Below are 144179 nucleotides of genomic sequence, written 5' to 3' on the forward strand. Positions count from 1 at the left end.
TAATTAAATATTTTATTTTCTTGCTTTCAGCGAGTGGTACGATCGGTACACCGCTTTAAGTCATAATATTACATATGGCGCTGTCTTTAGCGCTAGAAGTGGCGCTATCGGAGAACTTATAAGGTGTAAGTTTACAGCTTTAAAGCATAAAACTACATTTGACGCGGTCAATTCTCATTACCGCAATTAGGGCCAATCTATTTTTTTTTATCGCTACAGTAATTTTGTAATAGTGGTAATATAGTAGTAATGGTATCTTAATGGTACATGGTAATAATTTTAGTCTTCTTTCAAAATTAATGTCTTTATAATTTTGTCATTTGGCTGCTACCTAATTTTAGCAGATATTCTTTAAAAATTTATTGACATAAAATAAGTTTCCGTTTTCGGTGGAGGGTCCTTAGCGGGGGAGTTGGAAAAAAATCTCAAGAATTAATCTTTGCTAATTTAAGAGCACCTGCTCCTAGGATAGTTTGGCACTTGTTTAGAATCCAGTAAACACGTGAGAAAGACCGCATCAAAATGTCAAAGATGCTATATGAAAAACAGGTTTTCGCTGCCTAGTGAGGTATTGCTCACCCCGTGAAAGACATTTAAACTTTAATTTTTTGGGATTGAAGGGGCAAAAAAAGGTACCTAAATTAGGTTAGGTTACGTATTTAATATATGCTATGCTTTACCCCACCCCCCTAATGTGCAAATATATAGCCAAATTTGTTTCTGAACTATTCTATTTTTATGATACTTTGTTTTATTTCATTAGGATTAAAGAAACATCACTCATCGCGTGTTTACTGGATACTAAACAAGTACCGATAATTTATTATATTTATATTGAACTGGAAACAATTCCCGTTTTTATATTTAGGTTAGTAAACTTATTTTGTGTGCCAACCTATATTAACAATAATCGAAGTCCGTTCTTTATTGTTTTTCAAATATCACAATCCAGTTTCCTTGTTCTTGAAATATACTGCAGACTTTCACTGAAGGAATTGCTTCACATAGTGCTCTGAATTCAGGACCTTCAAAAACATGATAAAATCTGTGATAAACAGGTGAACTTTCCAACGGCGTTTCTTTGGTCCTTAACGTCCAAGGAACTAGGACATCAGCATGAAGGAATTGAGTCCTATTCTTATGGATTGGAAGACTGAATTCTCCATGTTTATCTTCCTCAGGAACTCGGCTTTCCTACAAATATAAAAAACGTGCTAGTGGACCAGATAATCTTTGATTAAGAACTGACCCGGAAAAAACGGTACTAGGCCTATTACCCCCCCCCCCCCTCCCGAGGAAACTTTCCCCGGGGAAAATTTCTCCGGATATTCTTTCCAACGCCCCCGGGTGAAAATTCCCTCACATGCAAAATTGAGCAGCCGCACAGAAATTATAAAATGGGTACCTCGAAATATCTATTGAATTTCCAAAGGGGTTAAAAAAAAGGACTAGATATAAAAAGATTGTAGGACAGCGGCTAGCTGGCCTCTAATACCTTCCTACTTTCAAAGAAAGGGACTCGAACCATCTATTTCCGAAAGAAAGGGCATTCTCCGAAGGCAGCTCCCCTTCAATACGGAATGAATTCTGCTCGTTTCGGGGGGGTTTAATGTAACTCTTTACTTCATAATAAAGACGCAGAACAGAAATAATTCAGGAAATCAAGAGGGATATCAATATCTATCCCCCTCCTTTCCTAGAACTAATTCTATATTTATCTGAAGGCTCAATGAGAGTTGGGATATTTTGGCATTAAAATGCTACCTTTGAGGCATCTGTCCCCCTCCCCGCCTATAAAACAAACAGAAAACCCTACTGCAGAGGTTTGAAGCTCTTATCTACAAAATGTAGAATTTTGAATTTTTTGTCAAGCAATAATCACCGATACGTGTTTTTTTTTTCGTTTGGTTTCCACTAAGGATGACCGTATTGAACAAATAGCCCTAAAAGATCTATTAAAATTCAAAATTAAAAGTTCTAGTGCCCTTTTCTAAGTGACCAAACAGATTGGAGGGCTATCAGCCCCCTTCCTCCTATAGCACTGAAGAAGGGAAGTGGTTGTCCTCCCAAAATAAGTGTCTTGTTTCTTCCAGTATTTTCGTTGGTGTTATAAAAACCCCATTCTCGACTTTCGTTTTTTTCTTTGTTTACTTAAACCATTGCTTACTTATATTGAATAAGAAGTTCTGTTAATTTCAGATTTGCTTGGTTCTGACTTAAGAGTTTGACTCCAGATTACTTAAATTAAAATATAATAATATCGCAAGGCTAGTCACGTGGCTTCCGATATGTGGCTTCGTTCGCAAATAAAACTTCCATATAGTTAAATTCGGCAGATGACTGGAGTATCCTAGACGAAATGCTAGCAAAATGAACTAAATTCTGTAGGTTTTGAGAGTTCGGGGGGGGGGGGGGATAGGTTTGAACATTGCTGATTAAAGCTTTATTTACTTTCTATTTGAACACACACAAACTTCAAGCCTAATTTTTAGAGCACCAATTCATTAGGGCAGAGGGGCAATAGACATTAGATACATTTTTCCGACTTTATCTGATTATATACGATCGTTATTTCCCATAGTAAGAGGACGAATACGAGGCTCCTACGGTTGCAAGAGATTGCAACGAGCCACCTCAGACCAGTTCATAAATTCAATTTATTTGTCAAATTTTTAAATAAGAAGAATAAAAATCAAATACAAATACCTGCAAGTATTTCGTATTTGTTTGATCTTTGGACCAAACACTCACAAGGCAACGGCCACCTGGCCTCAAGACTCGCGCCATTTCCGTTAAAGCGGCTAAACGACGGGCCTAGAATAAAACAATACTGTAAGTTGAACCAATTTAAATACGTTTCAACATTTTTAACGACTGGTCAATGATCCATTTAATGACTTGACATTTATATATTTATTACTTACATTTATTGGACCTATAATAGAAGCCCTTAAAGGAATTCGAGTATACTGCCGAAAGCTACATTTGATGATAATTAGTATGTTATTTCTTTTTAATCTTTGTCCGTGAGGACAGGAGTTCGAGTCCTGGTGTCGCAGGTTATTTGGTTTAGAACGGGGGTCAGTGGTGTGACTCTATAAGCCCAGCCAGAGTCAACCCAACTCTAAATGGGTATTTGGAGACGTCTGGGGAAGTTAAACAGGAAGGGTGTGCGAAAGCACAGGATGACTGGCCTACATCTCCCCGTTGCACTTCCTCACTGACTGTTAAGTCCAATGCCATATTCTGTTTGGCTTTTGTTTTATCTTATTTCTTGATATCAAACAGTTCTTGGTAACGAACTGTAAGTAAGGAGCGACCCGGCTCAATAGTAACCGAAACTCTAAAAAACGGAATTTTGAAACCAATAGATACATCAAAAGAATCAGATTTTAATGCTGATTTCAAATATATAAGTTTCATCAAGTTTAGTATAACTCATCAAAAGTTACTCGCCTGAGAAAATTTGGCTGATTTATAGAAAAAAAGGGGAAAGATCCCCTAAAAGTTAAAATCACACCATCATATTCAGCGTATCAGAGAACCCTACCGTAGAGGTTTCAAGCACCTATCTACAAAAATGTGGAATTTTGCCTTTTTTGCCAGAAGAAAGATCAAGGATGCGTGTTTATTTATTTTTTTTTTTATATGGGAGGATCTTTCCATGAAGGAAGTTTTCATGGCGGAAGGGACAATGCTATGAAGGGGGTACCGGATTCCCCAGCATTATTAAAGAAAAAGATCAGAAATTAAGTAAAAAAAACAAATTTTTCAACTGGTTTCAACTGATCAACTGATTGTGATTAAGGGTCATTTTTAAAGAATTGGAAAAAAATTCGTACTTTAGCCTAAAGAGCAAGGTATTAACTGGGGGGCGAACTCCCTAATATACGTATTAAAAATCTACGAATATAAAAGTTCGTTACGTAAGTTACGTATATTTATTACTAATAAAAACGTTCGTAAATAAAATTAAACAAGTTTCGAGAAAGCCATTTAACCAAATAAAAGTAAAATCCATATGCAAATTTGTTTTAATTATTCATGTACGGTGAGCCAAAATCAAAACCTGCATTAATTCAAAAACGTTCAAAAATTAAAAAAAAAAAAAATTTTTTTAACTGAAAGTAAGGAACGACGTTAAAACTTAAAACGAACAGAAATTATTCCGTATATGAAGGGGGCTGTTCCCTCCTCAACGCCTCGCTCTTTACGCTAAAGTTTGACTTTCTCTTAACTTTTTTTTATAAAAAAAAAACTTTAGCGTAAAGAGCAAGGCGTTGAGGAGGGGACAGCCCCCTTCATAAACGGAATAATTTTTGTTCGTTTTAAGTTTTAACATCGTTCCTTACTTTCAGTTAAAAAAACTTGTTTTTTTTTATTTAATTATGTCTAGATGGATTTTCTTTTTTTTAACGCACTAATAACAATTCAATTCAAAATTTATTTTAAAAAACTAAATAACAACTAGACCCCAAAAACGTTACCAAACGCTTGCAGAGGATATATAGCAGAGTAACAAATACATGAAAAGAGAAGACAAAACATTAATTACATAAAAAAAAACTATCAAAGCATATTATTATGGCTGATATCTGAAAGCTTCCAGTCGAGCAGGGAAACTTTCACACGATAGAGGCTTTCTTTTTTAAAATTGATTTTTAGTTTTAGTTGTTTTCTACCCAGCATACAGTTTATCATAGGTATTGTATGGATATCAGTCTGTTTTTTTTTTTTTGTTTATGTAACCGAAGGTGACAGTAAATAAAAACTCACCTAAACATGAAATATGAAATCACAATAAAAGACATATTCTTTAAATGTATATATTATTTTCAAATAATCTTTAAAGTTTCGTACAGGAAAGGGGACCGCCGTCAACCTAATGCTTGCTGGTTCCTTTTTTGGGGAGCTTTTCATTGACTTGTTTTCTTGCGGTCCCCTCATGACCCCATGATTTTGGTCTCAGTGACCTAGGGATTTAAGGATCACCTTTTTAATGCATACATTTTTAGATTTGCACATTGCTTGTAGTCTTTTTTTCCCCGTTAGTTCCGAGTTGCTTATACAGGCGTAATATTTGCAAATTTTTTCGACCGATCTTTTCAAAATATTTGCAAAATTTAGCAGCCTAACTTCGACTATATTTTATTAATATTATTAGTCTTTGTATTATTTTGTGAGTTACAATCCGTATGAAATAGACACTTTCTTTTTCAAATCAGTAACTCAATAAAGTAACCTTTATAGAAGAATGCCAGAGAATGTGATTCCTAGTTTCTGTTGTATTATATTAAAAATATCATCAAATAATATATAAAGTAATTATATAAAAATAATTTAATTTTCCAAATATTAATTTTATGATTACTAAATATTCATTTTAAATATTGATTTAACATTATTCTAAATAATTTTAAATTTTTCTAAATATCAATTTTATGATAATAATATATAAATGATTAATTGAATGATATATAAAATAATAATATAATTAACAGGTATATATAATCGATGCCATAGATTATAAGCATTCGTTGTCTCAACAAATGCTTATAATTCCCACCTTTTATGAAAAATTTGGCAAAAATAGGTATCGTTCTGGTACGAAACTAAAACTCTCGTCCTATCAATAAAAGTATTTAATGATGCCACAGTTTTGAGTGGACGAAGATGTTTAAGTTTATTTGAACAAAGTGGCATAGTTAACGGAGGAGGCCAAAGGAGAGGGGTTCGTACAAGGGGCATCAAATAACAGTCACCTAAACAATGCTAAATTTACTTTCTTGCCTTACAAGAACTAGATTTTTTTTAAAATATCGTCAGAAAAACGTAGATAGAATTTCTAATCATAATTTAACATTGTACAAAAGTGGTCAAACACCCATTATAAATCTGTCTCATTTAGCTAGTGGAATAGAATAAAAATCGGACAGAGTTATATCTCATAGGTGGTGAGAAACCAGAAATGGGCCCAAGTCCAATAGCACCAGTCCCCAAAACTTTTAAACAAACGGGAATCACCCTTAGGAGTAAAAAAATCTGAGAAAAAAAAACAAATTTCAAACAACTAAATATAAGATTGTCAAGAATTCCAATAAATAGAAACTTTTTCCAAAATGCCTTGGAAAATTGCTCATTTACCGTAAGTGTTTCGTTCTTGGATGACAGAAAGGTATCTACCAATATCATTAGCAAAGAGAAATTGTCTTTTAAAATATATTTTTAAAAACAAATTTTTTATATAAAAGACTTATTTTTATTTTAAACTCCACTCTTGTTAGATTAATTAAAATAGCGACAATAGCGAAAACACCATTAGCGTAAAATCAACCATATTTAAACACGCAAGTACAAATCCAGATGATCCTAGATTCCAAAATCTATAGCTTTCTTGCAAACCCCAACCCCTGATATGGAATTTAGCATTAAAAAAAAGAAATAAAAAACCATTAACCGGAGTTTTCTTTTTAAACTCGGGGAAATACTTTTTTGCCATAAAAAAACCGGAAAAGAACATTTAAAAATTTTTTTCCTTTCTGTTTATTTCGGGGATTGAGGCCAGGTCCACTTGTTTCAGTCTCAAAAAAGATCCTGAAACATAGACGCAGTTCAATAAATCAAATAAAACTTACAAAAGTCAACATTTCCAGAAAATGAGAACTTCTTCAATAATATCTCGAAAAGTCCCTGTTCATTGGAATTCTTTAGTTCTTTCACGACAAAATGCAGTGCGATGCTTGCATTTACTTATAACGTTATTAATTACAAAAAAAATTTCCACAAAATAAGCTTTTCAAAGAAAAGTAAAGAACCCCATTAAACAAAAAATGAGCAAAAATAAAATAAAATAATCTACCAAGCGTGAAACTACCACAAATCAGCATCGATAAATAAATGAAAACGAACAGAAATTACAATAAATAACCGAGTCAAACTCAAAACGAGCAGAAATTAACATAAGTTGGGCTCAAAACCCCTATGCCTTTCCAAGGCCAGATCACAATTTGCACTTTACTGAAAAAATGTAAATGTTCTTAGATTTATAGCTTTGATGAATCTAAGAGTATTAACATTTTGATTACTAAATATCAGTATATGTATATTAAACTGGCAGTGCACGTTCATTTGCATTTTTTTCAGTGAAGTACAAATTATCTTCTGGCCTTGGGAAGGCATAGGGGTCACTTGGGAAAGTCGACTATTAATCACTGATAAATCACTAATCACTTTCGACTATTAAAAAGGGCACTAACCACCCCAATTTCCAATCGAATGAGCCCTTTACGAAGTATCTACGACAACTCCTTCGATACGAAGTGCCCGGGTATGAAAAAAAAACAAAACATTGTGCCAACATCGTTCTTTACTTAGGCAGCGCTACTGCGCTGCCTATGATATTAAATAAAAAAAAAACAAGTTTTTTGAACTGAAAGTAAGGAACGACGTTAAAACTTAAAACGAACAGAAATCATTCCGTATATGAAAGGGGCTGTCCCCTCCTCAACACCTCGCTCTTTACGCTAAATTTTTTTATTGTATAAAAAATAGAGTTGTGAGAAAGTCAAACTTCAGCGTAAAGAGCGAGGCGTTGAGGAGGGGACAGTCCCTTTCATATACGGAATAATTTCTGTTCGTTTCAAGTTTTAACGACGTTCCTTACTTTCAGTTAAAAAAACATGTTTTTCTTTTATTTGATTTTTGAACGTTTTTGAATTAATGCAGGTTTTTATCCTGGCTCACCGTACACGAATGTTCAAAACAAGATCTGCATATTAATTTTACTTTTATTTGGTTAAATGGCTTTCTCGAAGCTTGTCTTATTTTATTTACAAAAGTTTTTCTTAGCAATAAATACAAGTAACTTACGAATTAACTTACGTAAAGAACTTCTATATTTACATATTTTTAATACGTATATTAGGGGGATTGCCCCCTAGTCAATACCTTCCTCTTTAAGCTAAAGTTCGAATTTTGTTCTAATTCTTTAAAAATAACCCCTTAATCACAAAGGCCGTTAATTAGAATAAATAGCTGTTATGAAAGTACTAACAAATCTTTGGCATAAAGAGCGAGGTACTGACTAGGGGGTGAACCCAATCATATACGTAATATTTTCTGTTCGTTTTAAGCTTTCATGTTGCTCTTTACTTTCAGTTGAAAAACTTTTTTTTATTTAATTTCTGATCTTTTTCTTTAATAATGATGGGAAATCCGGCACCCCCTTCATAGCAATGTCCCTTCCCCCATGAAAACTTCCTTCATGGAAAGATCCTCCCATATAACCCTCGACCCACCCCCCTCCCACCTACAAGAAAAAATTCCTCCCGAAAACGTCTGTATCCTTCCCAATAACCAATACTATATATCAACATTGGGTAAAGTTCATAACTTTCAGCGCTCCCCCCGGGGACTTCGGGGGATTAAGTCATCCTAAAAGATATAGTTCATATTTTCGACCATGCTGAACAAAATGGCTATCTCAAAATTTTGATCGGGTGACTTTGGGAAAAAAATGAGCTCGGGAGGGGGCCTAGTTGCCCTCAATTTTTTTCGTCACTTAAAAAGGGCACAAGAACTTTTAATTTCCATTCCAATGAGCCCTCCCACGAGATTCTAGGACCACTGGGTCGATACGATCACCCCTGGGAAAAAAAACAAACAAAAAAACAAAGAAACACGCATCAGTGATCTTTCTTCTGGCAAAAATGCAAAATTCCACATTTTTGTAGATAGGTGCTTGAAACCTTTACAGAAGGGTTCTCTTATACGCTGAATATGATGGTGCGATTTTCATTAAGGTTCTATAACTTTTAGGGGATCTTTCCCCCTTTTTTTCGAAAATCAGCCAAATTTTCTCCTGCGCTTAACTTTTGATGGGTAATACTAAACTTGATGAAACTTATATATTTGACATCTGCATTAAAATGTGATTCTTTTGATGTATCTACTGGGATCAAAATTCCGTTTTTTAGAGTTTCGATTACCATTGAGCCGGGTCGCTCCTTACTTACAGTTCGTTACCACGAACTGTTTGGAAAGAAAATTGCTTTTGAAGTGAAATTTTGAAACTCTTTAAACGTCAAAATAACACACATATACTACGTTGTAGAGGTACAACACCTTGGATCCGCTCAGCAGCACCCCTAGAACCATCATACAAAATATAAAATACGTTTCACCTCCCTGATATGAAATTCAGCGTTTTTTCAGGAAAAAACACAGCACATAATTTTTTCATAAAACTTCAGAATTTATTTATGCCTAAAAACAATTCAGATATTTTTATGTGATTTTGTTTCATTTTGTGGAACGGAAGTCTAACCACCCCACCCTAAAAAAGATCTAGAAGAAAAAATTCTCCAAATGTCAAACTTTCAAACAATTAACAAAAAATACCCCCTCCCCCCCAAAAAAACCACACACAAACAAATTAAGCATTAAATTTACAAATTTAATAGCAGTATTTTCTTTGGTATTTCGCACATCCCCCTCAGAACATCGAGAATGCTGAAAACTGAGTCAATCAGTTACTTTGGCCCTTACCTTAGACCTCAGTTCCTCCTGTGCTACCAGAGGCACCCAGGGCATCCAGGAAGAGCCGCCAATCATCCCTCATAGGTGCTGCTGCCCATATATCTTCCCACTTGGGCTGAGCCGTCGTATTGATTTGTTTGAGGTCCCGCTGATAGGTTTGACGAAGGATATTTTTCGATCATACTCTGCTATGGGATTCTAGTGGCTGCCATTCTAGTACGGTTCTAGGAAGTCTATCCTCCGTCATACGTGTAACATGCCCCCCAAGTACTTTGGCACTGATGTCAAAATTTATTTTGATTTGGCAATTGAGGAACTCAAATGAATAATAAGGATTCTACCAAAATTCCTGTATTTTGAAGATACAGACGTCTAAAATAGGCTTACCTTGTTTGCCAGGTGGTGGATTACAGCTATGCAGATGATATAATCCGCAGCTTCACAACGAAATGGAAGGGAACGACACTCTGTGGCAAATACTTCAAAGCCCCTCCCATGGGCAATATGAAGGAGGCCTTCACTTCTATCACAGCCAATCTTTATTCAAATGAATAACGACAAATTTAGTAATAATACAGAGAAACAGAGAGCTTACTTAAAAAATGTTCTGACTCGAAAACCTTTTTGCTCTTTTTACTGGCTTAAAATTTCATAAAAAAGAACCAATGACATTTTGGGTTATTTTTGCTTGCTCAAAATTTGACGAGTAAATAAATCAACATGTAAAAAACAAAGAAATATTTGGCTTCCGTTTCTTACATATGCACAAGGGCTAATATGATTGGCTAACCAAAATCTGCAGCAAAAATAAACCAACAGAATTAAAAAAAAAAAAAAAAAAAAAAAAAAAAAAAAAAAAAAAACACTTTTTAGCACAGAAGAATAGGACAATGAATTTTTTCTCTGGCGATACTAACAAAATTCAATCTTTTTTTAAAATTCTGATTTTCAAACAGTTCGTGGTAACGAACTGTAAGTAAGAAGTGACCCGGCTCAATGCTAACCGAAACTCTAGAAAACGGTATTTTGATACAAATAGATACATCAAAATAATCAGATTTTAATGCTGATTTCAAATATATAAGTTTCATCAAGTTCAATCCTATCCATCAAAAGTTAAGCGCAGGAGAACATTGGGCTGATTTTCGAAAAAAAAGGGAAAGATCCCCTAAAAGTTATAGAACCTTAATAAAAATCACACCCTCATATTCAGCGTATCAGAGAACCTTAATGTAGAGGTTTCAAGCTTCTATCTACAAAAATGTGGAAATTTGCATTTTTTGCCAGAAGGAAGACCACGGGTGCGTGTTTATATTTTTTCCCAGGGGTGATCTTATCGACCCAGTGGTCCTAGAATATCGTGGGAGAGCTCAGTGGAGTGGAAATTAAAAGTTCTAGTACCCTTTTTAAGTGACCCAAAAAATTGAGGGCAACTAGGCCCCCTCCCACGCTCATTTTTTCCCAAAGTCACCCGATCAAAATTTTGAGATAGCCATTTTGTTCAGAATTTTCGAAAATATTATAAGTATGTCTTTTAGGATGACTTTATCCCCCGAAGTTCCCGAGGGTAGGGCTGAAAGTTACGAACTTTACCCAATGTTAACATGTAGCATTGGTTATTGGGAAGTATACAGACGTTTTCAGGGGAGACTTTTTCTGGTCGTGGGGGGCGGGGTCTTGGGTTATGCGGGAGGATCTTTCCATGAAGGAAGTTTTCATGGGGGAAGGGACATTGCTATGAAGTGGACGCCGGACTTCCCAGCATTATTAAAAAAAGAAATCAGAGATTAAATATAAAAGAAAACGAGTTTTTCAACTGAAAGTAAGGAGCAGCATAAAACCTTAAACAAACAGAAAATATTACATATATGATTGGGTTCACCCTCTCGTCACTACCTCGCTCTTGAATCCATCGATTCTTCAGTACTTTAATCAGAGCTAGTTATTCTAATTAACGGCCTATTTTGTTAAGCGGTCATTTTTAAAGAACTGGAACAAAATTTGAAGTTTAGCTTAAAGCGAAAGGTATTGACAAGAGGGTGCACCCTGTAATATGCGTATTAAAAATATATGAATGTAGAAGTTCGTTACGTAAGTTAATTCGTAAGTGACGTATATTCATTATTAATAAAAACATTCGTAAATAAAATTAAACAAGTTTCGAGAAAGCCATTTAACCAAATAAAAGTAAAATAAATATGCAAATTTTGTTTTAATTATTCATGTACAGTGAGCCAAGATCAAAACCTGCATTTATTCAAAAACGTTCAAAAATAAAAATAAAAAAAACAAGTTCTTTTAACTGAAAGCAAGGAACGAACTTAAAAATTAAAATGAACAGATATTAGGTCGTATATGAAAGGGTCGTTCCCCTCCTCAACACATCACTATCTACTACACAGTTATACTTTCCAACAACACCACTCTTTTTAAAATAGAAAAACTTTATTACAATCATTATGTCACTGGGGAGAGGATCGTTCCTTTCACGTAAGAACTGATTTATGTTCGTTTTTAGTTGTGTCGCTACTCGCTGCTGTCTGTTAAAAAAAAACTTGTTTTTTTATTTAATAACCGTTCAAAGGTCAAGATGAATTATATGTTTCATAGTTTTAATGCACTTCAAATTTGGAGAAAAAAAAAAAAAAAAAAAAAAAAAAAAAAAAAAATTATTTGTATTGTACTTTTATTTTTATAAAAATATGACTGCAATTTGTGACAAAGAATTTCAAGTGCCAGACCCCCTAAGTCTCATGAAATTTTTTGATTTGGATTCCAAAAATATCATGGTGATGAAAGGACACATTTTTATTTGAATGAGTTACTTTTTTTTTCATGCACGATAAATGTGATGAAATAAAAAGAACACGTTGGTGTTGGTTTATGTGTTTCAGGTACGTACACAGCTTAAAAAGAGTCTCCAAGATCCTACCTACCATTTCCTCAGAATATCTAAGTACCAAGGACATTGAAAATGTAATCCGACTGTCTAAAGAGGTTAAGCAGAAACTTACACAACCATATATTTGTTAAATTAGGAATGATCGAGAATTTGATTTTTATAATGAAAAAGACCTCCATATGTAGTATGAGAGTTTTTGGTAAGAGTGTTTTTGGCAAGTGTTTTTGGTAAGAGTGTTTTTGGTAAGTGTTTTGGTAAGTTTTTGGTAAGAGAGTTTTTTTTTATTCAACAAATAAATAAATAATAAAAAAAACTGGATGAAAAATCAACAAAAAAACCTAAAAGGATATGGCAACAGATAACTACTAGTTGATTCCCAGAAACAGCAACACCTTCAAGGGAAATACCGTCCCTATTAAACTTTTTGTATTAAAAAAAAAAAAAAAAAAAAAATTAGATAATAATCACAAAAATTTTCGACTCAGTTAGTCAACGGAGGCAATAAAGCCCCATCTCCGTTAGAAAATACAATTATTACAAAGGGAATCACCCTGGGGTTTTAAGTCATCTCTTCAGCTACTAAAATTAGTTGCTTCCTAGGTTCTAAGGAGCCATCTTAAGTTAACAATACTTGGGAAACGGCTTTTACGGCAAAAAATCTTTATGGGACAGTTGTATATTCGATTATGATAATAACAATCAGTCAGCCACAAAAAATTGCCACATGCAGTATTTTACTTCATTTTATAGAAAAAGACGATTTAAAGCTAAAAAAAACTATATTCAGCGTACTTTGCCATGTCAAATAGAGATTATCGCAAAAGAACCTTCTCTAAAATATCATAAGGAAGGGTATAAAAAAAAAACACTTAAAAGTTAAGTATGATAATTAACAGATCTAAAGCCGAATTGGCCAGCCATGACAGACAAAATATAAATACGATAAACGGGTCTATGGTCGTAAATGAAAACGAAGAAAAAATAAAAACGAATATTTCGACTGTATCAGACAAGGCGTCTTCAGCGTAGACAAAAAAATAAACTAAAACTAAAAAAAATACACAAAGCTAAAATACTCACCTAAAAATATAATATACCATTGCTTCAAATTTACAATTTGGAGCTACCTTCGTGAAACCACCTCACAAAAGTAACACAAAAGTGGGCCAAATTTGAAGCAATTGTATATTATATTTTTAGGTGAGTCTATTTTAGTTGTATGTATATTTTTTAGTTTGAGTTTATTTTTTTGTCTACGCTAAAGACGCCATGTTTGATACGGGCTAAATATTCGTTTTTGTTTTTTTCTTCATTCTTATTTACTGGCCATAGACCCGTTTACCGTATTTATATTTTTTCTATAATTAACAGGACTAGCAACACATCTTCAGGTGAAACGACAGTGATATATAAACTTGTATATGAATGAATGAATATTTATTTCCCATCATACAGTTAAACAACAAAACGCGAGGGAGTATTATTAAAATTAAAGAAATAAAAAAAAAAAAAAAAAACCGAACTATGAACACATAACATAAACATCAAAACAAAATCAAAATAGTATCATTTTCCAGGGGTGTGAAGATGGCCGGTTCAATAAACATTCGAACTGAGAGTCCCCTGCAAGGAGGGGCTCCGTAACACCGAAACGTCGAACCATATAACGGTTTTTAAACTATCTAGGGATTTGTAGAAGGTACTTCGCAAGCATAAAGCAAGATTTGCGCAGAGATCGCTTATCAACATCGGTCAAAACGTCCCAAAAAGGTGTTAAATACAGTATATGTGGAAGGGCGATACTACTGTACAACTTGGCCAGAAGAAGAACCTGGGCAGGGAGAGCGGCATTATTATAAATGGTCGGGGAGGTTATTGCTCCTTGTTTTATACCAACGTAAACGGGGAGGTCTTCTTCAGCGAACGAGTCACCGAGTTTCAGCCTGACCTTCAGACGGTGATACTTGTGTTAAAGAGGCACTATCACGTCCAGGCTAAAACCGCGGTTATATAATTCAAACATTGCTTGAGAGTGGAGAAGTGATCCAAAAGCATTTGTCACATCATATGCACCTAATATCAACGTACTCCCCGACGCCTCTGTATCTTGAAGAATAGAACATAACCTTCGCAAAGCATGGAAACATCCTAGCCGCGACTAAAACCCAAACTGAAATGGGGGTATAGTACAACGCTGATTTACCCGATCTACGATCGAAAACTCGAAAACCTTCTCAAAAACACTATAAACCGTGATGGGCCTATATGACGAGCAAGAAGAATGCGATTTTCCCTTTTTTAGTATAGGTGTTACGACACCAAGGCATATATAATCAGAAACAATACTAGTATTAAAAATGATCTGAAAAATTAATGATAAATGACTATATAACATATCACTCCCGGTCCTCAGGTGCTGTGTACATATACTGTCCGCTCCTGCAGAAAGCTTTTTTTTCATAAGTTTATGCACTATCGCCCTAATACCAGACGGTGTAACCACTACCCCATTAGGTCTCGGTTTGGAAACCAGAAGCTCGGACAACTGTGCATCAAAACCCTTTCAACTTTACTATTTGGCTTTTTAAACTGATTTTCAAAATGGGAGACCCATTCTGACACTGGTATATGGGTATACTGGTATACATTGGGGAGCATCACCAGAACGCACAGTTTTACGAGACCGGAATTTTAAAAGAGGTTGTGGGTCATTTAAAACTTTTTCAGCGTTAACGGTCTTAATAGCAGCTAGATGCTCTTCAAGGACCTTACGGTACCTTTTCTTTGTAAATAGTCACACAGAGTTCAGTACACCCGACTTAGGCCATCCGCATTCAATCCATAGACGCAACCAACACTTATAACTTGAGCAGGCATTTTCGAGAGAAGTGTTATTCCACCTGCCAGACTTAAGTATTACTTCTAACTTTTTTCAGGGGTATTGCCGCTTTAGCAGCACACTGAAGAGCATGAATAATTTCCTCACAGTAGGCGTTAATTTGTAGTCGTAGCTCGCTATTACTCAAACCCATATTACTTTGAAGAAGATGAAATGGTAATTTTATCTTACTTAATATATGGTCAAACGTAGCCTGAAACATTGGCACATTCAACTTCTTCTAAATTTTCCGCTAATGCCATTTATTTTCAGTTCGGTTCTCCTGTTTGCGGGTCAGGGTGACAGAAACACGTATAGGAAGATGGTTATCACAGGTAACATGGTCATGAAGCACAGTTACATGGTGGAATAATTCCCGAAAACAGCACGTGATTCAGTTTAGATGTCGAACTAGCCTTATAAATAAATTTGAAGTCTTTATCTTTTATTAGAACCGAGAAAATAGTAGAATGTCTCTAATTAATTCAGTACGTGGACAATTATTACCTGTAAGATCACCATTGAAGTCTCCGTTGATCAGACACCTCGGATTGACCTAAGTATCTTCTTAGCGCATTTGGACAATTCACAACAAGAAGAGGAAAAGAGAGTATCATATGCTTGATCACCATAATTAATCGGTAGGTATACGTTTATTATTGCCAAATTAGTGATGACAGCTGGAATGAAGCGATCAATGACTTCAATAATTTGAACCTGGAACCGACTAGGTATAACAAGGCCACCGCTAGGACGGCTACGAGATTTGCGTTGGATCGTACTTGAGATGGCAGTTGACGCCGCATTCTGTACGTTTAATAAAGAAAGTCGCTCTGTCAAAAGGAAATGTTCTTGCAGACACACCACTCCGTTATTCTGGACGAGAGCTCAATAAGTGGGAGCTTTTGGCTCACTCCACCATTAATGTTCGACGATATGACAGATAAATTGGTACAACTAGCCATGGTTAGTGGAACTATTACCACGCGGCTTTTCTAGCATCAGTTTACTATTTTCGGGACATCGATACGAGTAGTAATTGCGCTTCTTCGACTTACAGGAGATGCAACAAAGTTCATTATAGCATGGCGATTCACGCGAGGATCTATGACCGGTTTGAGCACAATGGGAACAAACCTCAGCGTTGCTAAAGTCTATCGTCAAATGTCCGTCGGATTGATAACAGTTGCAACATCTTGTAGGAACGAAATGGAAAATTTCCACCCAATTCACCTCATATCCGATCTTAACTCGGCTTTATAATGCATCATCTAGATAAGCTTATGACGAACAGAAGAAGAGCTTAAGTTTCCAGAATGCGCCACAGTTTTAGTCAAGGAGCAGTTGGGTACGGCCGATCATAGTTCACTTTCGAATCCCGGGGGGACGTGCTTGATGATACCTGTGAATTGCTTAGATCGCACACTGACAGCTGTCTCTCGATTATTGGCTTTGAACAAACTGGCTATTTTCTCTACTAATGGTTTACTGTCGACAAGAACTTGAAATCCGATCTGCCCCTTCGAATCTCAATAGCAGACTTATCAGGAATAGTAACACAATAATGACATGGGGTATAACCTTTCCAGCCCTGTGCATCAATTTGCCAATGATACCACAACTCATTTAGTCATTCCAAAACATGAAGACTCAATCAACCCATCCCTACCACTAGAGACAGTTCTTTTGTAAACTGGAAAGTGGTCTGATGCCTGGATGCTCAAATTCAATCCATCAAAAACAAAAACGCTGATGATCTCCCTATCAAAAGTACCCGCATACACCCCGACTTCATCTTCTTGAACGAAGCTATGAACAATATCGACGAGTTTCGTCTCCTTAGAATTCACTTCTCTGCAGAGGTCTCTTGGAACACCTGCCTCTATCGGATGAGAACCTCCTGCACAAGAAACCTGGGGATCACCCTTCGCTGTTAAAACCTTCTACTACTCATCTAGATCATCCCACGTTACAAGTCTTGCATCAGACCAAGCACCGAGTATGGGTGTCCGCTGTGTGCTGGTACTTCGAAAAGGTTTTTAGAATCACCGCAGAAGATCCGAAATAGGGCATGTTTAATCGTTCCCCACGACTCTCCAGTCTGTTGATGAGGGGCTTGACGTAGCGTCGATGTCTGTTTTCTACAAGTACTTAAATTCACCTCCTTCTCTAGAGCTCTCTTGTATTGTGTCCCCAATTGTCCAACCACCATGACTGACATGAAGGCACACAGTTCGGTCCAATTATCTTGAGGCTGGTAAACCGAGAAATTGAAGAACAGCTTCATCCGACGTTACACTTCCATTTGAAATAATCTTCCTCAGGAAGTTATCCCTAAGAGTTTCTCTGTTGACTCTTTCAAAAGAGAATTCAATAGTAATATAAAAATCTCGATAAGAGAGTAACGGCAAATCAGATATTTAATTATACCTGGGGCCGCAAATACAAAAGGGTAAAATCACACACAAAATTTCTATGTATAAATTGCATAAGAATAGATTGACCATTCCCCCACCATGAATGTACAGCTAATTTTTGCTAGTTTTTTAGCACCTTTTGTTTTTCGTTTTTAAATCGGCGCTGACTATTACCAAAAACTCCATAACTACATATATATGTTCCTTTCGTTCGAAATTTAAATCCAAGTTTTTCATATTTTTTTTTTATTTAACTTTTAACTTAACCGATTCAAAAGATCAGATTTTGTTGACACTGTAACTGGTGCTTCAATGGGTGTGAATATGTATCACTTAAAAGTGTGATGCATATTTGCAATCTATAGGTAAAACAATTGATTTTTGTCTAAAATTGTATTTTTTAATTCTCATGTCAAAAGGCTCAAATCATAAAGCAAATTTTTACTAAAAATCGACGAAGGGGTTTAAAATTTTAACACTTGATAAAATGTCTGTTGATTGGTGGGAAAAAGTCAAGATCACGTTTTTTTGTCTACTTTTTTTTACCTGTAACAGGTGACAAGACTTAAGCCTTTACATACATTACCTCTAATATAAATTATATACAAACCTAAAAATATTAACAAAATTTTCTCTTTTTTATATGTAAAATCATTAACGATTTGTCCCTGTGATTTTTACAAAATAGAGAAAAAGAAAAATCTGACAGACTTCACCTCAAATGTGTCTCTTCTAAGCTCAAATTATTGGCACTGACGCACCGAACGTCTACAAAAACGGATCGAAAAAAAAGAAAACAATAAAAAGAAAAATCTGAGAGAAGTCATATCGAATATACACCTTCCAAGCCGAAAATATTTTGCATACCTGAATCCAGCGTTTAGCAAAACAGATCTGAAAAAAAGCAAAGAAAAAGAAAGAAAATCGGTGAGAAATCACCTAGAATATATTTCTTCCAAGCCCAATATATTTTACATAAACGCATCCAAAGTCTGGCAAAATATCTCTGGGAAAATAAAAAGCAAAGAAAAAAGAAAGAAAAAGAAAGCTAATACAAAAGCAAAGAAAAAAGAAAGAAAAACAAAGCAAAAAAAAAAAAATCGGTAGGAAATCACCTCAAAAATATTTCTCCCAAGCCCAAATATTTTACATAAGCGCATCCAGCGTCTAGTAAAATAGATTTGGAAAAATGAAAAGCAAAGAAAAAAAAAAGAAAGCATAAAGACAGGAAATCGGTGAGACATCACCTCGAATATATTTCTTCCAAGGCCAAAATATTTTGCATTGCCGCATCCAACGTCTAGTAAAATCGATCCACTTTCAATTTCTGATAAGAATTTAGTGACGCCAGACCAGGGAGTGTGCCTCGTCGCACTAAAATGAGGAGCAATTTCGTCGTATACCTTCAACAAAAAGGGTAGAATGATACCTAGCTTGATATTTTAACAAGACAATTGGAATTTTGAGAGAGAACTCGATCCTTCAAGCAGTCCTTCTAAAAAGGGCTACTATTTCTGTTGGTTTTATCTCAATATTGCAGTATGTTCGGCAAGGCCGTACCCAGGATTGGTTTTCGGAGGAGGGTTTACTAATTTTTTTTTTTTTTTTTAGGGGGGGACCACAAAAAAACCTCAAAAACACATACACAATTTGATTATGTCAATTTTTGTTACGTTTTTGCGAGTCAGACAAGCATTTCGGGGGGGGGGGGGTTTAACCCCCTACGGTCTTGATGTATGGACAAGCATTGTTGCTCTTTTTCTTACTATAAATTACATGAATGCCATCTAATTTGTTTGTTTTCTATCTGTGATCCAAGCCGTGTTTAAATTTTAAAAGAATATAGAAACCCCTAAATTTGTTTTCAGATTCTTTTCAAGGCTTCCTGCTTTTTCCGGATCATCTCTGTTCTTTTTTCACTTGCCTTGAATTCAATTATAATTTTTAATTATGCTACTATTTTCTTATTTTATTGCAAATTAAATTAGATCGCTTTAAATAACTAAATACTCGTATAACTAAACATTACAATCAAATTATAATCTATTGCAGAATTCTTGAGGCCATATTTACTTGATTATTTGACACTAATTTTTGCAACCGTTATAAAATACAACAAAATTATACATACTGCTTGTTTAATATTGTAATTACCAAAATAGTCACTCACTTTGGCTGCTATGGTCTGAAGCTTTAGACTTCGGCCCTCAATAGTGGCCCCCACTTTCCTCAGGTGCTACTGAGACCCTAGCACTTTCCGTCAACTTTGACCCTAGCACTTTCCGTCAACTTTTTTCATTCGCTTTCCTCGGCATCCTAGGGTCAAAAGCATTGTATATTTACAGTTATATTGAATTATAATGTCATTTCGTAATTATGTCCATTATCCAAAAGGGTATTTGATACAATAGGGTTAAGTTTTACCTAATTGATAGGATTGTGTCTCAGAAGACTCGAGTCTATAATTGTTATATATTTGAGTCTTAAAAGACAAGTCCAATTGTTGTACAATGACCAATTTACAATTACAAAAAACATCAACAGATTTTTGCCTTCATAATGCTGTAAAAATAAGGATTTCATAGGGTTGCCACCCTGACCTAGAAGAATTTACTAAATCGGAGAGGAAAAATTTACTAGATCGCATCTGTTTTTACTAAATGCTCAAAAAAATTTTTGCACCATCAAGCATCGATATTTACTATAGGAGGATAATCAATAGGATTTTCAATTGTCTTTCATTTTTTCTTCTTTTTTTTCTCCTTTCCTCTTTTCTTTCGTTTTCATAGTATGATTGAAAATTCCGGAAACCTACAAGTCCATATATATATATATATATATATATATATATATATATATATATATATATATATATATATATATATATATATATATATATATATATATATATATATATATATATATATATATATATATATATATATATATATATATATATATATATATATATATATATATAATGTTACATTTCTACTTACTTTTAATTTCTCTCAGCAGGCTCCTATTTCCTCAATAAAAATTTTTAAACTGAGGAGATTCACCTAATCAACTTGGTTCGTTTGCTTTTGTTTTGGTTCCAATAGATTCCCCATCATCACAAATCCAAGTGTCATTACAGCTTCATTTTTAGTTGGTAAGATTTGATACACAGAAAGCTGATTTTGTCGACCTTTAGACGCCGGAAGTGAACTGTCTGTTTATGAAAATAAGAGACTGCTTGTCTGTCTCTGAGACAGGCAAGCAAAATTGCAAATTGTAAAACAGACAAGCAAAAATTTTAAGCCGTCACATGTTTACGATAATTTTTTTCCCTCAATTTATAGTAAATAAAAAAAAGTTTTGTTTACTATAAATCAAGACTTTTTACTAGTTTTTACTAAATTTCAGGAAATTTACTAGATCCTCTAAATTTACTAGATTTTTTTTTTACTAGATCTAGTAAATTCCTACTGACGGTGGCAACCCTGGGATTTCAGGAGCACTAATACTCCGGGTAACAAAGCTCTCCTCGCGTAATCATGCTCGGGTATCTCTGGCTATGATATACCCCAGAAAATATTATACTCTGAACCAAACGACTTGCGAAGTTCAAAAGGCGATCAGCCAAAACTTAGTCTAAAATTCGGGAACATATTAATGACATTGATAATATATTTAAGACCCTCTATAGATACAAAGAAATTATTTTTCTGACTAATTACATAGTCTCATTGTTTATTCCACTCAAGGAAGCATTTAACAGCTCAGTGATTTTTAAAATCCACGTGCATAACCTAGATCTTGTATGCATTTTTACACTAATTCAGGTATAGGATAAAATCTCAAGGGGGGGGGGTCAAACCAGGTAAGCTAGACGTCAAATCAAATAAAGAGTTATGGTGGTCATAGATATGATCAGCGAGGGCTTAAACATTTTTTTAGTCAGCCCTTGTTGAGTATATCTATGACCACCCGTACCCTCACCTTCTATTTGACCAGGCTAGCTTAATTTCGCATGACAAGGGAGTAGTCCAGCAATACAGAAAGGCGTTTGAAATCCATAAATATCAAAATTCATGTTTGACTCTTAATAGGGGTGATTTTAATAATACTTAAATTTGTTTTGGTTTTCTCGTCTTAAACGAGAAGCTGATAGTTTATTCATCCCTAAGATAAATTCTGTGTTAATTTCACAATAAAAAGGGAACATCTGGTCTCACTCCCTCAGATCGAACAGGGTTAGTGCAAAAGAAGCACTAATTAAAAAAAAAGACAAAATCTTACATAGTATTTTTCGAAGCAAGCTAATTGGCTTGGCACCTAGCGAATAGCTTTTTTTTTTTTTTCAATTTAGTCAGTGATCTAGTGTTGTGCGAGTAGTATTGGATGTTATTTTTCGATCAGATAGTGTGAGCATGTTTCCTTTTAACTTTTCCCTAGCTTTTCCTTTTTCTTTAGCTTTCCTTTTAACTTTTTCCTAGCCGCTGAAGAAGAGAGGCGGCTGTCCTTTCGAAATATTCGTTTTGTTTTATCTAGCATTTTTGTTGACCTCATAAAACCCCATTCTTGCTTATCTTTTCTTTTGTTTTTGGTTGCTTACTGCATTTAGCTTACTGTCTTGCCTTTAAAAATTAAACTTCAAGTACATTTATGTTTTGGCTGCAGATTTCATGACAAAATTAGTAAAATTCTTCGACTGATGATATGCGTGATTTCAGATCGTTTCACCAAGTTTCCAAAGACTTGAAAGTATATGTTCTACATGATTCTTATCCGCCTGAATGAATACAGTCAAATTAAATAACAAAGTTCTCCATGAAAGTCCAGTTTCTTCGGTCTTCATGAAGCAGAAATTCTACCCTATTTCTCAAAAATAGCGTCAAACTCAGAGCTTAGGGTACACTATTTCATTGCCAGAAACCTCTGGATTTTCTATGAAATGAGTACATTACAGAAATTACGGACAGTAAGTCTGAAAAGACAACCAAATACAAAATATGTTTCTCAGTACCAAGAACAGTAAAAACTCGAAATAAAGAGCCAAAAACATAGAGATGACTCTATGTTTTTGAGCTCAAGAGCCCAGAGAGCTCATAGCTTTCCTTCAAAGTATAAACAGATCGTTATTTCTCGAATTTTTACGGATAAAAGGCATTGTTATTTAACTAATTGGTCCTGTTTGCTTAATTTTACGCTTCAGCGTGCCAACACTGACGAGAATGCAGCACCGACCTAAAACTTTATAATTTTTGAATAAAAAAAAAATGGCTGTTTTTAGGTATGAACCAATTCAAGTTCAAATTTTTAATTTTAACGCTCCATATAAATAAATAAAGAAAAACATTATTGCACTGGAGAAAAAGATTTGATTGTTTGCACGAAAGTCCACGTAACTTTTACTTATTAAATCAAATATTCAATTAAATCTACTATAAATAAGTCCAAATAAATAGCCTACAAAATCAACAATAACAGTAAAATAACCGACCACAAAACAATAATAGATAAAATATGAAATAATAAGAAAAAAGATAAAGCAAAATAATAATGACCAATATAAACTCCCATCACCGACCGATTTCAACCTCCCTTCCCCTTCGTCCCTACGGCGAAAAACGTCTGTATTTTCATGTCCTTGGTACTTCACCAACCGTACCTTGTGTACATGAAGATTTTCTAATCTGTCTGCTACTTGGTCATCTATTTCGTCCTTGTCACTGCGATCGCAGAATTCTAGGTATGGACATTCGCAAGGTTTGCTTCGCATTTGCCGGAACGTGATAGAGGTCCTTTTATTTCTTCTGGCACATGTTAATTCCCCTGATGGAGATGTCACAATATCTACCTGACGGGGCACAATTCCGTGCTTCCATACGTACCTAAAGAAAGAAATATCCATAGAGTACATATGACGTAAGAGTACATCCTGCCCCATCCACAAAGGACAAGTATAAAATTTTTATCTTAAACGAGAACAGAAATAACGGTCACCTAAAAAAAAAAAAAAAAAAAAAAAAAAAAAAAAAAGACCGAACTCATCAAACGGAATATACAGTAACATGGATGGAAATTATTATTGTTTTTAAATGTGATTGGTTAATTGCTTCCTAAAACTGAGGCAGTTCTGGGAATAGACTGAGTTTTGGGCTTGAATAAAAATTAAAATCAAAACTGCTTAAAACTCTAGAATCAAAAGCATTCCTGACATCTTTAACTTGAGTTTACTGGATATTTGTTTTGGCACGGTAAAAAAAAGAAAAAGGGATCAATCCAATACAAAATAAGGCAAGTCACGTTCAGTATCATTAGAAATTCAGGGGACTAAAGGAGCCACTGTTGTCCTATGTATATGCCCGCCTCGAATTTTTCTTCGTTTATATAAATAAAATGAAATAATAGTGACTGTATATAAAGGTATTACCAAATATAGTTAAAAAAAAATTCACAGACAAGGCACCAAGAATATCAAATAAAATATTTTTTTTTCCACCCTAGACCTTGCCGTGCTCAGTACTCAAAGAAATTGGATCATTCTAAGGTCTACTAAATACTCGCTCCAACTGAAACTGTGGTTGTTCCGTGGCAACGTCCTTTCGGTCCTAACATAAGCAATCGAGCGGCTAAAACTTGCAGCTGAGAAACGTCTAACTGCTTACGAAAACAGCTGCCTGCGAAGGCTGTTAAACATTAACTCGACAGACAAAGTAACCAACATGAAAATTCACCAATTCACAAAATGAAGATGGCCCCACCAAGCCCATTTTTTGCTGATTTTTACCCTTTTTTTTAAATTTGACATCCACTAGTAATAGGTGCATATGGAGGTCTTTTTCATTAAAAAAAATTCTGACTTTTTCTAATTTATTAAGACATGGTTGTGTGATTTTCTACTTAATAAATTCCAACTATCACATTTGATCTTCAATATTTTTGAAAGGTGCTATTCCTCTTCCCCCCTATCCACCCTACATCCCTCCCTCTAAATATAAATTATAAACTCCCATTGCATCCTCCTCCCCCTACGACCCCTAAAGTTTCAGGTCAACCCCAACCTGTCGTTTCCAAGATGAAGCAGATATACCATTTTGATAACCTACGTAGATAGTTTCTTCCGACTTACCAATGCCCCTCCCTCAAGTTAAATTCGAGGTTAAAATGCCCCCCCCCCACCAACATCTAATGGAAGTTTCAAATCTATTCCCCAACCTGTTCCTGGGGCAATACGGATACACTATTTTGATAACCTGGGTACACGTGGTTCCTTTTGATCTACAACGCTACTTCACAGGAAACACATTCTAGTCAAACAGGAGATCATAGAGCCAAAATTTCAAACAAATTGAAGACCAAATCTTTACACCCTTCCCCTCCCCAATTCAAAATCTGACTTCCACTTACCCACCCTCCTACAGCCCTCCTTGAAATTTCCCACTTAATCCCAAAAGCCTTCCCTGTTTTTTTTTAGGGTGATTTAATAAGTTGGCAACAAAGAGTGTCTTCTGATTTACCTCGCTACTCAACTATGAAAAGATTGTAGGTCCTATAGGGGCTTAAAGGGTAAAAATGTTTAGGTGGATTGGAGAAAAACACTTTTGTCCCCTCCCCTTCCCCCTCCCCCGATGCAAAACATAGGGTGCACTTGGTCACTCTAACACTAACTAGAACAATATGATCCTTCAAGTTATTCCGGAAATTTCAGATGTTATTTTGATAGCCTCGTATCATATAATATCTTTTGATTTACCTCGCTACTTAAATGTGAGAAAATTCTTATTTCTGTAGCAGATTAAAGTGAAAACAACATTTCGGTGGATCACAGATGAAATTTGTTTAGCAACTCTCCCCCCTCTGAAAAAACTAATTTCTCTTGCCCCCCCCCCCCTGCCAATCCCTTTCTCTAACAGTACCTGAACAGTACCTTAACTTCATCCTCCAAGCCCTTCCGAGATACAACAGATATGCTATTACAATGACCTGAACACACAGTGTTTTTATATTTATCTCTCCCCATGTCTAAGCAAAAATTGAAGGTCCACTTCACCCTCTCTCCCCAACATTCCCAGAAAGTTTAAAATTCATCCCTCGCACCGTTTTAAGGATAGTGCCAACAATCTGAAAACTGAGGTGCACATAACTTCTTGTGCTTTACTTGGGTATGGGAATGTTCCATAGGCGCTTCAAGCTGATCAGACAAATAAGAACAAACCTGGCCACTTTTTCTAGTAAAACTTATCTGTGAATACTGGGTAATTTATGTACTTTATGGTCACTGTCCTTGGGGCTCTGGGGGCGATGGCGACAATGAAGGTATACTTATTAGATTTTGGCGTTCATGAAAGAAAATCACCAACTTAAAATTTTGATCATATACACAGGAGCAAGGGGGGGAGGGGGGGGGGAGGAATATAAAATAGGCCAGGGAAGCGAGGCTGTTTGTCTCCAATTACTTTCGGCACTTAAGGAAAACACTAGAGATTTTAATTGAATGAACTAATACAGATTAACGATGTTCAGCTCTTCCATACGAACTGGCTAAGAAATACACGGTTGTTAGTTCTGGGCCTTTTGCTAGGCCCCGATTTGGGAGAGAATCAATTTTTTTCCTATTTTCCTTTCTACACTGAGGTCCATTAGCCAAAGAATGAGAGATAGAAATGTCAAGCCAATTAAGAAAAGTTTTTTGCCCGTTTTGAGCTCTCTGATTCAGGGGGCATGTATCGTAACCCCCCCCCCCCCCCTCTCTCCCCAGAACAATTTATTTAGAAACTTAAGTTCCTAGCAGCCAAGGGTTAACGAAGGTAAGTTTCAAACTTTCCAAGGAGAAAACGTTTCCTGGGTCATTTCTCAGCCTCCTAACCCCCCCCCCCCCACACACACAACATAAAGTTTGATCATTTTGATCAGAGAAAGGTATCTAAAGTTTTCAACCGATTCCAAAACCAACATTAGGTAAGGTACCCTTTTTACATTATTTACGACCCTTTACCCCAGGGCTGTGGGGATCATGTCATCCATAGGGGTGTTTTTGTCAGACCTTTTAAGTATTCGAAAAAAATTCCTATAAAAGAATTTTTATCGGATGTCTTGGGAGATTATGTGGGTTCGAGTAGCAAATGAGGGCAGGGGAGGGGGCGGGGGGGGGGTGGTGGTGGCTGCCCTCTAATAACTTTCAAATCTTAAAAATACTACTAGAACTTATGATTTCCAATTGAACTAGTCTCCTCCAAGGTTTGTGGGTCCATCCTTTCATAGGAAATTGGGGAGGGAATAGCACACATTGGAGACAGAGTAACGACTTAAAAAAAATGTATTAAATAAAGAAAGAAAATACAAATGGACCTTGCCATGTCAACAAGTTTTCGCAAAATATTGTCATTTTTAGAATTATCTGAACAATATTGGAGAGGGGGGGGGGACTAAGTGATGACTAAATCCTCACTTTCAACATTTCTAGTATCAGACAAGACTTTACGCATCAAAACTGCTCTTCGTATTAAAACTGATTTATTTCATAGATTGCCAACGTATTGCCAACGTCTTTTTTCCAATGTCCTATACAACAATCTCTTTTCCAATCGTGGAAATAAGTGCAGACTAGGGAATCATCAAGATCGCAAAGAATATGCTTATTTTAACATTTTAACTTATTTCATCTCAAAGTTCTGTTTATCATTCATTCAGAAATGAGCTAAACTTTTAAATAGACAAACTAACATTCTTGCACAGTTTTTTTTTTTTTTTTTTTTTTTTTTTTTTTTTTTTTTAATGCAGAAACTGGATATAGAAGCAAAGTTCAACTATTAATAAATCAAGGATTTCCTTTTATTGAAAGGATCACCATTAACAAAAAAAAAAAAAAAAAAAAAAAAAAAAAAAAAAAAAAAAAAAAAGAGAATACAGCAAGTTCATTGCTACCCTCCGTAGAAAGTATTTGTCTCATTGCTTACGAACATTTTCCAGATTAAAAATAATTGCCAGTTTTTAAAAATGTAAGAAGGTTTACCCCCCCCCTCTAAGAAAAAAACTATGAAAACTTAGTTATAAAAAACAGAATACCTAGCTTCTCCTCTCATTATCATAAGACATCGCTCTTTCAGAAGAACATCACAGTGTTTTCCATCAGGGTGCTTGAATTCCATGACCACAGGGGATCCGAGGGAGAGAGAAACGAGGTCTTCCTCAAATGCACTATGAGTATCCACATGCGAAGGAATACCTGATGGAAAATGCAGAAATATTATTCACCATAACCATACTTGAATCTCGGTGGATAAGGGATAGAGCGAGACTCATCCCCTCCCCTTCCCTCACCAATTAGGCCATAGAGACTATGAATACCTACTTTGTGCTAGATTGCCACTAGAAAGTCATCCCACCCTGTTTTCCAGGGATTGGCCCCGTGCAGAATTTTATTACTAACTTAATTTTACTACACGAACCCTCTGTTTATACTTTTGTCTGAAAAAAGGAAGAAATGTTTTTTTCCGAGCAATCGAAAAAACAATCTCGTGTAAATTATGAAAAACACTGGTCGAATCTTTATCAATATTTTTGTCCGGGGGCGGGGGGGGGGCACAATCTAAAATTTCATGGAAATTTATGTCAAATCCTCATATTCAAAAGGAGGATAATTATTTCATTAGCTGATAGGGTATTAAAACTAATATCCCAAAAAGAAATTCAAGATTGAACTCATCTTCATTACGAGTATTTTTATTGGGAATGGATACTCAGAAAATGTGATTCATCAAAATATAAAAAGAACAAAAATATTACACGAGCCAAAAATGATGCAAGAAGATAAAATAAACAAAAGAAAAGACAAATCAATTACAAATCTTATCCGTTTGTTCTTTGTCAATCGCGTAAATTAAAGAAAGAATCTAAAAAATATGCTAGGTACATAAAAATTGCTTTTAAATCCCTACTAACTATATAATATTTACTAATACCGCAAATGAAGCTGTACAATAAAAAATTGAAAAACAAATAAAAACAAAGCAACAAAGAGGTATGTAAAGATTAACTTGTTCTTATAAAACTTTATTTTTAAAAAAGAAAAGAAAAGAAATGAAAAAAAAAACAACAACAAAGAGGTGTGTACAGATTACCTTGTTCTTATAGGCTACAACATTTGTTATGAGTAAAAAAAAAAAAAAAAAAAATGAAAAATTAAACAAAAAAAAAAAAAAGAGATATGTACAGATTACCTTGTTCTTATAGGCTAAAACATTTTTTATGCGTCAAAAAAAAAAGATACACTCCAATACCACAGAAAAGTACTAGACTCCTCCTATAAGTATAAAAAAAGACTAAAGATATCGAATCAGCATTTGCCGAACATTTACTTCATTCACCATAGTACATAGTATGTTAGATATTTTTGATCTTTTATTAGGCTAATACTTTTTTTTCTTGCTAAGTTCAGATTCTTATTAAAAAGTTTTACCCTTTTTGATATTTTCATTTCATTTTAAATATAAATGGAAAGTCAGCGTGGCCAAGAAATTATTTGGGCAATAAAAACCGTTCATGGAATTGAACGACAAGTAAAAAGAGATCTCTGTGAATAAATAACAACAATTAAACTATGCCCCTCTATACATACTTGAAAATGAGTATAGGAAATAACTGAAAAGAAAATTTAAATCTTTTAAATTTCTCTAATACTGATGACGGTACCAACTCTCGCGTAGCTTGAACGGTCGGGCGAAAAGGCAGGTATTATGGTAATTAGTTAAGCTTAATTAAAAATAAATTAAATTAAAAATAATCTGAATATTAAAAAATCTTAGTAAATAATTTAAAAATAATCTCAATTAAAATTTCCTTTACCCCACCTCATTTGAATGACGCTGGAACTCATATATATATATTTTTTTTTTAACTGAAAACTCTTAAAAACTGAAAATTTAAAAGAACATAAAAGGTTACACAGAAGAATATTGTGTGTTACACACAAACTTCAAATTTCATTTACACACAAATGATGCAAAATTTAACGAATTTTATCCGCAAAATTTGTCCGCGAATTTTATCCGCGAATTTTATCCGCAAAATTTAACGAATTTTATCCGCAAAATCTGTCCGCGAATTTTATCCGCAAAATTTGTCCGCGAATTTTATCCGCGAATTTTATCCGCAAAATTTGTCCGCGAATTTTATCCACGAATTTTATCCGCAAAATTTAACGAATTTTATCCGCAAAATTTGTCCGCGAATTTTATCCACGAATTTTATCCGCAAAATTTGTCCGCGAATTTTATCCGCAAAATTTAACGAATTTGATGTTTCTTATCAAATTCTGTTTAGTAGACGTCGTTTACAAGTACAGGCCTGTCTCAGGGCAAGGTTTGGTATCCATCAAAATCTGGCATATCCTACCAACACCATTATTTGGTATCCCCCAACGAACTCTGATCATCCGCCACAGTAAAAATTCAAACACATGTTACAGCGATAACTCCGTAACTATCTGTGTATTGATCGGTAACGTTTGAAACACTTGGACTTGCCTTTTGAGTGCATAAGAAACTTCTGAGATTGAAAAATGGCGCTAGGGAGAAAAAATTCACCAACGCTATCTAGCATTCGGTACTTTCTGCTTGTTTTTAAGAACTGAGATCAGCCATATATTAAAGACTGAACTTTTCGACACTTATTGATCGAACAGATATAGAAGGTTTTAAGACATATTGGGTCTTTCAATAAATTACATTACGACTAACTGCTCCAAGCTTCTCTTGTCGATCACTTTAAACTGTTCGGGGATGGGGGTAAAGAGCCCTGAGCTAACCTACTTGACCAACAAAGATTTTTCCAAGCTAACCTACGACTATTTCGTACATACTGGATTTTTGAGTTGAAACAATTCTTGAAGTTTATTCTAATTGATTATTACTTGCAGACACATGCCAGCTTTATTTCTGAATGAACACAGAGCATTTGTCGACAGAAAGAGAAAAAGAAATAAAAATGGAGATAGAGAGAAAGGGAGAAAGAAAGAAAGAAATAGAGATAGATCAAATTCGACAGCTATCCGACTAGCCGTAAAAATAACTAAATTCATCCACTGCATCCGTATAAAATGGGAAAAAAGCAGTACAAATCAAAGAAAAAGTGTCCCTTTCCTCAAAAAGTTGCCTTTTAAGGCACTACTCTAAGGGCTTCCACGTCCCATGTTTTACCATGAGATATAACTTTTCCAGAGGTTCTTCATAGAAAAGGAAATTGTCACTTTTCTCTTGTCTTTGGAATGTCTAATATTTTTTTAGCTTTCGTCAATCTAATAATATTTTAGCTTCCGTCAAACAAATTAAAGGAATCTCTAATTGAGGTTCTATCCTACCAACAGTTAGCGAAGTCAAAACATTAGATACTCGCTAGCACAAATTGACAAACGAAACGCGTCTTTAAAGAGATCTCCACTTTATGAATCCATTCTACTATGGAACTCCATCCCTTTTGATGTCCCTCCATCTCTTCTGCAAAGGCAGTTTCTCGGCGGGCTTTTCAAATCCAGAAATTTTTTTCCCTTCTTTTTTTTTTAATTCTATCCCGAATTATGTGTAAACCGTAAACGTAAAGTAGACCGTAAAAATGGGCATTTTTAGACACAAAAGTGAGGGCTTCCACTTATCTTGTTTTACTAAAATATTTCATGTTTTCTTCACACCTTTCACTGAAGACAAAAGTCTCATGTTTATATATATATATATATATATATATATATATATATATATATATATATATATATATATATATATATATATATATATATATATATATATATATATATATATATATATGTATTATTTTTGTCACGTGTTTTTAACCTTCATTAAACCGTAAACGTAAAAAAGCACACAAAGTGGCCTTTTTTGACCCTTAAATGAAGGCTTCCCCTTATCTTGTTTTGCCGTGCAATTTAATGTTTTCTTCAGAACTTTCACTGACAAAAATTTCTCATGTTCTCTGGTTTGTCTCATCTTTAGATAATTTTTTTCTTAATTTATATCCCGTGCTTTCAGCCTTCATTCAAACAAACTAAAAGAATCATCAATTTTCACTTTGAGATTTTAGCCAAAGAACAGATACAGGCCACAGGTCACAACATTACGTACATGTAGAAACAGGCCACAACATTACGTACTTGTCTGGTGCATTTGAAAAATAAACACATGTCTTTAGAAAAAAAAAGATTTTGAGCCTTTAAGTTTATAAGAGCATCATGATAAGTAATACCGGTGAATATCATAAAAAGGCTAAAATTGATAAAAATGAAATATACCTTGTCCTGGTTCATAGATATTAACCGTTATCTGATCAGGGGTAAAACGAACCAAATTCATCACTTTCATTCGTGTTACTAACTCAAGAATATAATCTGGAATTGGAGGGCATGGCTTACGTCTATCGACATCATTTGTTGAATAATCAAAGTTGTAACCAAAGTGGAATACACTTCTATGTTTCAAAGGGTTTGTATTTTCATCTGAAAATAGCCGTTATAGCTTCACTACAAATTCACTTTTACATAAAATTTACTCTGGTGGCAAGAAATCCTTGCCTAACTAAATTACAGTTAAAGTAATATATATATATATATATATATATATATATATATATATATATATATATATATATATATATATATATATATATATATATATATTCTTAATTAATTATGATTATTATCCAATCAAATTAATTTTATATATTCTGATTTATAAAATAGCGATACTGGAGAGAAAAAAAAGTATTTATTTTCTACAGTCTGATCGTAAAAAGCGCGTTTTGATTATACAGGTTTACATCTTTAAACAATTTTAATCATTTTTTATTCATTAATTAACTGTATAGTCTTTGTTTTTTAGGGAGGGGGATAGGATAGTAACGAAGAAAAAAAAAAGTTCTTTTCCTAAACTTTCATCGTAAAAAGAGAGCTTGAGTTTTACTTCTTTACATTTGTCAACGCTTTTTTTTATTATTGTTTATCAACTAATCATAGTTATTAGTTAATTATGTGAATTTTACGATTTTTAAATATGGGGATAAAGGCGAGAAAAATTCCCTACCGTTTACTTTTGTGACGTATTTATGTAAGCCAATCACATTATTCTGTATTCCTGGAGAGACAATAATAACGCCTTTTTAAAGCCAAATTGGCGTTAAAAGTTCTCAGGGAAAATATTAAACCAGTAAAAAGAACATAAAGTCAAATTTCATCTGATTAGCACTTCTGTGTGAAACTTTAAGCCAATAAAAGAACAAACAGTGAATAAAAGAAACATTCTGAATTTTTTGATAGTCGTCAGAAATTTATCAAATAATCCTTAGTAAGTTGGCCAAGTAAGTTTTGCTCTTTTTTAAACTCTCCTAATTTATATCAGGCAACTTACCAAAGATGAAGGCAATTGTAATGATTTTTTTGCCTTGGGTCTGAAAGTTTGCTTTTCAGGGATATGGCATTTCCAATAGAACTCGAATAGAATATATAATGACCTCAAAAGCTCCAGATCGAAATTCTGTATCTCTTCTAAGAGTTCTGAAAGTATTACACGTAGCGCAATAGCGCTGCTTAAGCACAAAGCGAAGTGGACTCAATGTGTTGTTATTATTTATTCTTTTTTCATCGTATGGAAGGAAATGTCGAAGAAACTTTGTAAAGGCTAATTTGATTGGTAATTTAGTTTTTATTGTTTTAAAAAACAGAGTGGTAAGAAAGAGTCAAACTTTAGTGTAAAGAGCAAGGCGTTGAAGAGGGGACAGCCTTTCATATACGGAATAATTTCTGTTCGTCTTAAGTTTTAATGTCGCTCCTTGCTTTCAGTTAAAAAGACTAGTTTTTTTATTTAATTTCTGAACATTTTTGAATTAATACAGGTTTTGATTTTGGCCCACCGTACATGAATAATTAAAACAAAGTATGCATTTTAGTTTCACTTTTTTATGGTTAAATGGCTTTCTCGAAAGTTGTTTAATTTTATTTATGAACTTTTTTATTATAATAAATAGACGTAACTTACGAATTAACTTACGTACATAACTTATATTCGTATATTTTTATTACGTTTATTAGGGGGTTCGCCCCCTAGTCAATACCTCGGTCTTTACGCTGAACTTCAAATTTTGTTCCAATTCTTTAAGAATGACCCCTTAATCACAAAGGCCGTTAATTAAAATAAATGGCTCTTATGAAAATACTAAAAAAAAAGAAAAAAGAAAATACTAAAAAAGAGCAAGATATTGACTAGGGGGCGAACCTAATCATATACGTAATAAATTCTGTTCGTTTAAAGTTTTGATGTTGCTCCTTACTTTCAGTTGAAAACTTGCTTTTTTTTATTTAATTTCAGATCGTTTTTTTTTAAATAATGCCGGGAAATCCCTTCCCCCATGAAAACTCCCTCCATGGAAAGATCCTCCCACTTAACCCCCAACACACCCCAACCCTCTTAATCCGATAGACACCGTGTTGCAATGGGGCCATTATTTTTCCTGATGACATAATCATAGGCAGCGCAATAGCGCTGCCTAAGTAAACAACTATGTGGGCACAATGTATTAATTTTTCTTCTCCATACCCGGGCACTTCGTATCGAAGAAGCTGTCGTAGAAACTTCGAATAGGGATCATTCGATTGGAAATTGGAGTGGCTAGTGCCCTTTTTAATAGTTGAAATTGATTGGAGGGCAACTAGCCCCCCCCCCCACGGCCATCAGTCCCCCAAACACAACCAAACAAAATTTTGTGATAGCCATTTTGTTCAGCGTAGTTGATTTCCAGATAGAAAATACCTTTTTGAGGAGGACACTCCCCCACAACCCTCACGGCAAGGGTTTTAAGTTACGCCCTGGGGGCACATAAGGTTTAATAGAAGGCTTTGTCGTAGGAACTTCAAAAAAGGCTCATTCGATTGGAAATTCAAAGGGCCAGTGCCCTTTTTAATAGTCGAAAGTGATTGGAGGGCAACTAGCCCCCCCCCCCTACGCCCATCAGTACCTCAAACACATCCAATCAAAAATTTGAGATAGCCATTTTGTTCAGCGTAGTTGATTTCCAGATAGAAAATATGTTTATGAGGAGGAAACTCCCCTAAAACCCTCTGGGCAAGGGTTTTAAGTTATGCCCTGGGAGTATACAAGGTTTTTATAGAAGGCGTTGTCATACAAACTTCAGAAAAGGTTCAGATTGGAAATTCAAAGGGCTAGTGCCCTTTTTAATAGTCGAAAGTGATTAGAGGGCAACTTGCCCCCCCCCCCCCCACGCCCATCATTCTCCCAAACACATCCAATCAAAATTTTGAGACAGCCAGTCAGCGTAGTTGATTCCACATAGAAAGTATGTTTTTGAGGAGGAGACTCCACCACAACCCTCAGTGCAAGGGTTAAGGTCTTTATAGAAGGCGTTCTCGTAGAAACTTCAAACACGGCTCATTCGATTGGAAATTCAAAGGGCTAGTGCCCTTTTTAATAGTTGAAAGTGATTGGAGGGCAACTAACCCCCCTGACGCCCACCTTTTTCCCAAACACATCCGATCAAAATATTTAGATAGTCTTTTTATTCAACGTAGTTTTAAGTTCTGTGAATTAGGTCTTTGAGGATGACAACCCCCTCACAGCCCTCAGGACAAGGGTTGTAAGTTATGCCATAGTGGCATATAAAGTTTTTTATAGAAGGCGTTGTCGTAGAAACTTCAAAAAGGCTCCTTTTTGGAAGTAAAGAACGATGTTACCACCATGTTTTTTATTCCGACATACCCGGGCACTTCGTATCAAAGGAGTTGCCGTAAAAACTTCGAAAAGAGCTCATTCGATTTGAAATTGAAGTGGCTAGTGCCCTTTATATTAGTCGAAAGTGATTGGACGTCAACTAGCCCCCCCACGCCCATCATTCCCTCAAAACCATCCAATCAAAATTTTGAGATAGCCATTTCGTTCAACGTAGTTGATTTCCAGATATAAAATATATTTTTGAAGAGGACACTCCCCCAAAACCCACGGAGCAAGGGTTTTAAGTTATGCCCTGGGGGCATATAAGGTTTTTATAGAAGGCGTTGTCGTTGAAACTTCAAAAAAGGCTCATTCGATTGGAAATTCAAAGGGCTAGTGCCCTTTTTAATAGTCAAAAGTGATTTGAGTGCAACTAGCCCCCCCAACGTCCATCATTCCCCCAAACACATCCAGTCAAAATTTTGAGATAGCCATTTTGTTCAGCGTAGTTGATTTCTAAATAGAAAATATGTTTTTGAGGAGGACTCTCCCCCACAACCCTCGGGGTAAGGTTTTAAGTTATGCCCTGGGGGCATATAAGAACGATGTTATTACATTGTATCATTTATTTCCTTTAGAGCAAGGCACTTCGTATCGAAGAAGTTGTCATAGAAAATTCGAAAAGGGCTCATTCAATTGGAAATTGGAGTGGCTTGTGCCCTTTTTAATAGTCAAAAGTGATTGGAAGCCAACTAACACCCCTTCAACGCCCACCATTTCCCGAAACACATCAAATCAAAATTTCGAGAAAGCCACTTTGTTCAGCGTAGTTGATTTCCAGATAGAAATTATTTGTTTGAGAAGGACCCTCCCAGACAGCCTTCAGGACAAGGGTTGTAAGTTATGCCATGGGGGCATATAAAAAGGTTTTTATAGAAGGTCATGTCATAGAAACTTAAAAAAAGGCTAATTAAATTGGAAATTGAAAGGGCTTGTGCCCTTTTTAATAGTCAAAAGTGATTGGAGGGCAACTAGCCCACTCCCCACGCTTATCATTCCCCAAACACATCAAATCAAAATTTTGAGATTGCCATTTTGTTCAGCGTAGTCGATTTCTGCATAGAAATTATTTTTTTGAGAAGGACACTCCCCCACAGCCTTCAGGGCAAGGGTCGTAAATTATGTCACGGGGGATATAAGGCTTTTTAAAAAGGCGTTGTCGTAGAAACTTCAAAAAAGGCTCATTTGATTGGAAATTCAAAGGGCTAGTGCCCTTTTAAATAGTCAAAAGTGATTGGAGGGAAACTAACCCCCCTCTCACGCCCACCATTTCCCCAAACACATCCAATCAAAATTTTGAGATGACCATTTTATTCAACGTAGTTTTAAGTTCTGTAAATTAGGTCGTTGAGGATGACAACCCCCTCACAGCCCTAAGGAAAATGGTTGTAAGTTAGGCCCTGGGGGCATATAAAGTTTTTATAGAATGCTCTTATTGTCGTACAAACTTCAAAAGGGCTCATTCGATTAGAAATTGAAATAGTTAGTGCCCTTTTTAATAGTCGAAAGTAATTGGAAGGCAACTAACCCCCCTTTCACACCCACTATTTCCCCAAACACATCAAATCCAAATTTTGAAATAGCCATTTTGTTCCACGCAGTTAAAGTTCAGAAAATTATACATTTGAGCAGGACACTCCCCCCACATTTTTCACACATTTTTCAGGGCAAGGATTATAAGTTATGCCCTGGGGACATATAAGTTCTTATTGAAACATTTGTCGTGGAAACGTGAAAAAAGGCTCATTCGATTGGAAATTCAAAGGTCTAGTGCCCTTTTTAATAGTCGAAAGTGATTTAAAGGCAACTAGCTCCCCTCTCTCACCCACCTTTTCCCCAAACACATCCAATCAAAATTTTTAGATAGCCATTTTGTTCAGTGTTGTGGATTTCAAGCTAAAAATTATGTTTTTGAGGAGGACACTCCCCCACAGGCCTCAGGGTAAGGGTTGTAAATTATGTCCTGGGAACATGTCAGGTTTTTATAGAAAGCGATGTTGTAAAAACATCAAAAAGGGCTCATTCAATTGAAAATTGAAAGGGCTAGTGCCCTTTTAATAGTGGAAAGTGATTGAAGGGCAACTAAACCCCCTCTCACGCCTACCATTTCCCCAAACACATCCAATCAAAATTTTGAGATATCAATTTTGTTCAACGTAGTCGAAAGTTCTGTAAATTAGGTTTTTAGGATGATAACCCCGTCAGAGCCCTCAGTGCAAGGGTTTTAAGTTATGCCCTGGGGGAACATAAGGTTAATATAGAAAGTTGTTGTACACATTTCAAACGGAGCTCATTTGACTGAAAATTGAAATTGCCCTTTTTAATAGTTGAAAGTGAGTGGAGAGTAATTAACCACGCTTTCACACCCACCATTTCCCCAAACACATTCAATCACAGTTTAGGGATAGCCATTTTGTTCAACGTAGTTGAAAGTTCTGGAAATTATGTATTTAAGGATGACAAACCCCCCAGAGCCCCCAGGGCAAAGGTTGTAAGTTATGCCCTGGGGGCATGTAAGGTTTTTAATGATAGATTCGTCGTAAAACTTCAAAAGGGGCTTATTCAATTGGAAATTGAGAGGGCCTGTGCTCTTTTTAACAGTTGAAAGTCATTGGAGGGTAACTAACCCCCCTCTCACATCCACCCTTCCCTCCAACACATCCAATCAAAATTTTCAGATAGCCGTTTTGTTCAACGTAGCAGAACGTTCTGGAAATCATGTTTTTGAGGATGACAGCCCCCCAGCCGTCAGGACAAGGATTGTGTTTTATGCCCTGGGGGCATATAAGGTTTTTGATGAGAGCGTTGTCGTAGAAACTTCAAAAGGGCTCATTTGATTGGAAATTGAAATGAATAGTTCCTTTTTTAATAGTTGAAAGTGATTGGAGAAAGACTAACGCCCTTCTCACGCCCACCATTTTCCAAGACACATCCAATCAAAATTTTGAGATAGCCATTTTGTTTAACGTAGTTGTAAGTTCTGGAAATTAGCTCACCTTATATGCCCTGGGGACATATAAGGTGTTTATAGGAACTGTTGTCGTAGAAACTGAAAAAGGCCTCATTTGATTGGAAATCGAAACGCCTAGTGACCTTTTTAATAGTCAAAAGTGATTGGGAGGCTTAACATTTTTATAGTACAGATCGATGTGGGTATAATGTATTATTTTTTGTTGTTGCTGTTGTTTAGACCAGGGCACTTTGTACCGAAGGAGTTGTCGTAGGAACTCCGAAAATGGCTCATTCAATTGAAAATAGAAAGGGCTGATGCCCTTTTTAATAGTGGAAAGTGATTGGAGGGAAACTAAACCCCCTCCCAAGCTCACACTCCCATTTGACTTTATGTTTAAAAACTAAATGTTGCTATAATATTAAATCAAATGCACTGTGTTAATGCTAATTCCCAATAAGGCTTCTCAGCAGTATCCCAAGAACGACTAAGGGTATTATGTTGAAACTTTCGGGGCTGCTTCTGCTCTTAAAATTTAACCAAATAGAAAAAAGCATAAGTGTATCCAAGCTATCAAAGAAAGTAAACAGTTTTTTCGAATGGTATCAAGTTTTCAATTTCAGGTCAACTAGAGGAGGTATGAAACTAAATTAAACACTACTATTTGTGTCCAGATTTTCAAGAGGGTGTATGTTGTTAAAAATTGCTGAAAATTTTTCTCCAGCATACAAATAGCAGGCCAAACTATATATTCTTAAAAAAACGAAAAAATTTAAAGCACCATTTTCTTTTTCTCTGAAAAGACTATGTCAATATAAAACGAACAGAAATTAATTAAAAAAACTTTTTCCACAAAATAAGTTTTTCAAAGAAGAGTAAAGAACCCCATTAAATAAAAAATGAGCAAAAATAAAACAAAATAATCTATTAAGCGAGAAACTACCACAAATCAGCATCTATAAATAAATGAAACCAAAAACGAACAGAAATTACAATAACTAACCGAGTCAAACTCAAAAGGAGCAGAAATCAACATAAGTTGAGCTCAAAACCCCTATGCCTTCCCAAGGCCAGAACTTAATTTGCACTTTAATAATAATAATAATTTATTATAAGCCAAAAAAAACAGGCCATACAGAACAGTATTCTTAATCACACTCCACAAGAAAAATAACATAAATATCAAATTTCACTCATTGATGTCTGCGCTTCATTTACATAATTACATAACTGCCTGATTGATCTTTTTACAGTCGTTTTCAGGATCCCCGGGAACTCCAAGTTACCACCCGCAAAAAACTTTTACCGTAATAGAGAAAGTTGCTGGCACTCGGTGAGAAAATGGGCGACATCCTCAATACCTAGGTTACATCTGGGGCAAGAGTAATCCGCATTTGCATCCGCATTTACTAAAAAAAATTTTTTTTTTTACTTTTATAGCTTTAATAAATCAAACAATATTAACATTTTGATTACTAAATATCAGCATATGTATTTTAAACTGACAATGCACATTCATTTGCGTTAGTCGCTCTCCACTTACTTTCAACTATTAAAGAGGCACTAGACCTTTCAATTTCCAATCAAATGAGCCCTTTTGAAGTTTGTACAACCACGCTTTTAATCAAAACCTTATATGCCCCCAGGACATAACTTAAAAACCTTGCCCTGTGGGCTGGGGAGTGGGGGTTTTCATCCTCAAAAACCTAATTTCCAGAAGTTTATGCAACGTTGAATGAGCCCCTTTTGAAGTTTTTACGACACATCTATCTATAAAAACCTTCTATGCCCACAGGGCATAACTTGCAACCTTTGCCCTGGGTGCTCTGGGGGGTTGTCATCCATAAATAGATACTTTCCAGAACTTTCAACTACGTTGAATAAAATGGCTATCTCTAAACTTTCATTGAATGTGTTTGGGAAAATAATGGGCGTGACAGGGGGGTTAGTTGCTCCACTCACTTTTGACTATGAAATAGGGTATTTCAATTTCCAATCAAATGGGCCCCTTTTGAAATTTCTACAACAACTTTCTATATAAACATTATATACCCCAGGGCATAGCTTACAACCCTTGTACTGAGGGCTCTAATGGGGTTATCATCCTAAAAGACCTAATTTCTAAAACTTTCGACTACGTTGAACAAAATTGATACCTCGAAATTTTGATTGTATGTGTTTGGGAAAAAGGTGGGCATGAGACGGAGGATAGTTGCCCTTCAATCACTTTCGACTACTAAAAAGGAACTAGCCCTTTCAATTTCCAAATGACTGAGCCCTTTTTTAAGTTTCTACAACATCACTTTCTACAAAAACCTTATGTGCCCCCAGGGCATAATTTACGACACTTGCCGTGAGTGCTGTGGGGGTGGAGGGGTTGTCAGTCATAAAGACCTAACTTCCAAAACTTTCAACTACGTTGAATAAAATGGCTATCTAAAAATTTTGATTGGATGTGTTTGGGGAAAATATGGGCGTGAGAGGGGGGTTAGTTGCCATCAAATCGCTTTCGAGACTATTAAAAAGGGCATTTCCTGAATTCGATTGTAAATAAAATTTCCAATCGAATGAGCCTTTCTCAAGTTTCTACGACAAAGATTTCAATAGAAACTTATATGCCTCTAGGGAATAATTTATAACCCCTGCGCTGAAGACTGTGGGGGTTGTTCTAATCAAAGGTATAATTTCCTGAGCTTTAAGAACAAAATGGCTATCTCAAAATTTTGATTGGATGTTTTTGGGGAAATGGTGGGAGTGGAAGAGGTGTTAATTGCCTTCCAATCACTTTCGACTATTAAAAAGAGCACTAGGCCTTTGAATTTCCAATCAAATGAGCCTTTTTAGAGGTTTCTCCGACAACGCTTTCTATAAAAACCTTATATGCCCCCAGGGCATAACTTACAACCCTTATCCTGAGGGCTGTGAGGGGATTGTCATCCTTAAAGACCTAATTTCTAGAACTTTCAACTACGTTGAATAAAATGGCTATCTAAATATTTTTATTGAATGTGTTAGGGGAAAAGATGGGAGTGAGAGGGGGGTTGGTTGCCCTTAAATCACTTTCGAGACTATTAAAAAGGGCACTAGCCCTTTGAATTTCCAATCGAATTAGCCCTTTTCCAAGTTTCTACGACAAATATTTCAATAAAAACTTAAATGCCCACAGAGAATAACTAATAAACCTTGCCCTGAAGACTGTGGGGGGAGTGTTCTAATAAAAGGTATAATTTCCTGAATTTTAAACTGCGTGGAGCCAAATGGCTATCTCAAAATTTTTATTGGATATTTTTTGGGAAAAGGTGGGCGTGAGAGGGGGATTAGTTGCCCTCCAATCACTTTCGACTACTAAAAAGGGTACTTACCTTTTGAATTTTCAATCGCATGAGCCTTTTTTGAAGTTTCTACGACAACACTTTCTATAAAAACCGTATATGCTCCCAGGGCATAACTTACAACCCTTGCCCTGAGGGCTACACTGAACAAACTACACAAATCAACTACACTGAACAAAATTGCTATCTAAAATTTTTTAGTGGAATTGTTTGGGGAAAAGATGGGCGTGAGAGGGGAGTAAGTTGCCCTGAAATCACTTTCGACTATTAAAAAGGGCACTACACCTTTGAATTTCCAATCGAGTGAGCCCTTTTTCAAGTTTCTACGACGAAGATTTCAATAAAAACTTATATGCCCCTAGGGTATAATTTATAACCCTTTCCCTGAAGACTGCGGGGGGGGGGGGAGTGCCCTGCACAAAGGTATAATCTGAGCGGAACAAAAAGTTTATCTTAAAATTTTGATTGGATGAGTTTCGGGAAATGGTGGAAGGGGTCTTAGTTGCCTTCCAATCACTTTCGACTATTAAATAGGGTACTAGCCCTTTGAATATCCAATCGAATGAGCCTTTATTGAAGTTTCTACAACAACGCTTTCTGTAAAACCTTATATGCCCCAAGGGCATTACTTACAATCCTTGTCCTAAGGGTTGTGGGGGAGTGTCCTGCTCAAAAACATAATTTCTATCAGGAAGTAAACTACGCTGAACAAAATGGCTATCTCAAAATTTTGATTGGATGTGTTTCTGGAAATGGTGGGTATGGAAAGGATGTGAGGCTGCCTTCAAGTAACTTTCCGACTATTAAAAAGGGCACAAGCCACTCCGATCTCCAATTGAATGAGCACTTTTCGAAGTTTCTTCTTCGATACGAAGTGCCCTGGTCTAAAGGAAAAAAAATAAAAATAGTTATCTTCCAATCACAGGTTAGTTATCCAGGGGTTAGTTATCTTCCAATCACTTTCGACTATTAAAAATGGCAAAAGCCACTCCAATTTCCAATTGAATGAGCCTTTTTCGAAGTGTCTACGACAACTTTTTCGATACGAAGTGCCCTGGTCTAAAGGAAAAAATAATAAATATTACATTGTGCTAACACCGTTCTTATATGCCCCCAAGGCATAACTTCAAACCCTTGCCCGGAGGGTTGTGGGGGAGTAACCTTCTCAAAAACATATTTTCTATCTGGAAATCAACTACGCTGAACAAAATGGCTATCTCAAAATTGTGATTAGATGTGTTTGGGAGAATTATAGGGGTGGGGGGGCGGTGGGTTAGTTACCCTCCAATCACTTTCGACTATTAAAATGGGCACTAGCTGTTCCAATTTCCAATCGAATGAGCCCTTTTCGAAGTTTCTACGACAACTCCTTCGATACGAAGTGGCCTGGTCTAAGACCAAGAAAAAAAGAAAAAAAACAATACATTGTGTCAACATCGTTTTTTACTTTGGCAGCGCTATTGCGCTGCCTATGATTTATTTATATGTTATTGCTTATGTCAATTAATTTATTAATTGAGCCACTAAGCACAGGTCATTTGACCTTCTATACTTGTTTAATTGATTTGTTGTTTTGTGAAATTATTAATAATAAAGGAATCATTCACTCCCCCTTAATATTATTTGAAATTTTCGCCTTCATAACCATGGCCTTAGTTGTAGCAGCCATAGTGATAGTAGTAGTACCAGTAGCGATTTGCATATATCGCTTTTTGGTCAGTTAAGCACCCCTCCCCCCACATTGTCCTGAAAGGTTCAACTGAATATTCTAAACTGTTTCTAAGATACTGCTGATATACTCTTTTGACAACTTGTTGCAAATAGTATGTTTTAATTTAGTTTAACTTTCCGCTCAACCTTTCCTGAAATTTTTACCTTGATTCTCTTGACCTTATTAACAGTAACAATAGAAGTAGTAGTTGGAGTAGTAGTAGAATTAAAGTGCGCATTGAATTGACTTTATTGAAAGAAAAAGAAATACATGAATGTTTAACAAAATCCACAGTAGTGCACATACGAGACCGACAAGATACTTCAAATGAGTCTCCCCAGTAAGGCTCCATGATCAAGAAAAAACAGGGGAGAAATAAAACGAAAAATTAAACTAATACATTCATCACACATTTTTAAAATAATACACTACCAACCCTAACCCAAACAATCTCCCCCCCCTCCCCAAAAAAATCCAAGCTAGGCACAAGATTATTACATGATTCCACCTACACAAATAAACAACACACCCAATCCGGAGACATCAATTCCTCGGAAAAAAGCATAGAAGTCTTCATCCCCAACATCCCCTTAATCGTTCTTTGAAAGCTCCAATTTAATACTCTCTGCATATACAATTTTAACCTGCAACTTAACCTGCTTGCAAAAAGGGTGTTCTGATTTACTTCAAATATTCCCTCAATATTCTCTGAAATGTTTACCTTCATGGCCTTAACTTTAGTAGTACTAGTAAAATAGCAGCAGGAGTAGTAACCGCTCTTCGAGGAGTAGTAGCAGCTCTTCGAGGAATAATAGCAGCTCTTCAATGAGTAGTAGCAGCTCTTTGATGAGTAGTAACAGCTCTTCGAGGAGGAGGAGCAGCTGTTCGAGGGTAGAAGCAGCTCTTCAATGAGTAGTAGCAGATCTTCGAGGGTAGTAGCAGCTCTTCAAGGAGTAGTAGCAGCTCTTCGAGGAGTAGTATCAGGTCTTCGAGGAGTGGTAGCAGCTCTTCAAGGAGTAGTAGTAGCAACGATGAAAAAGGAGCAGTAGCAACGACAAAAAAAAGTAACATTTATACCATAATCATATGATATTTGAAAAGCTGAAGTCCTTACTTAAAGCAAAGTTGTTTACATAAATGTTACTGTAGGGCAAGAAATAAACGTGGGCTTTTGCTACTTCATAAATAAAATTCAACGGCGTTGTTTTGAGTGACCAATGATCATGGAATACCAAAGTATGGTGTTCATGCTATAATGATGGAAAATTTGAAAAGGTGTGTCCTGCCATGAAATTGGTTGATATGAATGTGAGAAATGGGCAGAAAAAACATGGACTTTGTATACAAAACAAAAGTCAACAGTATCGTTTTTCCTGGCAAAACGTTTTTCCTGAAAAACAATGTCTAACGTTTACACTATAATCATGGAATAATTGAAAAGGTGAAGCCATGGAAAAAAAGCATTTTCCACTTCAAATTTGAAAGTCAAAAGTGAATTGTCATGGAAAACTATAGTGTGGAGTTCATGCCATAATCATGGGATATTTGAAAAGGAGAATCCTAGCAATAAAAGAAACAATTCATATAAATGTAGATTAGATGTATCTGTACATCATATGAATGTAAGAGCATGGCAGACGAATATGAACTTTTTATACACTCAGTAAAAGATCAACATTATCTTTTTTTCTGGCAAAATAACTATTTAACACAATTTTTCAGAAAAAAGCGAAAAAAACCTGCCCATCTGAACTTGTCAAGAATGTAAAAATAGGACTGCAAAACCATCGGCTACATTTTACTTTTAGCAGCAAAATTTCTTTTGTAGTGCAACAACATAGCCCGGTTTGACTAATCTACTTTTTCCTCATTTGATTTTTGCTTGGATTGACAAAGAAAGTTAGCTTTCTAAGAATTAAAAGGACTTAAAATTTTGGAGTTAAAATATTTTGTCCCGAATGTAACTAAGTATTTTTGTGCTATAAACCCATTTGGGATTTATCATTTATTATGGTTAAGGCAAGTCGAAAGACAATATGTGTTGCCAGGTTACCAAAATAGCAGATCTACAATTCTAAGGAACGACTTGGAGGATCGAGTTTAGCATTTATACCTATAACGATGGAAAAGACTATTTGAAAACTGAACTCCAACCATGAAACAACTAGCTTATATGAATATAATATTAGCGGTTTTTTTTTGCTACTTAAAAAAAGTCCACAATATCATTTAATTGGCAAAGCCACTGTATCTGCATGTTAGTTCTTCCACGACAGAAGAAACACACTGCTTTTCTAGCATGTATTTGGAATTACCATGAATATCAAAATAGTACTTATACTAAAAAATAGTACCATCTGCAGTTCGTGTACAATTTTGAACATATCTCCTTGGCCAAAAATTGGGGCGGTTCCCAATGATATACAAACTTATTAGTATACACAAATTTATTTGAGTTAAGATTGATTGTTGTGCACGTTTTCTGCATATCTCCCTTGCAAAAATGTTGGGGGGGGGTCCCTTTGATATACAGCCTTAGTATTTTGCACAAATTTATTGAGTCGAAAATGACATTGTGCACTTCTCCTTTGCAAAAAAACATTGGAGGGGGGTCTCTCTGAAATACAGTCTTAGTACTATGCACACAGTTATTGAATGACGATTAATTTGTTTGCATATGTTGTGTATATCTCCTTTACGAAAAATTGGAGGGTTTCTCTCGGATATCCAGGCTTAGTAGTGTGCACATATTTATTGAGTGAACAGTGATAAGGTACTCACCAATTAATTTCTGCCTTGCTGAATCAATTCGATTCATGAGGAAACAAGATTCACTTGGTGATAAAAAGTCCTCTTTTAGGAAAAGCCCTTCTGGTATTGCAGATATTTTATCCTGATTCAACAGCACTTGGGGATCGAAATCTAAAAAAAAAAGAAAATACCAAAACACAAAGTATTCTATGGCCTACTCACTTTTTAATGCGATCCAAAGTTTTCGCTAGGTATTACCTTCTTCATACAGATGGGCTTCGACAGAAACCGTATAATTTTTTGTCAGGGAAAACACATAATTTACGAAAGGAAATATATTCATGCTACAAGATTGGTTGTTACCAGTGATATTTTTCATATCATTTTAGAATACATATGAAACAAAGAAGACTAAGAGTTTTTTTCGTTTTTGCTTGGCCTTGATCACAAATCAGATGAGGTAGAACTAAACACTATAAATCGTCTCATGTAATTTTGCATGTTTTGCTAACAAAATTTAAGATCAAGCTAATCATTTTTGAAGCATATTAACTGCATAAAAATACTTCAAGACAATTGATAAAAGGTAGCCTCATCCACCCTACTGAAATGCAATTGCCCTGAAAAACTGCCACTCCCAAAAAATATTACTGGAACACATACTTTCCATACTTTGACCCCATCTAAACCTTTGGTTTCATCTCTATGGGTTGAACCTCTTTGAAAATAACTGTAAAACATCCGTGAGGGGTACAACATACAACACGGGAAAAATTCTAAGACTCGGAACAGACTTAACATGTCTGAACGTGACTTATCTAGACTTATCACGTTCAGACTTATCTAGTCTGAACGTGAAAAGGTCAGTTTTGGTAGTGTTCAGGAAAAGAGGAATGGTGACAGATTGAGTTGAAGTTGCATATTCGGATTGTGCCTTGACACCAAAGGGTAAGCTAACAAGTAGATATAAGGATGGAAAAAGGAAAGTGAGGCACTTATGTCAGGACCGCATACTACTTAGCCAAGATTATTAATATAAAATCAATAAACAAATAGTTCATTATTGAATAGTTCAAACTATGAATGATTTCTGTTTCCCACTAAAAGATATACTTCCCAAGTGGATTAATATACGTAAAAGATAAAACAAATAAAACAAAAAACAATAAATATAGACACTAATATCGCAAAGCACTTCTATAGGAAAAAACAATTGTAGGAGAATAATGAAATAGAAGAATTTTGAGAGAATTTTAAAGCTGGCTGAGACTAGGATTGAGTATTTTTCTCTTTTTCTTTAGGTTGATGATAAATTGTATATACATTTTTATGAGTTTGATATTAAGTGCTGTTCTAATCTATGAAATTTCCATGAAGCAACATATACTGCTTCATAATCTTGGCTATTCTAGTGAAGTATTGGTATCCTTATCATGAGGCATATTTGGAACATATGTTGTTGCATAAAAAAGATATCATCTTTCAGAAAAAAGAAATTAACTAACATATAATATTTTTTATCGGTTATAAACATAACCAAAAGATCAAGAAACACATACAGAAAAATCATAATTAGTTAAAAAATGATAAAAAAAAATATAAATAAATAGATAGGCTGCTTACATTTATTGTGACACGACAAAGGATTATTAGATTTCTAAAGGTACTTCTTTTGCAATAGCTTATGTAATGAATACTTTTTGGGTTCTGCCCAAAAAGTATTTTGAGTTCTCTTTCAAGAGCCCTCGACTCAGTTTGATGAATCGATCTATCATAAGAATTCTAACAAGTCATTAAATTTTCGTGTTTCTGTTTTTTTTTACTATTATTTAAATGGAACCTCATAGTTTTAAAACCTCAACTAAATTTGATGAGTCCGCTTATCATAACATTTTAGGTTCTCTTTCAAAAAGTATTTTGGGTTCTCTTTCAAGAGCCCTCGACTCAGTTTGATGAATCGATCTATCATAACAATTCTAACAAGTCATTAAATTGTTGTGTTTCTGTTTTTTTTTTTTTTACTATTGTTTAAATGAAACCTCATAGTTTTGAAACCTCAACTAAAATTGATGAGTCCACTTATCATAACATTTCTAGTAATAAGAATCATCAAGTTGTTGCTTTTTTAATTTTTTCTTCTTCTTCTTCTATTTCACAGCAGGCGGGCTTTTCAGTATATACTATTTAGCCCTTTTCCTTTTGCTTCACTCTGTGGGCTACACAGCTACTGGCTTGGTTGTCTCTTATTTATTAGATATTCTCAGATATCTTTCAGTAGATCTTTTGACTCAAGGAGTTCAAAGATATGATGATAGATATCGATTTCTGTGCTCTGTGTGCAGGTATAATCGGCTAGGCTCTTGGCTGATAGTGAGATTTTGTGATGTTTGAAGCACTTGAACAGTTTACAATGCAAAGTATGCTGTGCAGACGTCAGCATATTACATTCAAATAGGCAGTGGTCAAATGTTTCATTATTCATTATACAATACTTGCAAAGAGGGGACAGGGGAACCGAACCACTTGAATTAGAAAACTGATACGAGAATGCAAGAAAGTTTAGTCCATTTATTCCAGAACGAATTCTATGATAAATTTTAGAAAAATACTTATTGGGAAAGGGGGAAAAAGTGGATTTTTCTTATGAAACATAATATCGGATAGTCTTCATCGGTAAATATCTCTAATGGGGATTGGTCTCCCACTTGGCTGGTCAATATTTATAGCATTTTTTGCTATTTCATCGACCTTATGATTACCACTTATACCACAGTGGCTAGGAATATACTGAAGAAAAGTTCTTATTCCACTTGAAGCAAGATTATCTATAATACTAAGACAATGATAAGTGTCAATATCCAGCTTATACTGAGGAGCTGAAGACAGTAACTCAAGGCTTGATAAAGAGTAAGAATAAACTATAATTTCATTTGAATTAGCAATAAATAAAAGTTCAAATAGGGATAAAATCCTTTTAATAGACAGTGATGATGATACCAGTGATAGAAATTTACAAAAAATACCAGATATTTCGGTCACATATACAGTGACCGTCATCAGTAGTACTACTGGTGACGGTCACTGTATATGTGACCGAAATATCTGGTATTTTTTGTGAATTTCTATCACTGTTATCATCATCACTGTCTATTAAAAGGATTTTATCCCTATTTGAACTTTTATTTATCGTCATGGAAAAGCAGTGTGGTCTCCGAAATTATCTACGTTGAATTAGCTATCAAGGGTTTATTTTCCATAAGGTGTTCTAATGCCATGATTATGGCATTTAACTCTGCAGATATTATAGATACATTATTATACAATCTCTCACCCATTGCAATTTTCAGGTGAGGAAGGAAAGCAGTATCTTCGGATACTGCTACTTTTTCAGAAGGAAAGCAGTATCTACTTGCTATCTTCGTATTCATTTTGGATCCATCAAAAAGATTTGGAAATGGTTTTTATAAGTAATTCTATTAAGTTCAGCAAATTTTTTTCTGGACAAAAGCGATAGGGGTTAAATCTTTAGTCTACTTTGAGAAATCAGTATTTATTATGGGGATTGACCAATTCCATGGAGGGGAGTGGGGGAAAGTACGTGCAATAGACTTTGCGGGTACAGGAAACTTCTTCTGAATATTGGCATATTCATCTGCAAAGCCTCTATACATGGCTGGATTTCTTAACCAATTATGTAGGGTGTGTGAGCTGTTTGATTCAATTTTTATAAGATGTTTTATCAAAAGAAATCTACGTCTCTCCCTTATTGCTGTTAATCCACTCTCCATGAGCAGAAACTTTGTGCTTGTGGGTTTTCTAAGACCAAATATGAGACGTATTATATCATTTTGCATTGTTTAAATTTTTTGCATCTGGGTCTTTGCACAAGTACCATAGACGATGAGCCCATAGTCAATAGGGCGTCTTATATGTGATTTATAAAACTGGAGTAAGGTTTTCTCCTTACAGCCCCAGGGTATGGAAAGGAGTCTTTTTAGTATAATTGTTTTTCTATAGCATTTTTTTATTGTGTTTGAAATGTGGAGGTGGAAATTAAATTTTTGGTCAAGCATGGGATCTAGGTAATTAATATGATTATCTTCTGGAATATTTGTTCCATTTAGAGTTAGTCTTGCATTAACATGATTTCGTTTTCGGTGAAATTGGATTATTTTTGAATTGGTAGGTGCAATGGGTAAATCTGAATGTTGAGAGAATTTTTCAAATTGGAAGTGACTTATGCAGCTTTGACTGTGCAATCTCAAAGGTGTTGCCAGATGACCATAGTACCACATCTTCAGCATATTGTAGATTCGTGTGGGGGAGGCTCATGTCCCAGAGATGTAGGGCAAAGAGGAGCCAGCTGAGGACTGCTCCCTGAGGAAGGCCTTTGGTTATTGTCTTTTGGGATGAAGAGGCTGAACCTATACAAACAATAAAACTTCGCAATTCTATGAAAGATTTTATAAAAGATATTAGCTTGGGGGGTAGTCCAAGGTTTGCAAGTTTAATTAAAAGGATTTGGGGGTTCACATTGTCATATGCCCCTTCAAAATCTAGAAAAGCTGCAACTAGGACATTATTTTTTGATAATGATTCATTTATTGCATTTGTTAACAATATGAAAGCATCTGTTGAGGAATGGTGTTTCCTGAAGCCAGTTTGAGTGTGAGGGATCACATTATTTTTTTCAACAAACCAGAGGAGCTAATAATGTATCATTTTATTAATTATTCTTCCCATCACACAAGTAACGAGTATGTATCTTTAAGACTAAGGGTTACTTTGTGGATTAATTTTCTTTGGTAGTGGTAGTAGAAATGATCCTTTCATTATATTGGAAAATGAACGTGAAGACCATGCATGATTATAACAATTTAGAATTTGCTGTTTGTGTGAAGGAGTGAGATTCTCCATACATGTAGGGTGTATATTGTCATAGCTACTACTATTCTTGGTCCTAATATGATGTATTAAATTGTGCCTTTTCGTAATCAAAAATGGATAGGTCGGATACTAAGATGCGGGGCAAGGTTGGTAACTAAGGTTAAGAGGAACTGGGAGCGTTTTGCTACAATTAGTTGATGCTAACTTATTGACAGAAAGATGGGCAAATAGCTTAACTTTTTCATTATCATTAACATAATGGGTAATATTATGTATAAGTTCATACACAAGTGGGTTAGGGGAAGTCTTTTTCCCACAGATGTAGCTTATGACTAAATGTATAATTGGCTCATGTATTTCTCTGGAGAGAATATTAGCAAAATTATTCCAGTAGTTATATTTAGCATTTATTATGGTCCTTTTTAGATTAGATTCTGCTTGTAATTTTTTTAAATATGTAGTAGGTGATGGTTTTTTAAGAATGTTCTCCTAGATGCCTTTTTTGTTCTCCATTTATTTTGGCACTCATTTGTCCACCATGCTTTAGGAATATGTTTAGGAAAGGTTTTCGTGGCTGATATTCTGGAGATAGGATGATTAGCTGTATTTAATAGTAAAGATGCCAAAACTTCAGCATGTGTGTCAGCTGTTGCGCTTGAAATGCATGAATTTAGGGTGAAACTTGTAATTTCATCATTTAGCTTATTTTGGAACAGAGGCCAATTTGCTATAGTGTTGAAATATTTCGAGGTGTGTGATAGGGTTTCAGCAGGTTCGTTTAGGGAGCAAATTATGGCAAAGTGGTCAGTACATAGAGTATCAATTTTATTTATACAAATTTTATTCAAAATATTTAAAGACACAATTTGTAGGTCAATTGTAGAGTAACTGCCACTTTTGGGATTGAAATATGTCTTCCGATTTGGAGGAGTAGCAACAACTAATCCATTGCTGTTTGTAGTCATATGTCCAATGAACTTACAAGCTTTATTTGCTGATTTATTTACCCAAAAAAGACTATGGGAATTAAAGTCACCACAAATAATAATGTTTTTCAACATATTAGAATTATTTATATAGCTGAAGTAATCCATGACATCTGTAATTTGGCCATTAGGGTTATAAAAGCTTATTATGTAAGTTTTTGTATTATTCAGCCAAACACTGATACCAATTGCATCAACATCATTCATAAAATCTGAAAAGTTGATGCCACAGAATTTTATATTATTTTTAACTATTAAAGCTACTCCACCTCCTTTTCTCTCTGATGATCTATCCCTTCTCAGAATAATGTATCCCAGAGACTTAACTTGTTGATTTTGGGTTAAATGAGTTTCCTGGAGGCAAGCAATATTGATGGGATTATTATTCATAAAAGATATTAGTTCATTTAACTTATTTTCTGTAAGTGATCTTACGTTCCAATGGAGTATTGATATGTGTTGTGTTGTTTATTTATTTGTCATATGACTGTGTATCAATGTTCAGCTTTGTTAATAGTAAAGCAAGATCTTTTTTTGCTTGAATGAGCATATGATCAGGGATGTAGATTTTTGCCAGTTCTGCAATGATTTTTGTTTTCTGTTGTTGTTGTATATTTATGGCCTGAACTGCATTGCAGTTTAGAATGAATAAGCATATATTTGAGGTTTGTATGTTTGGTTCTGCTTCCTGTTTGTCAGTTAAGGGATTAATTCCTGGTAGTGTTTCTGGTTTGTTTCTTGTTGAGAGGGGGTGCCAGGCCGACCTCATCTCACTAGGCAAGGAGGCTTGTAGGCTTGGTGATTCTTTCTGATAGAGATGTTAGCTAGGGGCCTAAAGGATGGTGTTTTGTAAGGAGTACTTGATGCATTGGGAGTATTTGATTTGGGAGTTTTATTTGATTTCAATATAGGTTTTATTTGGTGTGATTGGGCAGTATTTGCTTCCATTGCTGCAAAAGGGTATGGAATGGCCTTCTCTGTTGCTATTTGGAGTGTTAGTGCTCTTTTCTTATATGCAGGGCATTGTGATTTATTGGTGGATTCATGTGGGCCTTTACAATTGATACATGTAGGCTGAGTGTTGTTGCAAATTCTCAACTATTTAGGATGGGAACGATTACAATTACTACAGGCTAGGAGAATTTCATTGCATTTATTTGCTGTGTGTCCCAGTTTCAGAAACTTCTTACACTGGATAGGCTTTGGCTTGTATTCCTTCTGTGGTTTGATTTGCCCAAATAGGAATAACTTTTCTGGGATATTAATTTTTTCCTTCAGTGTAAATAGGAAAAATTTGCATGGTTTAGTTGCGTTAGAGCTGGATTTAGCCAGATGATTGATATCTTGGACAGGGTTTGCATTACCAGCCCTATCTGAGTCGATCTCGTCACTCCTGTATTGTTATTTCAAGGGGAACATTACATGCTACTCTCCCTGTGGGAGAATGTTTTGGGTTCCATTTAGATGAGTTAATTGAGGTATTCAGAAGACATTTTAGATTAAGTATTATATCTGCTGATTTCTGATCTTGGACAGCTATTAGCAAAGATCCATTACGGTGAATGTTAAAAGAAAACATTGATTTTAACATTTTGAAAATTGAAACCCTTATTGTATTAATCTTTTTTATTTCAAAAGGGGTATTAGGAGAAATTTTGAAGTATATGCCCATGTATTGAAAAGGAGAAACTTGGACAGGGGGAGGGGAGATACTTTTGATTGGGGACGTTTTCTCCCTTTTTTTGAGCTCCTATAAAGGACCTCTTGAAAGCCATTATCATCTATGGAGATATTAGCTACAACACTGATCATTATACCATTCTAAGAATTTTAGCTTTCATGTGAGCTTCGTGATAGAGTGCTTGACCAGCCAAGATGAGGTAAAAATGGATCAATTTCATTAGTATTTAGGGTGGGATCCGGAGGGACTTTTTTTAGGGGGAGTTCTTTGCATTGCCTATTAGAATAAGCTTTAAGCTAAACAGGAAAAGATAGTAATATGATACAAGACTGTTTGCACTCTACTGTGGGGAAAACTTCACCATCCACAAAAGAAAACACCATACTTTGGCCCTGAGGAGGAATTTGAGCACGATTGGTTCGATACAACTACTGATAAATCGAGACAATAATTCACAAGAAATTTATTTTTAAATTTCATAAAATGTTGTTTATGTCAATGTTGGTTTTTTCTTCTTCTTTTCTAATTCACAGCGGGTGGGCTATTCAGTTGATGCTATTTAGCCCTTTTCATTTTGCTTCACTCTGTGGGCTACAGAGCTTCTGCTCTGGATGCATCTTATTTAAGAAATATTATCAAATGTCTTTCAGTATAGCTTTCAACTCAAGGAGTTCAAACATAATATTATAGATATTAATTTCTCAGTTCTGTTTGCAGGAATAGTCGGCTTGGCTCGTGGTTGATGGTGACAGAGTGTGGTGATTGAATCATTTTAACAGTTTACAAAGCAAGGTATGTTGTGCAGTCTTCAGCATATTACATTCATATAGGCAATGGTCAATTGTTTCATTATTCATATTACAACGCCTGCAAAGAGGGGACAGGGGAATTGAACCACTTGAATTAGAAAACTTATATGAGAATGCAAGAAAATTTAGTCCATTTGATCCAGAACGAATTCAATGATAAATTTTAGAAAGATACTTATTGGGAAAGGGGGAAAGGATAGGATTAATCTTATTGAAATTAATATCTAATAGTCTCCATCGGTAAATATTTCTAATTGGGATTGGTCTCCCACTTGGCTGGTCAATATTTATAGCATTTTTTGCTATTTCATCAACCTGACGATTACCACTTATGCCAGAGTGGCAAGGAATATACTGAAAATAAGTTCTTTGCCACTTGAAGCAAGGTCATCTATAATACTGAGACAATGATAAGTGTCAATGTCCAACTTATATTGTGGAGCTGAGGCCAGCCACTCAAGGCTTGACAGAGAGTTGGAATATATGATAATATTATTTGAATTTGCAATCAAAGGTTGGTTTTCCTTAAGGTGTTCTAATGCCATGATTACGGCATTTAACTCAGCAGACATTATAGATAAATTATTATATAATCTCTCACCCATTGCAATTTTCAGGTGAGGAAGGAAAACCCCACTTGCAACCTTCTCATTCATTTTTGACCCATCAACAAATATTTGGAAGTGATTTTTTTAGGTAATTGTATTAAGTTCTGCAAATTTTTTCTGGACAAAAGCAATGGGGGTTAAATCTTTATTCCACTTTGAGAACTCATTATTTATTATGGGACTTGACCAATTCCATGGGGGGATTGGGGGAAAGTGGGTGCAATAGACTTTGCTGGTATGGGGAAATTCTTCTGAATATTGGCATACTCATCTGCAATGCCGCTATGCATGGCTGGATTTCTTATCCAATTATGTAGTGTGTGTGAGCTATTTGATTCAATTTTTGTAAGATGTTTTGCCAAGAGGAAGCTACGTCTCTCCCTTATTGTTGTTAATCCACTCTCCATATGCAAAAACTTGGTGCTTATGGGTTTCCTAAGACCAAATATATTATATCACGTATTATATCATTTTGTATTGTTTCAATTTTTTGCATTTGGGTCTTTGCTCATGCACCAACGATGATGAACCGATAGTCAATATGAGATTTTCTATATGATGTGTAAGACTGGTTGTCTCCGTATATCCCCAGAGTGTGGAATGAAGTCTTTTTAGTATATTTGTTTTTCTATAGCATTTTTTTTATTGTTTTTGAAATGTAGATGTGGAAATTAAGTTTCAGGTCAAGCATGAGACCTAGGTAATTAATATGATTATCTTCTGGAATAGTTGTTTTATTTAGAGTTAGTTTTGCATTAACATGGTTTTGCTTTCGGTGAAATTGGATTATTTTTGACTTGGTAGGTGCAATGGGTAAATCTGAATGTTGAGAGAATTTTTCAAACTGGAAAAGTGACCTTTGCAGATTTGAAAGTGCTATGTGAAAGGTGTTGCCAGATGACCATAGCACCAGATCATCAGCATATTGTAGATTCGTGTGGGGTAGGTTCATGTCCCAGAGATATAGGGAAAATAGGAGGCAACTGAGGACTGCTCCCTGAGGTAGGTCTTTGGTTATTGTCTTTTGGGGTGAAGAGGCTGAACCAACACAAACGATGAAATTTCGCACTTCTATGAAGGATTTAATAAAAGATACTAGCTTAGAGGGTACTCCAAGGTTTGCAAGTTTGTTTAAAAGGATTTGGTGGTTCACATTGTCATATGCCCCTTCAAAATCAAGGAAAGCTGCAACTAGGACATTATTTTTTGAGAAAGATTCATTGATTGCATTTGTTAGCAAAATGAAAGCATCTGTTGAGGAGTGGTGTTTCCTGAATCCAGTTTGAGTGTGAGGGATCATATTATTTTTTTCAACAAACCAGAGGAGTCTCTGATAGATCATTTTCTCCATTATTTTTCCCATCACAGGAGTAATCATTATGGGCCTATAAGACTCAGGGTTATCTTTGGTTTTATTTTTCTTTAGGATTGGTAGGAGGGAGGAACATTTCCATATATTGGGGAACATAGAAGATGCCCAAGCGTGATTATAACAATTTAGCAGTTCTTGTTTGTATGAAGGGGTGAGTTTCTTTATCCATGTAGGGTGTATATTGTCATAGCTGCCGCTAGTTTTGGTCCTAATATGATGTATTGCGTTATTCAATTCCTGGATTGAAAATGGATTAGTTATATACTCGGATCCTGGGCGTGGTTGGTAACTTGGGTTCATAGGAATTGAGGACAGTTTGCTTTGATTATTTGATGTTAGCTTATTAACAAAAATAGTTGCAAATAGGTTAGCTTTTTCATTATCATTGTCATAATGGGTATTATAATGTATAAGCTCATACAGGAGACGGTTGAGGGAAGTCTTTTTCCCACAGATGTGGCTTATGACTTTATGTATAATTGGCTCATGTGTTTCTTTGGAGAGATTATTTGCAAAATTATTCCAGTACTTATATTTAGCATCTATTATAGTCATTTTTAGATTAGATTCTGCTTGTAATTTTTTAAAATGTGCAGTAGGTAATAGTTTTTTTTATGAATTCTGTCCTAGGTGTCTTTTGTACTTTCCATTTATTTTGGCACTCATTTGTCTAACATGCTTCAGGAATGTGTTTTGAGAATGTTTTCTTAGGTGTTGTCCTGGGGATAGCATGGTTAGCTGTATTTATTAGTAAAGATGTCAAGGCTTCAGCATGTGTGTCAACTGTTGTGTTTGAAATGCATGAATTTTGGGTGAAACTTGTAATTTCATCATTTAGCGTATTTTGGAGCATAATCCAATTTGCTTTAGTGTTGATATATTTGGAGGAAAGAGATAGAGTTTCAGCAGGTTCATTTAGGGTGCAAACTATAGCAAAGTGGTCAGTACATAGACTGTCAATTTTATTTATGTAAATTTTATTCAAAATATTTAATGACACAATTTGTAGGTCAATTGTAGAGAGTCTGCCACTTTTGAGGCTGAAATATGTTTTCAGGTTTGGAGGGGTAGCAACAGCTAATTCATTAATATTTGAAGTCATATGCTCAATGAATTTACCAGCTTTATTTGCTGGTTTATTCCCCAACAAAAGGCTGTGGGCATTGAAATCTCCACAAATTATGATATTTTTTAACATATTAGAATTATTTATATAATTAAAGAAATCCATGGCATCTGTAGTTTGGCCATTAGGGTTATAAAAGCTTATTATGTCGGTTTTTATATTATTCAGCCAAACACTGATACCAATTGCATCAACATCATTTGCAAAATCTGGAAAATTGATGCCACATAATTTTATATTATTTTTAACTAATAAAGCTACCCCACCTCCTTTTCTCTCTGAAGATCTATCCTTTCTGAGGATAGTATATCCCAGAGACTTAATTTGTTGATTTTGGGTTAAATGAGTTTCCTGGAGGCAAGCAATATTAATGGAATTATTATTCATAAAAGATATTAGTTCATTTAGCTTTTTTTCTGTGAGTGATCTTACATTCCACTGGAGTATTGATATATGTTGTGTTATTGATTTATTCTTCATATGACTGCGTATCAATGTTCAGCTTTGTTAAAAGTAAAGCAAGATCTTTTTTTGCTTGAATGAGCATATCATCAGGGATGTAGATTTTTGCCCATTCTGCAGGGATTTTTGTTTTCTGTAGTTAATGTTTGTTTATGGCTTGAACTGCATTACAGTTTAGAATGAATAAGCATATATTTGGGGATTGCATTTTTGGTTGTGCATCCTGTTTGTCGGTTAAGGGATTAATTCCTGGTAGTATTTCTGGTTTGTTTCTTCTTGGGAGGGGGGGCCCAGGCTGACCTCATCTCACTGGACAAGGAGGCTTGTTGACATGGTGATTCCTTCTGATAGGGATGTGAGCAAGGGGGCTTAGAAGATGGTGTTTTATATGGGGTGCTTGATGCATTGGGGGCGTTTGACTTGGGGGTTTTGGTTGGTTTCATTACAGGCTTTATTTGGTTTTGTTGGGCAGTATTTGCTTCCATTGCTGCAAAGGGGTATGGGATGGCCTTCTCTGTTGCTATTTGGAGTGTTAGAGCTCTTTTCTTATATGTAGGGCAGAGTGATTTATTTGTAGATTCATGTGGGCCTTTGCAATTGATGCATTTAGGCTGAGTGTTGTTGTAGGTTTTCAACTATTTAGGATGGAAAGCTTTACAATTACTACACTCTAGGAGAATTTCATTGCATTTCTTTGTTGTGTGTCCCAGTTTGAGACACTTTTGACACTGGATAGGCTTAGGTTTGTATTACTTGTGTGGCTTGATTTGCCCAAATAGGAATAATTTTTCCGGGATATTAATTTTTTCCTTCAGTGTAATAAGAAGAATCTACTTGTTTTTAGGCCATTAGAGTTAGGTTTGCCGAGTTGGGTAACATCTTCAACTGGAATTGTGTTTCCAGCCCTACCTGAGAGCCCTTCTTTTAACTCCTGAATGGATATTTCTGGGGGAACATTATAAACTACTATTTTCGTTAGTGATTGTTTTGGGTTCCATTTAGATGCATTAATTGGGGTATTCAGAAGGGATTTTAGGTTAATTATTGTGTCTGCTGATTTCTGATCTTGGACAGATATTAGCAGAGATCCATCACGGTTAATATTAAGAGAGAACATTGATTTTAGCAACTTGAAAATTGCAACTCTTATTGCGGTAATCTTTTTTATTTCAAAGGGGGTAGTAGGAGTAATTTTAAGGTAAATTACTAAGTTTATAGAGGGAGGATCTTGGGCTTGGGGAGGGGAAATGCATTTGGTTGGGAATACTTTTTATTTTTTTTTAAAGCTTCTAGAAAGGACCTCTTGAAACCCATTATCATCATTTATTGTGACATTAGCCCCTACACTTATCATAGTCCTATTCTCAGAATTGGAGCTATCATTTGAACTTTGAGATAGTGTGCTGGACCAGCCAAGATGGGTATCGCTTTCACTGGCATTTGAGGTTGGATCTGGGGAGACTTTTTTTTTGGAGGACTTCTAATCATTGCCTATTGGAAAAAGCTTTAAACGAAAACAAGACTAAAACAACAAGGGATAATAGAATGATATCAAACCGTCTGCACTATACTATGGGGAGGAGAAACACCACAGTATAGCCCTGAGGATGAATTGAGCAGGATTGGTTCGGTAAAACTGCTGATTAAATGCGATAATATTTCACAAGAAAATTTATTTTAAATTTCTTATAAAGTTGCTGCTGTCCTCTTATAGAATATTCTCATTCTCTTTGTTTGTTTATGTCAATTATTTTTTCTTCTTCTTCTTAAAAAAACACCTGGAATCCTAAACGGACTCCTTTTGGCTTCAAGCTTTTTAAATAAAATTTCAGAGTTTCGGAACCTTAACTAATTTTGATAAGTCATCATAACCAATCATAAAAATTCAATAAGTTGTTCCTTTTCGGTAGTGTTTTTTTTATCAATGAAACTTCATAGTTTAATTAAATTGAATATTCTAAGAAATACACAATTATTGCTCTCTGAAATATAGCAGATTCTAACATACCAGGTGTGCACATAAGTCTACTCTAAGGAGGACCATGTGAAGTAACTACCAAACAGTTCATGGCAACGAACTGTACGTAAGGAGCGACCCGGCTCAATAGTAACCGAAACTCTAAAAAACAGAATTTTGATTCCAATAGATACATCAAAAGAATTGCATTTTTTATTCTGATTTTAATTACATAAGTTTTATTAAGTTTAGTATTACCCATCAAAGGTTACGAACCTGAGAAAATTTTCTTGATTTTCAAAAAAAGGGGGAAACAGCCCTTAAAAGTCAAGTGATCTCAATTAAAATCACACCATCATCAGATGCAGCACACATCAGATGCAATGTATCAGAGAACCTTACTGTTTAGGTTTCAAAGTCATCTCTCCAAAAATTTGGAATTTTGTATTTTTCACCATAAGAAAGATAAGGGGTGCGTGTTTTTTTTTTCAGTGGTCATCATATCTACCCAGTGGTCCTAGAATATCGAAAGAGGGCTAATTCAAACAGAAATCAAGAGCTCTAGTGCCCTTTTTGAGTGATCAAAAAATTGGAGGGCAACTAGGCCTCCTCCTCCGCCCTTTTTCCCAAAAATCGTCAGATAAAATTTTGAGATAGCCGTTTAGTTCATCATAGTTGAAAGGCCCAATAAATTAACCTATGGGTACAACATGACCCCCCCCCCTTTCACACAGCCCCAGAGGAAATGTGTTAGTTATAAAATTTGCCTATTGTTTACGCATAGTATTTGTTACTGGGATGTAGGCGTACATTTTTGGGTAGGGGGGGGGGGCAAATTGTCTGTTGGGTTTTTTCAGGGGAATTTTCCATGGGGAGGGAAGTTTCCAGGAAGTGAATTTGTCCGGGGAAATTATGAACTGGGGGAATTTCCCAGAATTCTTATACAAAATTATTTTTATGTCTTGCTCTCTCTTTTCTGTCTTAATTTTACGCGCAGGGTGGTTAAGAGTAATTGTCCGGGTAAATTTTCACCGGGATTGAATTGTCTAGAGGATATTTCCGTGGTAAGGGGGTTTTAGCATAGAGGTAGGGCCAGATTTCCTGGCATTATATAATAACAAACATATTAAATAAAATAAAACAAGTTTTTTCAACTGAAAGTAAGGAGCAACATTAAAACTTAAAACAAACTAACATTATTACGTATATAAAGGGGGTCACCCTCTCTTCAACACCTCACTCTTTATGCTAAAGTTAGAATTTTGTCCCAATTCTTTAATAATGACTCCTGATACACAAGGGCCATTTAATTAGAACAAGAAGACACTTTTTTTAAAAGTACTAAAAAACTTTAGCATAAAGAGTGAGGTGTTGAGGAGGCGGGCAATCCCCTTTATATACGTAATAATTTCTGTTCTTTTTAAGTTTTAGTGTTGCTCCTTACTTTTAGTTGAAAAAACTTGTTTTTTTTTTATTTAATAGCAGAAGAAAGGATGAAAATTATGTAAAGGTAGACAACCATAAAAATGGAACCATAGGAAACTAGCTTTGCCGAAAATCATAACTATCATGCGAAGTTAGGGAATCACAGAAACAACATCACATAAAGTTACTTAGAAGAAATTCCTTAGAACTACATGAAGTCGGGAATCAAGGAAATAGAATAATGTGAAATTGGCTTAACAGGAGTCAAAAGAATCTTGTAAAGTTAACCAATCACGAAAACAGAATAACATGAACTTAGCTTAGAGGAAAACAAAAAAAAATCTCTTTGTGAAGTTTAGTAATCAAATAAAATTATGCTTTAGCATAAAAGACCCATAAAATAGTTTTGTTTTCTTGAATACCTTGATCAACATATGCAAGATACAAATGTTGCTTGAAACCAATGTTGATCTCTGAGCCTTGGAGACTATTGTAGGCTAACTCTGCATCAGAGACTTCAGCCAAAGTCACAAAACTAAATGACATATTTGGTATTATGGAAATCGATTGAATTCTTCCAAATTTTTCAAACATTTTGAATATCTCCTCCCTTGATGCGTTTGTTGTGTGCCCAAAATTTAGGAGACATAAACTCTAAAAAAAAAAAAAAAATTAGTCGAAACCTCTTGCTTCAAGACATTAGGTAACAGCTACATCTGCTACACATGCACGAACACCTGTACAGCATTATTAACCGTCACCGGTTATTACGATAAATAACCGAGTCAAACTCAAAACGAGCAGAAATTAGCATGAGTAGAAATTAGCATGATATAACTTATATAGTCAGTGAGTTATATATATTTATAAGTAGTAGGTTAAATATGTCAGTAAGTTATTTATTTCTGTATATAATATATATAGTCAGTGAGTTATATATATTTATAAGTAGTAGGTTAAATATGTCAGTAAGTTATATATTTCTGTATATAACTTATATAGTCAGTGAGTTATATATATTTATAAGTAGTAGGTTAAATATGTCAGTAAGTTATATATTTCTTTATATAACTTATAGTCAGTGAGTTATATATATTAATAAGTAATAGGTTAAATATGTCAGTGAGTTATATATTTCTGTATAAAACTTATATATATTCAGTGAGTTATATATATTTATAAGTAGTAGGTTAAATATTTCAGTGAGTTCTGCATTTATGTATATAACTTATATATTCAGTGAGTTATATATATTTATAAGTAGTTTGCGTGTTTCGGTACCTCCATAGGAGGCATGGACCAAGGGGAGACCTTGTCCCTGGGGGTCCACAATAGAATCTGGGACACCCTCGCCCGAGGTCATAAATACAGGCGGAGGAGGAAGAAGGCCCCTAAAATGTAAACTCAAAAGGACCCACTGGTTTGTCCACAAGTCCCATGAGTTGCAAACCTTCTCCCAGTAATGGGTTAAATTGCATGGTGATACAGAACACCATCGCGGGAGGATACTCAATAGGAGGACAACTGTGGCAGGGCGTAAAATCCAAATCTATGGACAACGGCCTCTGCAAAGGGTTGCCTCGACCTTTTCGGGGACCTGCAAGACTGGGGACCTTGCGGTCAACTCTATTCTCACTTGAGGAGTGGTGCCCCTCGAGGAAATTATAGCCTAGTAAACGACACAGCAATCGCAGGGGATTCTGACTAATGGACAATTCTTCTGGGCTTGGTATGTTTTGATGGGTGTCTTTGGGCTGAAAAACCTCTTCCTAGCTAATTTATCTATTATGGGTTGCCTCCCCGTCGTAGCATAATATTTGTAGGCATGAATATATAATGAGTCGGAGGTAATAGGCTTGAGAATGTCTGTGCAGGATTTTGACTCTTGTTGATAGAAGAGGATCGCTAAGTGCTGAAAACCATGTTGTGACCAAAATGGGCCCAGGATTGCACAAAGCCTTCATTCATACTGGAGGTCTCAGGGACGTCTTGCTGTCCGGTTCTAAGCTGGCTTAAGCACTTCAGTGTAGATTTGAGAAGATATATTATTCCCCATCCTTTACTGGTATCTGGGACCATTGCTTTTCCTGAGGTGAAAATAATTTCAATGATTTAAAGAACATGAAAATTGGAACTTGGAATGTTACATTAAAAAATGACTATCGTATTGACATTTTGACTGACGAATTCAGACGATTCGAACTGAATTTATTAGGAGTTTCAGAAACTCATATCCCAGGGATTGGAAGTATGACATTAGGTGATATAGAATTTGTTTACTCATGCAGGAAGGATAGGGTACATAGACAGGGAGTAGGGCTCGTGATGAATAAGGAAGCAGCTAAGTCTTGTTTAGGCTGGGAAGGTATTAATAATAGAATACTAATTGCTCATTTTATGACTAGAAAGTTCAGGGTTTCAGTTATAGTAGTATACGCCCCTGTAGAACCGACTGACGGAGATACTAGAGACTCAGATGAATTTTACTGACAGTTACAAGAGCAAATAGACAAGGTCCCAGGTAGAAATATAATGTTATTACTGGGAGATTTTAACGCCCAGGTTGGTAGAAATAGGGATAGATGGTATCCTAGCCTAGGTAAATTTGGTGTAGGAAAAGAAAACAGTAATGGATACACACTTCTGCAATTTTGTGGGTATACTAACCTAGTTATAACCTATACGGTGTTTGGTCACAAAATGGCTCATAAGTTACATGGTATTCACGTGATGGTAAGACAGCAAACCTTATTGATTATGTTATAGTAAACCAAAGACTGGCAGGATCAATACAAGATACTAGGGTATATAGTTATTGATGCTAAAAGTAAAGATCACCATCTGTTAGTGTCTAGGGTTAATTTAAAGCTGAAATGTCGAAAGGTTAACTACCTCCCGGGAAGTTATGATATTGATAGGCTCAAGGATGAGAATTTGAGAGAAACTGTCTAGGAACATTTAAACACTAAACTTCAAATTTTAAAACTTGTCAATTTGGAGGATGGTTAGAATAATTTTAGAAAAATAATTTGTGAAGTTGCTGAAGGTGTATTAGGGAAGAAAGCTAGAACTGCAGCATAAGAATATTAGTGAAAAAGCTTTATGTTTAATAGAAAGGAGAAAGGACTTGTACAAGAATTATCTGAGTGATAGATCGTATGAAAACAAAAGAAATGTAAAGAAAATGGAGAGAGCATTAAAATATGAACTAAGGAGGTGTGAAGTGGAGGCCATGGATAAAATTGCCTAGGATCTGGAAGATGCAGCTAGATGGCATAATAGTAAAATATTATACTGGCACGTTAAAATATTGAGAGGGAGTAGTCAATCCGGACTTGTCCCAGTCAAAGATAGGAATGGGGTCGCAATTAGCGATAAGGAAAAAACTAAAGAGAGATGGGCCTAACATTTTGAGAACTTGCTTAACCGAGATAGAGTTGCAGGAAAAGATATAGAGGAAAATGAAAAAGTTTGCGATATCTTGGATGTGAAGGAAGATTTGTTTTATGAGGAGGAATTAGCAACAGTATTATAAGGATTAAAGAAACATCACAAGGCTCCAGGTGCTGATTGGGTGGTAAATGAGTTTCTTAAATATGGTGGCTCTGAGGTTAGAAATAAGCTACTGAAGATTATGAATATGATTTCTGAAAAAGGGGAAGTACCTAACGATTTTAGTAAAACCTTAATTAAGCCACTTTATAAGAAAGGTGATAAAAGTTAAGTGTGGTAATTATCAAGGCATTAGTCTGGTCTCCGTAGGTAGTAAATTACTTAGTAATATGATACTTTTTAGACTGAGAGATGCGGAAGACAAAGTTTTAAGAGAAGAGCAGTGCGGTTTTAGAAAAGGTAGAGGATGTGTTGACCAAATTTTCACTCTTAGGCTAATAATTGAGAAGTATCTGAGTTTTCAAATACCTTTGGTCCTCAGTTTTATAGATTACGAGCAAGCGTTCGATTCTGTTGATAGAAGAGCTTTAGTAAAGGTTTTATCCTTGTATGGTATTCCAGACAAATACATTAAAGTGATTAGGGCTATGTACGAGAATAACACTGCTGCAGTTGAGGTAGGAAATGAGGTTAGCAGCTGGTTTTCTATTAAATCAGGAGTTAAGCAGGGCTGTGTTCTATCCCCCTTTATATGGATTATTTCGATGGACTTTGCTTTAAGGAGCACAGGAAAGGCAATGGGAGACCACGGAATCAAATGGGGAGGAAAATGTCTCCTGGACTTGGATTATGCTGATGATTTAAGCATCCTAGATGAAAGTGTGAGCAAGATGAATGAAGTTTAAGAGGTTTTACGAGTTCAGGGTGCTAGAATTGGTTTGAAAATTAATGCTAGGAAGACTAAGTCACGAAGGCTAGGAATAAGTGAAGATGAAAAGGTGACTTTGGGTAATGAAAAGATTAATCAGGTGGGCCACTTCACTTACCTTGGTAGTATTATTAGTAAAGATGGTGGGAGCAGTGAAGATGTTAAAAATAGAATAGCCAAGGCTCAGGGTGTTTTTTCACAGTTAAAAAAGGTCTGGAAGAATAGAAAGGTAAGTCTGCAAACCAAGATTAGAACATTAGAAGCTACAGTGATGACAGTGGTCAAATATGGCTCTGAAGCATGGACGCTCCGAAAAGCGGATGAAGATTTGCTAGATGTTTTCCAGAGAAATTGCTTAAGGATTGTTCTGGGTACCCGGCTGACTGACCGTATTGCAAACAATAGGCTATACAAAAAATGTGGTTCAACACCGCTCTCTAGGGCTATAATGAAAGAAAGATTGAGGTGGTTAGGGCACGTTGTACGGATGAAGGATGACAGATTGCCAAAGATTGTTCTTTTTGGCCAACCATATAGGGCTAAACAGAAAGCAGGTCGTCCCCGTCTGGGGTGGGAGGACGTCATAAAGAAAGATTTAAAGGAAACGGGAACTTCGTGGGTGGGTGTAAAAAGGGAGGCTTTGAATAGATTGGGGTGGAGGAGGATCGTGCATAGCTGTGTTCAGGCGGCTTGGTGCTGCGGTGAGTTGTTAGTAGTAGTAGTAGTGGGGCTCAAGACCCCTATGCCAAGACCAGAACAAAATTTGCACTTTACTTAAAAAATACAAATGAACGTGCATTGTCAGTTTAATATACATATACTGATATTTAGTAATCAAAATGTTAATATTATTTGATTTATTAAAGTTATAAAAGTAAGAACATTTATATTTTTTCAGTAAAGTGTAAATTTTGTTCTGGCCTTGGGAAGGCATAGTGGTTTTGCGCCCAACTTATGTTAATTTCTGCTCGTTTTGAGTTTGAGTTGGTTAATTATTGTAATTTCTATCTGTTTTGGGTTTCATTTATTTATCGATGTTGAGTTGTGGTAGTTTCGTGCTTGGTAGATTTTTTGGTTTTATTTTTGCTATTTTTTTAATGAAGTTCTTTACTTTTCTTTGAAAAATTTATTTTGTGGAACAAGTTTTGAAGTTAATACTATAAAAGACCGACAGGTAAGTTAGTGATGAAAGCTACCTAGCAAAAGTTAAGAAATTTGCAAGGCTGTATCAAATATTTTAAAGGGTGTCTAGGGAACAGTGATAACAATGCAGTTTTTTCGTTACAAAAAAATGTTTGCTTTTTCCTGTGAGTAACATTTGAGATTATGGTTGCAGTGGTTTATTATAGTAAAGAAGAAACGCTAACCCAAAGTAACTAACGAATTTTACTTACAGCTACAGGAACTCGAATTGACAGGGTCCCAGGAAATATATTTTTTTTTATAAGGGATTTAAATGCCCAGGTTGGTAGAAATATCTTATGGTAAAAATTCATTGAAAAAAATCATTAATCCCGCCAAAAATACCCTAAAATAATAAAATATGTCCAAAGTTAATGAAAGTTATGCCTATAGCCAGAAACAGCAGAAAAACTATATATTTATTTACAAATATAGCTGAAAAAAAAACACAAACTATCTACTAGAAAGTATGAAAATTAATAATTTAAAAGTACTGTAATTATTTTACAATGAAACATATATGACAAATTATTTCTTAGAAAAGGAAGCAGACATTAACTTGAGGAATGATTACTGGAGAACACTATTTGCTTCTGCTGTTTTAAACGGCAGTTTATATTTTTGCAGCTTATTAGTTTCAAATGATGCCCAAGTAAATTGCTCAAATTCAAAGAATGAGTCACCCTTAGCTTTATAAACTAGCTTTTATGTCACCATTGGCTTTGATAAAAATATTTACACTACCATTTTATGTAAGAGTGACTTTGCTGCCGCTGAATTTCTTCTAGGAAAAAAATAATACAATTTATCATTCCAATAGAACAGAAGATGTCAAGGACATCTTTGAACTAGAGTACAGAACTCAGAACTAGAACAGAAGATGTAAACACCAACACGTTCTCACGCAAAAGTAAAATATTCCAGTTTGGATATAGCACTAACCGAAAATTGGTTTGGTAGACCCTGTGACCTTGTCTTTAAAAAGTGTAATAAACTACAATCTATTTGCTAGGAAGTAATCAGAGAACATGTAATTTCACAAACATATTTGATGACATTAGTAGGTTCAATATCCCAGGATGTTTGACAAACTATTTGATATATGAGGATGAACTTAGACTATTGAAAATCCCAACTACTGATTTACAAACTCATCTTAGAAAGCAGAAAATGAAGTCTTTACAGAAACAAAAACCTGTTCAAACCAAAATTACCTTGCCATTTCTGAAACCAAATAACAACTTACAGCTTGTATTTGAATTGGCAAATCATTTTTAAAGAAATATTAAAAATGTATGAACTCTTCAGAAACGGATATCGTTCAAAAACTTAGCCTATTGAGAAAAACATGAAAAAATTATAGTAGCTGAAAGTAGTGTTAATTTTTACTTTATTAGTGATGCTAATAAATGCAAAAATGCCAGTCTTTTTTGGAATTCTTATTCCACCTTGTTTTTTTTTTATACAATATCAGTTCTAAATCCAAGAATATTTATCTTCTCCTTTTTCATGCTATCAATAATAGCCTAAATACAAGACTTTAGGTTGATCTGTTATTACCTAATTAAGGGAAATTTTTTTGATCATTTGGAAATCAGATAGCAAAAAAAGAAGTATACCATTTAATTACTTATTCTTTCTGAATTTAATAATCACTAGCATCTGCATTGCCCCCAACCCCCCTGCCACAACCCTTATGAGGCCAGATATAAAATTAATTTTTATAGCCTACAAAAGTTTTTTGATTATGTGAATTTGAATTATTTCTCATCAAAAGTCATTTTATAATGGCAAAAAAAAACACAATGTATTGCTCTTTCCAAATTTAATAACAACTGTTATTGCAATTTTGCATCCCCTCCTAATAGGTCAAATATTGTTCAATACTGTATACAAAAGCATTGCTCATGTGTGAGTGTATGGTGGGAGGGGGAAAATATGTTTCGTATTAAGAACCAGCTAATGATGAGACACAAGCCTAATAAGAGCTGAACATATAAAATATTAATTAAACCAAAAATTGAATGACATATCAAATGGTCTATTTCTTTCATTTTTTGTATTTGATTTCTTTCCTATAAGCAATGTTAAGTGAACTGCATTTGTCCTCATTAGAGAAGGAGGTAAGGATACAATTGTAATAGCAGTTACTGTTACATTTGAAAACAGTACTGAATAGAGATAATATAGTTTAGTCCTTTTTTTCTATATCATGCTGAGTCACATGTTGCACATTCACCTTTTTTGTGTCTCTGCTATTAAATTGAGGTAAATAGCTAAAATTATAGATGAGAGGCTCTTGTCATCTTTAAATATATTTATAACATGATAATAAGCGTCTTAAATATTTCATAGGAAGGGTTTCTTAAGCTCCTTTCCTGTTTCTAGGACTTAGAAATGTCTAAGGGCATATAAGATAGGTCTTAAGATGCATTTACATTGGGAAAGAACACATTTGTTCCTTAAATTTGGCTTGAGTCTGATTGTATTCAAATCGGGATTATAAAGCATGAGTCTAATGGCCACAGTAGGATTTTAAGCCCTAGAAGTTTTATCAACTTATTTATAACTTCATAAATCAGTATTTAGCATAATAGTCTAAATTTATGCCTACTCAAAAGGAAGCATTAGCTAATAAAATTCTGGAAAAAAACTTTACAAACAGTAAAATACTTTCTCTTATATAGGCTAGAAAAGAATTCTCTTCTATCATAGGCAGCACAATAGTGCTGCCTAAGTAAAGAACGATGTGGGTACAATTATTTATTACAATTAAGTATTATTTATTATTAATTTTTTCTTTTTTCTCCATATCCAGGTACTTTGCACTGAAGAAGTTGTAATGGAAACTTCAAAAAAGGCTTATTTGATTAGAAATTGGAGTGGCTAGTGCTCCTTTTAGTAGTCAAAAGTGATAGGAGGGAAAAAAGCCCCCCCCCCCCACGCCAATCATTCCCCCAAACACATCCAATCAGAATTTTGAGATAGCCATTTTGTTCAGCCTAGTTGATTTCCATGTAGAATATATATTTTTGATGATTACACTCCCCCACAACCCTCAGGGCAAGGGTTTTAAGCTATGCTCTGGGGGCATATAACGTTTTTATAGAAGGTGTTGTTGTAGAAACTTCAAAAGAGGCTCATTTGATTGGAAATTCAAAGGGCTAGGGCCCTTTTTATTCGTCAAAAGTGATTGGAAGGCAACTAACACCCCTTCCATGCCTAACATTTCCTGAAAAACATCCAATCAAAATTTTAAGATAGCTAATTTGTTCAGCAGAGTGAATTCCAGGATAGAAATTATGTTTTTGAGGAGGACACTCCCCCACAGCCTTCAGGGCAAGGGTTGTAAGTCATGCCCTGGGGGCATATAAGGTTTTTATAGAAGGCGTTGTTGTAGGAACTTCAAAAGAGACTCATTTGACAGGATATTTAAAGAGTTAGTGCCCTTTTTAATAGTCAAAAGTGATTGGAGGGCAAATAGGGTTTTAAGTTATGCCCTGGGGCATATAAAGTTTTTATAGAACGCGTTGTCATAGAAACTTCAAAAAGGGCTCATTTGATTAGAAATTTAAATGGCTAGTGCCCTTTTTAAGAATCAAAAGTAATTCGACATGTATATTCTTGCTTCTTTGTTTATCTTCAACTTTATTTAATGTATAGAAGTATACAACACTATTCAAAAAGTGAAAGTAATAAAACTAAAAATATTGTTTGAAGCATGTAGTATTTAACATAACGAAATTGGTTAATCATAAGAAGTGTGATATTGTGACTTAGATCACTTAACCTTCTTTTTTCTAAGTGTAGTATATATGCCACAGGAATAGCATATCTGAATGCTATCTGGAATGATCCACTTCCTGTTGGTTTTAATGGCCCAGCAAAGATTTGTTCATTTTTGATAGTGTAAATGTCAACAGCATTTAGTCATTTCCAAGTGTGATCTGTCCTTTGTCAGGAAAGTCAAGAAACCTTACAACAAAATATGGCACCTTGCTTTTTTTGTTGCTAAAGAAAACGGGCACAGTATTTGTCAAGCTGCAGTTCAACTTCTAATCCAAATTTGAGAACTTTTTTTTAGTTTCATTGATAAGTGCTAAGGAAAGGGAAAAACTACTTCCATGTGGACCTTTGCAATTTTTGGCAGAAGTGGGTATCCATAAATTTGATAGCTATATTTTTGTCAGTGGACACAGGAATTTTGACAATAATTATTTCTCATTTGTTCTACATGTTCAGTGAAGTTTCAACAGAGTCACCTATATTTCAACAGGGCCTGTTGCTGATCTGTCAAAAATTTAAACAAGGTTACTACAAGATACTCTCAAAAGAAATAAATCAATTTATAAAAGCCATTATATCTGTTTGAATTTGACTAGAGGAACATTTTTAGCATGTCTGGTATTCCACTACTTTAAACAGGAATTTTCAACACTTGGAACCTAGTTTTGACAATGTAATATTTGTTGCCATTTTAATTTAATTTTATCAAGAAAAAAGCAATGAGACTAGAATTTAGATAAAATCATATGTATCTTGATGCATTGGTGCTAATCTCAACTCTTTTTCTTTGCAATAAATAACCAAGTAACAGCAGTTTGAACATTGTATACCTGAAAAATCGTCATTAGCTCCTTTCTTGTCGAAAACAGGAAACTGAATGAACTAATTGTTCTTTTCTTATCTGGGTGTGCTCAATATTGTGTCAATGTTTCCTATTTTTGAAATACAAAAACAGCTTTAAGAGATGGTGCTCCAAGTCCAGACTAAGCAGTTATTCTGTTTTGAAGGAAAATTTTGACAGGGCTTCCAAAATTGCATTGTTGAATCATCAGTAAATTTACCCTAAAATATATAGTTAACATGTTTTGAGTGGAGTACCTCAGAGAAGTGTTTGGGGTCCTACACAATTTAACATTTTCCTGAGTGATGCTCCTTCTACTATGAGCAGTAAACTAACACTTTATGCTGACAAACTAGAGCTTCCTGGACTAGCCTTGTCCTGTGAAGATCCTGCCATTCTATAAACAATCTTAAACTGCTTGCTCAATAGGCTGAGGCTTGGCTTCTGATATTCAATGTTGCCAAGTGCCATGTCATTAATTTTGGCAAAATGAATCCTCATTTGGGGCATTCAACTATGGGGCTGATCAAGTGCACTCTTTCCGCTTGTGCCCCTTATGTCATCAGTCTTTTTTTCAAGAGACTTGTGCATCCAAAGCTTGAAGTTAGAAAGTCTCCAGCCACTCCATTATTTCAAAGGAGATAGAAGTGTTGGAAGATGTGCCACCAAAACTGGCAGGCAGGAACTTTCTTACCCTGCCAAGATATCTGGCAGGCAGGAGCTTTCTTACCCTGCAAGACTAGCAAAGCTGAAACTCTCAACACTTGTATACAGGAGAAATAGAGGTCATGCCACTCTAGTCTACAAGTTATTGACAGTTAATACACTTCTGGCATTATTCCCTACTGTTGGTCTTAATGCAAGAACTAGAGGTCATCTCCAGAAACTTGTTAGGCAGTAAAATCATCAATAGTGGGAATAAAATCTCTGAGGAAACATTTACTGCTGAACCTGTTGACATTTTTAAAGAAAGACAGGATGCTGAGTGGTCCTCTAAAGGGTGTGAACTCAATTGGGAAGCTATTGAGCATTCTAGTGCACCTGGTCACTAAAGACTTTTGAAGACACCTCAAATCATCAACTCTGGAGCTCTACAAGGAGAAATACTTATATTGCTCCAAGCTGCAATTTAAGGTAGTGCTTTTACAAAAAGAGGAAAGGGTTGAAGGCAGGGGCAGCTCTTGGCATAAGCAAAGTAAGCAGTCACATAGGGCAGTGAGTGACAGGGAGCACGTAAACCAAAGGATGCCCTCTGTGGCAAAGGGTGTCAGAGGTGCACTCTGTGCTGGCAGGAGGAACCACCACTGGCTGCCATGTGACTTAAACAAGATAAAAATTATAAGGTAATTGCAGAGCCTAAAAAAAAAAAAAAAATTATTTGATGAAGGAGTAAACAACATGGTCACCACTGCAAAATCTGTAAACTGTAAATTCTGGAGAACATTCATTTAAGGTCAATTTCTTCTTTGTTATAATGGACACTGCAATATCCTCAATGAAGGAGAGATTTGAGCTAATGGTAAACCATAGTGAAAGTTATAAATTTCCCTACAACATTCAAAGCTTGCAGAATTTTGCAGACAAAGAAGAACAAAAGAAAGCCTATAGAAATCTTCAAATTGTTTTGAGTGTAGGAGAAGACTGTGATGTGAATCACAGTCTTCTCTGTCTGATTTTTTTGTCCCCCCACCCTTTCTGTTTTTGCCATTAATCCCATAAAGTTTGTTTTAGTTGGTAAAATTCTACTTTAGCTATTTCTGGCTGTCTTAGAAAGGAGTTAGGTGATGAAAATAAAAGTTTCAGGGATAGGTCTATAAGCAAAGTTAGGTCCTATGAAGGTGTGTTGCAGTGCACACATCTGTGTTTTCATTCTCGCGAGTGTCCTGAAAGGTTCTTGCATGACATCTCTATAGCCTAGCTATTAAAATTTTTGAAAAACACCATTTTACACTCGTTTTCAGTTATCAGTTTCTTTTTCTCTGACTTTAGCTCTGAAAATGCAATTCCAGTTATTTGAGCAGAATTTTAGTGCCATATCAATGTTTATTCCCAAAATGTAGGAAATGTATTTGCATATCTTTAAAACGTTAGAAATTGGGATTGAGCAAGGTTGTGAAGCTGAAAACAATTTTGTTATACTTCAATTAAGCAGAAGATATATTTTGCAAGGTTTCACTTCTATAAATCACAGATTTTTAAAGGTCATCAAAGGTCAGGACACTCTAGAGGGAGGAGTGGAGGTAGGTACTTCAAAATACCTTCCTAGTACATACTTTAGCATATAGACCCATCCCTGAAAGTATCATTTTCCTTACCTAAACCCTTCCTAAGATATTCAAAAGTAACTAAAGTAGAATTTTACCTTTTAGTTCTTAGACTTTTTGGAATTTGGACTTGGAATTTGTAAATGCATTCCTGGGACATAGGCTATTTTTACCTGTAGACCCATCCCTGAAAATTTCATTTTCTTAACCTAACCCCATTCCAAGGTAGCCAAAAGTAGAATTTTACCATTAAAAATCAGTTGGATACAGTGTCATATTATTTTTGTGTCAATTAGCCAAACTAAACTTCTCCTGGGCCTACAGCACAGACTAGGCTAGCCTACATTTAATTGGGTACGAATGGTATGCTACGTTTAGAATGTTAATATTACACCTCAGATCTAGTCTCCAAAAACCGAATTTTTCCAAGGGACTTTTGGATCAATAATATTTTTCTCTTTGTCTTTCTTCCATTCTTTTTCTGGAGCGTTTCCGCACAGGTATCCATGTTTTAGAGTTTGAATAGTTTGCCCAACCAAACAAGTTAATAAGCCGAAATCGGTCAAAAATATTTTTGCATGGATGGCTGGAAGCCCAGAAAAATGTAAATGGTACAACTATCTATGCACCCTATTTACGACCAATGTTGAAAAAAAATCTTCGGGTATCCACGTATCATTAGACTATATGATAACGTTCATCCATGCTGGTATGCTAGAAACCTCAGAAACAGTTATACCAAACGTGGTACGATTGTACCATTTGGTACTTTTCACCTCTCCCGGTACAATCCGACAAAATATGATACATTTTACAATGTTGTACAATTCAGTATTTTTGTGCTGATGTTTGTAATCTTTCACCTATAAATAATTTTATTCCCCCTGATGGTGTTGAGCAAGGTTAAGAAAAGAAAAATAGTTACCAGTTACATATTTATCGTTTTTCCTAAACAGACAAAAAAGTCACATATTTTCCGTTTTTCCTAAACAGACATGAAAGTCAACTAAAACATATCTCTGTGTATCAAGTTTTAAGTGGGGCTCCCACAGCGTCAATAAAGTTAATAAAGTATTCCGCAAACTTACCTACCGTAAAGTTCGTCACGCTCACACATGAATTTTACCTTCCTGACTTTATGGAAATTTTTTGAAGCAATTAATTTTAATTATTCACACATTCATTCTTGAATATATTTGAAATTTTTTATTGAAAACTTTTTCAATTGAATAAGCTAGTCTTAACTTAGATGTTGTTTTTTACTTTAAAATTCATTAAAGAAGGCTCACAGATAAAAATGAGGACCCAATTCTCAACACATTACTTCACTTATTTCCTTGAATGCATTTTCAACACATATTTTGTCCTTATGTTCCCCTTGTGAGGAACCGTATATTAAAGGTTTATTTCTCACTAGTGAAATAAGCAAGTCTGCTGCTTCAACGTTCCACACATCAATGTTCCACAGATTAGAGAAAAAAGTTCAAGACTGGCTATCTAATTAGTTTCTTTTAGCTGAATTGAAATTTTCCACAAGTCTTCTCCTATTGGCTAAACTTTCCGGACCTTATTGAATAAGTTAAACAAAGTTTAACTTCTATCCGACAAACATAAAGTCAATAAACTTACAAGAGAAAAACGGTTTATTAGCTTTATGGACAGCTTTATTGACGCCGTGGGAGCCCCTCTTTACCCATTGAAAATAAAACCTAACAGTGAAGCTATAATGACATTTTGATCCGTAATGATCGGGAATCTAGTAGAAGAAAAACAACAGCCAAGCACCAAAGGTGAATTTCTTCAATTTGAATATTTTTAATGAGGAAAAAGGAGCCTGCAGTGAGAAATTTAAAATAAGACGATCTATATATATATATATATATATATATATATATATATATATATATATATATATATATATATATATATATATATATATATATATATATATATATATATATATATATATATATATATACGAGTCAAAAATTTGGACAATTGACAGAAAACACTTAAAAATTAAGGTATGCTAAGAAACAGTTGTCACATCATAATAATAAAAATAATACTAGTTACCAAACTTTGAAAGTGGGGGAAGTTACCTTTTTCTTAGAATCACATAAAAATTATTAATTTTACTTGTTGATAGATAGTCTATCATGCAATCTTCATAGGGCAAAATTAAATTAGATAATAGTATTTGAACTCAAAGTTTGCACATTGGAGGGACGGCTAATTGGAGTTGCTTTTAAAAAATGAAGTAGAAATTTTCTGCATATTTTTTTCGCAATTGAGAGTGTCTCTTCATTTCTGAATGAGATGCCATTAGTTTCAGACTGAATTTGATTACTCAGATATTGCAACAGGCAAGATGTCCTATTTCAGGCAAACTGTAGAATCCTGTAAACATTGGGCTGTACCTGTAACAGTGATGATAATGTAATTAAAAAAAAAAAAAAACCTCATGACCCGTGAAGTTCTTTTTTGATATCGTACTTGTATTTCTTAATTTTCTGAATTTTGAAGACCATCATTGCTGATAAAAGGACATTGTGATATTTCTATTGAAGTCCGTACGTTAAATCGTAAGAAATCTCATGTTTAACCTCTTGATGACCCTATTCCCTTTGGGTGGACTTACAGTTAATATTTTCTAGTGCAATAATTATTAGTTGGAAAGCTATCTACGTGCCACATTGAAATCAGTGTATCTGAATTGCTATCTGTGATTTTATCAGCTTTTTATTAGTATTGGAAGAGTTTTTTTGCATTATAGAATTGGAGGAAAGTTCAAAATCGAAAAAGAGCAGGAGGGCAAGAGGTAAGAAAATTTCTAGTCTTTCTGTGAATGAAAGGTGGAGTATGGAAAAAAATAAGCTTACTTGGAAGGATTACAACTTTATTTTTGGGAGGAATTTTGCCACATATATCCATTACGCCACCAACTGGCGGGTGACTAAAATTAAATGCCCATACCTATGTACATCGGTTCTCAGTCAAGTATTTTGAAGTTAAGAGATGACACAATAGAAAAACTTTGAATTTTAATTATGTTTTCTTTACCATAGATGAACTTAGATGCAACTATTCAACGTAAAAAAAATAAACGGTCAAAATAGTATACTGTAAGTACCTGGGTGGAGGGGACATGACTGACCGTATGATCAGTTAATACCAATTTGCTTCGAGAAGAAGAAAATGGACCGTATGATTCCTTCATCATTTTATTGATGCTGCATTCTCAACTACGTTATATTGAGATGCAGGCTCAGGAAAAAATAGCAGACCCAGCTTGAACAAACTCATCTTATATCGTTTTCACATTGCAGAGTATCTTCTTTGACGACCAAAACCGGAGCAATATGTTGAGGAAGATGACGATTTTGAAGTACTTTCTGCTGGTAATTTCATTAAGTGCTGACCATTTTTGAAATCTGCGTTTGTTTTAACACTAGTTATGTAAAACTCACGCATCTTCATTACCTATATCTATACCAGTAGTCAGGAGGTTAGAAAACAGAGCAAAATACATTGTGTTACAGAAAAACTCTTTTCAAGAGTTTTGAAAAACTTTCGAAACTTAACATCAAAATATTTCTATATTTATCCAATCAAAGAAACTGAATTTTTGTTTAAGGTTAAAACTTTACTGTAAGCTTAGGCTACTAGGCTCAATAACAAAGCATTTTTTGGAATATATGCTATCAATAACTAGTATTTTTTGGAAACTAATTCCCAGTGCTTCGCGAAGGTCTTATCCTTGTATGGTAAACCAGACAAATACATTAAAGTTGTTAGTGATATTTACAAGAATTATTTAAATAAAATGTTTTTATTTTCAACTGAAAGTAAGGAGCAACATTAAAGCTTAAAACGAACTAAAATTATTACATGTACTAGGGGGTTTGCCTCCTCGTCAATACCAAGCTCTTAATGATAAAGTTACAATTTTGTTCTAATTCTTTAAGAATGACCCCTGAATCACAAAGGCCGTTTAATTAAAATAAATAGCTCCTTCGAAAGTACTAAAAATACTTTAGCGTGAAGAGGGAGGTGTTGACAAGGGAATAACCCCCTCACATATGTAATAATTTCTGTTCGTCTTAGGTTTTAATATTCCTCCTTACTTTCAGTTGAAAAACTTGTATTTTTACTTAATTTATGGTCTTTTTTTAAATATGCTGAAAAATCCAGCACCCCCTTTATGGAAAATTCTCTTCCCCCATGGAAAATTCTTTTTTGGAAAGATACTTCCACATAAACCACTCCCCCGACCCCCCAACAGAAAAAATACCTCCTGAAAATGTATGTTTACTTTCCAATAACCAATAATCTATGCAAACAATGGGCAAAGTTCATAACTTACAGCCCTTCTCTCAGAGACTCCGGGGGATTAACTAGTCCTTAAAAACAAAGTAATTAGATTTTTTGACCATGTTGAAAAAAATGGTTATCTCAAAATTTTTATCCGATGACTTTGGGAGAAAATGAGCATAAGAGGGGAATAGTTGCCCTCTGATTTTTAGTTCACTTAAAAACAGCCATAGAGCTTTTATTTTCCGTTCAAATGAACCCTCTCGTGACATTCTAGGCCACCCTGGATCGATAACCACTGAAAAAAATTAACACTCATCCGTTATCTTTCTTCTGGCATAAAATACAAAATTCAACAGTTTTGCAGATAGGAACGAAAAAGCTCTACAGCCGAGTTCTCTGATACGTTGAATTCGATGGAGTGATTTTCATCAAGATTCTATGACTTTTAGGGGGTGTTTCCCCCTTTTTCAAAAATAGGGCAAAATTTCTCAGACTAACTTTTGATGGGTAAAACTAAACTTGATGAAACATATATATTTAAAATCAGCATAAGAATCCAAGTCCTTTTAACCATCTATTGGTATCAAAGTCCGTTTTTTAGAGTTTCAGTTGCTATTGAGTCGGGTTACCACATGCAGTTTGTTACTCCAAACTGTTTGATAACACTATTGCAGTTAAGGTAGGAAATCAGATTAGCAGATGGTTTTGCATTAAAACAGGAGTTGTATTAATTTTGTATAAATCAGGGATGTGTTCTATCTCCCTGTATATGGATCATTTTGATGGACTTTGTCTTAAAGAGCTCAGAAGAGGCAATGGAAGAACAAAGAATCAAATAGGATGGAAACACTTTCTTGGACTTGGATTATAACGATGATTTAAGTATCCTAGATGAAAGTGTGAGCACAATAAATGAACTGTTAAAGGTCTTTTGTGATTTCAGGGTCCTAGAATGCGTTGTAAAATTTATGTCAAGAAGACTAGGTTGCTTAGGCTAGGAATAAGTGAAGATGAAAAGGTTAAATTGAGTAACGAAAAGATTGATCAGGTGGACATCTTCACTCACATCGGTAGTATTATTGGTAAAGACTGTATCTGCCGAACAATCTTCGGCAATCTGTCATCCTTCATCTGCACAACGTGCCATAGCCATCTGAAACTTTATTTCATTATAGCCCTAGTATATAAATGCTTTTACTTTTATAGCTTTAATAAATCGAATAATATTAACATTTTGATTACTACATATCAGTATATGTATATTAAACTGACAATGCACTTTCATTTGTATTTTTTCAGTAATGTGCATATTTTGTTCTGGGCTTGGAAAGGCATAAGGGTTTTTCGCCCAACTTATGTTAATTTTGGCTCGTTTTGAGTTTGAGTCGGTTAATTATTGTAATTTCTGTTCGTTTTGGGTTTCATTTATTTATCAATGCTGATTTGTGATAGTTTCACGCTTGGTAGATTATTTTATTTTAGTTTTGCTCTTTTTTTGTTTGATGGAGTTCTTGACCTTTCTTTGAAAAACTTATTTTGTGGAAAGAGTTTTTTAAATTCATTTCTGTTTGTTTTATATTGACATAGTCTTTTCAGGGAGAAAGAAAATAATACTTTAAATCTTTTCGTTTTTTAGGACTTTATAGTTTTGCATAGTCAGCAATTTTTAACAGTATATACCCTTTTAAAAATCTGGACACAAATAGTACTGTTTAATTTAGTTTCATAACTCCTCTAGTTGACTTGTAATGGAAAACTTGATACCATTCGCAAAAAAATCTTTTTACTTTCTTTGATAGCTTGGATACACGCTATTTGGATTTGGTTGAATTTTAAGAGCAGAAGTAGTCCTGAACGTTTGAACATAATACCCTCAGTCGTTCTCGGGATACTGCTGAGATGCCTTGTTGGGAATTAGCAGTATAACAGTGCATTAATTTAATTTTTAAGTCAACATTTAGTTTTTAAACATATGCAAATTGGATTTGAGGAAGACTAAAATCTATTCTATAAATCATATACAACAACTTTCAATATAAACCTTATATTTCCCCAGGGCATAACTTACAACCCTTGCACTGAGGGCTCTGAGAGTTTTATCATCCTAAAAGACCTAATTTACAGAATTTTCAACTACGTTGAACAAAATGGGTATCTCAAAATTTTGATTGGATGTGTTTGAGGAAATGATGGGCGTGAGAGGGGTGTTAGTCACTATCCAATCACTTTCAAATATTAAAAAAGGCACTAGCCCTTTCAATTTCCAATTGAATGAGCCCTTTTGAAGTTTCTACGACAACGCTTTCAATAAAAAAAACTTTATATGCCCCAAGGGCATGACTTACAACCCCTGCACTGAGGGTTGTGGAAAGAGGGGTTCTCATCCTTAAAGACCTAGTTTTCAAAACTTTTAACTACGTCGAATAAAATGGTTATCTAAAAATTTTGAATGGATGTGTTTTGGGAAAAGGTGGGAGAGAGAGGGGGGATAGTTGCCCTCAAATCACTTTTGACTATTAAAAAAAGTACTAGTCCTTTGAATTTCAAATCGAAGAGTCCTTTTTGAAGTTTCTACGACAAAAATTTCAATAAAAATCTTATATGCCCCCAGGGCATAACGTATAATCCTTGCCCTGAGGGTTGTGGATGAGTGTCCTCCTTAAAAATATGTGTTCTATCTGGAAATCAACTACCCTGCACAAAATAGATATCTCAAAATTTTTATTGGATGTGTTTGGGGGAATGATGGGTCGGGGGGGGGGGGTAGTTTCTCTGCAATCGCTTTCGACTGTTAAAAAGAGCACTAGCCCTTTGAATTTTCAGTCGAATGAGCTTTTATTGAAGTTTCTACGACAACACATTCTTTAAAAACCTTATATACCTCCCATGGCATAACTTAAAACCCTTGCCCTTAGAGATGCGGGGGAGTTTCCTCCTTAAAAATATATTTTCTATCTGGAAATAAACTACACTGAACAAAATGGCTATCTCAAAATTTTGATTGGAAATGTTTGGGAGAATGAAGGGCGTGAGGAGGGGGCTAGTTGCACTCAAATCACTCTCGACTATAAGAAAGGGTACTAGCCCTTTGAATTTCCGATTGAATGAGCCTGTTTTGAAGTTTATACGACAACACCTTCTATAAAAACCATATATGTCTTCAGGGCATAACTTAAAACCCTTGCCCCGGGGGTTGTGGGGGAGTGTCCACCTCAAAAACAAATTTTATATCCGAAAATCAACTATGCTGAACAAAATGGCTATCTCAAAATTTTGATTGGATGTGTTTGTTGAAATGATGGGCGTGGGGGAAGGGGCTAGTTGCCCTCCAATTACTTTTGACTATTAAAAAGGGTAGTAGTGCTTTGAATTTCCAATCGAATGAGCCTGTTTTGAAGTTTCAACGACAAAGCCTTCTATTAATACCTCATATGCCCCCAGGGTATAACACAAAACTCTTGCCCTGAGGGTTGTGGGGGAGTGTCCTCCTCGAAAACATATTTTCTATCAGGAAATCAAGTGTGCTGAACAAAATGGTTATATCAAAATTTTGATTGGATGTGTTTGAAGAAATGAAGGGCGTGGGGGGGGACAAGTTGCCCTCCAATCACTTTTGACTATTAAAAAGGGCACTTACTTACTTAGGTCCCGGCCATCCTCGTGGGACGTTTTGGGGCCACTCCTCTTGCTAGCTCATGCGTAAGGGCTCGGTACATTGCTCTATCTGGTGCGATACGTGATAACTGGGCTATCTTGACGTTGTCGAAGTGGAAGTTCTCCATCCGTCGTTTTCGTGGTCTGCCTCGTGGGCGAAGGCCATAGAGGGATCCTTCAAGGGCGATTTTCGGAAGGCGGCTCGGCTCCATTCGCTTGACGTGGCTGAACCAGCGCAGTTGTTGCTTCTTAATTTTATTGAGTATGGTTTCAGTGGACTGGAGCCTTTCACGTACTTCCACATTTGTGATTCGGTCAGTGTATTTGAATCTAGAAATGCGACAGAGGCATCTCACCTCAAAAGCTAGAAGTTTTATTTCGTCTTCGGTTTTCAGAGTCCATGTTTCACATCCATAAATAACTATGGGGATTATTAAACTGTTGAATAGGCACATTTTGAGTTTGTTGGATAGGTGGTTACTTTTCCAGAGGTTGGCTAGTCTTCGGAAGCTAGAGCTAGCAAATGCAAGTCGACGTTTCACGACAGAGCCATGGCAATTATCTGAGGAGAGTAGGCTACCAAGGTACAGCAAGTGGTCAACCGTTTCAACCTGTCTCCCGCCTATGGTGATAATGGGTGGGTTGTCTAGTTCACGTCTCGTAGTTACCATGACTTTGGTCTTGCTGGCATTGATCTCCATCCCGAACGGCTTTGTGGTATCGTAGAGTTTATCAGCTTGTGCCTGCAATTCTTGTGTAGAGTTGGCTAGCTCATCCATATCATCAGCGTAGGCAAGATTCTCTATTAACATCCCTCCTATTGTTGCGCCATATTCCGACTGCATCATCGACAGAACGGCATTTAGAAAGAGGTTGAAGAGATGTGGTGATAAGATGCAACGCTGAAGTACTCCTGACGAAGTTGTTAACTCTTCTGACAACCCATGAACGGTTATTACTTGGCCTCGGAACTGGTCGTACAGACTCTTGATTATTTGGACTATCTCATAAGGGTTACCGTAGTGAAGGAGGATATGCCATAGTCCTTCGCGCCATATCAGGTCAAATGCCTGACGGAAATCAACCAATAGTTGGTAGAGTTCTTAGTTGAATTCGATGTGTCGTTCCATGAGTTGCCGAACGACAAATATCTGATCGATTGTTGATCTTCCAGGGCGGAAGCCGGCCTGATATTCTCCAATGGCAAAGGCAGTTGTTGCTTGAATGTAACGGAGTAGGATTTTTGTCAGGACACGTGACTGATGGCTCGTGAGGCTGATCGGACGGTAGTTTCCGCACTCTTTCTTTGACCCCTTTTTGTGAATGGGTACAATGGCAGCCTTGCACCACTGACGGGGTACGTGGCCGGTTTCCCAAACCACAGACACAATGGCATGGTACAGATCAGTTACATCATCTGATCCGACGTTAATGAGTTCAGCGGTGACTCCGTCTGGGCCAGGGGCTTTTCCTTGTTTGAGCGTCTTGATTGCTGACTCGGTTTCTGACTTGAGTGGGGGTGGTGGTCTGAGTTCTTGGTCAGGTATGGGGAAGCGGGTTAGTATTTTAGGATCCGCAGCTACTGGGGGATTCAGTTTCCACTCCAATTTCCAATCGAATGAGCCATTTTTGAACTTTCTACGACAGCTCCTTTGATAGAAAGTGCCCGGGTATTGAGAAAAAAAAAACCAAAAAAACAATACGTTGTGCCCACATCGTTCTTTACTTAGGCAGTGCTAGCACGCTGCCTATGATACGGTCAGTCAGCCGGGTACAAAAAACAACCCTTAAAGAATTTCAATGGAAAATATCTAGCAGATCTTCATCCGCTTTTCGAAGCGCTCATGCTTAAGAGCCATATTTGACTACTGTCATCACTTTAGCTTCTAAAATTCAATTTTAGTTTGCAAGCTTATCTTCCTATTCCTCCAAACTTTTTTTAATTGTGAAAAAAAAACAGAGCCTTGACTTCTACTTTTAACATCTCTTCTCTTCCCAACATCTTTTCTAATAATATTACCAAGGTAAGTGAATTTGCCCACTTGATCAATATATTTATTACCTAATGTCTCTTTTTCATCTTCACTTCTTCCTAGCCTTAGTGACTTAGTCTTCTTGAGATTAATTTTCAAATCTATTCTAACACCCTGAACTTACAAAACCTCTAAAAGTTCATTTATTTTGCTCACACCTTCCTCTAGGATGCTCAAATCATCAGTGTAATCTAAGTCCAGGAGACTCTTTCCTCCCCATTTAATTCTGCAGTCTCCCATTGCCTTTCCTGTGCTCCTTAACATGAAGTCCATCAAAATAATCCATATAAAGGGGAAGAAAACACAACCCTGCTTAACTCCTGTTTTATAGAAAACCAGTTGCTAACCTCATTTCCTACCTTAACCGCAGCAGTGTTTTTCTCGTACATAGCATAAATCACATTAACGTATTTGTCTGGTATACCATACAAGGATAAAACCTTTGCTAAAGCTCTTCTATCAATAGAATCGAACGCTTGCTCATAATCTATAAAACTAAGGACCAAAGGTTGACCCTTCCCGAAGATTTTGCAAAATAATTATAATTTATTAAGTAGCTTTAAAGCTGTTGCTCATTTTAAGTGTCAAGTTTGCTATTCATTTTCAGCAGATAATTTTTCTCTAATTTATTTATGCTCATTTTTAACATAACAAAATAATGATAAGGATAACAAGAAAAACAGCGTTCTATCACACTTCATAATATTTTCCATATTAAAATTTTTCAAAATATACTGCCTATGAAACATTATCATCAAGTAAAAATGTGAGCCTAGTTAATGGTAAAATTGACAAATCTTCTATGCTTCCTGTTTTGCCAAATTTGCTCTGGTCAATTTTTTCACCTGATATTTAAGGTGCTTTTACTTCCTAGAATCTTTCAGTTCAAGATTAGAGTTTCTTGTTCTGATACGTTCAAAAGTGAAAATGAATAAATCCTCTACATCTGCAAATAGGACAGAAATGGAATCATGAAGAATAATAAGGTAGATATACAGTGAATATAATTTCTGGAATGAATGAAAAAGAAATCATTGAAAAATAAAATAAGACTCAGTGCTTTTTATAATGATAGCAGCACTATAAATAGATGGGCCAAATCGGTTGTAGTTTGATAATGGAATTTGGTAGAGGGAGATCCGCTCCAGGAATAATTTAATTGTTTTAATTTTTATTTCCAGTATTTAATTGAAACTCCCATTGTCTCATTTGTCATTGAAATACCCAATAAGCACTGATAACGTCCTATTCTTTGCTTTTTAGAATCACATACTAATGCATAAATATTGAACTGTCTGCATGGTATGCGCATTACCACGCTGACTTCTTGCTATTTTTGCCTTTTCTAAATATTTCTTTTAACCAGCTCCAAAAAAAGAACTGAAAAATGTCCTAAGAATTATGACTGAAATTAGTCACAATTTGCTGCATCAACATGCTCTACGAAATGTCTACTGAGAATAGAATAAATTGAATTTTAACAACATATGGATTCTGTCTAAAAATTTAAAAATTTTGTAGGCAAGGGTAGGCAATACCACCACATTATATTTTTCTATTGTTATCAGTTTTAATATGCAGTATTAGAAAACTATCTTTTGTTTGTGAAGGGAACATAATTTTTATACAATCTGTTTTTTAGACAAGTATACAAAGGGAGAGGTAATTTTCAAAGTCTAGGAGTCAATTTCCCGCTTCCAATTGGCATCCCTGGGAATTTTTAATCAATATAATGTCTCTTCCGCAATGATGCCAAGAATTTTTCAGATTTTCTGGATATTCTTTTTCAAACAATGACCAATGACAAGAGGACAATTCTAACTTTATTTCTAAAATACTTTCAATTTAAAACACTCTTACCATTTAAATATGGGCAATATGCCACAACATAATGTTTCAGAATCTGGGTAGTACTTTTATTATCCTGTATCTTTATTTTAACAGTGATGTTGTGCTGCCCATGATTTTGGTTTCGGCTTTGACCCGTTGATATCAATGCTATTTATTAATTAAATAAACATAACCATTTTTTAAACTAAAAGTAATGAGTGACATTAAAACTTGAAACACACTAAAATTATACCGTATAGGAAATTGGTTGTCCCCTCTTCAACGCCTTGCTCTTTACGCTAAAGTTTTTTATTGTTTTTAAAAACAGAGTTGTAAGAAAGAGTCAAATTTTAGCGTAAAGAGCAAGGTCTTGAGGAGGGGACAGTCCTTTTCATAAGTAGTGAGTATCCTGATCATCCGAGGGGGATCCTTATTTGGGAGACAACTGGACTCAGGTCAGAACATTTAGAAACAGCCAATGACGATAAATCTACTCATGTTACTAACGCAGTTCCAAAAAAGGAGGACTAAAAATAATCAAGAGGCCCTAATGACCACTCATAGCAACCAAAACTAATATAAAGATGGATTTTCTGCGTAGTCCATAAGAAAATAGTATTTCAAAGAAACAGTTTCAATAGAATAGAGTTCAAAGAAAACAGTTTTATTATGCTCGTTTTTTTGACAATATATATATTTGCAATAATAAGTGGTATGTTTACGCTATTAAAATTTGATATTGGTAGTAGCAGCGATGATACAAAGACAAGATTACCAAACATAGCAGTAGAAACTGCAAGAAAATCTCGACTAGGCCTTGAATGGGATGACTTGTATGCAAGATATGGGGTATCATTGAGTAAATTTAAATTGGAGGAACAATTATGTTTTGTAGAAAAAGTTATTAAAGTGCATATATATAGAATTCAAGCTGTTTTAACTGCAATTGCAAAATATATTGAGGAGAATCAGCTATATCAGTAATTATGGTGTAATATATATTATTGTTGTAATTATATACAGAATATGAATACTTTTCCTTTTCTAATTGAATATTCTTGAAGTATAATGAATTCTGGTTAGTCTCAAGTCAGCTGTGCGACCGTTCGAATTGGAAAATGGATGAATTTGAGAACGGGTAAGTTATGCTGGATCTTGTGATTATGGAAATATGTTTGATTCTAGATGATGATTTTCTGGAGTTATCTCTTGGAAGGAAAATATTCTCTCAAAGAATACTTTAAGATATATTGAAAAATGATTGTCTATTACTGGACTATGGTATGCAACTTTTACGATGTGACTCAAACACATATATTGAATTTATTGATCTATTAATTGAAACAAAGCAAAATTATATTATAGATTTACCTTTGAATACACTGCCTTCGAAATTTAAGATTCCATCTAGATAAAAAAAATTAATCTGAATTTAGAAGATCCAGTTCAAATAGGTTTTGTGATGTCACTCAATTACTCCTCTCCTCTCTCTCTCTCTCTCTCTCTCTCTCTCTCTCTATCTCTCTATCTCTCTCTCTCTCTCAGTTTATTGATCAAAGATCAGTTTAATATTAGCTGTGAGAGACCTACGACTGAAAAAATGTTCTATAATGTCTTAGAGGTAATTACTTGGCAAAAAAAAAGGAGAGAGAGAGATGAAGAAGAAAAGAACTGTCTTTCTAATCCAGCAATTAAGATAAATGTGCACTTGAACGAGGTTCTAACCTCACTCATCTATCCAATTACCTAGGACAAAACAGTATGACCGAACAATCAGCCAAATCAAAATGTCCAAATCCAAGCAAAGTCGTCAACAATAAATGTAAGTCGTTGTAAATTTACAAGCAAAAGCACCTTAAATCAAGCAAAATATTTACAAGTAGTGACTTTTTATTTGGGCTCATCAGAAGAATACCACATGTCTGAACGGGTTTTGAGGCTTTTTCTCTTTACCTGGTACAGTGAAGCCTCTACCCTAAGATCTTTATGGTATCCCTATGTTAAGTAAAACTTGTGAAATAAATGCATACTAGTAAAATTATTCAAAAAATACACACAAAATAAGATTGGTTCTATCCTCAATGAAATCCCAATGGCCAATGAAAGGCAAAAATAATTCTAGATCGATTAAAAACTGGTACGGACTTGAGTTATATAAGAAAGTGTTTTATTGGTATTGGGAACTAATTATAGATTTAAAGTCCTTCACACTGGTTTGAAAACAGTTTACAAACACAAAATTCCAAAATACAAAAGTGAAAGAGAAACTATATTAAAATATTATTCATTGTTTCTTTATATTTTTTTGTATATTTACCTAAGAGTTCATAATACAGAATTTTTTTTTTTAAATATCCAACTAATTTTATTGGCAGAAAAAACTCTTAAGACCAGTTTTTGGCTAAGCTTTTTACATCAATTTTTAAAATCTGAGTAATTCCTGCAAATTCTTGCACACCTAAATAATTGGGAATAATAAGTTGAATAAGTAATATTTGAATGAATATTACTTTCAAGGAATGGAAAACTAATTGCTTCAAATTAAATTCATTTGTTTAATTATATATCTTAAAAGCTAATGTATTATTATCTGAAGTATTAATATTTAAATCTGAGAAATGACCAGAGTGTTCCGTCCCATAGCTAGGCTCCAGAAATAACTCTTTTGGATAATTTTTTTTTAAATCGAAAAAAACACCATGCTATATTGCTAATAGATTGCCAAGACATCTTTTTTTATTATTTTAAAGGTTATATTTTTCATTACTTGGGCTATTTTTATTTATCGTATATTCATATTCTAATTGACTTAAAACAAGTCCACTATAAATGGACTAGCATAGTCCATTTGGACTATAAATGGAATACAATATATATATATATATATATATATATATATATATATATATATATATTGTATATATATATATATATATATATATATATATATATATATATATATATATATATATATATATATATATATATATATATATATATATATATATATATATATATATATATATATATATATATATATATATATATATATATATATATATATATATATATATATATATATATATATATATATATATCTTCCGTTGAAAAGTAAAAATGGCTATTAGTTGCCATCATGATACTGAAGAAATTCCATGAAAATAGACATTTATTTTTCGTTCTAAGCCCATTGGAACCACCACTTAGGAAAACCATACCCAAACATGGTATTGACAAGGAATTTATTAATCAATCTAAATATTGTTTAACTTTAACCAAGAGAAATGTTAAATTGCCAGAAGGTGATAGACAACAAACAAAACAACATCGTTCCATTGTACATGCCTTTGCTTGCAAAAGGAAATAAAAAGATTGTAAAAGAAAATATCCTCTTCAGTCAGGTGGTATCTTTTTTACACTTTTACTGCCAATAATTGCAGGACTTGTAAAATTCGATGGCGGGTATGTAGTTGCTCGTGTTGACTGTTTTCTTTACAATACATACGAAATCCCGATAAAATATCACATATATGATAGAAAACTCCCTCACTCTCTTTACCTGTATATCTGGACGGATTTTCGCTTCTCTCAGTGCCTGTGTTTGTGAGTTTGTATGTCTTAATCTATGTATTTGCATACGTTTTTTTTATCTCTCACTTTTTTGCCTCTGCATCTGGGTGGGTGTTTGCTTCTCCCTGTTTGTGTCTTTGTCGGTTTGTACGTCTGAATCTATACTCTCACTCTCTTTGCCTGCGTGTCTGGGTAGGTGTTTAGTTGTCCCAGTGCTTGCCTTTGTCGGTTTGTATGTCTCAAACTATGTATTTGTATGTGTTTTTGTCTCTCTCACTTCCATTGCCTATATGTCTGGGCGGGTGTTTGCTTATCTCAGTGCCTGTCTTTAACGGTTTGTATGTCTGAATCTATGTATTCGTATTTGTTTATGTCTCTCTCAGTTCCTTTGTTTGTGTGTCTGCGTGGGTGTTTGCTTATCTCAATGCCTTTATTTGTTAGTTTGTGCGTCTGAATCTATATATTTGCATGTGTTTTTATCTTCCTCACTCTCTCTGTCTATTTGTCTGGGTGGATGTTTGCTTCTCCCTGTACCTGTCATTGTCGGTTTGTATGTCTTAATCAATGTAATTTTTTTGCATTTTGACTCCCTCACTCTCTCTGCCAGTGTATCTGGGTGGGTGTTAGCCACTCTCTCAGTGTCTGTCATTGCCAGTTTTTACGTCTGAATCCATACTCTGACTCTCATTTATTTTGAATCTGGGTGTTTTTTTGCTTTTCTCAGTGTTTGTCTTTTTTGGTTTGTATGTGTGAATCTATATATTTGTGTGTGTTTTTATTCTCTCAGTGCCTGACTTTGTCAGTTTGCATTTCTTAATCCACGTATTTCTATGTGTTTGGGGCTCTCTTGATATCAATGATCAACTTTGGACATTTTGAATCTGCTCCATAACATAGTTCTCCATGTTCTCTCTTGATATTGTAGCTATTGTGTTCTCTTAACTCATAATCGGTTGAATAATCATTATTCCATTTTGAGTCACACACAATATTTACTTGTGTGTCACTGACAGATTCAACATGCGCTTCGTCTTTGGTATTATTTGATTCATTGACTGTTTGATTAATGGTAGTAACGCTTGCTGGCACATTGTGTTTCATCGACTCATCATTATATTCCTTATTGATATTTCCTACCAATGCCCTTTTCATTTTTTCAGGCAATTTTACTGTCTATTAAAACATCATTTTTACAAAGGTAACAGTTCCGGTATGGAAACAAGATATGGTTTTTGATATTAGTAGAAGAGTAGGCCTTTCTTTATGTCTGTACTTTCTTTTGAATGCTAATACCTAAAAGATGACGATAGGATCTATAAACAGGTAACATGTTACCGGAAGTACTAGCAAGAAGATACCCCTTTTCATCCACTATTATTTTTATGTTAGAGTTCTCTTTGAGCGCAATAATCTCCGGAGATCTCAGTCTCGCATATCCACCATTTGTTCAATGGATTTTTTTTGGTACTCCAAAGAAATTTAATTCCTTACTGTCATGACAAGGCATGCATACGTTTCCGATAGTTCTACCAATTGTATTTATTTCATAGTTTAAATACTTCTCCTTGTCAGCATTCAATACTACAATAACACTTTCATATGACCACACTTTTTTAAAATGCTTCATCTTCACTTCTTTAGAGATATTAGTTATGTGTTTATCTTTCCACTGCACAAAAAATACTGATTTAATACATACAATAAACTAGATAGTCTCAATAACCCACCGTAGAGTACCAGTGAGAAAGCCGTCTTGTGTCAATGAGCAAGCATGGAGTAAGATTGGTAGAGCCTTAAGCATATTTCATGTTAAAAATCCTTACATCCATAAACATAAAATATCCATACAAATAAAAACCATCAGATAAAACATGGGATTATAGGCCCCTGGTATGGTGAACAATAAAAATCCTAACATCCATAAACATAAGACATCCATACAAAAAACATCATTAAATAAAACATGGAATGATAGCCCGCTGGAATGGTAACCATAAAAATCCTTACATCCATAAACATAAGAACATCTATAAAAAACATCAAATAAAACATGGAATGATAGCCCACTTGTATGGTGAACAATAAAAATCCTAACATCCATAAACATAAGACATCCACACCAAAAAACATCATTAAATAAAACATTCAATGATGGCCCGCTTGTATGGTGAACAATAAAAATCCTTATATCCATAAACATAAAACGTCCATAAGAAAATAAAGAAAAAACATGTAATGATAGCCCACTTTTATGGTGAATAATGAAAATCCTTATATCCATTAACATAAAACATCCATACAAAAAAAACATCCTTAAATAAAATATTGAATGATAGCCCTCTTGTATGGTGAACAATGAAAATCCTTACATAAATAAACATAAGACATCAATACAAAAAAAACATCAAAGAAAACATGGAATGATAGCCCACTTGTATGGTGAACAATAAAAATCCTAACATCCATAGACATAAAACATCCATACAAAATAAACAATAAATAAAACACCAACCATATAATAATACGTATAATCAATTGCAAAGTAACACACATATTTAATCATTTTTGAATTTTGAAAATATTAAATTTGATTTTTTTAAATTTTTTAAGTATGTTTCATGTCATTCTAAAAGCTGTAAAAAAACAGAAAAAACACCATGTTAAAAAAGATAATGGGGGGAGGGGGCCAAAAAGCTGGGGGGGGGAGGGCCCCTTGGAGGTTGGGGATATGAGGAAAAGCGGCAGCTACTAAAAAATTCAGCCTAAACGGCATATTTTTGTCTTTCTTTTCCAAAGATAGCTTGGCACTGGAACATCGTAGGGAGTTGTTCAATAGCTCATTTTCAAGGAAATTAATTTGGTTAAAAATATTTTGTCACTAAAATAAATTATTCTAAAAGAGAACATTTTTTTTACTAAAATTATAATAAAGAACGAATATAAGGTTGGAAAATGTTGTAAAGTTGTAATCTGGGTTGCAGCGGTAGCTAGCAACCTAGTAAGAGACGATCTTGTTAAATGTTAATTACAATAAGGAACGAACTAAAACCCATAGTAACTAAAGTATAAAATCAAACATTATGTTCAAAGCCGATGATTGGAATAGCAATCCTTAGCATGCATTGGACTTAGTTAGCTACTTGTTTGTTTGAGGATCGTCTCTTACTATTTCAAAGAAGAAAAAGACAAAGGCTTTTTCGCAACTGTTAATATCATTACCAATAATTTGTTAAGGAAACTTAGACCCCCGTGGCTATATCCGGGTTGTAGTGGTAGCTAGCAACCTAGTAAGAGATGATCACGTCCAATGTTAAGAAATATAAAAACCCATAACTCCTTAAAAAAAAGTATACCCTTAGAACCACCATGTTTGAAACCCCTGAATAGGAAACTTTCTGTTCTTTGAATTGAACAGAAATAGAAATATATTGGTTTGAAAATCAACGAAAGTGGCGGCTACTACAACATTCTGCCTAAACGGCATATTTTTTCTTTCTTTCTTTTCCACAGATAGCTTGGCACTGGAACATCGTACAGAGTTGTTCAATCTTTCATTATAAAGGAAATTAATTAGGTTAAATTTTTTTTTATTTACATTTACGAACGAAGTTTAGTGGAAAAATTAGTTCTATTTAAAGTAAAAAAATAATTACAAACAGCACAAGATCTAGTAAATTCCTAAGAAAAATGAGCCATGATGACCAGAAAATCAAAACTTAATATCATTCCCAAAAGATTCTTTCTATGCTCTTTGAAAATCTGGATACACTTACATTCTTTGTATTTATCCGGGTAGTACTGGTAGCTAGCAACCTAAAAAGAGGCGATGACGTTCCATGACAAAATAACCCGGCTAAGCTACCGTTGGAACACGGATTATATAAATTTTTAGTGTATTAACGAATGTAGTATCATGTCTTATATATAACATATATGTCATACATCCTCAATAGTGCTATTATAATCACGCCCGCTTGTCACGCAGGTGACCAGGGTTTGATACCCCGTTGGAGGAAATTTTAAATATATTGAACTTAAATGTAACTTTACAAGCCTACACTATAGTTAAGTGTCCTATAAGAGTTATAGGGGCAAGAGTTCGTTCTTTAAAATAAAAAAGAAAACCAAACTATTTTTAAAATTTTCAGGTTTTTTTCTGGTTTGAATTAAAAAATGGAAATTATTGTTCAGACACCATAAATATTTTTGCACTTTGCAGCTAAATAAAATTATTTTATTTAAAATTTTCAGGAATTATTCCAGTTTCAGGTGACAAATAAGATTTTTTTCAAGGAATCGTGAAACTAACTAAGTCTAATATATACAATGGTATGTTTTTCGAATGATCTCTTTTAATTAGGTTCCTAGTTACCAATGCAACCCGGAACTAATAAAAAATATTTTATCTTAATTAAATAAGAAACTCGATATAGCAAGTTTTACTATCAAGACGAGTCGTTCTTGCTATACAACATACAGTTCGTTATAACGAACTGTTTGCTGTGATACCAAAATTATAATTTTGGTATCAAAATTTCGTTCTTAAAGTGTCGGTTACTTTTAAGACAAGTAGCTGTTATCTATATATAATATATGAGTGATTCTTAGAGAGTTGTCACTTACTACTCCAAAGAAGAAAAGTCGTAGGCTTTTTCCTGTTTGTAATCATTTTAGTAAAGAACAGATTATGAAGCATATATAAGGACCAAAGGTGTAGTATTTTTAGTACATAAAGGACCAATGCAGCTCATTATAAATAGGGTCTATGCTAGTTTCATCGTTTTACATAAGGGGATTATGTTTGAAAAGAGGATCTAATGTAGTGCTGATTAATAGAAGTTTTATTTAGGCTTTAAATATATAAATGTGCAAAGATTGCCTCTGGCAGGATTTGTACCTGCAGCCTTCGGAGTAGAATTCTAACACGCTATCCACTGCACCAGGCAGGCTTTTAATTACATTAAAAACAATCATTGGAAAAACAAATCATTTTATACATTTGACTTAGTTACCTACTTGATTGTTTTAAGTTTGTCTCTTTCTATTTCAAAGAAGAAAAATCCTTAGGGTTTTTCCTGTTTGTAGTCATTGAAATTACATAAAGAACCAATATACCTCATTATAAATGCTGTTTGTTAATTATTAGTACAGTAAAGAACATTATAATAAAGAACAAATATAAAGTGATTGGCTCGTATAATCACATTAATAAGGTTACTGTTTACAACTTGTTGAAAATGTATAAAGGGATTAATTTTTTTGTATATCAATATAAGACATAATAAGTGAATAGAATATTTATGCACATTTATCTTTCAACAAAAATAACCAAACATGACGTATTGAGTGACTTGATGGAAAAATTAAAAAAAAACATTTTGTTTTTCAAACAGTTTGTGGTAAAGAACTGTATAGTAAGATTGACCCGTCTCAATAGTAGTCGATACTCTAAAAAATGGAATTTTGATATCAACAGATACATCAAAACAATCAGATTTTTATGCTGATTTTAAATGTGCAAGTTTCATTAAGTTTGGTTGTATCCATTATTAATAAGGAATAACCTAACAAGTAAGTGCAATATTTATGAACGCTTATTTTCCATCTCGGCTGCAGCAGTAGCTAGCAACCTAGTAAAAGACGATCAACATAAATACTAAGAAACAATGAACCCTATAAGTCCTAAAAAACAATAACCTATAACTCCTAAAAATAGGATCAGATCAATTATATAAAGGATTGACATAGTGAAAAGAATGAAGTTACAATATTTTTACAGAGACAAGTTGAAAGTTTGTTGCCAAAAATCAGTGTGACGTTGATCAAACCCTGAACACCATATCACCAAGCTTAGCATTAATGCACTTTACTAAAACAAGATAAAAGAAATTCCGACAAAACAGGGTAATTACGTTCAAATTCCTTACAATATATAGGATTGAACTTCAGTCCCGACGGCATTCAGGTGTGGCTTAATCCACTACACTGTCACATGGTACTAATGATAATTGTAATTTGTAAAAATTTGTAGTTTTTGTGCAGTGCTTTAATCGGAGTGAAATTGTAATTTAATCTGAGTATTTGACGACAAAGGAATTATTATTAGAATATTGTTGTGAACTTGTTGTGAAGTTGTTGTGAAGTGTTATTTATTGTATGTCGGGGTTGTAGTTGTTGATGCCTTTATTCTCCCTTTATAGGGGAGATAAACTCTGGCCCTAAGTTAATTAAACTTTGGTAGTGTGCCTTAGGCTATGACCGAACTAATGGGGCGTACCGACTGGGGATGTTCGAGAGGCTAAAAATACATCGTAGAGAGGTTGACTAAAACACAATACTTTTATTCATTTACCATATAATATAATCAGATATAATCTGTCTACTGGGCCTGGCTGAACCAAGTAGACCACAAGTCTCAATAAAACAACAATAATATATAAATAAGATACAGACACTTACAATGATCTGACAAAGTACAAGGTATTTCTAATGAGAAAATAAAACGGGCAGAGGTTCACCCGGCAAGTCAAAAAGTCTTGTTTTAGTCTCAAAAATCGGGGTATATATCTGAAGAACCTAACCACGTTCTTCAGGTAAATTGACGCATTTAGCCAGGAAATTGGTTATTGAGCAAGTTCCCTCCAAGCCCACACATTCCACGATTTGTATCTTTATCTTAAAAAGTGGTATTTTGAAACTTTGTTTTTGCGTCTTAATATATTTTTACCCAATTAATAATTAACTAAATTAGAAAGCTTTACCACAATACTCCCCATTTAAAGAAGAATTGTCCCAATTCTCAATATTTTACTTTTAAAACAACTTAATTTTGTTTAAAGCTATTATGCTGCCATCTTTGGGTCATTATGTGCATCTACCCTCAATGGGTTTCCTTAGGGTTATGTTTCTGGTCCAATATTGGCCATGTTCCTTTTTTTTTCGTCGAAGGATTTCAATTTGAAATTTATCCTTGTTTCTATTTTTCTCTGTCTCTAGGACTGACGATTACTCTTTTACCCTCTTCATATGTATCTTCTGTTTTACTTGACCCCAAGCAGCTTAAACATAATATTAATGGTTTTGCTAAAATTAGATTTCAAGTTATATTATACAAGTTTATGAATCATTTGAGTTTACATTTAATTCCTCTTAATAATTTAATTTATCTGTGTGACCTGGCTGATATACCGTTTATTTTTCATTTTAGAAATACCTTGGTTAATCAATATATAAAAATTTGTTTTGTAACCACAGATTTCTTTAAACACAACACTTTAGATTTTCTTCACATTTTACATTAACTTAATGAATGTTTAGGCTATAAGCCATTAGCTTATACATCTTAAGCATTGAAAATTACGGATTAAATTCACTTGTCAGTCAATAAATTGGTAGTAAATTCTCACTTATTAGTGGATTCTGTTGACGTTGATTTTGGACAAGGTAAACGTATCGGTCCTGGATAGAAAGATTATTTTGGGAGATACTAACTACAAGCTCTTGCAATGCACCATAAATTGGTTGATATTAGCATCATACATGGACCAAAATTGGCTGAAGTTGCATCCAAATTTGGTTGATATTGGCAAAAATTAACCAAAAATAGGTTGTAAAAAAACTAGGTCTGTGATCTAAAGAAAAAAATTGATATCAGCATACAAACAAAGCATTAACGTTTGCATACATAAGGAAAAAAAATCACACACTAATATATACGAATAATTTTTTTTTGTTAAGTAAGAGGCTAATTTTTTTCTTACTCGTTTCCTAAACACAATGTGCCGCTAAAATAGAAACATTCCGTTTCTGGTTTATTTTAATTGTATTTATATTCTTTACATATTACAATTATCATTAATTATTAAGCACTTAAAATACCATATTAAACGCTCATATTAGTAAAACATTAATACAGAATATTTTTTTTTTTTTTTTTTTTTTTTTAACAACACCGCTGATTTATCATTTGACCAGAAGTCACAAAACTTGAAAAGAACAACTACCCCATAAGCATTGGTTAAAAATTTTTTTTTCAAAGTTACTTTAAGACACTATGTAGTAATATAACCACACAAGAAGCATTTTTTTTCAAGTAGACTTCTCACAAAGCAAAACTAAAAATTGGTATAACTCTCTTTCTAAAACAGAAAACTAAAAATACCAATTTAATATATTTATATATAGTTTATAATGATATAAGTTATGTTGATGCATAACTTAATTGTTTAAAAACAGACAATAACTATGTAATCTTACAATTTATTTAAATACTACAATGTTTATTCTTTGTACAAATTTTAAATCAATCCAGCAAGACTTTTAATCTGATAAGTCTTAAACTGCAATTAAAATATTTACACAATTTGTTTTTAACTTTAACAAATAGATTTATACACTATAACAGAGAACTGTGATTAGCTGCTATTTAAAGGCTTAGCAACAGTTCTTACAATACGACTATGTTATTAAAATTTTTACATTTGCAACTTTATACGATAAAAATTCCATATTTATTAAAGGTTTGCAAAATACATTTATAACTGTATATTTCGTCAATAACATTTGTTCAGCTTACTCTATGTCGGTTCGTTTATACCACAACTTGAGTATTTTTATTTTTTTTGAATGTCCGGTCATTGAGACAGTTTAATAGAGTATTCAATTGTCATCTCTTTTTTTCCAGTTTTAATGTCCTTTTGGGACAAGGCTTAGCTTACAGCTTAGATCTGATAAGCTAAAAATTTTAGCTATTCGTCTTTTCACCTGTTTTGGCACTACCAATTGACTTGTGCCCGTACCCTGAAGGTTTGCTTACCAGGGCTGCCTTCTGGTAGCTTCTATAACGTTTCTAAGTTCTCTTGTCATCAGCTAGTTAAAAAGACTATTATGAACCTGCACACAAAATAAATCTGCACACAATAATCAAATTCTTAAGGCTATTATTTGCCTTACTTTCAATTTATGTCATGCTAGTCATTTTTCTGAAAACGACTTCCACATATGAGAGCCAAATTTCTTTTCTTGACTACTTTGAGCATTTGTCCAATATTTCTATTAATCTCGGCCCGCGTTTACCAATGTAACGGTGGTTCCGTAGTATTAATGCTACTTATTGGTACTTATTTAGCACATTTTTCGTACTAGTTTCGTTCGGCAAGTTCAGTAAGTGCGTATAACAGAGTTTAACTGACTTCATTCAGTTTATTTTTCTTTTTAGTTTCGTCTGGCTATATTTTCAACTTGAACCCTTTTTTTTCTTTTTTTTCGATATTTCAATGGAGCCTAAGGGTTTTTTTTCAAGTCTTTTCTTCTTTTTCAGTAAAATATACCTCTTTTTTTTTCAAAAGCCTATATTTATATATTCCATGTTCTTTTTCAATTACCTTAACAAGTTTTTATGCTGATTACTCTTTATTCATTATCTCCATATTTCTAAGAGGTGAGGGTTGGTTGTCTAATTTTTGTAACCTGTATTTTTTTTGAAATTATTCAAAATTTTTCTTCTTCTAAAGTTTTTGTGTTAGAAAAGTACTGAAGTTTTTCAGCTAATTTTTTTTAACACTTTTAATTAAAATGCATTTGCATTGCATTTGCTAGTTCTCATTTCTTACTTAAAATGCAATTTTTACGACATAATGGTTGCCAATTTTTTCCTAGCTTTAATTACTATTTTATTTGCCAAAGAAAGAGAGGCAATAATTCCCTTGTAAGGCTAAATAACTTTGAATTCGGTGCTCCATATCTGCGATTTATAGATAAGCTTGAGTCTGGGAGAATTACAAGAATGAATTTATGTTCCTTACTGCGAGTTTTTTTTTGTTGTAAAAGGTTATATTTTATTTTCAAATAAAAAGTGGATACGTTTAGTTTCTGTTAAGGTTCGACGGCTTGGGATTTGGGTGTTTGGGTTGGCACAGGTGAAAACCAATTGTTTAAACTAGGATTCTCCTGTGCCAGTTCGTTTTCTCAGACCCAAAACATCGCTAGAGCTAAAATTATTATCTTGAACTACTGTGGTTTGTTCGTGACGCTGAGGTTTAATTTTTGGTTGGCTTTTACCTCCCGGTAAGTTTTAAGGTTATAATTTTTTTTTCGGCATTTTGTTTCCTTTACCTAGCACTCTTTTTGCTTTCTAAGCTTATTCTAAGTTTTGCTTAAACCTTTATAGCGCTTCTTTAACTTTTTTTCTACCATTTGTAACTAATAAAAAAAATATTCTCTTAGACTATAACTAATTATAATAAGATTAAAGCTAGCTTGTACATGTCGAGACTTAATGTAAACTCTTGCTGTTTTTCTCATTATAATTATTTTTAAAATTCTCTAAAACAATTTTTTTTTCAAATTTGACTGAAGGTGTCACCTCAAAGAGTCAAAGGTCAGTAGATACATTGTATGCACTTAACAACGAGAGAGCAGCAGTGATTGAGCTCACTCCAAATTTGCTAGCTTCCAATGACCCCATTTCAGTAAACTACCCTCCTTCGTGTTTTATTTATTTTTTATTTTTTAATTGTCCCCCCCCCGAAATGTTTTTTTTTCAATATACATATCAAAAGAATTGCCTTTTAATGTTGATTATAAATATTTATAATTTAATTAGGTTCACTACACCCATCTAAAAATTACGTGGCCTTACTTATTTTCTCTTTTTTTTTAAACGAAGCCTAATTCGTTTTGACAAGTTTGACATTTCACCGCTCACGAAGTCTTATATTGGAAAAAAAATTTTTGCAGGAACCTATGATGTCACTTTCGATCGGAGCTAATAATTTGGCGTTGGAATGTGACGTTCAGAATTTCTACTGGCTATATATATTTGAAGGAAACTTGATGTTATCTATGTACCCATTAAAAAGAAAATATAGATATTTCTTTAGTGGCTTCTATACTCGTTTGATTTTTATTTAATATTTTTTTTTGTTATTATTGTTTTATTAAAATATTAATCTGCTGGGGGCTGCGCTTGTTCTGCCTTTCTCCGTTTCCTGGTCCGAGTTCTGGACTCCAAAGTTTTGCTTTTCTTCTTTGTAATATTCGCAAGTTTTTCCGTGGTTTCTATAGTGTGGCTTACAAGGCTCTGAGTCCGAGTGCTGTTTTGTTGCCTCGTCAAATCTCTTTAATCGTTGTTTCTCTTGATGTTTGGCCTTTTTCATAAGTTTTTTAGCCACTTGTGCTGCTGACAAAGGAACTTCCTGCTGCCCCTTTGGTTTCTTTACTGTTCTCAATAATTTTTCTCTCAAGGAAGGTTTTCTTGACGATGGCCCAGGTTTAGCTATATCGATTTCTGTCGAAGAATTTTCGGTGTCCCATTCTGTTAGCTTGCGTCTGGTAGATGGCATTCGTTCCAAAAGCCATTTTTGCGCTACGACTGTAGGTGAGTCTAGTGTGTGAAAATCCGATAATTCTTTAGTTTCTTCCAATTTTTCTTCCTCTTTGGATCTAACCTCTGGTTTATTATGTCTTAAACCAGTAGGTTGTGTTTGAGGCTCTTCTATGTCGCTTTCTTCGCTTGTATCCGATGAATATTGAACTATTCTTTTTTTTCTTGTTTGTTGTGGGAATTTTGCAGCCAAGACTGGGCTAAATATTCCTTCCACTTTTCCCAATTGTTGTGGTCGTTAAAAATGTCATAAAATTCATATGGTCTTCTGGAATATACTGGTGAGATCGTTTCTTCTATTTCTTCTTCTGAAAGTATAGGCTCTGTTTTCCACGGTTTTGAAAAATATCCCTTTTACATTCTATTATGGTGCACTATTTCTTCCTTTTCCTTATGCTGATGTTTTAGAACATGTGTTAAGTTATTTGGGTAGAATTTTTATAATCCTGTAGGGTCCGTTCCATTTCGGTTTTAACTTTTTTGTTCCTTCCAGATTCATTTTGTAAACATAAACCAAATCTCCTAAACAGTAACTCGTTTTATTTTTGTTTGTTCTGTCATATTTTTCTTTTTGTTCTGTTTTTGCATCTTCCAGATTGTCTTTAACTTGTTCCATAGCATTTTTCATTCGCATCACCATCTCTTGCTTATATTGGACTAAGTTGTAATATATTCTGTCATTTTGTATTTCATCTACACAAATTCTGGGATCTCTTATATGTTGCAAAAATATGGCGTTTCTTTTAAGGTACGTGAAAAAGCCGTATTTATTGCAAAGACTACAAATGGTAAATGTTCATCCCAATTTTCATTTTCCTCTCTTGCATGTATTCCCAGCATGTAAGCTAATTCTCAATGCTTACGTTCAACCTTTCCATTAGCTGCTGCCAGGTAAGACGAGGTAAACCATCGTCTAACCCCCAGATATTCTGTAATTTCGTCTAATAATTTGGCTCTAAAACATGGCCCATTGTCGCTAAGTAAAACTCTAGGGAAAATCCCGTGTTCCAAAAATAGGCGATTGACCAAAACTTTCGCTTTGGTTTTTGTCTTTTCATCTTTAATTGGAAAAGTGTATAAATATGAATTAAAATAGTTGACTATCGTTAGTACGCATCTGTTTCCTTTCCTGGAAACTGGTAAACTTCCCCCAGATCCCCAAATGTCTATTGACATTATTTCTCCTACCCCTGAAGGGGTGGGGTATCGACCTAATTCAGCCCTAGGGGTCTTTGGTGGCGACTTTTGTTTGGTGCACTCTTGGCAGCTTTGCATAAAAGCTTTAAATTTTCAGTACATTTTTAGAAAATGAAAAATTCCCTTCAGCCTCCCCATAGTTTTTGCTTCTCCCATGTGACAGCCAATCGTTGCATGTGCCATCTGTAAAACTTCTCCTTCCAGAAATTTTGGAATTACTCGATTAATTTTTAAGTCATTTTTTCTATATTCTTGTGATGGTCTATGGTATCTTACTAGAAGATTTTTACCCTCGTCCAGATATAAATTATCTAAGTCCTTTAAAAAATGCTAAAGTGCTCTGGCAGTTCCGTTCCTTTTGATGAAAAGGATTTCATTTCTAGACAAGAATCTTTTTTATTTTGATGCTTCGACATATTTTCATTAGACAGTATTTCTATCCCTTCCAGTTCGTTCTGGATGGTTGCTATCACATTTGTTTCGTTATCCGGATTTCATGATAAATAGTCTGGTAAAATATTTGTACGGTCCTTTATATATATTGGAGTATATGAATATGCTTGCAGACGCAGTATCCACCGTGTTAGCCGGGCTGAAGTATTTTGCATGGTATGTAGCCAAACTAATGATTTTTGGTCTACTCTTAAGATACATTTTTTTCCAAGTAAAAATTGTCGAAAATATTCTATAATACTATAACTGCTAAACACTCCCTTTCAACTGTCGAGTATTTTTTTTCTGCTTCCGTCAGTGACCTACTGGCGTATTGAACTATTGATTCTACTCCATCAGAATTAATGTTTAATAATATAGCCCCGATACCGTAACCCGAAGCATCTGTTTGCAAACAGAAGTCTTGTGACAAATCTGGTAATTTAAGTATTGGTGCCAGTAATAGTTGCCTTTTTATTTCATTTAGCGCTTGTTTTGTGTCCTCTGGACATTCGAATTTACCTGATTTCTTTAAAAGGTTCTTCAAAGGTTGTGCTATTGTGGCATAATTTTTAATATATCGTCTAAAATAGCTTAACAACCCACAAACTGGTCTGCAGCTTTTTTGATCTTTAGGAGGCTGTAAATTTTCTATGACTGTAAATTTTTCTGGATTTGGTGAAATAGTACCTTGGTTTATCAGGTGTCCAAGAAATACTAATTTTGGTACTACTATCTTTAACTTTTCTGTTTTTAATTTTTAAGCCAGCTTTTTCAAACTTTTCCAGTATTTTCTAAGTCCGACCAAGTGGTCTTCCAAGTTTTCATTTAACAGAATTACATCATCTAAATAAGCCAAGGTATCTTTTTTCCTTCCTGGTTCGGTATCTTTTAACACCAAATTCATTAGCCTACTGAAACAATTTGGACTAAATGATAAGCCAAATGGCATCCTTTCAAATGTGAATGTTCTCCCATCGTCTAAGATTACTGTAGCTTTATGCTTAGTTTCTGCATCTAAAGTGATTTGCCAATATCCTGCTATTAAATCAAAACTAGTGTAATATTTTGAACCCCTTAAGGCATCTAAAATCGAATCAATTCTTGGTAACTTCATCACGTTTTTAATTGTGACGGCGTTTAGTGCTCTAAAGTCTATACATAATCTCCAGGTACTATCTTTTTTTCTGACTATCACTAATGGAAAGCACCAATCACTAATGCTTTCTTTAATTATCCCCTGATCTTCCATTTCTTTTATTTGGCTTTCTAGCCATAGCTATAAATGATAAGGTGTTTTATACGTTGACTTTTTGATTGGAAGGCCCTCTGTTGATATCTTGTGTGTGATTAAGTGAGTTAATCCGTAATCCGATTTGTGTCTTGCAAAAGTCCATTTAAAATCCAAAAGAATATTTTCAACACTAGTTTTTAAGTTTTCCGGTAAAGGTTTTAAATCAAATTGTTGCAAAAAATCCGTTTTCGTCATTCCATGCTTTTCTTGTGGTTGCGGTTTTAATGAGGATAATTGTTCATGGCTAGTGAAATTTACGCTCAATTCTGGACTGTTTATAGATTTTATTTCTGAATCCGAAATCTTTTCTACCGAACCAAGCTCTATCTTGCTCAGTTTTATTTTATCATCAATTAGATTTTATGTTTGTAATATTTATCTTACCTTTTCAATTTTTATAAACCTATTTTCAACGAAAATCACTGGGTATTCCCTTATTATGTACCTACTATCACGGCATCCATCGTTTTAACCTTTCCATCTTTTTCATTTAATGTAGCTAGAACTTGAGCTGTCGTTCCCCCTTCTATTGTAATTTTTCCGCTTATTTTTAGGTTATAAATCAAATGTTCACTTTCTTTATTTGTTGTTACGCAAATTTGTCTATTACTTTAATTTGCCTGGTTTATTGTGATTGTATTGGATATGGGTTCCCATACAATCCCATATTTTCTGAAGGCATCTACTCCTAGAATACAAGGAAATGGTAGCTGCTTGCATATTATTACGGTTACTGTTATTTCTTTATCCCCTGCACTAAATTCTAGTGGACATTCTCCCAAAATTGTCAGCTTTCGCCCTGTCACTGATGTTAGGGTATTTTGGCATCTGCTTACTCAATTTTTGACACTAGGAGGAAATCTGTTAAAAACTTCCTCTCGAATTAATGATTTAGATGCGCCTGTATCTAGTAAGCATGGTAAATTTGCAAAGCACTCAATTGTAAAACAACACAGAATCGGTAGATTATCATTATTTGCATTTCTATCACAACATTCAAAACTATATAGGAGTCTTTGTAAGGAAACAGCTCTGTCGACCCTTACAGGCTGGTTTCTGCGTTTAAATGCCCACTTTTTGGCCAAAAATTTCTGGGATTATCCCAGTTTTCTTCAGCGCTGCTACTTTGACCCTGGGTATTGTTAACCATTTGCCTTCTAGGCCTAAATTCAGGAATATTATTAGGTGTTTGCCAAGTATTATTTGTTCCCTGCCTTTCTAAATTTCTGTCCCCTTGCGTTCTGAACTGGTGTTTTGTTTTGTACGTCTGGCTTTCTTTGGGTATTTTATGCCAGCAATCTGCTGCATAGTGATTTGGTTTGCCACAATTATAGCAATTGAATCTTTTCCTCTATAGCTTCGTAATTTGCCCTTCCTCGTGGGGTCTATTTCTATTTCTATATATTCTTGACCTGCCACCATTTGCTCTATAATGTTCTTCAGGAGGAGGAGGTGGGTGTCCATAATACTTGGTATTCCAAGTCATTAAGGATCTAATACCTTGGGATTGGTCGTCAAATTGGGAGGAGTCAGTCCATGGAGGAAAGGATTGGCCTTCCTCGTGCCTTTTTGGTTTACGATTCGGCTCCTCAAAGCTCATCCTCTTCTGTCCCTTTCATATTTTTTACTTTCTTGGGCTCCTGTGTTATTTATTGACATCTGATCAAACCTTTTCATAGCCTCGTCAATTTTTACCTCTGTTTCGACTAGTATTATAGCCTGCTCTAAATATTCAGGTTTTCGCTATAATATTAGTCTTAATAACTTTTTTGGTAACCCTTGGGTAAAAGTATGTAGTTGTACTTTCTGTACTGTCTCGTCATTTCCGCCTTTCTCTAATTGTAAACACACGGATCTACAAATTTTGTCTGCATATTCCCTGATACTAGTTGAGGTATCGAATGTGACTACCTCTGTTCTTAGCCTCTCGGAGATGCTTGTCTCAATGAATCTTGTTTTAAAAGATTCAATTAGAGTACTGATGTCCTTGGGCTCTTTTTCTTTAATTGTCTCAAAATGTTTAAGGACGCTTCCCTTTAATCTGGCTGCAACGCATTGCTCTTTTACCTTATCTTCAAATGATTCAGTTAGTTCGTCGAAAATTTTTAATTTTTCGATAAACTCATCTACATCTGAATTTCCCGCGTATTCTGGTATAATTTTTGCAATTTCAAGTACTGTTGATAGGGAAGTCATTTTTTCCTCTGGTAAAGCCGTTTTATTTCAATTTACTATTTTTATCTAGCCTTTTCGACCCAGTTTTTCTAGCGACCACCAGTTGTTGTTAAGTTGTTTTGAAGTTGTTGTGAAGTGTTATTTATTGTATTTGGGGGTTGTAGTCGTAGATGCCTTTATTCTCCCTTTATAGGGGAGATAAACTCTGGCCCTAAGGTAATTAAACTTTGGTAGCTTGCCTTAGGCTATGACCGAACTAATGAGGCGTACCGACTGGGGATGTTCGAGAGGCTAAAAATAGATCGTAGAGAGGTTGACTAAAACACAATACTTTTATTTATTTACCATATAATATAATCGGATATAATCTGTCTACTGGGACTGGCTGTCCCAAGTTGACCATAAGTCTCAATAAAACAACAATAATATATAAATAAGATACAGACACTTACAATGATCCGACAAAGTCCAAGGTATTTCTAAGGAGAAAACAAAACGGGCAGAGGTTCACCCGGCAAGTCAAAAAGTCTTGTTTCAGTCGAAAAAATCGGGGTATATATCTTAAAAACCTAATAATAATAATAATAATAATTTATTTTTGACCCACTATACAGAAAATGAAGTGGAATAACACAAGAAAAGAGAGAAAAAAAAAAATAAACAAACAAAAAAAAAAACAAAGATACATTTAACAACAGCACAATAAATAACCATTCCAATCAATGCGCGGTGGCTACCCGGATAAGTGGGTGGTTAATACTCAAAGTAGCATAAATGCTCTTTTGAAGATGGCTACTTTGTCTGACAAAACAATTTACAATATCTGGAGCGCCAAAAATCCGCATCCTTTTTCTATTACTGTATCTGCGAGGTAGATACAATAAAAACTTGCAATATCTAAAATACATATGTCGAAGATCGCTAATATCCCATGGCCGAAACAGGAGGTAACGTCCAGCTCGTAACAAACTGCATGGTCATAAACTTTGGAGTACAATTTAGGCGATGCTTATCTGTTTTACCGTCCACTGTTGGGAAACCTTTTGGCGTACCCAAGTGTCAGTTTATCTCTAATATCACTCACTGCCCGGAAACGAAATAAAGTAAGCGATTTGCAAATATTGATCCCAAGCCATCGGAAAGATTCAACACTTTTTACAGAAAATACACCGCGATCAAGCGGCGTTGCTGAAGATTTTGAACTAAACACTAAATATTTGCATTTATCATTGTTGAGGCTTAATCCGATTTCCCCATACAGCCGCGATACAAGTAGCACAGACTTCATTAATGTAAACTTTGATCTGCTAACAAGCAGAAGATCATCCGCATATGCAATATAGGAGACGTTTGACAACCCTGAAGAGTAAGAAAGCGGTATCATATTAAGAACACTCAATAAACAAGCTTTAAAAATATGAGGTGAAAGCACACTACCCTGACGGACCCCAAATCTAACTGGGATTTCACCAAAGGCCCGGGAACCCTGCCTCAACTGAATAAATGAATTCTGGTACAAAAATCGAATTACACAAATAATTAAACTATTCACACCCAAACGTGCCAGAGAAAACAATGCCTGAGAGTGACAAACAGTATCGAAAGCTTTAGATAGGTCTAACGCACAAAAGTGAACTTCCGTTTTTCAACGATGTGCTTCTTGTAACACTTTTGCAAGTATACGGTGAGCACGCTGGCATCCTATACGCGACTTAAAACCGAACTGATTTACGTCATAATCCACCTTATCTTGAATAAATGGGAGCAATACATATTCAAATAGTTTGCTTAAATTACACGCTACAGTTATAGGGCGGTAGGATCCAAAATTAAGCGGATCCTTCCCTTGCTTCAGAACAGAGGTAACAGTACCACACAGGAAAGAATCAGGCACTAGTGAGCTACTAACACACATCTGAAAAGGTAGTTGCAGATGACTAATTAACTCGGGAGAATCGTTTCTTAAATGTTCAACACAAATTCCATCCAAATCAACAGACTTAGATTTTAGTTTTTAATGCTTTTCACAACAGACTCAGCACTAATAGGGATAATATCTTTCTGGCGTAGTCTACGCGGAATAACTGAATCAAGCAATCTACAAAACCTGGAATAGACTGCATAATTTACTGTACTAAAAATTGTCGAGTAATGACTAACCCATGAATCACCAGGAATTAAACTGGACGAAACAGTCGGGTTTAGCTTACTAGAATTCAACACCTAACTCCATTGCCGAGGACTTTTCGGAAATTCGTTACCCTTATATCAGACGCTTCGCAAGTAAGATTTGAATTCAGATTTTTTTTTTTTAATATTAAATACATGACCCGAAGTGGGGCGGCCACACGCATTCCATATCCGAAGCCACATTTTTGCCCGATTTTTCAAAATTTTTAACTGAGGGTCCTCTTTCCATAAAGAACTTCTAGTTTTCGAACGAATACGTGAAACAGGGATAGCTATGGCCTCGGCTTGTTTAAGGCAGGCAACAGTCTGAGGATAGTAAAAATTAAGTTGTGATCGAGCATTAGGCGTGAGGACACTGGTAAGTAAATGGTAAGGAACTGTCACAGATGAGAGCAGAGTTGCCGAAGTACAGATATATAATGTCCAGTTAGCTTTATTCCGTTCACGCTTATCATACCATTTCGTGCCCCGAACAGAAGATTCACACTGATTCAGGCCAGAAGAATGCGAAACAGAGACGGTAAAAGAGAGGGGGAGGTGATCATAATCTCTTTCTTCATCATGAACCTCGACACTCGAGCATATCACACCAGCCGAGCAGACACAGTGGTCTATATCAGACACACATTCACTATTATGAATATACGAAAAATCGGCACTCGTGCCTACTATCTGATATCCATCCGGCAAAGACTGAAGCAAAAGGTCAGACCGAGTTGACTCTCTATGTATGTTACAATTCAGGTCTCCCACTAGGATCCACTTAAAGCAATGACGTTCAATATTCCAAGGGAAATTCTTCATAGACGAAAAAATTTTTGTGAATTGATAAAGTGACAAAACTGTTTTTTTATCATGAGGTAGGTAAGTATTGATAATCACTAGATCTGCAATTCAAAGGGCAATAAAATTATCGCAAGAGTGTATGCACTGGGGAGAGAAGCACGAAAGTCTATTACTCACAATACATGCAAGCCCTCCGGAAGGTCTGCCCCTCGTCCGTCTGGCACTGGTTGTATAAACTACATGTTCATCACTTCTGTTTAGTGATCTGACACTTACAGCCGGCAAAAGATGTTCCTGTAGCAACACGATGTCAAAATCGATCATTTTCTGATTTATTGAATAATCTTTGTCTTTGGTGCCATTTATGTTAAAAGAACACACAGAAAACGTTACTGTTCCAGTCATTTCTAATTAGAGGCACGCTTAGCTATGGCACTACGGATTACGCGGCACTTTAGACTGAATGCAACATGGCCTTCACCACATAGCGCACACTTCGGTTTGGCCAAACATGGTGCATCTTTTGTCGATAAATGCATACCGCTGCAGCGGGAACAGCGGGGAGGGCTGGTGCAATTGGCCTTCATATGATCAGGTGATTGACACTTATAACAGCAACGGGGAGGACGGAGGCACTCAAATACTCGGAAAATTTCATATTCTACCTTAAGTCCGAGACGAAGTGCATTTGTAAGTCCAACAGCATCGTCGAAGAATATCTTAACAGTCAAGGACTGCCCGATGCGCTTAGCGTCTACAACTCCTTCACGCCCCGCGAACAAACCGACGTCATAAGCTAGCGGTATGCCTTTAACTATTCCAACGGGTTTCCGCTCTTGAAGTTTTGCATTGCACTTCAGAACATTAGGTACCGCATCGCAAAAGTCCGTTGCAGCGACTGGGTCAATATGCACTAAAAGTTTATAACCCGATGGCTTAATAGAATGAATGACTTGATGTCCCTTGATTTGGTCAATGGCATCACGGCGTTTCACAGGATTGTTAAGCTCGGGAAAAATTCCAGAGATCACTATAGTAGTAGTGGATGTGTTTACATTTGGCTTACACGAGGCACTGGGCAAGGAGGGAAAATTCAGATCATAAGATGTCACTTTTTCGTTTATCTGCTTAAGGGCTCGGTCGAGGGAGCTAATCTTACTGACTAACCTGGAGTAAGCTACTGCGGGGATAACCGGCACTTCAGTAGGTGAGACAATGACAAAAATTGGCAGCAGGGTATTATCAGATTCACATTGACGCAACAAGTCCAAAATATCTTTCAAATTTCTCTGCGAAGCTAGATCACCCTGCCGCTTTGGAACAGATTTATTCGGATCTGCTATTCCCCAAAACTCCGCTTTGGCGTCTTTAATGACTTTATCATCAAAAAATTCCGGTGCATGATTAATTATCGTCACATCATCGATTCCTTCACGAAAATTAGATTGGAGAAAATTTAGAACAGGCGAATATGCATATTCCACTAACATCTTGCTCACGTTACAGCAATAACATTATATATGAACTACACAGAAAGAATGCTGACGAGATACAGCTAACAAAACCTGTGGGAAGTGCGGGTACCCAAATCGCCTTTACCCAGCAGTTTAAGGATCAATATCCGGCCGGTACCGATACGGCTTTTGTGTTTGTTCCCGCTCTCTTCTGCACAGGCTGTCACTAATCAGCGAAAAAATAATGAAAATTTGGCTATTAAACTATATTATTAGCCAAATAATCCTTTTTCTTTCTTTCCTTTTTTCTTTCCCTTCTTTCCTTCCTTTTTTTTCCCTTAAAATTTGAACTTTATTGCTACCGTATTAATAATCCAAACAAGCAATTAGTCCATATCAATAAGTTTACATTAGATTATAATACGTAGCAGAAATAATCCTGTGAAATAATCCCCAAGGTCACTGAATACATTATAGCTCAAGGCACTGAATTAATACAATTTTACAGCTGGTTTTAAAGTTCACTATATCCAAAAAGATGATGTTATAACTCCGGAGACTAAATAGAAACTTCCTTCCGGTAAATTGACGCATTTAGCCAGGAAATTGGTTATTGAGCAAGTTCCCTCCAAGCCCACACATTCCACGATTTGTATCCTTATCTTAAGAAGTTGTATTTTGAAACTTTGTTTTTGTGTCTTAATATATTTTTACTCAATTAATAATTAACTAAATTCGAAAGCTTTACCACAATATGAAAATACGAATTTATAACATTAGATAAAACTTTTAACTTAGATTGTTATAAAACAAAATAATACAGTCTGAACGTTTTGATTTGACGTCTGAAACCTTCAAATAACGAAAACAAAACTAAAATGTACAACGAAGTAGCATTAGACCAAAACTCAATGTAAAGAATAAGCTCGAAAACTGAGATTTTAATCTCAGTTTTACTATTACAGTTTCAACAATTGAAAACTATTACAGTTACTTACCATAAGTTCTGAACACTGTTCCTAATTTATAATGAAATATACATAATAAAAAATGTCTATAAAATAAAAAACAAATATAAAAAATTAAAGATACGAATGAAAAAACCTGCTAGAAAAACCAAATATATTAGTTGTTAAAATCTGAACTGAGTATCAAAGTCCTTGAACGACGTGTAATATCTCAAATCAAGTAATTGTTAAAAAAAACTTATTATGAATAATTGTAAGATTGTAGAGGGAAAACCGAACATTGCTGTTTTGCTTGTAATGTGAATTTACTTTTGAAAGTTTCATTTTCATCACTTTACTACTTTTGGAGGTAGCAAAAGACCCTTATTCACAACGTAATTACAACTGCTAGGTTTCCACGAAGACTAGAGTTATTTTTTCTGCCTCTTCTGAACGCTACTGCCCGTGCATGCATGATTTTCATAAGTTTGTCCAGGTAAACTATAATATGAAGAAGATTTTCACAAAACCTAATTTTTTGGTAAAGAAAAGTCCCCAAAACTGACCAGAATAACTTCTACAGTTTGCTGCCATAAGTACTGAGCACTCATCCTAATATAATTTTAATAAACAAAGCCACTAGAACTTTTAAGTTCCGTTCAATGAGCCCTCTCTCGACATTCTAAGAGCCCTGGGTCGATTTAATAACTCTTGGGGAAAATAAAAAAACAAACAAACACGCATCCGGTGATAATGGATAATGATAAAGGTGAGCCACTCACCATTATCATTCAGAGCGTCAACTGTCACAGGTCCAACAGCAGCATCGTACAGACCAGAGCTGTTAGCCACACCAGCGGTAAAATCTCCTAGGACTAGGAGGTAATCTTGTGGAGGTACGGAGGAGAGCTTGGAGGACAGTAGCACATAGAAGTCATCCTTATCTTCATTTTGGGCCTCATTTGTCGGTGCACAGCAGGTAAGAACAGTTATCTTCCCGTGCTTCCCGTCAATTCTCACTCTCAGTAGACGTGATGAAATAGGTGTAAATGACAATAAGGCTTTCCGAACAAAATCTTTGAGAACGAGGCAAACTCCCCCTCTTCTTTTGGGTCCACCAGACCAAATCAGTGTCTGCCCTTCTCTAATGTCTTCTTCGCCACTTCCTGTAAGGTGAGTTTCTGTTATTCCTGCAATCGTCTCTCTGTATCTTCTTAGTTCTTTCGGTAAAAGAAGCATAGAACCAGGCTCGTTCAGCGTCAGGACATTCCAGGTGGCGACATTAAAGCCACCTTGGTCAATGATGTTCAAAGGGGTATGTCCTTGGGCAGGCATGAATCCAATTAAGAGAGTAGGTTCGGCATTCAAGGCTGTATATTCAGTTCCATTCGTAGCAAGTAACTTCAGGAGAAGGGTTAGTAGCCCAACCGCCAATAGGTGCATTTAGTTCTCTGGTGGCTAGCCGGATGTCCATAGGCATGTGAAGTCAGCTCTGCATGCGCCATGAATGCATTGGAGCAGACTTCGGACGAGCACCATTACCTCCAAAATATTTATATAGAAGGTGTTGTCGTAGAAACTTCAAAAGAGGCTCATTTGATTGGAAATTCCGAGGGTTAGTGCCATTTTTAACAGTCGAATGTGATTGGAGGGCGTTTAACCCCCCTTTCACGTTCACTTTTTCCCAAAAACACATCGAATAAAAATTTCGAGATAGCCATTTTATTCAACGTAGTTTCAAGCTCTGTAAAGGATGAACACCTTTTCCCTTTAGGATAACAATCCAGTCAGAGCCGCCAGGACAAGAGTTGTAAGTTATGCCCTGGGGGCATATAAAGTTCTTATAGAACGCGTTGTCGTAAAAAATTCAAAAAGGGCTCATTCGATTTGAAATTGAAATGGCATAGTGAAATTGAATAGTGCCCTTTCAAATAGTCGAAAGTAATTGGAAGGCAACCAACACCCTCTCTACGCCCACAATTTCCCCAAACACATCCAATCAAAATTTGAGATAGCTATTTTGTTCCACGCAATTAAAGTTCAGGAAATTATAACTTTAAGAAGGACACTCCCCCCAAAGTCTTCAGGGCAAGGGTTATAAATTATGCCCTCAGGATATATAAGTTCTTATTAAAATCTTTGTCGTAGAAACCTTAAAAAAGGGTGGGCACAGTGTGTTTTTTCTCCATACCTGGGCACTTCTTATCGAAGGAATTGTCGTGGAAACTTCGAAAAGGGTTCATCCGAATGAAAAATGGATTGGCTAGTGCTCTTTTTATTTATCTAAATTGATTGGAGGGCAACTATCGCTCCCTCCCACACGCCCATCATTCCCCAAACACATCTAATCAAAATTTTGAGATAGCCATTTTTGTTGTTCCACACAATTCAACTTCAGAAAATTATAGCTTTGAGCAGGACGCTCCCCCCACAGTCTTCAGGGCAAGGGTTATAAATTATGCCCTCGGGACATATAAGTTTTTATTGAAATTTTTGTCGTAGAGACTTAAAAAAGGGTTGGAACAATGTGTTTTTTTTTCTCCATACCCGGGCACTTCGTATCGAAGGAGTTGTCGTAGAAACTTCGAAAAGGGCTCATTTGAATGGAAATTGGATTGGCTAGTGACCTTTTTAATATTCGAAAGTGATTGGAGGTCAACTAGCTTCCCCACACACGCCCATTATTCCCCCAAACACATAAAATCAAAATTTTGATGTAGCCATTTTGGTCGGCGTAGTTGATTTCCAGATAGAAACTATATGTTTGAGGAACACACTCCCCCACAACCCTCGGGGCAAGGGTTTTAAGTTATGCCCTGGGGGCATATAAGGTTTTTATAGAAGGGATTGTCGTATAAACTTCAAAAAAGGCTCATTTGATTGGAAATTCAAAGGACTAGTGCCCTTTTTAATAATGAAAAGTGATAAGAGGGCAACTAACTGGCCTCTCACGCCCATCTTTTCCCTAAACACATCTAATCTAAACTTTGAGATAACCATTTTGTTCAACGTGGTTTTAAGTTCTGGAAATTAGGTCTTTGAGGATGACACCCCCAACGCCTTCAAGGCAAGGGCTGTAAAATAAGCCCAGGGGGCATATAATGTTTTTTATGGATTGTGTTGTCTTAAAAGCTTCAAAAAGTTCTCATTCGATTGGAAATTCAAATGGCTAGTGCCCACTTTAATAGTCAAAAGTGATTGTAAAGCAGCTGACAGCCCTTCCACGCCCAAGAATTCCCCCAGCACACTGAATATAGATGTTGAGATAGACATTTTGTTCCAGGCCATACACAGTTCAGAAAAATATACCTTTGAGGATTATACTCCCCCCAGAGTCTTCAGGGTAAGGATTATAAGTTATGCCCTGGGGCATATAAGGTTTGTATTGAAATCATGGATATAGAAACTTGAAAAAGGGCTCGTTCGATTGAAAATTCAAAGGGCTAGTGCCCTTTATAATAGGTAAAAGTGATTAGAGGGCAACTAACCCCTTCTCACGCCCATCTTTTCCCCAAACACATTCAATCAAATATTTTAGATAGCCATTTGATTCAACGTAGATGAAAGGTTTTGAAATTAGGTCCTTAAGGATGACAACACCTCCTCCACACTGCCCTCAGGGCAGGGGTTGTAAGTTATACCCTCGGGGCATGTAAGGTTTTTGTTGAAAGCGTAGAAACTTCAATAGCGCTCATTCAGTTAGAAATTAAAAGGGTTAGTGCCTTTTTTAATAGTTGCAAGTGATTGGAGAGTGGCTAACGCCCCTCTCAAAACCATCATTTTCCCAAACACATCCAAACAAAATTTTGAGATATCCATTTTGTTTAACGTAGCTGAAAATTCTTAAAATTAGGTCATTTAGGATGATAACCCCCTCAGAGCCCTTTGTGCAAGGGTTATAAGTTATGGTTTGGGGGCAAATAAAGTTTATATAGAAAGTTTTTATATAAACTTCAAAAAGGACTCATTTGATTGTAAATTGGAATTGTCATTTTTAATAGTCGAAAGTGACTGGAGAGTAATTAACCTCCCTCTTACGCCCCAAAAACATTCAATCAAAGTTTAGAGATAGCCATTTTGTTCAACGTATTTGAAAGTTCTAGAAATTATGTATATGAGGATAACTTACCTCCCAAAGCCCCAAGGGCAATGGTTGTAAGTTCTGCCTTGGGGGCATATAAGCTTTTTATAGATAGAGCTGTCGTAAAACTTCAAAAGAGGCTAATTTAATTGGAAAATTGAGAGGGCTTGTGCTCTTTGTAGTAGTCGAAAGTGATTAGAGGGTAACTAATCCCCCTCTCACGCCAACCATTCCTCAAAATATATTCAATCAAAATTTTCAGATAGGCATTTTGTTGAACGTAGTAGAAAGTTCTGGAAATTAGGTCTTTGAGAATGACACCCCCAGCACTCAATGCAATGCAATTCGATTCAATTCAATTCAATTTATTGAAATAAAAAATGAAACATAACACCGAAAATAATAAGGATCCTGGAAGCAAATTTGTTGAGGACCGTAACAACAAAAAATTCAAAATGAACAAGAGATAAAAAAAAGAAAAAAAAGAAAGATAAAACACGAGTAAAAGCGAATTTCTTAAAAATTTAGAGATTTATAATATCAAAGTTTGACTTGACTTACTTGACTTAAGTCCCATCCGTCCTTGAAGGTCGTCTTGGGGCCTCTTTCTTCGTAACGGCGTGGATGTGCCTTCTGTATGCTTCACGGTCTTTTGCTAGGCGAAGAAGGTCCGAGAGGCGGTGAGGTGCAAAGTTTTCCGTCCTTTTTGGGGGACGACTTTTTGGGGGACGACCACGAGGACGAGAACCGTGAATTTGGCCTTCAAAGGTGATTTTTGGGAGACGGGACCGACTCATCCGTTGTACGTGACCGAGCCATCGAAGTTGCTGGAGCTGGATCTTCATGAGATTTGTTTGTTGTACTTTAAGGCGCTCTAGAAGTTCGAAATTTGAGATTCTATCAAGGTAAGTGATCCCGCCGATGCGGCGGAGGCACTTAGTTTCAAATGCTGCAAGTCGACGGTTGTCATTTACCTTCAGTGTCCATGTTTCACATGAGTAGATTGCGATGGGGATGATCAGGGTATTAAAAAGTCGTGTCTTAAGCCGCAGAGACAAATCCTTGCTTCGCCATATGGGCATAAGGGCCTTGAAACTGGAACTCGCGAGGGCGAGACGTCTTTTGATGGACTGTTGTCGCTGGTGATCAGACTACCGAGGTAAGGGAACTCCTCAACCCACTGGATACTCTCTCCATTAATTTTCAGGTCTGGCTTAACTGTATCCTGTGGCTTTCGTGAGCAGCACATAGCCTTTGTTTTTGATACATTTATGATCATTCCAAAAGAACTAGTGGCTTCGAAGACGTCGTTAAGAACGGCTTGTAGATCCTCGGGTGTTTCAGCCATTTCGTTGATATCGTCGGCGTAGGCTAGATTATCTATCTGAATACCCCCTATATGTGCGCCACAAGTTGTCTCCACCAGGAATAAGACTGCTGTGAGGAAAATGTTGAACAGCTCTGGAGACAAAAGGCATCCTTGAAGGACACCTGCGGAAGTCTGGAAACTGTCAGTGAGACCTTCACTAGTCATAACACGACTCCCAAATTTTGAGTACATATCCTTGATAAGATCTACTAGGTTTCGTGGGATTCCGTAATGGAGGAGGATATGCCATAGGCCATTTCTCCATATAAGGCCAAATGCTTGCCTAAAGTCGATGAAGAGCTGATACAGGCCACGACCGAATTCCAGATATTTCTCTAAAATTTGGCGAACAGTGAAAATTTGATCAACGGTCGATCTCCCAGGGTGAAAACCGGCTTGGTATTCTTGGATGACTAAGGATGACGCGGCTCTGATCCGTTGGAGTATAATTCGGGTGAAGATCTTGGCAGTTTGACTTGTTAGGCTAATAGGACGGTAATTATCACATATTGCCTTTGACCCCTTCTTGTGTAGTGGAACAATTGTGGCTTCGCACCAAGAAGTTGGGAAATGACTCTTTTGCCAGGCACCGGATACAATCCTGTGGAAAAGATCTATAAGTGGTTCACACCGGACTTTCAGCAGTTCTGCCTGTATCCCGTCCGGGCCAGGGGCCTTGTTAGTCTTCAGCGCTTGGATGGCATCTTTGACCTCAGAACGGAGAGGAGGTGGGCTGGGATCTGAGACAGTAACGGGCAAGAGGTCCAGGACAGCAGAGTTCGGAAAGATATCAGGATTAAGCTTTTCTTTGAAATGCTCCATCCATCTCGATCGGATACCTTCTGTGCTTTGTATCTGAGAGCCATTTTTATCTAGCAGTGTACAAGAACTGAGGCTTTTCTTGCTTGTTAACTCACGAACTCTCTTATACATGAAGTATGAATCGCCTCTCTTAAAATCAGCCTCACACTGTTCACATTTGTCTTTAATGTAGTTGCGATGGGCTCTACTGGTGGCTTTTTCTACAGCACGCTTCAAGTGCTTATATCTGTCACTGCCCTCTCTGTCTGACCTGTTATTGTGTTTTCGTTTCTCAGTACATAATAAAATAATTTCATTTGTTATCCAAGGCTTTTTATCGCCCTTTTTGGTTCCTAGGGTGGACATCGCTACTTCGCTGATGATCTTAGAGGAGTCCGTGACCAGTTTATCGATATCCTCTTTAGATAGAGTTACAGGACTATTAGAAAGAAGGTCTGATATTTGAGTAGACAGTTCATCGATGGAGGTCTGGCGAATTTGAGGGTTTTTGAGAAGATGTGTGTTGAAACGAGCGGGTCTATTATTCAGCTTTGCGGAAGATTTCAGGCGTATCTTTAGTGCAGACATGACCAGGGAATGGTCGCTGTCGAAATCGCCACCTGCGAGGGTGACAGTATCTAGCACAGATGATTTCCACCGCCTAGAGACGAGCACGTAATCAATAAGATTACGGATTTTTCCATCCGGCGAAGTCCATGTCGCCTTACGACGTTCTCTATGTTTGAAGAGAGTATTGGTAATGGCTAGATCACTGTCTCTGCAAAATTGAATGAGGCGTTTGCCCCTCTTGTTAAGTCGTCCAAGGCCAAATTTACCCATAACTTCTTCATTTCGAGCAGAATCGTTACCAACAATAGCATTGAAGTCGCCAATGACAACAATAAGGTCTTTTTTAGGAACTGCGTCAATTAAGCTTTGCAGTTGAAGGTAGAAATTGTCAGACTCTTCATCTGGTTTGTTGCAGTCAGGAGCGTAGACTTGTATGATCGTGATGTTGATCGGGGATCCCTTCATTCGTATCATAATCAACCGTTCTGACACAGGCGTTACGGAAATCAGGGATCTTCGTGCCTTAGTCGACATTAAAAAGCCAACACCTTGGCGATGGGCGCCATCGGTTCTCCCAGACACTATCAGACTAGTGTTGCCGATCCTTTCTTCGCCAGTACTAGGGAGGTGTGTTTCTGAAAGTCCCACAATATCCCATTTATATCGGTTTAGTTCATTTAGGACAAGATCTATTTTGCCTTGTTTAGCAAGCGTCCTAACGTTCAGGGTTCCAATAGATAAAATAAATTTAGGAGAAAGCATAGCCTCCGGGTTTGGAGTTGTCAACACCGTTAAAGGGAGATTCTGGGTCGTCAGTTCATCGGTTGTCCCGGTCGCGGTAACTTCGTCGGTTGCCCCGGACGCGGTAACTTCGTTGGTTGCCCCGGACGCGGTAACTTCGTCGGTTGCCCCGGACGCGGTAGTATTGGTTCTCGTTCTTGATCGTGTGTACTTCATATTTTATAGGAAAAAATTTATAGGAACAAAGTTTAGTAACATTGTTATACAGCGTGCGAAAACTTTTGGATAGCTCGATACTGGAGGGTAGTATATTTTATTGAAATATAGATTTATGTATGAGGGATCGCTGGGTGGAACTAGAGACACACTTGGACACAATAAAGAACGATTGGATGAACGGAGACATAGGGCTCTAGAACTATTTGAATTAAAAAAGGAAATAATTGGGGGGGGATTTTTATAGTAAGCGGAGTATACAAGGGATAAATTTATTTTTCTAATGATTTGTTCAAAAGGGATAATACCAAAATCGGAGAACAAGTCTTGGGTGGGATACATTCGGGGCAGCAGAAAAACTGCTTTGATGTCATGGTTTTGGGCCGATTTTAATTTATTGGTAATTGAAGGATAAGTGTTGGCCCAAACAGATCCAGAGTATGAGATATATGGGTAACTAAAAGAGTAATAAAGGGTGACAAGGATATCAGGGAGAAGAAAATTATTCACACGATTGATCATACTTATCTGTCGCAAGATTATGGCTCTGATGTAGGAAACATGAGTTGCAAATGATAGGGAGGAGTGTATGTGGACACCAAGCAACTTGGCAACTTTGACATGCGGGAGGAGATTGGTGGAATATTTTAGTCCAAGTGCTTGCTGAGCTTCATTTTTTTGTAAGGGGTTCGAAAGAATATAACCTGACTTTTCTTGCTGTTAATGGTCAAGCAGTTAACGAGACACCATTCCTGAACTCTAGTAAGAAGGATTTGAGCAGAGGTGACGACGGATGGTAAATTAGGGCCGGTGATGAAAGGGAAGGGTTTAAGTTATGCCCTGGGGACATTTAAGATATTTATTGAAATTTTTGTCCTAGAAACTTCAAAAGGGCCCATTTGATTGGAAATTGAAAGGGTTATGGGCCACTTTTAATAATTGAAAGTGAATGGAGAGCGACCACCACCCCTCTCATTCCCACCATTTTGTGGTAATGTGGTTTTAAGGCTATTAAGCACGTTAAAAAAGTTTAATTAATTTAGGGCCATAGTTTATCTCCCCTAAAAAGGGAGAATAAAGGCATCTATCACAATTTCCCCAAACCCATCCAATCAAAATTTTGAGATAGCTATTTTGTTTAACGTAGATGAAAGTTCTGGAAATTTGGTCTTAGAGGATGACAACCACCCTAACAGACCTTAGAGTAAGGGTCACAATTTATACCATGGGGGATGTATAGAAAGATAAGGGGTTTCCCAGATAAGGTGTTTTTCTTATTTTAGCAGTAGCTTAAAATTTGGAAGTTTTTTTTTCACTTGTCGTATATAATTACTGACTATTGATCAGATAAGAATTTACAAACTTAAAAAAGCCTAGGAACTTTTCCTATTTTGAACAGTTTAAATTATGATTAATTGATTTTTTACGTAAGAAAATACATTATACCACGTGTTTAGTAGCTACATTCTAACCTAAAACAGAAATAATTTTAAAATTTGCAAGTATTTCTGTAGTTTGAATTAAAAAACTTGGTTATTGGATAGACACTATAAGTATTTTTGTAGTTTACATAATAACTTTAGTGATTCAGAACTGAAAACTAAAATAAAATAATTTGAAGTTTTCTTTGGAAATATAGGACAACAATAAAGATATACTTACTTTATAGGTTAAACCAAAACAGTTTGGTTCCCATATACAATAATAACTTTGAACTGAGATGAAAATATTTTGGTTCCCAGAGACAAAAACTAGACTGATTTTAAAATTTTCAGGTATTTTTCTAGTTTAAATAAAGAAATTAGTATTATCTAAATAAAGGGGAATAGAACACAATCCTGCTTAACTCCTGATATAGTAGAAAACCAGCTACTAACCTAATTTCCTAGTGTAACCGCAGAATTTCTATTTTCGTACCTAGCACTAATCAATTTAACGTATTTTTTTGGTGCACCATACAAGCATAAAACCTTTATTAAAGCTCTTCTATCAACAGAAGCGAACACAATCCTTGCTCACAGAATGCTTGCTCACAATCTATAAACTGAGGAACAAAGGAGTTTGACCACTCAGGTACTTCTCAATTATTAACCTAAGAGTGAAAATTTGGTCGACACATCCTCTACCTTTTCTAAACCGCACTGTTCTTCTCTTAAGAGTTTTTTTACGGAATCTCTCAGTCTACTAAAAAGTATCATATTACTAAGTAATTTACTACCTACAGAGACCAGAATAGTTGCTCGATAATTACAACACTCACTTTTATTACCTTTCTTAAAAAGTGGCTTAATTAAAGTTTTCTTAAAATGTTGGATACTTCCCCTTTTTAAAAAAATTAATTCATAATCTTCATTGACTAATTTCTTACCTCAAAGCCAATATATTTAAGAAATTCATTTACCACCCTATCAGCACCCTGGGCCTTATTGTTTTTTAATCCTTTTGGTACTGTTGCTAATTCTTCCTCATATTTTTTTTTTAAATCCAAGGTATCACAAACTTTTTTATTTTCTTCTATATCTTTTTCTACAACTATATCTCAGTTTAGCTAATTCTCAAAATGTTCTGCCCATCTCTCTTTAATTCTTTTCTTACCACTAATTGTGGCACCATTCCTTTCTTTAAATTGGTCAAGTCTGGATTAACAACTCCCTCTCAGTTTATTACCATGTCAGACCAATATTTTACTTTTATGTCGTCTAGCTGCATCTTCCAGACTCTTGGTAATTTTATCCATGGCCTCTACTTCACACCTCCTTAGTTCAAATTATAAGGCTTTTTTATCTTTCCGTACATTCCTTTTGTTTTCATGTGATTTATCACTCAAATATTTCTTGTACTAGTCCTTTCTCCTTCCTATTAAACGTAAAGCCTTGTCATTAATATTTTTTGCTGCAGTCCTAGCTTTCTTCCTTAAGACACCTTCAGCAACTTCATAAATTATTTTTCTAAACTTGTTCCAACTATCTTCGACATTATCATGTTTTAGTCTCTCAATTTTAATATTGAACTGTTCCTGGAAATTTTCTTCCAAATTCTCATCCTTGATTGTACCGACATCATAACGTCCCGAGAGGTAGCTAACCTCACGAAATTTCAGCTTTAAATAATCCCTTGGGGGTACTAAATTCTGACCTTTATTTTCAAAATCAATAACAGCACTCCTATATACCCTAGTATCGTGTATCGATCCTGCTAGTCTTAGGGTTACTATAACATAATCAATAAGGTTTGCTGTCCTACCATCACATGAATGACATGTTATCTTATGAGCCATTTTATGAAAAAACTCCATATTGGCAACAAATAGACCTTTATACCTACAAACTTCAAAAAAATTGTCAATACTCTTTTCATTAGCTGCCAGTTTTCTTAAATCAATATTTAACTCATCCAACCAAGCGTGTCCAACCATGCAGCGTATGGAGAAAAATGAATTTTTGAGCAACATTGGAGCAATAAATTTTTTAAGGTCATCTTGCATACAACAATCCGGGCTGCAGCGGTAGCTAGCAACCTAGTAAGAGACGATCACGACCAATGTTAAGAAATACAATAGCCCATTAATCCTAAAAATAGAATCAGATCAGAATAAAACATCCATAATTGCAACCACCTTGTCTGAAACCCTTATATAGGAAACTTTTTATTCCCTGGCTTGAACAGCAAGAGAAATATATTGACCTGAAAATCAAAAAGAGTGGTAGCTATTACAGCAGTCTGCTAAACGGCCTCTTTTTTCTTTATTTTTCTTCCACAGGTAGCTTGGCCTTGGAACATCGCAGGGAGTTGTTCAACGGCTCACTTTAAAGAAATTTCATGGGATTGAAAACTTTTTGTGATTAAAACAAGTAATTTTAAAATTAAAAATAATTTTTCTATGAAAAACTTCATATTTTATATTAAAGATTGATCAATGACGTCATAATCATAGGTTGTAGCCAGGTCGCCTCTTACTATTCCAATTGAAAAAAGCCAAAGGCTAGTTCCTGTTTGTAATTTCATATCGAACATTTTCAAAAAAACGAAAAAGACCCCTTAAATGTCATTGAATCTTAATGAAAAATATATTAGCATACTAAGCCGATCCTTTTGATATATTGGTATCAATATTTTGTTTTTTAGAGTTACAGTTACTATTGAGATATGTTGCTCTTACTAAAGAGTTCTTTACCACAAATTGTTATAAACAAGAGATACACATTTTCCAAGTTCAGCCAAAAAAGATTTGGTTCTAGGAAACAACTATAATTTTGGAGTGGAAGATCAAATAAAACTTAGGTTGATTAAATCAAACAAGAAACAAAGTAAAGAACGGACAATTGCCCAAAGTAAATGATAACTTTTTTTTCTGAAATTCCGGATACAGCGACAGTTAGTTTATGGTAAAGAATGAAATGTAGCCTATGTTGATTAATTCAATTCTGAAAAGAAGGAATAACACCATACACCTGCTTGATAGTATAAGTAAGCTACAATTTATAGAAAGGCCAAGATTTGAACTCAGATCACAGGATTCAAAGTCCTGAATGCCAATCATTACACCATGAAACGCTCACCTGGTTATATTAAAAGACGATCATGGAATAACAAGCCATTGCATTTATTGGACTTAGTTTTTATATTGAAGGAGGGACTATAGCCCCGAGCCCATAGTAACTTAAGTATTAAAAGGAACCAGGATGATGCAACCTACTCATCTTTAGATAAAATGGTATAACTTAAATTAACTTTAAATATTTTTCTTAAGATATCATCACAGGTACATATTTCCAATAAAAAGAATCAAACTTGGGCCACCTGGGTGAGAGCCATCTACCCTAACCACTAGAAAATATAGCATATATTGAAATATCTGATTAATAATGTTTATGTTAAAGAGAAAACTATAACCAGTTATTAGGGTTGCAATGGTAGCTAGCACTCCGAGTTGCAGCGGTAGCTCCCAATCCGGGTTGCAGCGGTAGCTAGCAACATAGTATGAGACGATCACGCCCCATAGTAAAAGATAAAATGACCCATAACTCCTAAGACTAGAATAACTTGAAAAACAAGAAAAGTGGCTGAAACCATGATGTTTTGAATATGCAACATCTTTATTCTGTTACTCTTTTTCCTAGATAGTGGGGCATGTGGAACATCATAAAGAGCTGTTTAATGGCTCTTTTTAAAGTAATTTGATGGGTTAAAATATTTGTAATTAAAAAATAATTTAAAAAATAAAATCATTTTTTAATGAATTCGGGTTGCAGTGTTAGCCAGCAACCTAGCAAGAGACGATCACATCCCCTAATAAAAATTACAAAAGCCAATAATTTCTAAACTGAAAATCAAATCGAAACAAAGAGAACACTATTGGAACCGCCTTGTCAGAAAACCCTATACTGGAAACATACTGTCTTTTAACTTGAGCAACAAGGAAAATATATTTGCTTGAAAATAAAAATAATGGCTGAAACTACGATATTTCGCGTGAACGGCATCTTTTTGTTTCTCTTTCTTCTCAGACAGCTTGGCACTTGAACATCATAGAGAGCTGTTTAATGGTTAATTTTAAAGCAAATTGATATGGTTAAACATATTTTGTAATTAAAAAACTAATTTTTAAAATATAATCAATATTTAATAAAACTGAATTAACTATAACACATGTTATAACTTATTTAATTATATTAAGGAATTTGTCAAATCTATGTGGTTTTGTAATTAACAAATATATCAAAACGTTTGTAGAAATTAACTTTAAGTAAGAGGTGACCCGACTCAGTAGTAACTACTGCTACTACTACTACTAACAATTCACCACAGCACCAAACCGCCTGAGGCCAACACAGCGGCGCAAGCTCCTCCTCCATCCCAATTTATTCAAAGCCTCCCTTTTTACACCCGCCCACAAAGTTCCAATTTCCTTTAAATCTTTCTCTATGGCGTCCTCCCAACCCAGACGGGGATGACCTGCTTTCCGTTTAGCCATAGATGGTTGGCCAAAAAAAACAATCTTCAGCAATCTGTCATCCTTCATCCGCACAACGTGCCCTAGTTACCTCAACCTTTCTTTCATTATAGCACTAGAGAGTGGTATTGAACCACATTTTTCGTATAGCCTATTGTTTGAAATACGGTCAGTCAGCCGGGTACCCAAAATCCTTAAGCAATTTTTCTGGAAAACATCTAGCAAATCTTCATCCGATTTTTGGAGCGTCCAGGCTTCAGAGCCATATTTGACCACTGTCATCACTGTGGCTTCTAATATTATAATCCTGGTTTGCAGACTTATCTTCCTGTTGTTCCAGACTTTTTTTAACTGTGCAAAAAAAACACCCTGAGCCTTTGCTATTCTATATTTAACATCTTCACTGCTCCCACCATGTTTACTAATAATACTACCAAGGTAAGTGATGCTGCCCACCTGATCAATCTTTTCATTACATAACGTTACGTTTTCATCTTCACTTATTCCTCGCCTTAGTGACTTAGTCTTCCTAACATTAATTTTCAAACCAATTCTAGCACCCTGAACTCGAAAAACCTCTAAAACTAGTAAATTCTACATAAAACTATGATCTTGAATGGTTTCTATCAGTACCAAAGGAATAAGTTACAAAACAAGCATATAGAACCGCTTTTAATATAATCAATAGAACTCCAGCACAACAATAGACAACGATTGATGTTGTTTTCTCTACCTGCGGTTGCATATCTTCTTCTTGAATTTGATCGTCATTATATTTCATTGGAAGCTCAGGAAGATTGTTTTCTTTCCTTACATTTATCCCCAGCTCTGTTGTTTTTTGGGCATCTTCTTTGAGTGCAGTTGCCTTTTGTATCTTCATGCTTTTGGCAAGTAGGGTTTCTTCAGTAGGTTTAGTCACCTTCTTCACATTAGATTGGCTCGTCATTTCCTTTGATGTATGGAAAAGTAAAGATACACTGTCAGTGTTATAAGATGGGTTCTGGTGCATTTCCTCAGTTCTTACACGCTGTAATCTTTCTTCAGTATCTGATTGCTTCGGAGTAATAATATCAAGTTCAAAATCTTGTTGTGTATCTACATACTCTTTGGAGGATGGAACAGTCATAAAATGAGCTAGTTTCATTAGCTCATCATTAGCTAGTTTCAGCTCACTCTTCTTAATAGGAGAAAGATTTCTATCTTTGGCATCTGTTTTTAATATTCTATATTTTCTAACTGCCCACCAAATTGAAATTCCAGCACATATCGCTGTTATGCCAGTGACATAACTTTCTATCATTTGTGAATCAGAAGACATCAAGGTACTTCTTAATTCCCATAAAACAACGCGTCAAGTTTCAAAAACCTATGAAAAATCGAAACTAATTAAAAAACTTTTCAGGTGTTTTTCTATTTTTAATTAAAAATTAAATCTATAGCTCAGACACCATAAATACTTTTGCAGTTTACATAATAAGTTTAGTAATCCTTGAAATAAAATTATTTTATTCAAAATTTTCAGGAATTATTCTAGTTTCAATGCACCAATCATACTTTTTGTTAAAACTCTAAAGGAATTACTGTATTTTATTTAGCTATATCTACATAAATTAGATTAAGTTAAAATACGATTTTGATTTTCATACTCAAGATGATGTTAATACTATTTGCTATTACAGTGTAGTACAAAAATGCAGTTTTTTTTTAAGAAAAATGTATTCTATTTACTAAAACTGTTCAAACCTATACAATAAATAAGTTAACTATCTACGGTAAAGATTGTAGTGCAAAAACCTGGAAATAAAATCACAAACCGAAAAAAGCCTATGGTTTCCGCTTATTTGGAATAGTTGGAGATAAACTTTGGATAATAAGGCTTCTAACTAAGTCCAATATGCCCTGGTTTGTTCTTTAGTAGTTTTCAGCTATCTCTAGAGCAATAATACCAATGGAACTTACAAAATCCCTACTTATAGGCAGCGATGCTCAACCATACCTAGTAATATCATTGATATTTTAAAGGAGCTAGTTTGATTGAAAATTAGAGGCTCTATTGCCTTCTTAAGAGTCGAAATTAATTTGAGGGCAATCAGCCCTTCTCTTTAGCTCATAATTTTCCAGACACTTCCAATCAAAATTTTAAGACAACCATTTTGTTCGACATAGCTGATTGGTATAGTTGATTAAATTAAAAACAAAGACACAAATTAACGCAAAACACATTGATGGTATGCTGGCTGCATGTAAGACATTTCATCAATATGCAAAGAATGACCAAGGGTGTTAAGTTAAAATTTTCGGGGCTACTTCTATTACTACTTCAGCTCTGAGTATTTTACTAAATCAAAAGAGTGTAATTGTATCCAGGCTGTAAAAGATTATACATGTTAATTCTGTGAATGCTGTTAACTTTTATTTATCAGCTCAACTAGAGGATGTATATAACTAAATTAAGCACTACAATATGTGTTATGAGTTTCAAAAGAGGTTATGTTGTTAAAAGTTGCTGAAAAAGTTTATCCAGTATGCAAATAGCAGGCCAATTTGTAAATTTTTAAAGAAAAAAAGGAAAGTTTCAAACTATTATTTTTGTTTCCCTGAAAAAAAATATGTCAATATAAACGAACTACCTCCCCTCCCATAGTTTCCTCAAACATATCCGATAAAAATTTATCCATCAGTTACATTTAGCATATGTTATATATGTTATTGAGAACTTTGACCTTTATTTTCCAAAAAGGCGAAGGTCATTCAGATGAACCTTTTATAGAACGTTGTTTTGAGTGTTGAACTGAATGAATACACGTTATGTGCAATCAGTTTGTCAAATAGACAAACTAAGTTTTAAGATACTATGGAGAGAGCAGGTTTTGAATAGTTCCTTGTACCTTTGCTTCTGTGCCATCATCAAAGGTTTATTAAAGTGTCTGAAGCAAGCAAAACTGGTTATTTAGTTCTGGTTCTTTGCTGTCATCATTGAATATTAAAGTTTTGGCGATGTTTTACCTGCTTACGCATTGCAGTACTATTTCTGCATTATTTGTTATCTATTTTAGGCAGTGCAACAGTGCTCATAAAATAGTACTGCCTTTGTAAAGATTGATGACCAAGGGAATGCACTTCGTATAAAAAAATTGGTGGTAGATCTTCAAAAGGAGCTCAGTCAATTAAAAATTCAAGTACCCTTTTGAAGAGTTAAAAGGGAATAGAGGACAACCAGTACCCCTCCCCATCCCCTACACCATCATTTCCCCAAACCCATCCAATAGAAATTTTGATATAGACATTCTGTTCAACATAGTTAAAAGGTCCAGTAATTACGTTTTTGGGGATGATGACACCCTCCACAGAGCCCTCAAGAAAAGAATTCTAAGTTAAGGCAAATGATCATTAAAGGTTTTCATGGGAAGGGTGGTCGTATAAATTTCGGAGGGGACTCGTTTGATTTAAAATAAAAGTTTCTAGTGGCCTTTTTAACAGTCGATTTGGTGTGAGAGCAACAAGTCCCTCCTCTCCATGCGTCCTCTTTTTTCCAGTTTCATCCAATAGAGATTTTGGTATAGCTATTTTTTCACAGGCAGTGATTTGGGCACAACGTATATTCTTTTTTTTTTTTGGGGGGGGGGGGGGTAAACCAGAAACCTCCATATAGAAAATATTTGTCGTAAAAGTTTTGAAGGGGGCTCATGTTCAAGTGTCCTTTTCAATAGTCAAAATTGATTGAAAAAAATTAACCACACACGTTCATCATTTCCCAACACATCCAATAAAATTTTTTACATAGCCAGTTTGTACAGCGTAGTTGAAAGATTCAGTAACTATTTGTTTGAGGATGACATCCCCCCCCCCCACAGCCCTCAGGGCAAGTGATATAATATATAATAGTTGTCCATTATTAAAACATGAGGGATTTTTGTGGAAGGGGTGGTGAATAAATTTTAGAAGGGGCTCATTGGTATGGAAGTCAGAATATCTAGTGCTATTTTTAAGAGTAAAATGAGATCGAATACCAACTAGGCCACCCAACGCCCTCTTTTATCATTATGCATCTGCCAGAAATTTTTAGATCGCTATTTTGTTAAATATAGAATAAATATCACAAAGCCTTCAGGGTACTGACAGGACTGGTTGTAACAGTCCTTCAGATCCTTCGGGACAAGGGATACAAGTTGTAGCCCGGAGCGTTTAAGGTTTTTACAGAAGGGTTGGTCGAAAAAGCTTTAGATGATTCACATTTAATTGAAAATCGAAATTTTTAGTTCCTTTTTAAAATTCGAAATTGATGAAGGTTAACGAGCCTTTTTTTCCCAAGCGCAACTGATCGAAAGGGTGAGATAACCATTTGGTTCAAAATAGTCCAAAGAACATATAACAATACCTTAAGGGTTTACAAAACCCACCAGAGCCCTTGGGCAAGGTTTTTATGCTATGCTCCGGTGGCAAATATTTTTTTTATGGAATGAGCGGTCGTACAAACTTTGGAGGGGGCTCATTTGATTGAAAATTTGTACTTTTAGAACTTTGCAGCCCCTCACCTTACTCCCATCATTTCGGAAACTGAAAATTCAGTCAAAATTTTCAGACATTAATTTTCTTCAGTATTGTTGAGAGATCCCGTAGTTATACCTTTGCGGATTTCACCCCTCCCCCCCACACCTCTCAAGACAAGGGATTTAATTTAGGCAATTTATTCATTGTCTACATAAAGTTTATGTTATTGAGAAAGTTATGCATGTTTGACCTTTACTTTATGAAAAGTTGAAGGACATTCAGGTTAGCCTTGCAGAGAATGTTGAGGAGAGTCTTGAACTTAATCACAACACATTAGGTGTATACGGGTTGTCAAAAAGATGTAACCCTGGAATGACTGAGCATAAGAATTTGGAACTTCAGGAAATGATAAAAGAGATGATCAGTTGACCAAAACGGCAATGGCTGCACACTAATACTTCTGCTAAAACTACCACCACTACTACTGCTACTAATACTACCACACCTCTGTATTTACAATATTAAAAGGAAATTTGAACTAAGTCAAAAGACACTGTTTGCATACACATTGTCAAAAGAGCGTATCTCAAATACGGACTTGGATATCAAGTCAGAGCTTTCAAAAAATTCTTAAAGGTAAAGATCAATCGACCGAAACACAATATGTGTAGCCTGCACTACTTTTATTATGTCAACCTTTGTTACATTTACCACTACTACTACTACTACTAAACTACTACTGCTACTTCAACTGCTATTTCTATTGCAACTACTTGTAAAGCTAAGAGCATAAAGGTGAACATCCCAAGAAGCATATGAATATGCAGTTTATAAAAAGTACATAACAACGATGTCACATCAACGGCTAATTGATCTAACTGATCATAAGAGTGGTATCTATATACACAGTCCTAAAAATGCATGAAAAAATACATGAAATTAAACAAGAACCGGGACAAGAAAACCCATGCCTGAGGCACTACAGTATCACATGGACATTTTAAAAAGTTGGCAACCTACAAAGTGGCCAAGTATGTTTTGAAACTATAGTCAAGGCTGTATAAGATAACCAGACTGGCTTTTTGTTATTGATATGAATTGCACAAGAATGTGCAGCGTAGCTTAATGTGGACATTTTAAAAAGCTGGCAATCTTTTGCCTTTAAAGTGGCAAAGCATGTTTTTTTTAATTGAAAACTAGAGATTGTCAAATTGCGTATTTAGGAATGGTTTTGTAGGGAAAGCTGTCTATTACCCGTGTGTTATCCACAGTTCCATTTCTTTGAAGTCTGTGCTATCAAGAGCGGTTTCTAATTTTTTTTTGAACAATTGCCTTTAGCCAACAATAGTTTGATATGAATGTTTCGGTATATAGGAGTTGCGAATTTGATTCTATTAAGGTGGAGAAAAAAAGGGTTTAGCATTTGCGGATTGGACTTTACGAACGATATTAATTGATTAACAGGAATAAAAAAAAACAGAGCTAGATAACATTTGCGAATTAGATCGTATGAAAAAAAAGGGTATAGCATTTGAGAATTGGGGATTATCAGTTTAGGTAGCCCCTTGCCATGGAGCATAGCAATCTAAGCGGTCAGCGACCTTTACCTATAAAGTGGCATGCACATTATCCGAAATTATTTTTAGCACATGTTTATGGATAGTGGCAAGGGTTTTCCTTGACAAAGAGAGAAATTATATTCTGGCCTATTTAGACGAGAGATATTCTATTTTCAAGTATATTCGATTTGCGAATGGGATCCTATTAAGGTTGAGAAAAAAAGGGGTTTACCATTTGCGAATACTTCAATGTGTACTGTATAATACACAAATGGTGTTTGAACAGTGTTGTCAATTTAAAATAGTTTAAAGTTATACTATACGAAGAAGTTGATACTAAGAGGGATGTAGATAGCAAGAAAAGAATTGTAATAACGGATAGCTTTACTTCTTCGATGTGTTCCGTATAATAAATAAGTGGTGGGGTTATGGGAGCGGAGTGTCTTGGAGTACTTATAGTGTTGTACTGTGGGTCTAGGAGGGGGAAATTGAGTTTTGCGGATGGTGTGAAAAATGCAAGTAATTAGTTAAAATAATGCTAAGAGGAATTGGGTTTTGAGGGTGGGGTGAAAAATGGTACTTATTGAATATCCATCTAAACATACGACTAGAAATGCTTCAGCCAAAATATGGTATTGCGTCTTTCTGAACTTTCTGGGGAGGGAGATGGAGCCAAGTATTTAGTTTAAATAATGCTAGGAGGAATTGAGTTTTGTGGGTGGGATGAAAAATGGTACTTATTAAATATCCTGGTAAACATACGACTAGAAATGCTTCAGCATAAATAAGACTATTGTGTCTTTCTGTACTTTCTGGGGAGGTGGGGGGTGGGGTAAGTATTTAGTTTAAATAATTCTAGGAGGAATTGAGTTTTGTGGGTGGGGTGAAAAATTGTACTTATTAAATATCCAGGTAAACATACGACTAAAAAATGCTTCAGCATAAATAAGGGTATTGCGTCTTTCTCAACTTTCTGTGGGAGGTGGGGAGCGGGGGTAAGTATTTAGTTTAAATAATTCTAGGAGGAATTGAGTTTTGAGGGTGGTGTGGAGCTAGGTTTCTTAGTCTCTCATAGGTGTGTTTTGTCTGAAACCTACAATTTGGGGTGGGTAGTTTGCTAATTCTACCTTTTATGAGCTAGGTTTCATAGCCTTTTGTAAGTGAGTGTAGTCTGAAACCTATAGTTTGGGATGCTATTTGGGCATTTCAGAGCTAGGTTTCTTAGTCTCTCATAGGTGTGTGTTGTCTGAAACCTACAATTTGGGGTGGATAGTTTGCTATTCCCGGCTTTTAGTTAGGTTTCATAACCTTTTGTAGGTGTGTGTTGTCTGAAACCCATAGTTTGGGATGCTATTTGTGCTTATCAGAGCTAGGTTTCATAGTCTCTCATAGGTGTGTGTTGTCTGAAACCTACAATTTGGGGTAGGTAGTTTGCTATTTCTGACTTTTCAGAGCTAGGTTTCTTAGTCTCTTATAGGTGTGTGTTGTCTGAAACCTACTATTTGAGGTGGGTAGTTTGCTATTTCTGGCTTTTATGAGCTAGGTAATAAACTATTTCTGTAAAATCTGAGCTAATAACGGTTTTTGGCCGTAAACCTCTAGTTTTTTGTAAGAAAATTATGGAAAATACAATTCTCTGGTTCAAATCTGAAACATTAGTCTATTTTTAGATCGAAAAATAAAATTATTTCTATAAAATCTGAGCTAATAAGGGTTTTGACCGTAAACTCTAGTTTTTTGTAAGAAAATTATGGAAAATATAATTCTCTGGTTCAAATCTGAAACTTAATTCTATTAACTATTTCTATAAAATCTGTGCTAATAAGGGTTTTGACCGTAAACTCTAGTTTTTTTGTAAAAAAATTATGGAAAATACAGTTCGTTGGCTCATAGGTGAAAATTAAGTCCAGTTATGGATCAAAAAATAAACTATTTCTGTAAAATCTGAGCTAATAAGGGTTTGTTGCAGTAAACTCTAGTTTTTTGTAAGAAAATTATGGAAAATACAATTTTCTGGTGCAAATCTGAAACTTTAGTCTATTTTTGGATCGAAAAATAAACTATTTCTGTAAAATCTAAGCTAATAAGGGCTTTTGACCGTAAACTATAATTTTTTGTAAGAAAATTATGGAAAATACAATTCGTTGGCTCATAGGTGAAGATTAAGTCCAGTTGGATTGAAAAATAAACTATTTCTGTAAAATATGAGCTAATAAGTGTTTTTGCCCGTAAACTCTAGTTTTTTGTGAGAAAATTATGGAAATACAATTCTCTGGTTCAAATCTGAAACTTAATTCTATTTTTGGATCGAAAAATAAAGTATTTCTGTAAAATCTGAGCTAATAAGGGTTTTTGACCATAAACTCTAGTTTTTTGTAAGAAAATTATGGAAAATACAATTGTCTGGTTCAAATGTGAAAATCTAGTCTATTTTTGGATCAAAAAATAAAACTATTTCTATAAAATCTGAGCTAAAAAGGGTTTTTGACCGTAAACTCTAGTTTTGTGAGAAAATTATGGAAAATACAAATCTCTGGTTCAAATCTGAACTTAATTTTATTTTTGGATCGAAAAATAAACTATTTCTGTAAAATCTGACCTAATAAGGGTTTTTGACCGTAAAATCTTGTTTTTTGTAAGAAAATTATGGAAAATACAATTGTCTGGATCAAATCTGAAACTCTAGTCTATTTTTGGATCGAAAAATAAAACTATTTCTATAAAATCTGAGCTGAAAAGGGTTTTTTGACCGTAAACTCTAGTTTTTTGTGAGAAAATTATGGAAAATACAAATCTCTGGTTCAAATCTGAACTGAAGTCTATTTTTGGATCGAAAAATAAAGCAATTTCCGTAAAATCTGAGCTAAAAAGGGTTTTTGACCGTAAACTCTAGTTTTTTATAAGAAAATTATGGAAAATACAATTCTCTGGTTCAAATCTGAAACTTAAGTCTATTTTTGGATCGAAAAATAAAACTATTTCTATAAAATCTGAGTTAAAAGGGTATTCGGCCGTAAACTCTAATTTTTTGTAAGAAAACTATGGAAAATACAATTCATTGGCTCATAGGTGAAAATTAAGCCCATTTATAGATCGAAAAATAAAGTATTTCTGTAAAATCTGAGCTAATAAGGGTTTTTGGCCGGAAACTCTAGTTTTTTATAAGAAAATCATGGAAAATACCATTCCCTGGTTCAAATGTGAAACTTAAGTCTATTTGTTGATCGAAAAATAAAACTATTTCCGTAAAATCTGAGCTAATAAGGGTTTTTGACCGTAAAGTCTAGTTTCTTATAAGAAAATTATAGAGAATACAATTCTCTAGTTCAAATGTGAAACTTAAGTCAAGTTTTGGATACTCATAATGATGAGGACTGATGATTCTAATTCAATATTTTTTCCATAAAAACAGACTATTTTTTTTTAAACTGCGAAATTATTCAACTTTATTTATTTTTTATCTTTTTTTTGTACGTACCTTAAAATGACAAAATATGCCTACGGCTCTAACAATTGTACACTATGATTGGTCTTAGATACAATGTGACTTTCCCATTGGTATTCTATGTCTGGTTATTGACACTACCTAGTCTATTGCATGTATTAAATCAGTGTTTTTTACGCAGTGGAACGATAAACACATATGTCATATCTTTAAAAAAAAAAGTGAAGATGGAGCATTTTAATAAAGTGTGTTCACAAAACAAGGTTATTGTAGCATTGAATGCCAACAAGGAGAAGTATTTAACCAGTGAAACAAGTACAAGTGGTAGCACTATTGGAAATTATGCATGCATTGTCATGACAGTAAGGAATTAAATTTCTTTGGAATAGCGAAAAAATTCAACTCTTATGTTGGTGGATATGCGAGATTGAGATCTCCAGAGATGAATGCACTTAAAGAAACTGCCAACATAAAAATAATCGTTGATGATACAGGACAACTCCTTGCTACTGTTGCAGGTAAACACATTACCTACTGATACATCCTATCGTCAGCTTTCGGGTATTAGCATTCAACGGAAGGTCAATAAAAGAAAGCCCTACTCTTCTACTAATATCGTAAACTATATCTTGTCTACGTGCCGAAACTGTTACCTGTGTAAAAATAATATGATAATAGACAGTTAAATTGCCAGAAAAATAAAAAGGGCATTGTCAGAAAGTATCACTATGGAATATAAAGATGATTCGATGAAAAAAAAAGCACCAGCAAACGTTACTGCCATTGATCAAACGGTCAATGAACCAAATAATACCAAAGACAAAAAGCATATTGAGCCTGTTGATGAGAAACCAGTAAAAATTGTGTATGACTCTAAATAGAATAGTGATTATTCTACTGATTACGAACTAAGAGAAGACAATAGCTACAATATCAAGAGAGAACATGGTCAACTATTTTATGGAACAGATTCAAAATGTCCAAAGTTCATCATTTATATTAATAATGTATCATAATATATTTTTGTATTAAATTTCTACATAGTATTATCTCATTAAAAATATATTATGCATTACCTTGTAATGTGTTCATTATTTTTAGAGTAAGCCAGCATATAAAACGTTTAGAATGTCTATTAAAACATCGGAGATATAAGAAAAGGAATTTGCATACATCTGTTGTCAGACTCATGGGATAACATTGACAAAATCTAGATATCAGAATGAATATATTCTTTATCAACATTCGTTGTTGGATGTTTTATTATGTCATTATGAATAAATTGTAAGTAAGTAGGTAAATAAGTAGTTAAGTAGGGAAGTAAGTGACAAACTCTTTCTTGAATTCACCTCTTGGATACACAATACAGAAATTTAATTCAGGAAATTATGAAAAAAAATTGAAAAAATTCTCTATTAACATTCTTTATCGATTGAAATCGCTTCCTAGACAGTCAATACAGCAATTTCACAAACCCTAAGTATCAGATTGATTAAATTCTATATCAACATCCATTTCTCTTATACATGGGGATGAAATTGACAAAATCTAAGTGTTAGAGTGAATAAATTTTATTTATTCAGATACTGATACATCGAATAAAATTGACAGAATCTAAGCGTCAGAGTGAATAATTTATTTTTTATCAACATCTTTTATCAGTTACAACAATTATAAATAACAAAATCTAAATATCTGAGTGAATAAATGCTTTTTCAGCATCCTTTGTGGGATATGTTGAATAAAATATGCAAAGTCGACATAGCTTTATTTCATTTTTTCAGGTTAATTTAGACGAGGTTACGTGCGCGCACGTAACCTTGTTACGTTATAAAAAATAAAGTTGAATAATTTCGAAGTTAAAAAAAATAGTCTGTTTTTATGGAAAAAATATTGAATTAGAACCATCAGTCCTCATCATTATGAGTATCCAAAACTGGGCTTAAGTTTCAAATTTGAACTAGAGAATTGTATTTTCCATAATTTTCTTACAAGAAACTAGAGTTTACGGTCAAAAACCCTTATTAGCTCAGATTTTACGGAAATAGTTTTATTTTTCGATCGAAAAATAGACTTAAGTTTCACATTTGAACCAGGGAATTGTATTTTCCCTAATTTTCTTATAAAAAACTACCATTTTACGGCCAAAAATACTTATTAGCTCAGATTTTACAGAAATACTTTATTTTTCGATCCATAACTGGACTTAATTTTCACCTATGAGCCAATGAATTATATTTTCCGGCCAATCATTTGGTCTAATTTTTTTATTATAGTTGTGATCTTTTCTCAGGATATCATAGGTATTTTTTAGAATATAGTCGACAAGGGCCCATCATACGCGCCGTCAAATTTGATAGTGGGAGAGAGATTCGTCCAAAAATCACTTGTTTTATTCAAATCATTGTGGAGAGGATCGGAGGTACTGGACATGAATTTCACATAGAAATCATTGGGCATTATTAATCTCTTCAACTGGAACCCAAGATTCAAATCAGAGTTGTATCCTAGCCAACGAACAAGCGACTGTCTTTTGTCCTGGCGAGTACGACTCTTTACCTTTTCAATATGATAAATTTCACTACTGTTTCTAACTTTTTGTTGCTTATAATCTTGAAAACCAAGAGGATCTCATCATCTTTTTTATTTCACAGCTAATATATCATAGGTTCATTGAGTATGATTTTGGACACTTTCAACAGTTCAGTAGTCCATTGATAATGCCCCATTCAAAAAATATTGGGGGCTCTATTAATTCGAACAGTATTGCCAACATTGAATTTTTTCTTCACAATTTTTTTTCACTAGCATATTGTTTAAAAAAAAGTGTCAAATGTATTTTCACTGCAATGAACTTCCCGAGCGCTACCATAGGACAGGAATTGATGAGGTCTGTGATTATATATTTGCAAAATTTTAAATCTTGCAATCTTTGCAAAAATCCTATTTTCGATCTAACAATTGGTTTGATTATCCAGGTCAGAAACAAAAGACATCACTCCTGTCAAAGAAAGAAAGGAAGATGACGACACTTACAATAAACAGTAGAAGAAGCCCCAGGAAGAGAATTGTTAGATTAAAACTAGATTTTTTTTCATAGACTGATTAATGCATATCTACTCCATAAGGATCCCCAACCTTCAATCCCTTCATCTTTAAATCTATTCAATGCAGGAAATGTTGACATGAGTGTAAAACATGGATACTATGAACAATTTTATCTGCAACAACCCTCTCCGATTATATCCACTTTCAAATTTATTCCAATGAAGGCTACTTTATGGATATATTATCGACATTTATAGATTTACATGTGGTAATCAAGAAATCTGACAATGGAATGCTAATTCGTGCTGATGGAATATCATATGAAAATTGTCTATTACATAATTTATTTTTCTACATCAGTGTCTGCATAAATGGCACATTGGTGAGCACAAGCAACAATCTCTCGAAATATACTTGCTATATCCAGTTCATGTTGATCACATCCAAGTCATATAAGGAATTGAGAGGCACCTCCAATGGATATGAATATATTACTAATACTGATAGTACAGATGCACTTAAAAATGCTTCAACCATTGAATTACATTTAGTTGGAAAAATATATCATGAAATATTAATATACACCAATGGCTACCCCCAAATTTTAAAGTGGATAGAACATTGACATTTCTTCCATCAAATTTCAATTTATGAAAAGAACTTCCTGCCAATCCGGATGTAACTGTCTCCCTTACCTCGGCAATGCTACGTGCAAGGATACAGCAAGTTATAAGTTTTGTTGCTTTGCCAGTGGAAAAACTGAGACCCAGTGGAAATAATATTAAACTACTTGTTCTTCATACAGTCACCAATCAACATCATATCAACGTCACAGGCTTGCACACCTTCACTGACTCATCTTTTATCAGTGGTAAAATTCCATCAAAATTGGCTTTGACATTTTTAAAAAGCGCGAGTGTAATAAAATCGTGGAATGGTTTCTTGCATAAATTTGAGATGTTTGGGCTTTTATCTCTTAAATGCAAAGTTAATGGAATCCCACTCTAAAATCTGTCTATTGATAAATTCTATAGGACATTGTTTGATTTGACAATGCAAAGCCATGATTCACAACTATTTGAAAATGGTGTAACCGAAAAAAATGTTCGCTAAAACACATGGTATCATTGTACTAGACTTGTCTGGCGCTCAAGATATGGGTATAGTACGAAAAGGGAGTGTGCGTTTAGAGTGTTCATTAGCCAATCCTTTACCTTAGAGTATCACGCTAATCTCATTAAATGACTTTGAAACCTACTGGGAAATTGCTCCCGAATGCAGTGTTCTAATAGACCTTGCACCATGAACACCAGTCAAAGAATCAATGTATTTAATATGGACATCTACATGTCCATGTACAGATTCTATTGTCTACCCCCGGACTTCCTTGGAAAAAATCAAAGTGCAAACAATACCCTATTCATTGTTAATAGCAGTCCCTCAACTATGAATACGGGCCATTGGCTGTGCATCTGTCTAACTATAAAGACTATTGAATTTTTTTATCCTCTCGGTATACCTTCTACATTCTTCACTCCACACATCGACAGCTATATTAAAATTAGTGGGAAAACTATTATTCAAAAACCAGAGGAGAGTGCAGGATCTAACAACTAAAAGTTCCGGCTCCCATTCGCTACCATATTTCGTGTTCAGATGTTGCAGCTATACTTACAACCAGTTTCTCAACATTTACGTAGACAATCCACGTCTGAATGACTATATGGTGGAAAATGACCTGTGTAATACTGATTTTAGTGCTGTACGAGTAAAGAGTTTTAAAAATGTATGTAAATTTGTTGATGAATAAATAAAAATGTATACAACAACAATGTCTTTATTCTAAACTTTAGATTTCTTCTTCTTCGGTGTATAGGCAAGTGTTGAGAGCCACTAATGCTGATAGATCATTTGAATTCACTGCATATTGATCTTTATTGGCTCTAAAGTCAGGGTCATATAATCTACAGCAGAATCTAACCTCAATCTTATCATATCTCTTTGTATAGTCAATAATACTATTGGTGTTCATATAGTGAAATTCACGTATTTTAAAATGTCTCTTCGAAGCAATATCACATACAGTGTTTTCAAGTGGTGAATCACATTCTGTAACAACCAAATAAAAATCACTAGGTTTATAGACATAATAGGCAGCGTTGTCACAACAATAACGCAGAAAACAAATTGTCTTGTTACCCCAACAGTTAAATCATGGAACTTATACTTCCTCTCAAAATAATTTTAAACCACGACGATACCAATCTCTTAAAAATAAACTATAATCTCGTTGAATGTTCCTTCCAATCATACCAGGATAAATATTCTCCCACTGGTCAAATTTGTCATGGTGACAATTAGAGCATGGTTGCCCTCCAGGATGATAGTCACAAATCTCTTCAAGACAAGAATTATAGTCTTTAATCTGTAATGCATATCCTCTATATAATTTACACGGATAGTATAATTTGTACTTTTCGTTATACTGATCAATAATTGCACAATTCTTGCATGATGACCAACAGCCAAGAGTATATATACATAGTGGAAAGTATGGAAAATTTGTTTGGTTTCAGATATCAACTCTCTCACTGCTAACAAGAAAGTGATCCACTTTCGATAAATTCAGAGGGGAGAGAGAGAGAGAGAGGTGTAACTCGGTGACGTTACATTACCTATTTTGACGAGAGAGATATCTATGACATTGTATTCAAAAGTACATCAACGATATTACTCTACTTTGTTTCAATTAATGCATCAATAAATTGAGTAATAGAATTTGAGTTACGTCGTAAGAGCTTCATACAATACTCCACCACTGGAAAATCAGTTTTCATTATATTGTCAATTGTTTCCTGAGAAAATATATTCCGGTGAAGAGATGACTTAGAAATTTTTCATCTAGAATCAAATGTTTTTAAATAATAATAAGACTTAACTTAACTCTCTCTTTCTCAAATTTATTCATTTTTCAATGCTAACACCCTCACTTCTGATTCTAGACTATCCTCGATTCGTTCTACTCCAGGAATATTCGATAACCAAAAAATCTAAAAAAAGAACATTTTCAATTTCAAAACAATTTTACGGTGTCAGCATAATTACAACAATAGTATATATTACACATAAACAATTACCAATATAACCTATTGTCCTCTTTATACTTCACTATTGCATTTAAAGTACTTTGAAGTATATTTACATTTGCTATTTTAACCTTTGCAGCGAAGCATAATTAGTCCTTCAGCTTAAATTTATTCAATGACAACACATATCTTGCATATACATTATCCCATCATAGGCAGCAGGCTAGTGCTGCCTAAGTAAAGACCGATGTGTGCACAATGTGGTTTTTTTCTCCATACCCGGGCACTTAATATCAAAGGAGGCGTAGTAAAAGCTTCTAAGAGGGCTCATTCAATCGAAAATTGGACTGGCTAGTGCCCTCTTTAATAGTCAAAAGTGATTGGAGGGTAACTAACCCCCCCCCACAGCCCATAATTCCCCCAAACAAATCCAATCTAAATTTTGAGATAGCAATTCTGTTCAGCGTAGTTGATTTCCAGACAGAAAATATGTTTTTGAAGAGGATACTCCCCCACAGCCCTCAGGGCAAGGGTTTTAAGTTATGCCCTGGGGGCAGATAAGGTTTTTTATAGAAGTTGTTGTCGTAGAAACTTCAAAACAGGCTAATTCGATTGGAAATACAAAGGGCTAGTACCCTTTTTAATAGTTGAAAGTGATTGAAAGGCAACTAGCCCCCCCCCACGCCCATCATTCCCCCAATTACATCCAATCAAAATTTTGAGATAAACATTTCGTTGATCGTAGTTGATTTCCAGATAAAAATATGTTTGGAGGAGGACAATCCCCCAAAACCTTCAAGGCAAGGGTTTTAAGTTATGCCCTGGGGGCAAAAAAGGTTTTTTATAGAAGGTATTGTCGTAGAAACTTCAAAACCGAGTCATTCGATTGGAAATACAAAGGGCTAGTGCCCTTTTAATAGTCGAAATTGATTGGAGGGCAACTAGCCCCCTCCCCTCCCCACGCCCATCATTCCCCCAAACCCATCCAATCAAAATTTTTAAAAAGCCATTTTGTTCAGCGTAGCTGATTTCCATATATAAAAATATATTTTGAGGAGGATATTTCCACTAAACCCTCATTGCAAGGGTTTTAAGTTATGGCCTGGGGGCATATAAAGTTTCATAGAAGGTTTTGTCATAGAAGCTTCAAAACAGGCTCATTTGATCGTAAATTCAAAGGGGTTGTGTCCTTTTTAATAGTCGAAAGTGATTAAAGGGAAACTAGTCCCCCCCCCCCCACGCCCATCAGTCCCTCAGACACATCTAATCAAAATTTTGAGATAGCCATCTTGTTCAGCGTATTTGCTTTTCCGATAGAAATATGTTTTTGAGGAGGACACTCCCACAAAACCGTCAGAGCAAGGGTTTTAAGTTATTGCCTGGGGGAATATAAGGTTTTTGCAGAAAGTGTTGTTGAAGAGTCTTCAAATCAGGCTCATTCGATTGGAAATTTAAAGGGCTAGTTCCCTTTTTAATAGTCAAAAGAGATTTGAGGGCAGCTAGCCACCTCCCCACGCCCATCATTGCCTCAAACAAATCCAATCAAAATTCTGAGATAGCCATTTTGTTCAGCGTACTTGATTTCCAGATAGAAAATATGTTTTTAAGGAGAACACTCCCCAACAACCATCAGGGCAAGGGCTTAAGTTATGCCCTAGGGGCATATAAAGTTTTTATAGAAGGTGTTTCATTGAAAATTCAAAACAGGTTTATTCAATTGGAAATTCAAAGGGCTATTACCCTTTTTAATATTCCAAGTGATTTGAGGGCAACTAGCCCCCCCCCCCCCTCCCCCACGCCCTTCATTCCCCAAAACACATCCAATCAAAATTCTGAGATAACCATTTTGTTCAGCGTAGTTGATCTCCAGATAGAAAATATATTTTTGAGGAGGACACTCCCCCACATCCATCAGGGCAATGGTTTTAAGTTATGCCCTGGGAGTATATAAGGTTTTTAAAGAAGGTGTTCTCTTAGAAACTTCAATAAAAACTCATTCGACTCAAAATTCAAAGGGCTAGTGCCTTTTTAATAGTAAAAAGTGATCGAAGGGAAACTAGACCCCCCACACCCATCATTTGGGTGTTGGGGGGGCTAGTGCCCTTTTTAATAGTCGAAAGTGATTAAAGGGGAACTAGTCCCCCCCCCAGTACCATAACTGCAATGCACTTCCTGAGCACTAACATAGGAGAGGAATTGATGAGGTCTGTGGTTATATATTTGCATGATTTAAAAGCTTGCAAATATATAACCACAGACCTTCCTGTCTTATGTTTGCGCTCAGAAAGTTCATTGCAGTGAAAATACATTCGAGACTTTTCTTAAGCAATATACTAATGAACAAAAAATTGTGAAGGAAAAATTGAATGTTGGCGATACTGTTCGAATTAATAGAACCACCAATATTTTTTAAAATGGGATTTATCTATGGACTACTGAACTGTTGAAAGCGTCCAAAATCTTAGACAACGAGCCTATGACATATCGGCTGTGGAAAAAAAAGATGATGAGATCCTTGGTGGTTTTTATGATTATGAGCTACAAAAAGTTAGAAACAGTAGTGAAATTTATCATATTGAAAAGATAAAGAGTCGTACTCGCAAGGACAAGCGGCAGTCGCTTGTTCGTTGGCTAGGATACAACTCTGATTTGATTCTTGGGTCGCAGTTGAAGAGATTAACAATGCCCAATGATTTCTATGTGAAATTCATGTCCAGTACCTCCGATCCTCTCCACAATGATTTGAATAAAACAAGTGATTTTTGGAGGAAACTCTCTCCAGTAGAACCCCCTTATTGACTCCCGTACGAACACCGTGCTGCCATCTACAATTTAGTTTAGCGTTGACAGTACATAATTTATGGTTTTTATCACTGAGAATAAAAAAAAGGATTTTTCTCACTTTTAAGGATATTTCTTGGATGGTTATAAGTGTTGGTCAATTTATTTGTTGTTTTTCTTGGATATCAACAGCAATTTATGTCTGTTTTATGGTTTTTGTCAATTGATTACATAATATCTCCGACAATAACAATTTATGGATTTTTTATGGTTTTTCTCACTGAAAATGAAAAAACAGGATTTTTCTCACTTTTATGGATCCAGGAATTTGAAACAGAAAGTACATGCATCCTTCTAAACCAATCAGAGAGTAGATTACATCTCCTTATAAGCCGATCAGAGGGCTGGTTACATATTAGCGGTGGAGGATTGCAGAGAATATAAGGAAAGGATTTTTGCTGTAGTTTTTATTAGTCTGTGAATAGAATTCAAAGAAGTGAGAAGAACAGTTTGACTTTACTCATTTGGATATATATTTGTGTTGATGATGATGACGAGTGGAATGTTTACCCTATTAGAAGTTGATAGTGGAGTTGATGGCAATAATACAAGAGTACCGAATATTGCGGTGGAAATCACGAGAGGATCAGGGCTTTATCTGGAATGGGATGAAGTATATGCAAGATATGTGATATCCTTGAGCAAATTTAAAATGGAGGATCAATTAAGTTTCGCTGCTAAAGTTGATATAGCGCATGTGAATAGACTTCAATGTGCTTTAAGTGCATTAGTGAAACATTTCGAAGACAATAAACTG

The 144179-nt window shown here is 35.1% G+C and overlaps 2 protein-coding genes across 5 annotated transcripts in view; both read right to left on the bottom strand.

Annotated features, from left to right (window-relative positions):
• Positions 1-910: 910 nt before the first annotated feature.
• Positions 911-74467, bottom strand: LOC148945522 (tRNA (carboxymethyluridine(34)-5-O)-methyltransferase alkbh8). 4 transcript variants are annotated; one of them, XM_089098692.1, is made up of 10 exons: positions 74354-74467; positions 61988-62219; positions 46283-46423; positions 32025-32228; positions 27791-27950; positions 23391-23613; positions 18982-19137; positions 9925-10074; positions 2707-2814; positions 911-1194 (listed from the first exon to the last, which is right to left on the bottom strand). In XM_089098692.1, the coding sequence occupies exons 1-10, from the start codon at positions 74465-74467 to the stop codon at positions 925-927; spliced, it is 1758 nt and encodes a 585-aa protein (XP_088954818.1). In that variant the 3' UTR covers positions 911-924. The 4 variants fall into 4 exon arrangements, with proteins under 4 accessions (XP_088954818.1, XP_088954819.1, XP_088954820.1 ...); XM_089098693.1 differs by lacking the exon at positions 74354-74467 and adding an exon at positions 74207-74310; XM_089098694.1 differs by lacking the exons at positions 9925-10074; positions 74354-74467 and adding an exon at positions 74207-74314.
• Positions 74468-125556: 51089 nt separating this feature from the next.
• Positions 125557-144179, bottom strand: part of LOC148945523 (uncharacterized) — a 117436-nt gene continuing 98813 nt past the window's right edge. The window contains exon 3 of the mRNA XM_089099069.1: positions 125557-126318. Within this exon, the coding sequence (XP_088955195.1) occupies positions 125557-126270 (714 nt within the window). The 5' untranslated portion in view covers positions 126271-126318. The remainder of the gene's footprint in view (positions 126319-144179) is intronic.

This window comes from Artemia sp. Qi Xiang Cuo, chromosome 13, assembly GCF_049724085.1.
Source record: "Artemia sp. Qi Xiang Cuo chromosome 13, ASM4972408v1, whole genome shotgun sequence".
Taxonomy (NCBI): domain Eukaryota; kingdom Metazoa; phylum Arthropoda; class Branchiopoda; order Anostraca; family Artemiidae; genus Artemia; species Artemia sp. Qi Xiang Cuo.

Excerpts from the sequence above, each read along its gene's own strand:
- LOC148945522 (XM_089098692.1), bottom strand. The coding sequence starts at position 74,467 with ATGGATACCTGTGCGGAAACGCTCCAGAAAAAGAATGGAAGAAAGACA. Across the intron at positions 27,951-32,024 it reads TATCTATGAACCAGGACAAG|GTATTCCTTCGCATGTGGAT; the intron begins GTATATTTCATT and ends ATTTTCCATCAG. Across the intron at positions 1,195-2,706 it reads CAAATACGAAATACTTGCAG|GAAAGCCGAGTTCCTGAGGA; the intron begins GTATTTGTATTT and ends TTATATTTGTAG.